The sequence below is a fragment of the Dipodomys merriami genome, unplaced genomic scaffold (genome assembly GCF_024711535.1).
Source record: "Dipodomys merriami isolate MVZ:Mamm:240054 unplaced genomic scaffold, mDipMer1.0.p SCAF_49, whole genome shotgun sequence".
Taxonomy (NCBI): domain Eukaryota; kingdom Metazoa; phylum Chordata; class Mammalia; order Rodentia; family Heteromyidae; genus Dipodomys; species Dipodomys merriami.
This window is the reverse complement of record NW_027206057.1, coordinates 10,016,859-10,127,761: the sequence shown is the minus strand read 5'-3', so window position 1 is coordinate 10,127,761 and position 110,903 is coordinate 10,016,859. Positions and strand designations below refer to the sequence as shown.

General features: G+C 40.6%; 4 protein-coding genes across 15 annotated transcripts; 3 read left to right on the top strand and 1 right to left on the bottom strand.

Annotated features, from left to right (window-relative positions):
• The first annotated feature begins 4,135 nt into the window (after positions 1-4,135).
• Orc2 (origin recognition complex subunit 2) lies at positions 4,136-56,315 on the top strand. 2 transcript variants are annotated; one of them, XM_069995785.1, is made up of 19 exons: positions 4,136-4,329; positions 5,825-5,968; positions 8,616-8,658; positions 11,056-11,159; positions 12,047-12,190; positions 18,159-18,248; positions 20,407-20,499; positions 22,291-22,322; positions 26,735-26,795; positions 29,156-29,349; positions 31,068-31,166; positions 36,410-36,519; positions 40,133-40,265; positions 40,854-40,950; positions 47,975-48,121; positions 49,195-49,366; positions 53,990-54,051; positions 54,593-54,711; positions 55,489-56,315. In XM_069995785.1, the coding sequence occupies exons 4-19, from the start codon at positions 11,063-11,065 to the stop codon at positions 55,573-55,575; spliced, it is 1,737 nt and encodes a 578-aa protein (XP_069851886.1). In that variant the 5' UTR covers positions 4,136-4,329; positions 5,825-5,968; positions 8,616-8,658; positions 11,056-11,062; the 3' UTR covers positions 55,576-56,315. The 2 variants fall into 2 exon arrangements, with proteins under 2 accessions (XP_069851886.1, XP_069851885.1); XM_069995784.1 differs by lacking the exon at positions 5,825-5,968.
• Positions 56,316-56,402: 87 nt separating this feature from the next.
• On the bottom strand, positions 56,403-73,038 carry Nif3l1 (NGG1 interacting factor 3 like 1). 6 transcript variants are annotated; one of them, XM_069995786.1, is made up of 7 exons: positions 72,985-73,038; positions 70,091-70,551; positions 69,036-69,198; positions 66,980-67,106; positions 64,212-64,350; positions 63,857-63,940; positions 56,403-59,771 (listed from the first exon to the last, which is right to left on the bottom strand). In XM_069995786.1, the coding sequence occupies exons 2-7, from the start codon at positions 70,524-70,526 to the stop codon at positions 59,587-59,589; spliced, it is 1,134 nt and encodes a 377-aa protein (XP_069851887.1). In that variant the 5' UTR covers positions 70,527-70,551; positions 72,985-73,038; the 3' UTR covers positions 56,403-59,586. The 6 variants fall into 6 exon arrangements, with proteins under 6 accessions (XP_069851887.1, XP_069851891.1, XP_069851892.1 ...); XM_069995790.1 differs by having other exon boundaries at positions 70,091-70,489; positions 72,985-73,029; XM_069995791.1 differs by having other exon boundaries at positions 70,091-70,461; positions 72,985-73,004.
• Positions 73,039-73,312: 274 nt separating this feature from the next.
• Positions 73,313-93,197, top strand: Ppil3 (peptidylprolyl isomerase like 3). 5 transcript variants are annotated; one of them, XM_069995783.1, is made up of 8 exons: positions 73,330-73,405; positions 73,936-74,015; positions 81,506-81,580; positions 84,077-84,170; positions 84,624-84,691; positions 88,582-88,700; positions 90,236-90,293; positions 92,043-92,116. In XM_069995783.1, the coding sequence occupies exons 2-7, from the start codon at positions 74,013-74,015 to the stop codon at positions 90,276-90,278; spliced, it is 402 nt and encodes a 133-aa protein (XP_069851884.1). In that variant the 5' UTR covers positions 73,330-73,405; positions 73,936-74,012; the 3' UTR covers positions 90,279-90,293; positions 92,043-92,116. The 5 variants fall into 5 exon arrangements, with proteins under 5 accessions (XP_069851883.1, XP_069851882.1, XP_069851884.1 ...); XM_069995782.1 differs by lacking the exon at positions 90,236-90,293 and having other exon boundaries at positions 73,313-73,367; positions 92,043-93,197; XM_069995781.1 differs by lacking the exon at positions 90,236-90,293 and having other exon boundaries at positions 73,325-73,385; positions 92,043-93,197.
• Positions 93,198-96,995: 3,798 nt separating this feature from the next.
• On the top strand, positions 96,996-107,960 carry Clk1 (CDC like kinase 1). Of its 2 annotated transcripts, XM_069995777.1 has the most exons (13): positions 96,996-97,122; positions 98,389-98,549; positions 99,303-99,528; positions 100,458-100,548; positions 100,935-101,001; positions 101,697-101,813; positions 101,905-102,071; positions 103,394-103,488; positions 103,576-103,705; positions 105,324-105,406; positions 106,450-106,529; positions 106,871-106,961; positions 107,607-107,960. In XM_069995777.1, the coding sequence occupies exons 2-13, from the start codon at positions 98,389-98,391 to the stop codon at positions 107,748-107,750; spliced, it is 1,452 nt and encodes a 483-aa protein (XP_069851878.1). In that variant the 5' UTR covers positions 96,996-97,122; the 3' UTR covers positions 107,751-107,960. The 2 variants fall into 2 exon arrangements, with proteins under 2 accessions (XP_069851878.1, XP_069851879.1); XM_069995778.1 differs by lacking the exons at positions 96,996-97,122; positions 98,389-98,549; positions 100,458-100,548 and having other exon boundaries at positions 99,510-99,528.
• Positions 107,961-110,903: the final 2,943 nt, after the last annotated feature.

The window sequence follows — 110,903 nt, the reverse complement described above, 5'->3', positions numbered from 1 at the left end:
GCATAATATAGCATATTAGATTTAAGGGAATTGTTGAGGCAGGGACAGCAGTATGTATAATTAGTATTGATCAGAGGTGTGCTCGAGGATGTTCTGCTGGTGTCCCTCAAGGTCACAATAAGACATTGTTTCTCTGGGGCCAGTTTCTGCTGTTACAAAATGTTTACTTATCGACTGTCCTTCCTGAAGTCCCAAGGAACCTCAGTGAAAGCTGTTAATAGGGAATTGTTGGAGGCAGGGGAAAGGAGAATTGTGGAAGCGATAGAGAAGGTTATTCTAAGAAAAATATAACGTATGTACATCTGAAATACTGTGGTGCAGCTATAACACTAAAAAAAATAATGACAAAAACAGATGGGCACCATCAGGAGTAGGGATGGGATCATGGGGGGGGGGACAGGAAGACTGTAGTCCAGGACAGCATAAAGTGAGATCCTATCTCAGAATTAACCATCATTAAAAGAGGCTGGAGGCATGACTCAAGTGGTAGAGGGCCTGCCTGACAAGTACAAGACACTAATTTCAATGCCAGAATCATTTATTTTTTTGTTGGTCGTGGGGCCTGAACTCTGGGCTTGGGCGCTGTCCCTCAGCTCTTGAGCTCAAGGCAAGCACTCTACCACTTGAGCCACAGTACCACTCCGGCCTTTTCTGCTTATGTGGTGCTGAATAATCAAACCAGGGCCTCATGCATACAAAACAAGCACTCTACCACTGAGCCAGCCCCCCCTCCCCAAAATTTTTTTAAAGTTTTTTGTGTGTGTGCTAAAGTTGTAAACTCAGCCTGCAGGGACAAAACAAAAGGTTCTGGTCTTTTATATACTTGCTCTCCAACACATCCCAGTTCAGTATTTCTCATTCTTGCAATTCCTGCAGAAATTTCCCTATAACTTCTGCAAACTCCTTCCAAGTTCTAATTTGTTTTAGGCAGCTAGTCCTCAGCTCCAAGCTGGACCTCCCCTCCCCCCACCTCCACCTTTGGCAGTACTGTGTTTTGAATTCAAAGCCTGAGGCTTCCATTTTTTGCAGTCTCTAGACTATGTTCTATTTTAGGCCTCCCCTGTAGTTGAGATGACAAGCATGGGTTACTGCTGTAAACTTCCTGCCATTGAGATAGTCTCACTGACCTGAACCTTGATCCTCCCATTCTTAGCCTCCCATCTGGCTGGGATAATGGATGTGACACTGTATCCAACTATTGGTTGAGAAGGTCTTTTGAGCTTTTTGCCCACACTGGCCTTAAACAGCATTCCTCCCAATCTCAGCCTCAAAGAATCTAGGATTGCCTGATGCTGGTGGCTCATGCCAATCTAATTCTAATTATTCAGGAGGCTGAGATCTAAGTTTTAAAGCCAGTCATGCAGACAAATCTGAGAGTCTTTTATCTCCAATTAACTAGGAAAAAGCCAGAGCTGAAGCCATGGTTTGAGTAATAAGTAGAGCACCAGCTATGAGCACAAAACTAAGCAAAAGCACACAGCCCTGAGTTCAAGGCCCAATATTAGCAAATGAGCATGTATGAGTGCATGTGTGTGCACGTGTGCACGCGCACGTGCACACACACACACTCTCTCTCCCCAAAAAAGATAGCAGGAGTCTCTGGTAGGTGGCTCCCATGTTGCTCTTAAAGACATTCCTTAGACTATCTGAAAAGTTTTGTGATTGTAAGTTTCTTACTAACTTCTAAAACTGACAGGTCTAGATTTCAGTATTCTTGACTGTCTAATCACACATCTCCCAAAATTTTGTTAGCTATCTCACCTCCTTTCCTATTCTGTTGGATGCTTACATATTTTTAAAAAATTCTGATTGTTAATTTAATGTGAGGTTGTAGGTAAGGAATCCAGTGATGGCCTAGCATATATGAGCCCAGAACTGAAACAAAACAAAAGCTATTAATTTGATCTACTTTTCCTCTTGTAATACTCCCATCAAAATTTCTGTGACTGTGGAGAGCTGCTATTTTACAATCCCTTCTAGTTTCAGCTTTCTGCCACTATTGACCCCATCTTCCCATTCCCATTGGTTTGATTTCCTACCCAAAATATTTTTTTTTGGGGGGTCCGGTCGTGGGGCCTGAACTCTGGGCCTGCTCAAGGCTAGCGCTCTACCACTTGAGCCATAACGCCATTTCCGGCTTTTTTCTTTTTGCTTATGTGGTGCTGAGGAATAGAACCCAGGGCCTCAGGCATGCAAGGCAAGTGCTCTACCACTGAGCCACCTTCCCAGGCCCCCTACCCAAAATATTTGTGACTGCAAAGAGAGTTGTCAGTTCTTTTCTAACATAGAAAATTTCCTTTTTTTTTTTATTTGGAACTCAGAACTTTGCACATGCTAAACACAAATGTTATACCATTGAGTTACATGCAGAGTCCTTTCATTTTCTTGACTCAAGCTGGCCAAAATGTAATACTGAGATAGTAATGATATCATTTCTTCTTTTTTTTTTTTTTTTTTTTTGTCGGTCATGGGTCTTGAATTCTGGGCCTGGGCGCTGTCCCTCAGCTCTTCAGCTCAAGGCTAGCACTGTACCACTTGAGCCACAGTGCCACTTCTGGCTTTTTCTGCTTATGTGGTGCTGAGGAATCAAACCCAGGGCCTCATGCATGCAAGGCAAGCACTCTACCACTGAGCCACCTCCCAACTCCATTTCTTTTGTAACTGGATTCGCTAAACTACTTTAAAATAATATGAGTCCATTTCTTCCCTCCTATGATTACATCCCACATATGTAGTAACTTAGTTTTTACTTGTACTAGCATTTAAACCCAAGGCCTATGCTTGAGCAATGACTATAGCTTCTTTAAAAACAGACTATTATCTAAAATAGAGTCCTGCTTTTTGCCCATCTGGCCTGAACCAGGATTCTCCTTTTTAGCAACTTTGTCAAGTTGTAGGCTATCGTGCCTGCCATTTCATAATCGTTCAATACAAATTTGACCAGTGTCCTAAGAGCCAACTAGCCTTTCAGAATGACAGACCAAATGCTTGCCATTTGCCACTTGCCATATTAATCTGAATCCTCTACCTAGAAAGCTTGCTCTCTTTGGCTTACATCTATTTAACCCTCAAGTTTCAGTTTAAACATTTCTTCCTCCAAGGCAATTGTTCCCCACTCTGGCATTTAATTAGGCTCTCCTATCTACCTCCCACATTACAGCATTTTTCTCAATATTTTCCTTTCAATGCCTTTCAGTGAAAGCAGACATCATGTTTGTCTACATCCATATTGTATCCTTACCGTCTACTATTCAGGTATTCTCTAGTGTTTTGTTTGGGACAAACAAAATTGGACTTAATTTTGAGGTCAAATAAAATAACTATTAAAAGTAGTGTATGTGATCCGGGCATCGGTGGCTCACAGCTGTGATTGTAGCTAATCAGGAGGCTGATATCTGAGGATCATGGTTTGAAGCTAGCCTGGGCAGTAAAGTCCATTATACTCATCTCCAATTAACCATCAAAAAGCCAGAAGTGGAGCTGTTGCTCAAGTGGTAGGAAAAAGCTAAGGGACAGTGCTCAGACCCCGAGTTCAAGCCCAAGCCCAGTTCTCTTTCTCTCTCTCTCTCACACACACACACGCAGTATGTATCCCGGCCAGATTCGTCATTTTCCCTATTTTAATCATTCTATGTTCCTTGTCTTTTCGTTAGTGGTTCAATCCCATCTCCACTAGTCCACGCTGCTACGTTTTTCCATTAAAGGACAGTCTTCTCTCCTGGTTCTCCTCAGCCCTATATAAGACGCTACCTTTCATGTCACATGAGCAAAGTGTGAGGGAAAAAATCTATTCTCATTTTTTCCCCTCCAAAGATCAGTTAGAGAAACCAATGGACACTAAGATTGGCACAAGACCAAGACATCAGTTCAGCAGGCTTTGCAGCCTTTGCGACCACCCGCAGATTCAGTTAACACTTCCTGCCCCCTTCCCCGGAAACGGAAAAAGGAAAGCGGCGGAACCCCCCTTTGAGGGATTTGTTTCCTTTAAATTTACCCGTTGAGTGAGTCGCAAGGACCGGCGCCGACTGGCCTGTAGAACCGTCCCTCTCATCTTGCCAGGCTTCCCATTGGTCCGCTCGGGCTCCGCCCCCTGAGCAGGGCGGGAGATTCTGTGAGTAGCGCATCCTAAGCTCGAGCAGAGCTTTGCGGGCTTTCAGTTTGTGTCCGCGGCGGCCTGGTTTATGAGAACTCGGCCACTGAGGTTCCGGCCGGAGCTGCCTTCCCGGCCACCGGCCGCGGCTCAGCAGGGCGGCAGGAACCGCGCTCTCGGGAGACCTAAGCTCTGGGGACACCTGCTTCTCAGTGTTGCCGTAGCTCCGGACTTGCGAGGTGAGTCCTGGCGGGCCCGGCGCTGCGCTCAAGCCGGGGTTCCCGCGAGTCGCAGGACTTGGCTGGACCCTCGGCCGGGGAGGGCCTCCTGGTGCCTCCCTCCTTGCCTGCCCTTTGCTGGGCCCGAGTGGCGAGCAGCCGGCTAACTGGACGGCAGAGGGAGGCGTGCGGCCGGAGTCCGTCAGGAAGTGAAGGGGTGAAGAGCTGGGTCTGGGAAGACCGTTTGTCAGTCTGTCTGACGGGGCTAGGCCTGGTGGGCTAGCGACGCCCGGGAGCAACCTGGCTGCCTCCCGCTGGTAAGAGAAGGGTAAGTAAGGATCTGTACGGAAAGTGGAGTGCTCTGTGAGAAGGTAGGAATCACGTGCCAACACTGCCTCCGGGGCTAGAACTTGCGTGGATGTTCCAGACGGGTCCTGTCAATCCCACCCTTGATCGGGGACACTGCTCGGTTCTAAAATGTTGATACAACGGTTATCTTTCGGTAAGGCTTTTTAAATGAAGGGTGCTGAAACATTGCTTTGCATGTTAAAGTTGAAATCCTAATAGAACCATTACGCTGGTTAAATTGCAGTCTCAGGATAAACAGCATGACCCTAAGTACTGTTTTGTAGTGGCTTGAGTGTTAAATGGACGTCACTCATCACTTAGCGCTTTCTCCATTAGATGCATGAAATGCAGAGATGTGTTTGGTTATGTTGAAAAGTGAAAAATACCAATACGAAGGAACATTTAGTGAACACATTGTCAGGCAAATGTCATTTTGTTGCTGCTTGAACGGGGTCTTGCTATGGTAGTCCAGGCTGGCCTCCGTCTTGACTCAGCCCCCTGATTACTGGAATTACACGCATGTATCACCACACCGGCTACACAGTCTTATTTAATCTTCATGACCTTGGACAAAGCCATACAGCTGTGCAGTTGAGATTAGAACCCAAGTTTATCTGATATTACTATTGGTGCTTAACCACTAATCTATACTGCCATTCTTTTTAACAATTGCATTTTTAAAAATTGTATTTGCATCCAGAGGAAAAAGTAGTTTACTATGTATTTAACTACTTAAAAGAAATTAACAGCGGGTCTCCAGTAGATCAGTTAGCTACTCAGGAGGCTGATATCTGAGGATGGGGGTTTGAAGCCAGCCCAGGCAGGGAAGTTCTTGACTCATCTCCAATTAACCACCAGAAAGCAGAAAGTGGCCCTGTGACCCAAAGTGGTAGAGTGCTAGCCTTAAGTGGAAAAAGCTCAGGGATAGTGCCCAGGCCCTAAGTTCCAGACTGACTGAAAAAAAGAAACTGACCTATAAACACCTATAGTATTATTTTGAAAGGTCTTAGGTGTTCATGATGTATATTTACATTGTGTAATTGTTAGTGCTTTTTCAGGACCTTTGGAAAAGAGTTTTCTGATGAGATTACTTCAGTTGTGATTTTTGTTTGTACTGCATAGTTAAGTGCCTTAAATCTAAAAAAGGATGTTGTGTAATTGCATTCAGCTATAAACAAGAACTGAGTTAGGCCGCTTCTGCCAAGGCAATTAATATGCTTCAGGAAAACTACTTGGGAGGCTGAGATCCTGAGGACTGTGAGTCAAGGTCAGCTTGGGCAAAAGAGTTCAAAGACCCCCATCTCAACTGAAAGTAAGTGGGTTTGGTGCTGGGTGCCTATCCTAGCCACAATAGGGATTGAAAAAACAGAGGATTGCTATCTAGATCTATGACCTGTCAGAAATTGAGACCTTATTGCAAAAATTACATACACAGACAAAAGGCTGAAGGTCTGCCTGGCTCAGCAGTAGAATTCCTGTCTAGCAAGAAAAGACCCAAGTTCAAGCCCCGGAAAACACACACACACACACACACACACACACACACACACACACACACACACACACACACACACACACACACACACACACACACACACACACACACACACACACACACACACACACACACACACACACACACACACACACACACGAGTGTGGCATATCACACACACACAATACCACACACACACACAGAGTGTGGCATATCACACACACACACACAATACCACACACACACACACACACACACACACACACACACACACACACACACACACACACAGTGTGGCATATCAGGCCTGGTGGCATATGCCTTAATACTAGCACTTGGGAGACAGAGGCAGGAGAATCTCTAGTTCCTGGGAAAACTGGGCTATGTAATGACACTGTCTAAATAAAATAAAATATCTTAGGGAAATTGCCCAATACAATATTCGTTTGCCTAGAGTATTTGCTTTTAAATATTTTCCTGAAGATCCATCCCCAAGAACCTCCAAGCTTTTGCCAATAAGAATTATTTGACTGACCTTTTTTGACTTACCACAAAGCTCAGGGCCAAAGTCCTGTGTAAAACTTTGTTTTTTTGCTTTTCTGAAATGCTTTCCCTGATCAAACTCTATTAATACTTATTTTGTTTACCATTGGTTTTGTTTCATTTGTTCATTGTTACTAATTCAGATCCTTTGTAGTACATAGCAATATGTAAATAAAACATTCAATCTGGCAACTTTTAAAGTATGCCTGATAGACCAGCTGTTTAATCTGATAATGTGAAATTTAAGAGAACAACAGAAGTCTTTGTATATTTTAAATTCTGAGATGTGGGAAAACAAATAGATAATATTTTGAATACTTTCCAGAGGCCAAAACAAGCAATTAAAATAACAGATTTTTATCACATGGTAGAAAAAGTATGCTTTGTAATAGACTGATAAGGAATTTAGCTGAAGCTGAGTTTCAACTCTAAAGCAAAAGTGTGCGCACTCGCACACACACACATTTTATATATATACATATATAGAGAGAGAGAGAGAAAGAGAGAGAGAAAGAGCGCAAGTTTTTTTGGTAGTTTGTGGAGATAAGAATCTTACAGATTTTTCTGCCTAGTCTTGCTTCAAACTATGATCCTTAGATCTCAGACTCCTGAGTAGCTAGGATTACGGGCATGAGCCACTGGTACCAGGCTAATTGTGTGAGTTTTGTTAAATACTGTTTAACATCAGTTTACTTATGTGAAAATTGGGAAGTTATACATACACACATACTCAAGTACACACATACTTGAAAGACTAAGGATGTACTGGTGGGTAGAGATGTGTCTAATATAGTACTTAATATATGACCATCACAAAACCTGTTTTTAAATATAAACAGATTGTTACATTTGTTTTATACAAATATGTAAGTGCATTAAACTTTTTCTCAAATATATACAGATTCCTCATGATAGAAAACAAGATTGTGACTAGAAAAATGGTCCAAGGACATGTTTTATATAATTGTGGATGAAGTGGTAGAGTTCTGTCTAGCAAGCACAATACTCTTGAGTTCAAACCTCAGTACTGCAAATAACAATAGCAAATTATGGCTGGTGGGTTCATTTTCTTTATATAACTCATGGAGTTATAAGATTAAATTAGAATGCATGTAAAGTACTTAAAACTATGTATAGAACATAGTAACTGATAGTCTTCTCTCAATGTCCCCTTGCTCAGTCTGGATCTTCTCAGTTTCAGGGTTCTCTGGCCAAAATGGTAATCGTCATTTTTGTCCTTTACTATGCCTTCATAACAGCTTTGTAGTGCTATCACCTTTATAACAAAATAAAATGATTATTATTTTTCTTTTTGGTCAGTGGTGGGGGCTGAACTTTGAGCCTGGGCACTGTCCCTCAGCTCTCTTCAGCTCAAGGCTAGTGCTCTACCACTAGAGCCACAGCACCACTTCCGGCTTTTTTCTTTTTGCTTATGTGGTGCTAAGGAATCAAACCCAGCGCCTCATGCATGCAAGGCAAGCATTGTACAACTGAGCCACCTTCCCAACCCCCCCCTTTTTCTTTTTTTGCTTATGTGGGGCTGAGGTATCGAACCCAGGGCCTCATCCATGCAAGGCAAGTGCTCTACCACTGAGCCACCTTCCCAGCCCCCCCCCCTTTTTTTTTTGTCAGTCATGGGGGCTGAACTCTGGGCCTGGGCGCTGTCCCTTAGCTCTTCAGCTCAAAGCTAGTGCTCTATCACACTTGAGCCACAGCGCCACTGCCAGCTTTTTCTGCTTAGGTGGTGTTGAGGAATTGAACCCAGGGCCACATGCATGCAAGGCATGCACTCTACCACTGAGCCACCTTCCCAGCCCATAAAATTAAGTTAAAAAAAAAAAACCTCATGAACGTCTTGATTTTACTCTGTTGTTTTGTTTTTCATATTTATTGACCCTGACAGTTCTTTTTCCAATTACAGGTGACTGAATTTTCCAGCTACAGAATGCATAGCACCTTAAAAGGTAATGAAACTGAAAGGAGTCATTTAAGTGTGACTGTTGTCAAAAATTTTTTTTTGTCAGTTTATCTGCATGCAAGTAACTTAGGGGAGACATTTGGTAGTTTTGTTACAAGAAAAGGCAAAATCAGGATTTATAAGAGAGAATGAGACAAGAATTCAGCTAAGATTCAGTGAATCTTAGCATTTCTTGGGGTAAACTGATTAAATAGCTGTAGTTTTAGGCCATTAACATAACAAATGTAAGCAGATTTTGTCAGAATAAGGGTCAAGAATGATGGAAGGGATGACTGTAATAAAGATGTATTGCACTCAGAAATTTGCATTTTGAATTGAAACCTCATTGTGCAACTATTCAAAAAATATTTTTAGGGGGCTGGGAAGGTGGCTCAGTGGTAGAGCGCTTGCCTTGCATGCATGAGGCCCTGGGTTCGATTCCTCAGCACCACATAAGCAAAAAGAAAAAAAAAGCCGGAAGTGGCGCTGTGGCTCAAGTGGTAGAGCGCTAGCCTTGAGCTGAAAAGCTGAGGGACAGCGCCCAGGCCCAGAGTTCAGGCCCCACGACCGGACCCAAAAAAAAATTTTTTTTTCTAAAATAAATTAAATATAAAAATATGTTGTCAGGGGGATTGGAAGGTAGCTCAGTGGTGGAGTGCTTGCCTTGCATGCATGAGGCCCTGGGTTTGATTCCTCAGCACCACATAAACAGAAAAAGCCGGAAGTGGCACTGTGGCTCAAGTGGTAGAATGCTAGCTTTGAGCTGATGAGCTGAGGGACAGCGCTCAGGCCCAGAGTTTATCCCACTACCGACCCCAAAAAAAAAAAAAAAATTGTTAGAATAGACAGAACTGATCAAGCTTTTGCTTGTCTAATTCTGAAATTTAATCAGTGAGAAACTGACTGTAGTGTTGTATAGATTCATATTTACTATTTAGTTACCATGATGCCTATAAAGCCACAATTGTAATTGCAAAATATTTGACAAGTATGCACTAAAAGTAAAGGGAGGACTTGAAAATTATCTGAGATAGGGGCTGGGAAGATGGCTCAGTGGTAGAGCGCTTGCCTTGCATGCCTGAGGCCCTGGGTTCGATTCCCCAGCACCACATAAGCAAAAAGAAAAAAAGCCAGAAGTGGCGCTGTGGCTCAAGTGGTAGAGCACTAACCTTGAGCTGAAGAGCTGAGGGACAGTGCCCAGGCCCAGAGTTCAGGCCCCACGACTGGACCCCCCCCCCAAAAAAAGAAAATTATTTGAGATAATAAAAGTATACCCAGTAAGCTATATCTTTTCTTTTTTTTTTTTTTTTTTTTTTTTGTCAGTTGTGGGGTTTGAACTCTGGGCTTAGGCGCTGTCTCTGCACACTTCAGCTCAAGACAAGCACTCTACCACATGAGCCACAGAGACACTTCCAGTTTTCTAGTGGTTAATTGGAGATAAGAGTCTTGTGACCTTCCCTGCCTGGGCTGGCTTTGAACCACGATCCTCAGAGCTCAGCCTCCTGAGTAGCTAGGATTATAGGCATGAGCCACCGGTGCCTGGCTTCTTTTTTTTTTTTTTTTTTTGCCAGTCCTGGGGTTTGAACTCAGGGCCTGGGCACTGTCCCTAAGCTTGTTTTGCTCAAGGCTAGAACTCTACCAGTTGAGTCACAGCACCACTCTTGTCTTTTTCTGTGTATGTGGTGCTCAGGAATTGAACCCAGGGCTTCATGCATGCTGTGCAAGTACTCCCACTAAGCCACATTCCCAGCCCCTAAACTATATCTTTTTAGTGAACAAATACTAAACGCACTCAAGCAATCATTTGAGTATTGCTTTTCTAAACTTTCATGTTAATCACCCCAATTCTGTTAGTGTAGTTGTTAGACAGATTTGAACCTTCTTTAACTGCACAATGTTTTCCTGAGATAGTATATTAGTTACTTGATTGGATTTGACTCTCAAATTGCATACTTCTCTCCTCCCCATACCCTGTTTTTAGAGAAAGAATTGAGTTGCCTACAATAAACTATAATAATACAATAATGTATAATACATCTCCTACTTTAAAATGTTATGTAAATAATATCAGCTATTCATGGCTCATGCCTGTAATCCTAGCTGATATCAATCAGGAAGCTGAGATTTGTGAGGATCACAGTTCAAAGCCAGCCCTGATTAGGAAAGTTTGTGAGACCTTTATGGTCAAATAATCACCAAATGGCCATGTGGCTCAAAGTGTAGAACACCAGCTATGAGTGAAGAAATGAGCTAAGGGACCACACTCAGGCCCTGAGATCAAGCTCCAGTATTAACATATAAACACACAAAAAAAGTTAAATGAATATATGTGTTTATTTTATGACTGACTAATTTATGTAGTGATTGGTATGAATTCTTTATCACATTTATTACTTCCTTTTAGGTTGGCCATGATGAGTAAAGTGGAGTTAAAGGAAGATCAGATGCTGGAGGTTCAATTTGTGGGCGATGATGATGTTCTTAATCATATTCTTGACAGAGAAGGAGGTACTAAGAGATTGAACAGTTGAAGAGATGTTTATGAATTCTTTCATTTTAGAAAACTTTGTAATACTTTATTTTGAAAATATAGTACGAAGTAGTTAATATAGAAAGGCTAAATAAAAGCTGGTTTTTAGTTTTGCTTCTTTCAATTTTTTATTGAAACCTTTATCAAAAATGAAATGCTTGGGGCTGGGAAGGTGGCTCAGTGGTAGAGTGCTTGCCTTGCATGCATGAGGCCCTGGTTTTGATTCCTCAGCACCACATAAGAAAAAAGAAAAAAGCCGGAAGTGACGCTGTGGCTCAAGTGGTAGAGTGCTAGCCTTGAGCTGAAGAGCTGAGGGACAGCGCCCAGGCCCAGAGTTCAGGCCCCACGACCGCACCCAAAAAAAAAAAAAAATGAAATGCTCAGTAGTAGTAATAAACAACTATTTCTCATTGTGATTCCAAATAATGTAATTTTGAACCACTCATACTTTCAAGTGATGTGTTTTAATTTATTTATGTAAATTGTAGGAAAATAGAGTGATCAATACTTTTAGTCAAGGGGAAAACACTGACTTACTTTCCAGCTTAAAAAAACATACCCAGGTGCTGATGGCTCATGCCTAGAATCCTAGCTCCTCAGGAGGCTGAGATCAGAGGATCCGTGTTTGAAGCCAACCCTGGGCAGGAAAGTCCTTGAAACTCTTATCTCTAATTAACCCCCGGAAAATGAGAAGTTGCACTTGTGGCCCAAAGTGGTGGAGTGCTAGCTTTGAGAGAAAAAGCTCAAGGACAGTGCCCAGGCCCTGAGTTCAAGCCCCATGACTGACAAAACAACAACATCCTTCTATTAAATTCTTTATCAAGAATTTATATTGGCCATGTTAATTCTTTTACTTTTCTTATAGGAGCTAAAGTAAAAAAGGAGAAAACGCAGCTTTTGGTTAACCCCAAGAAAATAATAAAGAAGCCAGAATGTGAACTGGAGGAAGGTGACCAGGAAGTCTTAAAGGATCAGAACTATGTGGAAGTTTTGGGAAGAAATGTTCAAGGTATTTGATGGTGTGGGTCATGGGGGTCACACAAGCAAAACATTTTCTTCAAGTTTTTCTCCACCATTTTTTGTTACTTTTGTTTGTTTTTAGACAAATAATCCTTAAATTTTCTACCTTATCTACTAGAGTTGTTGGGATTACAGATGTGTGTCATTACATCCAACTGTGATATTTGTATTTTTAACCTACTGAAAATATATTCATAATCCAAGGTATTTATTACCTTGACTTTGTTCAGAAGCAGTTAGCAAAAACATTCTTGGAAATAGTGTTATTCCAAACTAGGCAGATTTTTGTTGTGGTTTTGTTTTTGTTACTGTTGATATTATTTTTTCTTTCTTTTTTTTGTTTTGGTAGGTTTAGGGCTTGAACTCTGGGCTTGGGCGCTGTTCCTGAGCTCTTCAGCTCAAGGCAAGCACTCTACTGCTTAAGTCACAGAGCCACTTCCGGTTTTCTAGTGGTTTATTTATTGGAGACAAGAGTCTCATGGACTTTCCTGCCCTGGCTGGCTTTGAACCCCGATCCTCAGATCTCAGCCTCTTGAGTAGCTAGGATTACAGGCATGAGCCATGGACGCCTGGCTTATTTTCTTTTTAAGTGGTTGTACAAAGGGATTTTAGTTCACCAAGTCAGTTTATGAGTACAATGCATGTTGATCAATGTCACCCTTCCCAACATTCTCCTCCATCTTGTTTTGTTGTTTTTGAAACAAAATATAGCCCCAGCTAGCCTTTAAAAACCTTCCTGCTTCAACCTTTGCTGGGTTATAGGCATATAGCACCATGAGCTGTGTTGGCTTTTTTGTCTTTGTTTTTACACTTAAATAAAATTTCTTCCAGATTATACTTTAGAAATACTTTAAGACTTTAATTTTAGACTTGCATTATATTTTAGGTTGGTCTGGGTACAAAGACATAGGCCTACTCCAATTTGCTCTAAAAATAAAAATCAAGAAAACAAATCAGTATTGTTGATACATTGAAGCTGGGATGATATATAAAAACAAAAAACAGAAGGACTTAGCCAGACATAATGGTGCATCACTGTCATCACTCCTGCTTTGGGAGGCTGAGGCAAGAGGATTCTAGTCCAGCTGGGAAGGTGGCTCAGTGGTAGAGCGCTTGCCTTGCGTGCATGAGGCGCTGGGTTTGATTACTCAGCACCACATAAGCAAAAAAAAAAAAAAAAGGATTCTAGTCCAGGGCTAGTCTAACTAATATAGTAAGAAGCTATATCAAAAGGAATCAAAAGGAGAAACAAAACACTAGAAATCCTGAGGGACATGGATTTCCTGGTCTTCCTTCCTTTTCTGTGCATCTGTTCTCTTCTGTTAATGCCATCTATCTTCCTTATATATGTTCCTGATGGTCTCATTCTTAACCCATAAGTGTCTCTCATAGCTACTCTTTGATCTGTCATTTAAGCCATAAGTCTTACTAAGTTTCAGTTCCCAGTTTTAAATGGTCTGTTTTTTTAATTTCCCCATTCTAGATTCTCAAAAGTAGATTTAGATTCAGTTCAGGGCAATAGACTAGTACTCTCCATTAGGCTTTTTGGGGGCAGAGTAGAAACTCCTAACTAAACTATTGACCTTTTTAGTATATATTCTGAATAGAACTTTGTATTCTTAACTGTTTATGCTAGCCCTAAGAAGAGATTTAAGACTATTCAATGAAACAAACTTTTTTTTTTGTTTTTTTATTTTTTTGGGTTTTTTTTTTGGGTCCGGTCATGGGGCCTGAACTTTGGGCCTGGGTGCTGTCCCTCAGCAATTCAGCTCAAGGCTAGCGCTCTACCACTTAAGCCACAGCACCACTTCCAGCTTTTTTCTTTTTGCTTATGTGGTGCTGAGGAATCGAACCCAGGACCTCATGCATGCAAGGCAAGTGCTCTACCACCGAACCACCTTCCCAGCCCAAACTTTGTTTTTTTAAAAACTAAAAAAAGGAAAAAAATTGTAAAAACAGTGCTTCTAACATTTTCCATACAACAGCATACACAGCAAATAAGGTGCATTGGCCCTAAGACAGTTGCTTTGAGGCCCTAATTTCCTCTTCACTTCAGGCACTGATTGGCAACCTCAGCCCAGGGAGAATCAGTAAAACCCTGGACACATGAATACCATATCTTATTTCTGTACACTGGCCTTATTTTTGTCATTATCCCCTATGTTTCTTAGCCTTTTTTTTTTTTTTTTTTGATTCATGGTCTTAATATATAGCTGAGGCTGGCTTTCTCACTCTCCAGTCCTGGAATAATAGATTTGTGCTAGCTTTTTAATTTATCTATTTTATGCCAGTGCTCGGGCTTGAACTCAAGGAATGGGTGCTGTCCTTCAGCTTTTTTGTTCACAGCTAGCACTCTTCCACTTGAGCTATCGTTCTACTTCTACCTTTCTTGTGCTTAATTGGTGGTAAGAGTCTTATATTCTGTAATACATTGAGGTGCACACCACAATTAGCCTCCTAAGTAGCTAGGATTACAGGCTTCCGTCATTGGGTCATTGGTATCCGGCTTCATTCCCAGTTTTTTTTGTTGTTGTTGTTGATCATGGGGCTTGAACTCAGTCTAAGCAACTGTTCTTGAGCTTACAAAAGGCTAGCATGATACTACTTTTGAGCCACAGCTTCACTTCCCATTTTCTGGTGGTTAATTGGAGATAAGAGTCTCATTGACTTTCTTACCCCAGCTAGCATTACAGGTATAAGCCACCAGTGCCCAGCTCATTCCCAGCTTTTTAACCTTGTTTTGTTTATCATCCCTTAATTAACCTTTTGTAGGCTTTTTCTACTAATAACGCTGATAAAATTTTAACACTACATATATGCTGTATATCTTGTATACTATGACTTTTTTGAGGGCCATAGATCATTGATTGTAATACTAAAAGTTTTTTTCTATACTTCTTTCCTGCCAAGAATCAAATTTTATTTTTTTGCCAGTCCTAGGCTTGAATTCTTGGCCTGAGCACTGTCCCTGGGTTCCTTTTTCTTAAGGCTAGCATTCTACCACTTGAGCTGTAACACCATTCCGTTTTTTCTGTGATTAATTGGAGATAAGAGTCTTTTGGACTTTCCTACCAGTGTTGGCTTTGAACCAGCCTCTGAGTAACTAGGATTACAGATGTGAGCCACTGGTGCCTGGAAAAAAAACAATTTTTATTCTGTTAAGAATACCTACTTGCTAGGCGCCAGTGGCTCACACCTGTAACCCTAGCTACTCAGGAGGCTGAGATCTGAGGATCATGGTTCAAAGCCAGCTCTGGCAGGAAAGACTGAGACTCCTATCTCCAATAAACCACCAGAAAATCAGAAGTGGCGCTGTTGCTCAAGTGGTAGAGTGCTCACCTTGAGCTGAAGAGCTGAGGGACAGCGCTCAGGCCCAGAGTTCAAGCCCCATGACCGACAAGACAAAAAAAAAATCTACTATTGGGCTGGGAATGTGGTTTAGTTGGTAGAGTGCTTGCTGAGCATGCATGAAGCCCTGGGTTTGAGTCCTTAGTGTCATATAAACGGAAAAAGCTAGAAGTGGTGCTGTTGCTCAGGTGGTAGAATACTAGCCTTGAGCAAAAGAAGCTCAGGGACAGTGCCCAGGCCCTGAGTTCAAGCCCAGGACTGGAAAAAAAAAATACCAGTACTGGGTACTGGTGGCTCATGCCTGTAATTTTAGGTACTCAGAAGACAGAGATACGTGGATAATGGCTCAAAGCCAGAGTGGGCAGAAAAGTCTGTGAACCTCTTATCTCCAATTAACTAGCAAGAAGCCAGAAATCCAGCTGTGGCTCAAGTGGTAGAGTCCCAGCCTTGAAAGAAAAAGCTAAGGGACAGCCCAGACACTGAGTTCAAGCTCTAGTGTAAGCACACACACAAAATAAACTTGTTAGTTAGGATGTTGTATACACCCAAACAGTGTGAACTTTTTTTTTTTTTTGGGTCCGGTCCTGGTGCCTGAACGCTGGACCTGGGTGCTGTCCCTCAGCTCTTCAGCTCAAGGCTAGCGCTCTACCATTTGAGCCACAGCACCACTTCCGGCTTTTTTTCTTTTTTGCTTATGTGGTGCTGAGGAATCGAACCCAGGGCCTCATAAGTTTTAACCTGTATTATCTTTATTGTGAAGTATTTTTTTGTTTGTTTGTTTGTTTTCAGTAGTGTGGCCTGAACTCTGGGTCTGGGCGCTGTCCCTCAGCTCTTTAGCTGTAGAATAGCGCTCTACCACTTGAGCCTCAGCCACACTTCTGGCTTTTTCTACTTATGTGGTGCTAAGGATTCAAACTGAAGGCCTCATGCATGCAAGGCAAGCACTCTACCACTGAGCTATCTTCCCAGCCCTTGTGAAGTTTTTATAGTTTATAATTTTTTTTCTTTTTTGGGTCCGGTTGTGGGGCCTGAACTCTGGGCCTGGATGCTGTCCCTCAGCTCTTCAGCTCAAGAAGAGCTCTATCACTTGAGCCACAGCACCACTTCCGGCTTTTTTCTTTTTGCTTATGTGGTGCTGAGGAATTGAACCCAGGGCCTCAGGAATGCAAGGCAAGCGCTCTACCACTGAGCCACCTTTCCAGCCCCTAGTTTATAATTTTTAATCATAATGTATCTTGAAGATTTAGTTTTATTTCCAAGTTTTTAAAAATATTCTTTTTTTTCTCCTCATATGAGGGATTGAGGTCGTTATTTTGAAATGTGATTTAATTGGGAAACAAGATATTTATTACTTTTCTTAAAATTTTTTGTAGTGGTACTTAGACACTATGTTGAAAATGAACTATATAGCTTGTGGGTGCAGACAGGAGGAAAAACTGAGAGAGGGAAAGGCTGACATTGTCCAAAAAGAAATGTAATCTTTACCTCAATTATGTAACTAACCCTTCTGTACATCACCTTTATTTGTTTTTTGTTTTTTGGTTTTTTTTTTGGGTCCGGTCGTGGGGCCTGAACTCTGGGCCTGGGCGCTGTCCCTCAGCTCTTCAGCTCAAGGCTAGCACTCTACCACTTGAGCTGCAGCGCCACTTCCGGCTTTTTTCTTTATGCTTATGTGGTGCTGAGGAATCAAACCCAGGGCCTCATGCATGCAAGGCAAGCGCTCTACCACTGAGCCACCTTCCCAGCCTGTACATCACCTTTATAACAATTTAAAAAAAATTTTTTTTGGTGGGACTGGAACTTGAACTCCGGGCATTGTACTTGCCAGGAAGGTATTATACTGCTGAGCCAAATCTCTAGTTCCTAAATTAATTTTCAGGTAACATATCCCTTGTAAGTGAGAGGGGACAAAACAGTGAAAATACTTCCAGCCAAGTACATGCTGGTGGTGTGCCTTCGAATCTCCAGAACTGTATACGAATAATCCTTTTATTTGTGTTTTCTAGTAACAAAACAAATGAAGAACATCTTTCCATTATTCATCCTTTTGCTTTGTGTTGAAGTGTAACCTATAGGTCCCATTTACCTGGACTTACTTGGCTTAATTCTCATAATTTATTAATCCATCTGATCTGGAGGGGAAAAAAATCATTGTGTCTATTTTTTGTGTGCTAAGATTTGTATAAACAGGGCTGGGAAGGTGGCTTAGTGGTAGAGTGCTTGCCACGCATGCATGAGACCCTGGGTTCAATTCTTCAACACCACATAAACAGAAAAAGCTGGAAGTGGGTGCTTTGGCTCAAGTGGTAAAGCGCTAGCTTTGAGTTGAAGAGCTCTGGGACAGTGCCCAGGCCCAGAGTTCAGCCTCATGACTGACCAAAAAAAAAAAAAAAAGATTTGTATAAACAGGATCAGTCAATTTTCTATTATGTATTTTAAAATAGTTTATATATAAATATGTACTTTTAACCCTTTAGGCAATGTAGTGAGGGTAGAAATTTAAGTTTAGTCAAACATTTGTATGTGTGTGTATGTATATATGTATGTATGTATGTATGTATGTTCACTTTTTCCCTTTCCTTAAGTACATCTTGCATTTTCTTTTTCAGAATCCTGGAAAAATGGTTCTGCTGCAGATGGTGGGAATAAAGTTTACTCTTTTCAGAATAGAAAACCTCCTGAAAAGATGGCTAAATTAGGTGTGTTGCTTTTCTAGTATCTGCACTGATTATACCACTTACTCATGATTACCATGCATTGTATTCTCTAAAAGAAAGATTAAATGTTCTCTAAGATTTAGGGAGTGAGGTATTTGCTTAACAAAATAAAAAGGTGCCATTTAAAAGTTGCATTAAACACTCTTAAGTTTACTACATTTTATTTTGTGTTCAGATATTTTGTGTTCAGATGTCTTCTGTTCTGAGCTGGAGCGTAAGCTTCTCATTGTAGGAATCCATTCTTTGTTTTTCTTTTATTCTTCTGACAGTATGTAAACTTAGTTATTAATAAAGTTTTGTGAAATGAGTGACTGAGTTTCTAAAGTTTTATACACTATAAAAATGTACTGTTTGTATTATAGCAGGGTTAAGAAGGGCTTTGGGGCCAACAAAATGACTTTAACCTGCTCAATGTAACTATATCTTTTCTATACCTTTTTCTTTTTGCTTTTTTTCCTGCCAGTCCTGGTGCTTGAACTTAGGGTCTGGGCCCTGTCCTTGCGCTTTTTTGCTTTAGGCTAGCACTCTACCACTTGAGCCACAGCTCTACTTCCAGCTTTTTTGGTGATTAATTGGAGATCAGCCTCAGAGACTTTCCTGTCCTGTGCCTTCAAACCTGTCTTCAGATTTCAGCTTCCTAAATAGCTAGGATTACAATTGTGAGCCACTGGCACCTAGCTACCCCCTTTTTTGTAAAGAGAAAAAAAATTGCAATTATTTAAGTATTGTGTACCTTTGTTCTCAGTGAGCAGTGTCCCAATATGAGTGTTAACTTGGAAAATATAAACCTGTTCCTTCACTTAGGTACCTCATTTCTTTCATGGTGTGAAAGTGTAATAAGAATCGTTGACGCGTTATGTATAATAAGAATCTTCTGATGTTTAAACAAAGAAATTGCCATCTGTTTAACACACCATATTGTTGTCTTCATTACCTACTTTTATTGAAGAATTTTAGACCCAAAATAAGAAGACTACAATATGGACTTTGGGCTTGCTAGACACTACCACTTGAGCTGCACCCAGACCTTTCTGCTTTAGTTGTTTTAGAGTCTTGTGTTTTTTCCCAAGCCGTAGATGATCCTATTTACAAATTCTGTGCATCTAGGATAACCAGTGTGTGCCGCCATGCCCAACTATTGGTTGAAAATGAGCGTCTCATTAACATTTTGCCTGGGCTGGTCTTGAACCCATTCCTTAACTTGCTAGGATTGCAAGTTTTAGCCACTGCACCAACAATTAAATTGTATTTTAACTATGCAGTTTCTGCTTTTTTTTTTTTTTTTTTTTTTTTGGGTCTGGTCATGGGGCCTGAACTCTGGGCCTGGGCACTGTCCCTCAGCTCTTCAGCTCAAGGCTAGCGCTCTACCACTTGAGCCACAGCGCCACTTCCGGCTTTTTTCTTTTTGCTTATGTGGTGCTGAGGAATCGAACCCAGGGCTTTGAGCATGCAAGGCGAGCGCTCTACCACTGAGCCACCTTCTCAGCCCCTACTTTTTGTTTTGTTTCATTTTTGTGCCAGTCCTTGGCTTGAACTTGGCCTGGGCACTGTCTCTGAACTTTTGTGCTCAAGGCTAGTTCTCTACCACTTTTAGCCCTAGCTCCTCTGGCCTTTTATGGTAGTTAATTGGAGATTAAAAAAAACAATCTCATGGACTCTCTTGCCTGGCCTGGCTTTGAATTGTGATCCTCAGAATTCAGCTTCCTGAGTAACTAGGATTACAGTCATGAGCCACTGGTGCTCTGCTCTACTTGGTTTTAGACTTTACTTTCTGGTCCTTCTATAATTTCTGGCTCTTATTATTCACCAGTTATAATTGTCCTCCAGTATATATGATAAAATGTATAAGGAATATAATTTGTTGACAGAGGAAAATATGATAATTAGATAAAATAGTCTTGTTGAAGTTATTTGTATTTTGTTTCTTGAGCAATTTGTTCATAATTGGAACCTAAAAGATGCTGTTGGAGGACAACTAAATGGTAAAAGTAGTACTCAGTGTGGCTCGACTTATTTATTTTTTCGGTCAATTTGCTAGTTTTCTGTTTTTAAGAACTTATATAAGTGAAATAAAGCTGCTTCCCATCATAACTATTTTTGTTTATTAAGAAACTTAGTATATTTTTTTGTCTGTTTACAGCTTCAGAACTCGCAAAAACCCCAAGAAAAAGTGTTTCATTAAGTCTGAAGAATGAGTCTGAAATTATGATAAACATTCCTCAAAGTAGCAAGGGTAAGATTTTACTGCAATTCTTTGAAAAAAAATTCATAATTGCTTCATATGAGATTATGTTACTTTTATCTTCTCATCTGAGTATATTTTCATCTGTTCTGGAAATTTATTCAACAAAATGTAGCTGAAAAGTAGTTGGATTATTAGCTAATATTCTAACCTGTCTATACCCATATTTACCAGTCAATGAAGAAGAAAAATCTCTGAGCTAACTAAAGTTAGTGGATAGGGCTATCTAGAAATAGTTGCTGAGGCCACTGTCATTAGCTTGAGTTAGTTGCTCATGGAAGATTTGCCTTTGACATATATTATGAAATAAGAGGGGATTTAGAAGTTGTATGGATTATGTAACTGATTTTTGTTGTTGTTATATGTCTTTCTTTTTTTGGTATATGTACAGGGGGTTCAATTAACGACCTTTCTGTCATATTTGTCACGGTCATAACACTTGAACCATACCCCTAACTCTTTTTGCTGCAGTTTGTTTTTCAGATAGGGAATTCAGTTTTTGCCCATCTCAGACTTGGACCACAATCCTCCTATATCTTAACTCCAGAGTAGCTGGAAAAATACCATACAGGCTTGTCTTTTAATTTTTTTCTTTCTATACTGGGGTTTGGACTCAAGATCTTGTAGTTGGTAAGCTGGTGTTCTAGCCTGTTTTTTGCTTGTTATTTACTCAATACTAAAGCCTAACTTATGATACACCTACTTTAGTCTTCCCCTACTTATTGGAGTCCAAGGCTTGCAGCACCTCATCCAGACTCCCTCTCTCTGTAGAGAGGGAAGAGGGAGTCTTTTGGATTTTTCTGCTAAAACTGGCTTGGAACTTTCATCCTCTCAATCTCAGCCTTCCGGGCATACTATTGCACCCCTCTGTATGTTGGGAAGGCATCTCACTGACTTCTGCCCTGGCTGACCTCTAATCACAGTCCTCTGGGGACTTGAGAACTCAGAACCAGAATGGTCTCCCTTAGCTTTTTCTTTTTCTTTTCTCTTTCTTTCTTTCTTCTTCTTTCTTCTTCTTCTTCTTTTTTTTTTTTTGGTTGATTGTGGGGGCTGAACTCTAGGCCTGGATGCTAACCCTCAGCTCTTCAGCTCAAAGCTAGCACCCTACCACTTGAGCCACAGCGCCACTTCCGGCTTTTTTCGGCTTATGTGGTGCTGAGGAATCGAACCCAGGGCCTCATGCATTCGAGGCAAGCCCTCTACCACTGAGCCAACTTCCCAGCCCCTCCTTGAGCCTTTTCACTTAAGGCTACCACTTGAGCCACAATTCCACATCCAGCTTTTTGGAGAGTAACTAGAATGTAAGAGTCCCATGGATTTTCTTATCCTGGCTTGTTTTGAACAACAATTCTTAAATCTCAGCCTCCTGAATAGCTAAGATTATAGGCATGTTCCACCAATGCGTGGTAAAACTTGTGTTTTGAGAAAAGGTTTTGCTTACCATTTACCAGTGCAGGCTATCCTAAATAAGTGAGATTGTAATCGTGCACTACTGGTGTCCCATCCCAGCCCTACCTAAAGAGTTTACGTTCTAACAATCAAAACGAAAAAAATAGTTCCATGTTTTTTCTTGTCAGAATGCTGTAAGGATGCAGAAAATAGCTATTACTAATAGGAGTAGACATGAAATACTGATAATTTAGCCTCTAGTGGAGATAGTTAATCAAGAACTCAAGTACATGAAATAAGGTTCTGTGCAGAAACTACAACTTTGCTTTAAATGAAATTAGACTGTAATTTAAAAGATGAAATATTTGTAGTAAATATGACTTTTTTTTTCAGAGTATTCTACATCAGACAAAGTAAAGCAGAAGGTAAGAAATTGCCTAAAAACAAGCAAAAACTTTAGTCCTATGAATTAGACATGATGAAAATAGCCATCTCATCTTAGTTTATGTAATATTTTATATTTATATTTATGTTTGCCAGTTGTATCCCTGACTTACAGGTAAAGAATTTGAGGTTTAGAAAGGTGGAGTGACTCCCATAATTTTACCTAACTTAGAAGGATTAAAGACGAAAGTGAGCCAGTTCTTTAGTTAAAGATTAGATTTTTTTTCTTATGTGTCACAAATATCTCTGGGTATTTTTAACTTAGTAGAGTTGGTCTGGGAAATTTGAGTTTTGTTACACTTTTAAGTAAAATGTATTTATTTGTTAGCCAGTCCTAGAGCTTGAACTTTGGGCCTATGCTCTGTCTACGAGCTTCTTTGTGCTCGAGGCTAGTGCTCTACCACTTGAGCCTCAGGGCCACTTTGGCTTTTTCCAAGTAGCGTCTCATGACTTTATTGCCTGGGCTGGCTTCATATCTCAGCATCTCCTGAGTAGCTAGGATTATAGGCATGAACCACCACTGCCTGGCTAAGAGTATAGTGTTACTTAGTTGTTTGTTTTTTTTTCGGTCATGGGGCTTGAACTCTGGGCTTGGACACTGTCCCTCAGCTCTTCAGCTCAAGGCCAGCACTCTACTGCTTGAGGCACAGTGCCACTTCCAATTTTCTAGTGGTTAATTGGAGATAAGAGGTTCATGGAGTTTCCTGCCTGGGCTGGCTTTGAACCATGATCCTCAGCTCTCAGTCTCCTGAAAAGCTAGGATTACAGGCGTGAGCCACTGGCACCCAGCTTTGTTTTTTGTTTTTTGTTTTTAAGAATTGCCCCATTAAGGCTGGGAAGGTGGCTCAGTGGTAGAGTGCTTGCCTTGCATACATGAGGCCCTGGGTTCAATTCCTCAGCACCACCTAAGCAAAAAGAAAAAACCTGGAAGTGGCACTGTGGCTCAAGTGGTAGAGTACTAGCCTTGAGCTGAAGAGCTGAGGGACAGCGCCCAGGCCCAGAGTTCAGGCCCCACGACCGGACCCAAAAAACAAACAAAGAATTGCCCCATTAAGTTAATTACTCGATCCTTTTATTATTTATATTTGAAAACTAAGTTCATTGAGATAGATGAATTTCAAGGTAGCTAAAATAACTTGGCAGTTACTTCCTTCCTTTTGTGTTAGTGATTTTATTTTTCACTCTGCCTTGTCAAGTGTTCTTGCCTACATAAGAGCAAGCCCAGATGGTCAGGAGGCATTGGGTATGTCAGTGATGTATTGAGGCCTTATGAGTATGGATTCTGACATGTTTGGGCTTAGCTAAGGAAAACCCTTAGGTAAGAAGTTCAGTATTGACTTTCAAGACTTTGATTTTAGCCTAATCAATAATGCACTATTTAGACAAGTATAGGCATAAAAATTAGACATGCCTTTAATAATCCATTTTTTCTTTGTTGTGTCTCATATGTTGTATCACTGTTAAAGAATTACTATAATCCAAGCAGGACTTGAGATATATTAGAACATTATTTTTCATGTTGTCTGATCAATCATGTCTTCAATTAGATCATGCCAACTCCTCAGGAGAAGATTTTTTAAAAATTCATTGATAACAGCTATCTGCCACCATAAGAGACATCACCATGACAGGGTCTTAGTGTGCTGTTTTAGAAAAGGCAGGTCAAGAGAGAGTATGTGTAGGACTTAATCAGAGCTTAAGTGGTCTAACCATTTGACTGGCTAAGTAGCTAAACCTCAACCTCTTTAAGTGGTGTTTGTTTCAAAATGGAGAGGTGGTTGATTTTGTACAAAGTTGGGGACATGATATTTTCCAGTTGGTGGTCACAGAAAAGATGATTAAAGTACAACTTGGTGAAGATGTATTTCATCTTATCCTGATGATAAGATGAACAAACTGTTTACCTTAGAGAATATGCTTTTGTCCTTGTGGGAAAACAGTTGGCTCAAATGAACATACTGTAAATGTACAAAGTTGGCAGAAATTTCAAGCAGCAACAATCAAGGAAGTAGTATTTTTGAAGGCAAAAATTTATTTTAATATGTTTATTCTGAATTTGCAAACTTGATAATTAAGCTATGTAGATGTATATCTCAAATCTTTATTTTAAAATCAGTTTAGTAGGACATACCTATATTCTGAAGGAGCAGGCACTGGTAGCTCACATCTGTATTCCTATCTACTCGTATCTACTGAGATTTGTGGATCACATTTCATTTTTTTTTTTTTTTTGGGTCTGGTCGAGGGGCCTGAACTCTGGGCCTGGGCGCTGTCCCTCAGCTCTTCAGCTCAAGGCTAGCACTCTACCACTTGAGCCAAAGCGCCACTTTCGGTTTTTTTGTTTTCCTGCTTATATGGTGCTGAGGAATTGAACCCAGGACCTCATGCATGCAAGACAAGTGCTCTACCACTGAGTCACCTTCCCAGCCCTGTGGATCACATTTCAAAGCTAGCCCCCGCAAGAAAAGTCTATGAGACTCTGATCTCTAAAATTACAACAGAAAACTGGAAGTGGAGCTGTGGCTCAAAGTGGTAGAGTGTTCACTTTGAGCTGAAGAGCTCAGGGACAATACTCAGGCCTGGATTTCAAGCCCCACTGCTAACAAAAACAAAAAAAGAAAATAAAGAAATAGAGTATAAGGGGGGCACTGGTGGCTCACACCTGTAATCCTAGCTACTCAGTAAGATCTGAGGATCACAGTTCAAAGCCAGCCAGGGCAGGAAAGTTTGTGAAACTCTTACTTCCAGTAAAAACCACCAGGAAACCGGAAGTGGCGCTGTAGCTCAAGTGGTAGAGTGCTAGCCTTGAGCTGAAGAGCTGAGGAACAGAGCTCAAGCCCAGAGTTCAAGCCCCATGACCGACAAAAAGAGTGTATAAAGTTTCTGTATGGTAAATATTATTTCATTGTAATAATTTTCAATTTTATATATACACGGGTAAAGTGGATCAAAATGAAGAGATGTAGAAAACTTTAAGAATTTTGGTGAAAAGGAGTTTGTTATATGGGCTGGAACTGTAATGTACCTCAGTAGTAGAACATATTCTTACCAGGCAAAAAGCCCTAGTTCAACCCATAGAATCATCAAGAAAAATTGTTGAAACATAGTGTATATATATATATGTATATATATATATATACATATATATATATTTATTCATTTATTTATTTATTTATTTATTTGGGGTCTGGTCCGGGGGGGCCTGAACTCTGAGCCTGGGCGCTGTCCCTCAGCTCTTCAGCTCAAGGCTAGCACTCTACTACTTGAGCCACAGTGCCACTTCTGGCTTTTTTTTTTTCTGCTTATGTGATGCTGAGGAATCGAACCTAGGGCTTCAAACATGCAAGGCAAGTGCTTTACCACTGAGCCACCTTCCCAGCCCAATATTTTTATTTTTATAAGAACTGTTAGTAATTAATGTGTGGGCTGGGAAGGTGGTTTAGTGGAAGAGTGCTTGCCCCGCATGCATGAAGCCCTCGGTTTGATTCCTCAGTACCACATACACAGAAAATGCCAGAAGTGGCGCTATGGCTCAAATAGTAATATTCTAGCCTTGAGCTAAAAGAAGCTCATGGACAATGTATAGACCCAGAGTTCAAGACCCAGGACTGGCAAAAACAAAAAAGGAAATAAAAGAAAAAAACAGAAAAGAAATGTGTAAGCCAGGTACTGATGGCTCATACTTGCAGCCTTAGCTACTCAGGAGGCTGAGATCGGAGGATCGAGATTTGAAGCTAGCCCAGGCAGGAAAATCTGTAAGACTCTTATCTCCAGTTAACCACCTAAAGACCAGAAGTGCAGCTGATGGTCAAAGTGTTAGAGCACTTGTTTTGAACAAAAGAGCCCAGAGACAATGCCCAGGCCCTGAGTTCAAGCCCCCATGACTGAGAAATTAACATACAAAATAGTAGACATATTTATATGTTAAAATTCTAATAGTATTTAAGTTTTCTGTGACACTGCATATTTTGTAGAAAGTTAAAAATCTTGAGTCGGGTATGCTGGTACATGTCTGTAATCCTAGCATTCAAGGCAGCAGAGGCAGGTGAATCGTTGAGTTTGGTCCTAGCCAGGTCTAGATAGTGAGGCCTTGTCTCAAAAAAAAAAAAAAAAAAGAAAGAAAAAGGGTTAATGTATTCATGTTAAGAAAAGTACACACTTACTTTACAAATGTCTGGAATTCAATTTCTAGAAATACTTTTCTATACAATGTTTTTGTTGTACACTTTGTTTCAGCAAATTCATTTGGCATCTTCTGGTTTTAGGAATTGGCTCATCGAGTTCTAATGTTGTCTATTGAAAGCAAAATGTTTTTCTTTGTTAGCCTTTTCTCACAGGTCATTAACTTCCATTGTGGTATTTTTTGTTTATTATGCTTTTTATTGTTAAACAGAACAATGACAAAAAGGAATTTCTCTCAACACCACCTCATAATCTAAGAAAAAGATTAATAGGTATGTATTTCTTCTTATGTGAAGTCTTTATAAAAGTAACCTTGAACTAGGGTCCATAATGATTAAGTACACAGGTTGTTGAACTGCTGAGAATTTAATCTTTGGCCTGCCACTTCTAGGTCCTCCCTGTGCCTCAGTTGTTCCATCTGTACATTAGGCATATTAATGGTACCAATTCCAGAATTGTTTTGAGGACCAATTGAAGTAAAGGACATCAGACATGCCCCATATAGACTTGGATCTTGGTACAAGCCTAACAGATAAGTTAGTTGCTGTCTTTTATTGTTATAATCATTATAATTGCTTGTTGTCATTCTTGTCATTCTTTTCATGAAAGAAAGGATGTGTTCATGTTCTCAAATTTCTACATTCCTTCAGGGGAGGACTGTAGGTTTTTATTTAATATTTTTAATAAAAAATTTAACACCTTTCACATTGAATGGAGCGAATATTGAGTTCAGTTAAAATATCTTTCTAACAAAATAACATAACTTTAGTTTGTTTTGAGACACCTTGAAAGTGTTTCTTTTGCTTTATAATACAAAAAATATTCAGAATTGTACTAAATGCTAGTGAAAGTCAAATACAGAGACATGGATCTTGCCTTTTGGGAGGATACAAATGGCTTCAAATGTTTGAGTAGTTGGTTTCAGGGCAAATGACTTATTGGCTCTTATATTTCAGAAAGATCCAATCCTTTTTTTTAGGTGTTGTTTGGTAATAATTGTCATCTAATTTAGAATAGTCTTCATACTCTTACTCTTGCTTTGTAAAATTTGGATTTTATAGAGCTCATATTCCATTTTTATAAGTATCAAAACAATAATGCTGAATGATCAGAAGTAATAAAAGGTAATATATTGCAATTATCATTATTACTATTTCATTTGAAACATAGCTTGTGTCCTGTATTTTCTCTATTTTCTCCTTACTCCAAAGAAGAATGCTCTTTAGAAAGAAGGGAAATACTTCCTTCTCAGTCACTGCCAAATATATATACCTACATCTACATATAAATAAGAGACGTTTTCTGGTATCTGCTACTGCTCTTAACCCACACATACGCAATGAGTAACATCAGTGCAAATTGGAAACCACTAATCTCTGTAGGCCTACAAAATGAAGACTTTTTAAAAAAAATTATGTATTTGTAATATGTTGGCTTTGTATAATGCTTTGGGAATCATCCATTATTAAAAATAAACGTACTGATTTGGTTAAAGTTATTTCACTAATATTTTGAAAGCTAAATTTAAGCTGGTGATTCATACCTGTAATCCTAGCTACTTAGGAGGCTCTGAGGTTTGAAGGTAGCCCAGGAAAGAAAATCTATGCGATTCTTATCTCCAATCAACCACCAGAAAGCCAGAAGTGGAGTTTGTGTTTCAAGTGGTAGAGCACTAGCCTTGAGCAAAAAAAGCACAGGGACAGTACCCAGCCTCTGAGTTCAACCCCAGAACCAGCACACATTTAAAAAGAAAAAAAAGTTAGCTTTCCTTGAGTTGCATTTCTCTTCAGTATAAAATTAGTTATATCTTTATTTGGTAAGTATAAAACTAACTTTATTGTTTTTGACTAGGCGGTGAGAATGCTTGTGATTTCCTTGAAAATATAGTTCTTGACTCAATTATGGTATGGAGTAGTATATGTATATATTAATAGTATGTACTAGTTCTGTTTATTGAATACTGTATCAGTTAGGACGACACTTTTGGTAGACAGCAATAGAACATCCTACAGTAATGGCTTAAACTGTGGACATTTAAGCAACTTACGTCACTACAAAAATCTAGAAGTACAAGTTCCATGGTTGATGTAGCGACTGAGCAATTTAATTTTTTGTCTGTATATCTCATACTGGAGAATAACTTCAGTAGCTTTAAATTATGGATAAAAAAAGGGATTTCCTTCCATAAGTGAAGAAAATCTTGCCCAGAAGCTTTCAACAAATTTCCCTTCAAATCTCATTGGTTACACAGCCAATCTAGTAGCAAGGAAGGCTAGCAGAGAGGAAAGATGATTACCATAATTACTCTGTAGGGTGGGCACATTGCCACATGAGCATGATAGTAGGTATGGTTGACAGTTTCTACTACAGGTCCTATATGTCATGTTTTATTAGTTGCCTTAGGAATATTTCAATATATGTAATCTTCCCAAGGGCTTATTAAATTAGATCCAACTAGCCTCATTTAATAAGATGAGGAAACTGGTGTTCAGAGAATTTGTGTAAGTAGCTCTAAGTAAACAATGACAAAACTAGAATTAAAAGACTTACTTCTAAGCCCACACTCTTTGTTACTCCATTATGACTCTTTTGTCAAACCGTCAGATCTCCCAGTTGCTTTTCTCTTCCACAGTGTCAAAGTCTAATTCTGACAGTGAAAGTGAGTATTCTGCTTCCAACTCGGAGGACGGTGAAGGCGTTGCAAAGGAATGTGAAGAAGACACTAATTCGGTCATGTTCTGCCAAAAGCTTCAAACTCAGACTAGAGTAGTTTCAGAAACCGTTTGCAAAGGAACACCTCCTAAGAAAATGAAGAGAGATAAAACAGTAAGCAAAAGAGTGATTTATTGTTTTTTTGTTTGTATTGTTTTTTGTTATTATTATAACGGTAATGTACAGAGGGGTTATAGTTAGATAAGGCAGATAAAGAGTACATTCTTTTTGGACATTGTCACTTTTTCCCTATCACTGTCTCTGTTTTCCCCTCCAATTCCTACCTATCAATTGTATAGTTCATTTTCAACATAGTATCTAGTGATTTGTTTATCCTTTGTCTCCATTTCTGTTCCTCTCCTTACACTCCCAAAAACATATAAATGAACAAATAAGACAAAAAGAAACGAAAATTAAAACAACAACAAGAAAATGAACCTCTTGTTTCCATTTCCTGGAGGTCATTTCAATACATACTATTTTGTATGATCAAATACACATAGATGAGAGTGATTTTAATAATATCTGTAATATAGGCTACACTAAAAATAAGCTACAAAATGGATCAACATAGTCTTTTTCTTCACTTTTCTAGATTTTCTCATCTTACTTATAAATTCCCATGTTTGTTTCTCTTTGAGCTCTTTTTGTCCTCATCTATTTCCATATTCATTAATCAGTGTCGTAATATATACTAAATATGATAATCCAATTCAGTTGTACAACAATGAACTTTTAAATATTAATTGGATAATTGATGGCAAGACTTCTCAGCCTATCTGGTTTTGTACAATTTTGTTTTTGTGACTTTGTTGATATGTTCGGGTCAGTGTAACTAATACATGATGTGACTACTGATCCTTGTTGAATTGTTTGAAAAAATATTACAGGTAGCCTGGCTAATTATCCTGGTGCTTTCTATAAAGCTTTGTAACAGCTTTAGCAGCATATATGCTACATTCAAGCCCCATGACTGACACACACAAAAAAAAGAGTGACACTTGAACTCACAAGTTTGAGACTAGCATGTGCAATCTACTGAAACACAATCTCCAACTCAACAGCAAAGAATTTGACATATGCTATTCTATACTGATATAAGTATCTAAAGTGTATTGCGCAATCGTGTATGTGTGCGTGCATGTGCACGCATGTGTGTCAGTACTAGGGCTTGGGCTTGAACTCAGGACCTACATGTTGTCCCTTAGTTTTTCTGTACAAAGCTAGCATTCTACCATTTGAGCCATAATTCTGCTTCCAGCTTTTTGTTGATTAATTGCATATGTTCAATATTATCAGAGTCTCATTAACTTTCCTGCTTGGGTTGGCATAAAGCCATGATCATCAGACCTTCGAGTAATTTGGATTATAGGTATGAGCCACCAGAGCCCAGCTCACTGTTTAATTTTGGTGGATTACAAATATTTGAGAGACTTTTTTCAATTTTTTTACTTTATTTATGTGGTACCAAGGATTCAAATACAGGGCCTCAGGCATTCTACGCAAGCACTCTACCACAAAGCCACATTCCCAGTCCCTTGAGAGACTTTTTTTTGTCAGTTGTTAGGTTTGAATTTAGGGCATGGTCACTGTCCCTAAGCCTCTTTGTGCTCAAGGCTAGTGCTTTACCACTTGAGCCACAACTCCACTTCTGGTTTTTGAGTGCTTAATTGGAGACAAAAGTCTCTTGAGCCTTTTCTGCCTGGGCTGGCTTTGAACTGCGATCCTCAGATCTCAGCCTCCTGAGTAGCTAGGATTACAGGTGTGAACCACCAGAGCTCAGCTTATATGAGATTCTTTAGAGCTGACTATACTCTTCTGTCTACTTTCAGAGTGACTTAGTGGAAGAATATTTTGAAGCTCATAGCAGCTCAAAAGTTTTAACCTCAGATAAAACGCTGCAGAAACTAAAAAGACCTAAATTGGATCAGGTACGTAACAAAGCTGTAACTTTCGAATTTTTCTCATGGCCTATAAAATATACTACATTAGCAACAAGCATAAGTGTATACAAGCAGAATTATTGCTTTGACCAAATAAAACATAATGTAATGTAATTATTGCTTATTTATTATTAAATGGTAAATAATTTGTGGGGGTAAAATTTTATTTGATAAAACATTTTTTTCTCTTAGTATAGTTTTATTTCTTCTGGATTTATAATAACCTTCATATTTCCTTGATGGTGCCCATGTACCATTAGTCTCCTGTTATTCATTTTACCCGCATATTCATTGAACCTTACAGTTATTAAAAATAAAGCCTGAAACCTGACTTTCCTTGTTAAAAGCTTTTCAAAAAGTAGCAGATGTTCTTGATGATGCTATGGAAATGTTGCCTAGGCAGTCGGGTAACAAGATTGCTTTGTACTATGTATCTAGTAGCTCATTTTACAAAAACATATCACACAACTACACTTGTTAGAGGGTTTGGTTTTTTCTGCCAGTCGTGGGACTTGAATGCTGGGCCTGGGCACTGTCCCTCAGCTCTCCAGCTCAAGGCTAGCACTCTACCACTTGAGCCACAGTGCTACTTCCGGCTTTTTCTGCTTATGTGGTGCTGAGGAACCCAACCCAGGGCTTCATGCATGCAAGGCATTACCACTGAGCCACCTTCCCAGCCCACTTGTTAGAGTTTGGATGGACACTTTACCTAAGACCTCTCCGAGTGAAAAAGTATCTATATCTAAGTCAAGAAGAGATTGCTACTGACTCAGAGATTACCAACATTTTACTATTATGATTTATCATCCATTATGTAAAATGTTTGGGGCCAGAAATGTTTCAGATTTGGGCTGGATTTTTTTTTGTTAATATAAAGGTGATGTACAGAAGGGATACAGTTTCATAAATCAGGTAATGAGTACACTTCTTTTTTAAACAATGTCACCCCTTCCCTTACTCTCCCAGTTTTTCCCTCCCATTCCTACCTGCAAATTGTAGAGTTGATTTTCAACATAGTGTTTAATGAGTGCCACTGCTGCATTTGTTCACCCTTTTTCCCTCCATTTCTGTGCCACCCACTCCTTACCTTCCCAAAGACTGATAAATGAAGAATCAAGATAAAAACAAAGAAAAAAGGAAAAAACCGTCTGTTTTCATGTCCTGGAGCTATTTTGATAAATACTATTTTATATGATCCAATGCACATAGGCATTGCATCTTTGTGTTCCTCTCCTAAGGGTATCCTTTGGTCTCACTATGTGTGAATTTCTAGAGTAGAATTTACCATATTCTGTTGTATATTAGATCTAGTGTCTGCAAGAGAGAAAACATGTGCTGTCTGTCTCTCTGAGCATGGCTTACCTTACTTAACATGATTTGTTCTAGATCCATCCATTTCCCTGCAAATGACATTATTTTTTTTAACACCGGTGTGAAATTCAGTTGTGTATAGGTAGCACATTTTTTTGGATCCACTTATCTATTATAGATTATCTGGGCTGTGGCCACAACTTGACTATTGTGAATAGTGCAGCATGGATGTGCAAGTGTCTTTATGGTATTTGGCTTGTGATGTTCTAGGTAGATGCCCAGGGGTTATATGGCTGGGTGATAGGGAAGATTTGTGTTTAGTCTTCTGAAGACCCTCCAGAATGCTGTCCTGAGTGGTTGTACTAGTTTACATTCTTACCAGCAGTGCCATAGGGTTCCTTTTTCCCCATGGGATGGATTTTTATTTTTTGCTTTTAGATTTTAAAATATTTGTATATATAATGAGATATGTTGGGGATGAGCCAGGTACAAGTCTAAACAAAAAATCATTGATGTTTTATGTATACCATGTGCATATAGATTTTTTTTTTGGGGGGGGAGGGTCCGGTCGTGGGGCCTGAACTCTGGGCCTGGGTGCTGTCCCTCAGCTCTTCAGCTCAAGGCTAGCGCTCTACCACTTGAGCCACAGCACCACTTCCAGCTTTTTTTTTTTTTTTTCTGCTTATGTGGTGCTGAGGAATCGACCCCGGGCCTCATGCATGCAAGGCAAGTGCTCTACCACTAAGCCACCTTCCCAGCCCCGCATATAGATTTATATAATATTTTCAGTTTGCTTTCTTTTTATTTGGTATAAGGTGTGGAATTTTCCACTTGTGGCATTATTTCAGCACAGGAATTTTTGGATTTTGGAACATTCCAAATTTTCAATTTTTGGATTAGGGATGTCTCAACCTATACTCTTCAAAACAGGATTTAGTGCATAGAACTTTTGACAGTTTTTGAGACATAAGAAAGAGAATAATCAGTCAAGCTTTATGACTTACTGTGTTTTATTGGTGATTAGGTTGTGTCACTTGGTTCATTGGCTAAAAAAACAAATCAAGCTGGGTGCCAGTGGCTCATGGCTGTAATCCTAGCTACTCAAGAGGCTGAGATCTGAGGATCACGGTTCAAAGCCATCCCGGGCAGGAAAGTCCCTGAGACTCTTATTGCCAATTAACCACCAGAAAACCAAAAGTGACGCTGTGGCTCAAATGGTAGAGTGCTCACCTTGAGCTGAAGAGCTCAGGCACAGTGCACAGGCCCAGAGTTTAAGCCCCCCAACTGACAAAAAAAAAAAAAAAAAAAAATCAGAAATACTGGTAGGAAGCCAAGTTGTTCCAAGAACAAAATGACACTAATGATCTAGGAACCAGTCACTCATACCTGTTATCCTAACTACTCAAGAGGTTGAGGTCCTAGGATCATGGTTCAAAGCCAGCCTGGACAGAAAAATCCATTAGAATTTTTATCATAATCATAAAATCCAGAAGTGGAGATTTGGTTCACGTGTGGAGCACCAGCCTTGAGGGGAAAAATCTAGGAGACAGCGCCCAAGCCCTGAGTTCATGACTCAATAGTGGTTCACATACACAAAAAATATCACACTGTTTGTCTAGAGCATACATTTTTATATTATCATAGTGGAAGATGAGTAAATGAATCTAGGGTCAAAATAGGCAAATATAGGTAGAAAAACAGGGTTAAAATAGGCAAAATACAGGCAAAAAAATCTCAAAATGAAAGAAATACTTGTTAACCATATGAAGGAAGGGAAGGCCTTTTATTGATTGTGGACATAGCATAGCTTACCAATACATTAAGTCATAAAGCATTTATTCTCATGTTCGGAAGTTGGCTGATGTAGGATTTGTTCCTTGTTCTCTCTTCCTCATTGGATCTATGGGGCCTACTGAGGCATGTTCTTGTTGCTAAAGCTTTTGAAAAGTGAGAAAACATATGACTCTGTGTGTGTGTGTGTGTGTGTATGTGTGTGTGTTTCTGTATCTGTGCGTGTGATACTGGGGCTTAAACTTGGGGCTTCATACTCATATTCTACCACTTGAGTCACTTTTTAAGTTCAGGATTTTTGTTAGATAATTGGGTATAGAATGTTATGGACTTTCCTGCCCAGACTGCTTGGACCTTTGAAATCCTTAGATCTCAGCCTCCTGAGTAACCAGGGTTAGCATGAGCCACCTGCACCTTGTTAACACATGACCTCTTAAAGCCTAGGCTTGAAACATAGGCACTTAACTTTTGCTTCATTCTTGTGGCCACAATAAATCTCATGGCTGAAAAGAAAGTCAGTGGGAAGTAAGTAAATCCATTTAGTGCGAGGGACCAAAGACTGGGTAAATATTGAGGATAGCTCCATAAATACAAATGTTTGAAATGGAAATGCATAAAAGAGAATATCAGGGGATGGGAAGGTGGCTCAGTGGTAGAGCGCTTGCCTTGCATGCCTGAGGCCCTGGGTTCGATTCCTCAGCACCACATAAGGAAAAAGAAAAAAGCCGTAAGTGGTGCTGTGGCTCAAGTGGTAGAGCGCTAGCCTTGAGCTGAAGAGCTGAGGGACAGCGCCCAGGCCCCGAGTTCAGGCCCCACGACCGGACCCCCCCAAAAAACAAAAAGAAAACAAAAATAATAATTGTACCAAGATTATCTATGTGGAAAAATAAATGGAAAATAAGTCTCAGTTAAAAAACAAACAAACAAACAAAAAAAAAAAAGATTGAATTCAAGCCCCAGGATGGTACCCTCCCCTAAAAAAAAAATTGAGTTAAACTGAGTACTGTTGGTTTTACATCTATAATGCTAATTACTTAGAAAGCTAATCATGGGAGGATCATGATTTGAGGCAAGACTTTTTCAACCCATAGCTGGGTACAGTGGTGTATGTCTGTGTTCCCAAGTTATGTATGAAGCTGAGGTCAAGATCTCAGTTCCAGGCCAGGCTGGACAGAAAAGCCCATGATACTGAATCTTCATGGAGAGAAACTGTATGCAATGGTGTACACCTGCGATCTCAGGAAACCTAAAGCAGGAGGATCACAGTCCAGGTGTGTACCCAGACAGGAAATGAGATCCTGTGCTTTTTTTTTTTTTTTTAATGGTCATGAGGCTTGAACTCAGGGCCTGAGTACTGTCCTTAAGGTTTTTTTGCTCAAGGCTAGCATTCTACCACTTTGGTCCACAGTGCCATTTCTGGTTTTCTGGGGGTTAATCGGAGATAAGAATCTCATAGACTTTCCTGCCTGAGTAGGCTTCAGATCTCAGCCTCCTGAGTAGTTAGGATTATAGATGTGAGCCACCATACCCTGGCAAGACCCTATCTTTAAAAAAAAACAGTCAGGAAAGAGGCGGCTCGACGCTGTCCTCCAGTTCTTTTTATTTTTTTTTTTTGGGGGGGGGTGGTTGGTCGTAGGGCCTGAACTCTGGGCCTGGGCGCTGTCCCTCAGCTCTTCAGCTAAGGTTAGCGCTCTACCACTTGAGCCACAGCGCCACTTCCAGGTTTTTCTTTTTGCTTATGTGGTGCTGGGGAATCAAACCCAAGGCCTCATGCATGCAAGGCAAGCGCTCTACCACTGAGCCACCTTCCCAGCCCCTTTAAAAAAAACAAAAACAAAAACAAAAACCACTATATAAAAACGGAATTGGTGGTGGGTGGTTCAGCAATAGAGTGCCAGTGAAGCAAATGTGAGGTCCTAAGTTCAAACACTAAAAAATAAACCTTTAAGCTTTTACATTTTTTTCAGATTTGTAGGTTTGATTTTTTTTTGTATGTGTTGTGGTTATTATTGTTGTAATGGGATATAAACCCAGAGCTTCACATGTGCTCAGTTTCTTCTTCCTCAGCCTCTAAGGAGGTTGATATGATGTACTTGTTTTGAGAATGATTTCTGTTTTCTTTTTTTAAGCAAACTCTGCGTAATTTATTGAGCAAGTTTTCTCCTTCCTTTTCTGCTGAAATTAAACAATTAAATCAACAACATGAAAAATTATTTCACAAGTGGATGCTGCAGTTACAGTAAGTGTTATTATCATTGCAAACCCTTCTAAAGTAGAGAATACTATGTGTCTTTATGTGAAACCAAATAGTTTAATAAAGTTTAATAAAGTTTTCTCTCAGTAAACTTCAAAATTAATTGAGTAGATTTTCCCAAGTCTCTTTTTATATCTCTTCTCAGAAACTGTGTAGTTTTGGTTTTGTAAAGATTAATATCAGGCTGGGAAGGGTGGCTCAGTGGTAAAGTGCTTGCCTTGCATGCACGAGGCCCTGAGTTCAATTCCTCAGCACCACATAAACAGAAAAAGCTGGAAGTGGTGCTGCGCCTCAAGTGGTAGAGTGCTAGCCTTGAGCTGAAGAGCTGAGGGACAGCCCAAGCCCAGAGTTCAGGCCCCACGACTGACAAAAAAAAAAAGAGAGAAAAATGATTAATATGCCAGGGCATTGGTGGCTCATGCCTATAATCCTAGGTACTTTGGAGGCTGAGATATGGGGATCAAGGATCAAAGCCACCTGAGAAGGCTCTTATCTCCAGATAGCCACCAGAAATTCATAAGAACTATGGCTTAAGTGATGTAGAATACCAGCCTTGATTGAAGAAATTAAAAGACAATCCAGACCCTGAGTTCAAGCCACAGTACTAGCCCATGTATATGCATGTGTGCATGCATGCACACATACATATACACACATACACACAAATTAATAAGTATTACCAATTAGATTTTAATTCAGTTATCCACAGAGAAGTTTCTAAAATGAACTAATACGTATTACTACATTACTTTTTTTTTTTTTTTTTTGCCAGTCGTGGCGCCTGAACTCTGGGTCTGGGTGCTTTCCCTGAGCTCTTCAGCTCAAGGCTAGTGCTCTACCACTAGAGCCACAGTGCCACTTCCAGCCTTTTCTGCTTATGTGGTATTGAGGAATCTGACCCAGGGCCTCATGCATGCGAGGCAAGCACTCTACCACTAAGCCACCTTCCCAGCCCTATGTTACTTTTTTTAAACTCAGGACCTCCTACTTTCTGAGCTAGCAGTCTGCCTCTTGATGCCCCAGTCCAGGCATATTTACTTTCTCTTAATGTAATTTTATATGCATATACTTTGAGAATTCCATGAGATTTTTTTTCTCTTGTAAACATTCTGCATTTTAAAATTGTTTATTAGAATATTCAATTTTATATCTTTGGAGGGTACCTCAGATTAAAATTTGTTTGCATAAAAGTGCCTGGAAGAGTGATTAAAATCAAATCACAGGCCAGGCACCCTCACACCTGTAATCCTAGCTACTTAAGAAGCTGAGATCTGAGGATTTCGGTTTGAAGCCAGCCTGGGCATGAACATCTACGAGACTCTTTTATCTCCAGTAAACTTCTCAGAAAAAGCTGGAACTGGTGCTGTGGCTCAAGTGGTAGAGTGCTAGCCTTGAATAAAAGAAGTTCAGGAACAGTGGCAAGCCCTGAGTTCAAGCCCCAGGACTGGCAGAAGAAAAAAAATCAAATCATAATACTTTTTTGCTTACATGAAAAAGGGCATAGCACATGGAAATATTCATAGTCTACCCTAATATAAATATATCCTCACATTCACAGTTAACAGAGACAAGTAAATAAAAATGCAAGTCCATGAACAGGAAAAATATAGAAATCAGTTATTTCAACTGATCTTGCTTTTATGTTGGTAGTATGCCCCAGGGTTATGCTAGGAAGAGAACAGTTATCTTTCCTGCAAGAACCTCAGCTTTTCTCATTAACTACCTAATGGATTTCAGATTTATAGTTTGTGTGGCAGCTCTTTAATCCCAAATTCCATTCCTTAGTTTTCCATTTATTCCTTCTTCCAAATTGAATTGTTTTGACTTGCTTTGCTTCCCATTTTACACCTTAGAGTCAGCTACTTCAGTTAGGTTGCTAGCTATCTGAATTTTTTTTCCTCTTTTTGATACTTTACCTTGCCTAACCCCTTGTTCAGGGTTATCACTTTCCCATTTTTCTATTCCTAGACTATCCTATAGGTACAAAGGCTTCACAGAAACACCAATATCTGAACTTTGTAAACAGTCATGGAGTTGAGTTTAGCTTGGTGAGCTCATCAATTTCTTGCGTTCTGTTGCTCTTTATTTTTAGTTTACTTGTTTATATATGTATTTATTTACTGTTGTTCATTTTATGTGATGACTCTCATCATAACTCTAATCTCCACCCCAGACTTAGCAGTAGACATAAATACCTAAATATATGTTGAAATGTTTAAACATAGATAATTTAACATACATAAAGTCGAGTTCATTTAATACATTAATCACCTGACTCTATCTCTGAATTTCAGTCACCTCATTTATGTATTTGCCTATATCAGGAAACAGTTAACTGTTTTGTTTTGGTTTTTTGGTAGTACTGGGTTATAATTCAGCACCTCTTGCTTCTTAGAAGTGCTCTACCATTTGAGCCACAACTTCAAGAAAAACTTTTGATATATCACATTTTTCTTCCCATCACTGAATTGGGAATCTTATTTTTGATTCTGAATTTAGTTTTCCTTCCTATCCATTTCCTTAAAGCAGCCAAGGTGATCTTCCTACAAAGAATGTGCTTAGTGTAGTGATTGTCGCCTGAAATCCTCACTAGTTGTGAGGTAGAGATTGGGGGAATCACAGTTCAAGGTAAAAAAAAAACACTTAAGGAGACTCCATTTCAGCTAATGGCTGGGTATGGTGGTGAGTCCACACTAGCACTGGCATAAAGAGAACCTATTTAAAAAATAACTGATGCAGGTGGTAGCTCATGCTTATACTCAGGAGGCTGAAATCTTAGGTTCATGGTTCAAAGCCAGCCCAGACAGGAAAGTCCGTGAGACTCTTATCTCCAATTACCTACCAGAAAACTGGAAGTGATGTTGTGACTCAAATGGTTGAGCACTTGCCTTGAGTTGAATAGCTGAAGGATAGCACGCAGGCCCAGAGTTCAGGCCCCATGACGAACAAAAAAAAAAAAATCATGCTATTTTCCTACTGAAAACACTTTGGTTAACACCTTACTTGTTACTTTTTTTTTTTTTTTTTTTTTTTTTTGCGGGGAGGGGGTGGGTCCAGTCTTGGGGCCTGAACTCTGGGTCTGGGCACTGTCCCTCAGCTCTTCAGCTCAAGGCTAGCGCTCTCCCACTTGAGCCACAGCGCCACTTCCAGCTTTTTTCTTTTTGCTTATGTGGTGTTGAGGAATCGAACCCGGGGCCTCATGCATGCAAGGCAAGCACTCTACAACTGAGCCACCTACCCAGCCCTACCTTACTTGTTACTTTCAATGCTCATTATCCTTATAATAAAGGCCACTTAACATCTTAGTATGGTTTAATAACCTTTCCAATTTATCAGTTTCAACTGTGCTTTACTTTTTTCAACCACATTAGTATCTTATCTCTAAGCATTTGAACTCAAAAGGTAATGAGAACTATAAATCTTCATATAGTTAATAAAATAGTGCCTTGGGAATCAGTAATTTAGTTATTTTAAATAGCTTCATTCTTTCTGTATTTTTCTTTTAAGGTCTCCTTTCTATATCTTTATAAACTCAAAGAAATTGGTTGATAATAAAATTGGTAATAAGTTTTAATACAAATACTGTGTTTCTTAACAGCCTTGGGTTCAACATTGTGCTTTATGGTTTGGGTTCTAAGAGAGATTTACTAGAAAAATTTCGAACCACTGTGCTGCAAAATTCCATTCATATTGTCATCAATGGCTTCTTTCCTGGAATCGGTGTGAAATCAGTAAGTTCCAAAAATGTTAAAGGAAGTAACATTATATCCTTGGCCTTCTATATCCTAAAGGACAAGATTAGGGGGTTTGCAATTTTATCATACTTTTATGTCACTTTGGTACTCTAAAAATCATAAAAGTATAAATAATGGCCTATAGTTCTACAATACAATTTTGGTCGATCATTTTTATTTAAATGCTCTTATTTCCTCTTCATCATTTGAGAATTAATTTAAAGCTTTTGATGATAGTTTAGTCAATATGGTATTCTGTTTTTAGTGTCATTAGTATTTATCTTGAATTCTTTGATAAATTCATAGTTTTCTAATGTTTTCCATTGTTAATAATTTTTGGTTTTTTTGCCCCCTTACATTATCTTTACTCTTTTGTTATTCTTCCCTGCTTCCTTGGGACCCCCCTCCCCCAAATGAAATCTGATTAAGTATCCAGTATAATTTTTAAGTGATTTTTTTTCAAACTTTATAATCTTTAATTTATAATCCTTAATTTTCTATAAAAAAGATTGATTTTCTGGTTGCATATATCCTATTTACAGAATAAATTATGATTGATTTGGTATTTGTACTTTGATGATGTAGATCCTGAATTCTATAACGCAGGAAGTCTTCAATCATATGGGCACCTTCCGAAGTGTACTGGATCAGCTAGACTGGATAACAAACAGATTTAAAGAAGGTAATATAAAATAGGTGATCTGAAGTTTCATGGTGGAGTTAAACATTCTTCTATGTAATTGTGTAACTAGATATGAAGATCTGGATTATTTTAATATGAGCACTTAAATCAGTGCTGATTTAGGTTTCTCTAAAATGTTTTTTACTTTTTTTTGTTTGTTTTTAATGGCTTTTTTTTTTTATTGTGAAAATACCGTACAGAGAGGTTACAATTACATGGTGTTTTTTACTTTTTTATGAACTTGTTCGGTGAATGTCACTTAACCAAAAGTGTTTCTTCTACTCTCTTAAGATTCAGAATTGTTGGGCTGGGAAGATGGCTCAGTGGTAGAGCACTTGCCTTGCATGCCTGAGGCCCTGGGTTTGATTCCTCGGCACCACATAAGCAAAAAGAAAAAAGCCGGAAGTGGCACTGTGCTCAAGTGATAGAGTGCTAGCCTTGAGCTGAAGAGCTGAGGGACAGCGCCCAGAGTTCAGGCCCCACGACCAGACCCAAAAAAAAAAAAAAAGATTCAGAATTGTTGTTGAGTTTTGTTCTGTCACTTTGAAGTATCTCTAGTTGATTGGTATATCGTTATCTGAAGTTTTATGTTTAATATTTTTGAAAAACTTTGTCATTTCTAGGATTGAGGTGTTGCTCAGTGATAGAGCATTTACTTAGCATGTTCAAGGCTCTAGGTTTGGTCCCCAGCACCACAAGAAAAAAAAATTGAACAAAGCATTCTGTGTCTCTGTTGTGAGTAAATAGCACTGTATTGAGATAATTTATATACTGTACTAAGATCTGTAGAATAGAAAAACAAAGATAGGTGTGGTTTTTTTGGGAGTTATTTTTTTGGTGTGAATCTTTCAGTTATGTAAATGTATCAAAATATTAGAAACGAGCCAGGTGTTGGCGGCTCACACCTATAATCCTACCTCTTCAAGAGGTTGAGATCATAGAATTGAGACTCAGTGCCAGTTTAGGTAGCTAAATCCCTGAGACTCTTATCTTTAATTAACCAGTAAAAAGCCAGAAGTGGAGGCATGGCTCAAGGGTGTCAGAAATGAGCCAGAAAGCTGGTGGGGAGTATAAGAATCAGGTGAGTTCAAGCCCCAGTACCAAAAAAAATTCAAAAGAAAAAAGAAAAAAATTTAAAATGAGATTAGTCAGGCTCTGAAAATCATCGTACTTGTCACTTAATTCTTAAGAATTAAAAGGACAAAGCTGGGTGCTAGTGGCTCATACCTGTAATCCTAGCCACATAGAGGCTGAGATCTGAGGATCATTGTTCAAAGCTAGCTGATGCAAGAAAGTCTGTGAGACTCTTATCTCCAATTAACCACCAAAAAACCCCCCAGAAATGGGCCTTTGGCTCAAAAGTGGCAGAGCACTGGATTTGAGCAAAAGAGCTCAGGGATAGTGCCCAGGTCCTAAGTTCAAGCCTCATAGCTGACAATGAAAAAGAAAGAGTTAAAATGACTAATTGATATTGAGTTCATGGATAAATTTCATGGATAAGTTTCGTTTTAGTCTAACAGTATAGTTCTAGTTCTATTTTCATGGCACTTTTGTTTATCTTGCCAATAATGAATTTTCCCTTCCCTTTTATTTTTCTTATCTGAAAAAGTTTTATTCCAAATTTCTTCCTGTCAGACTTCTAAACTCATTTTACTTACAGTTCTCATAGATACTGAAAATTTACATTCATAATCATAACTACTCAGGAGGCTGAGATCTGCAGCTCACAGTTCAAAGCCAGTCTGGGTAGGAAAGTTCATGAAACTTATCTCCAAGTAAGCACCAAAAAAAGACAGAAAGTGGAGCTGTGGCTTAAGTAGTAGAGTGCTAGCTTTTAGCAAAAAAACTCAGGGACTGCACCAAGGCCCTGAGTTCAAGCCCCAGGACCAGTGCCACAAGCACGTATACACACACACAGGAAAATATACATGCTTAGACCAACTAGACACACTTGAAAATAAGGATAAAAATTCTGTGCAGTGGATCCTTAGTATTCAAGGGGATCTCCCGTGGGTTCCAATGCACACATATGCTCAAGTTTCTTATATAAAACAGCACATTTGCATATTGCCAATATAGATCCTCCAGTATACTTTAAGTCATCTCTAGATTACTTGTATTATCTAAAATATTGTAAATGTAAATTGTATAGATAGTTATACTGAATTTACAGAATACAGTTAAACCTGCTTTATTGGCCAAATTGTTATATGCGATTTGACTATTGTATTTTTTTTAATGGTCAAAAAGTAATAGTAAGGTAAAAAGAAAAGTTTCTTGAACAAAAATTTTATTCCATTTATTTTATTTTTTATTTTTGTGGATCATGGGTTCTGAATTCAGGGCCTGGGCACTGTCCTTGAGTTGTTTTTTTGTTTTTTTTTGCTCAAGGCTAGTGCTCTATCACTTTGAGCCACAACTTCACTTCCAGTTCTCTGGTAGTTAATTGGAGATGAGTCTCATGGCCTCTCCTGCCCCAGCTGGTTTTGAACAGTGATTCTCAGATCCCACCCACCAAAGTAGCTAAAATTACAGGCGTGAGCCACTAGCACCTAGCCAAAACAAAAAAATCTAAATTCCCACGTGTGCATTATGCAGCTCAGTTGATGCAGAGATGGATGGCCTCAGTCAGTGCTGTGTATGATCTGCAAAGTGTTTGCTTGCCCTTTTGTGAAACTATATCTCCCAAAATACGAATGGTATCCCAAAAGCAAGGTAAAAGTTAATATGCATAATTGAAGTGATAAACTGAGACTTGTTGAAAGTCAGCATGTTTTTTGTTTTTTGTTTTTTTTATTGTTGTTGGTCATGGGGCTTGAACTCTGGGCTTGGGCGCCGTCCTTGTGCTCCTCGGCTCAAGGTGCTCTACCACTTGAGCCACAGCACCACTTCCAGTTTTCTAGCGGTTTATTGGAGATAAGAGTCTCACAAACTTTCCTGCCCTGGCTGGCTTTGAACCTTGATCTTCAGATCTCAGCCTCCTGAGTAGTTAGGATTACAGGCGTGAGCCACGTGCCTGGCTGAAAGTCAGCATGTTTTTAGTGGAAGTTGGGTTGCAATATGGGAAAAATGAATCAAGCATCTACAGCTCAGCATTGATTCAATGCATCCTGAGTATTCCTGATTTATCCCAAATGGAAGTCTCCTTGGATCTAAGGATACTAAGGCTGTAATACATTGGCATGAGCATGTCTACAATTTTTCATCGAAACATGGAGGTAGAGAGGGCCAAGTGTATTTTAAAATATACTCACTAACGCTTATGTGTAACCTCTCCCGACCAGTGTTTTTGTCATTATGGCCATCCTATGTGGACATGGCAGAGAACACAAAAATTTGAGTGTACACATTTCCTGCTGGAGTCACACAAGGAAGCGTTTGATGTTGTTTCAACTCTTCCACTGCAATCCAAATGTCTTTTTTGCAGTCTCTACACTGTCCCATTTTTTACATTTGTTACTTGGTGATGTTTTGGATTTTAATGTAGCTCCCAATCAATCATATGTGAAACACACCAGTGTTCCTAAACACAAGGAAGCTATTAGGTGCCTTTGAGAAAAAAATTAGCCTGTGTTATATAAAGTTCCTTTGGTTATTCCTTTGAGTTACAGTGCTGTCAATGGTGATTTCTATGTTTGAGGATCATCAATGTTTACTAAAATAAAAGTGTAGCTGGGCATCATGGCAGCATATGCCTATAAGCCCAGCACTTGGAAGATGAAGGCAGGAGGATTCATTCAGTTTGAAGCCATCCTGTACTAACAACAACAACAAAATAAATAAATAAATAAAAGGAGAGGTACCTTTAAACAGAACCATAATACAGTTACTTATTGATTGGTTGCTAAAAATACTGTGAGCACTGCTCACAGGATGCTAACCTGTATTTGTTTTCTAAAAACAATAAAGATTCACTAATTTTGCTTGTTCTTAGAACAAGAGTAAAATATGTATTGCCCCGAAACCCCAAATTAACCATTTATATAAACATTTCTTAAGTTTATAGCATAAACAAAGTCTGTTTAGTTTGTTTCAGTTCTTTCAGCCCCTTCCTTCCTTCCTTCCTTCTTTCCTTCCTTCTTTCCTTCCTTCCTTCCCTCCCTCCCTCCCTCCTTCCCTCCCTCCTTCCTTCCCTCCCTCCCTCCCTCCTTCCCTCCCTCCTTTCTTCCTTCCTTCCTTCCTTCCTTTCCTTCCTTCCTTCCTTTCCTTCCTTCCTTCCTTCCTTCCTTCTTTCCTTCCTTCCTTCCTTCCTTCCTTCCTTCCTTCCTTCCTTCCTTCCTTCCATCCTTTTCTTTCTTTCTTTCTTTCTTTCTTTCTTTCTTTCTTTCTTTCTTTCTTTCTTTCTTTCTTTCTTTCATTCATTCTTCTGGTCCTTGGGCTTGAACTTAAGGCCTAGGCTCTGTACCTGAGCTTTTATGCTCCAGGCTCACACTCTACCACTTGAGTTACAGCTGCACTTCTTGCTGCTTTGGTCGTTAATTGAAGATAATAGTCCATCGACTTTTCTGCCTGGGCTGACTTTGATCTCAGTCTCCTGAGTAGCTAGGATTACAAGTATGAGCCACTGGTGCCTAGCTTTCAGCCTTATTTTAAAAGTCAATTGCTAGAATATGCTAGAATAATTTTGTCTTAATTTTCTGGGCTGTTTGTTTGGTTTATAACATCTGTTTTAATATCAAAATGTTGTCCTACTTGCAAAATAACAAAAACTAATTTTTATCCTTTTACTACAGATCTTGTAAGACAGCCAAGAAAGATTGCTTATACTATTGTTAAAATAGATACTTGAGTCACTGAGTCAGTGTCATTGATAAGGGATCTGGAATTTTTCTCAGACTCTTGTCACTATATATTTTTTTGTTTGTTTTTGTCATGCTAGGTATTGAACCTAGGTCTTTCTGCATGCCAAGCAAGTGATCTACCACTGTGCTGTATTTTCGGATCCTATTGTCTGTGCTGTTTCTCCTGTTCTGCCTACCTCCAATGGAAGAGAATTTACTTACTCTCTGAAAGGATTGCCTTTCAACTGTCTCCTGAGAGACTTAAGAATACTTGATTTTTAAACATGCATAGAAGAAAATTTACCTGCTTCTGCTACCCTCCATACTCTTTTCCTTTTTTTCTCAGAATTTAGGATTTTTTTTTTTTTTTGTCAGTTGTGAGGCCAGAACTCTGGGCCTGGGCACTGTCTCTCGCCTCAGCTCTTCAGCTCAAGGCTAGCACTCTACCACTTGAGTCACAGCTCCACTTCTAGCTTTTTCTGCTTATGTGGTGCTGAAGAATCGAACCGAGGGCTTCATGAATGCAAAGCAAGCACTCTACCACTGAGCCACCTTCCCAGCCCCAAAACATTTCCACCTACTTTTTACTGTGTATTTCAACATATACCTGAACTGTGTCTTCATATTCCTGAACTGTGTGCTTGTTGATTACCTGTAATTTTCTTCTTACTAATAAGCTCATTGAGCTCATTGACCTTGGCTCATTTATTTATTTATTTATTATTTATTTATTTATTTTTTTGGATCCAGTAGTGGGGCCTGAACTCTGGGCCTGGGCACTGTCCCTCAGCTCTTCAGCTCAAGGCTAACGCTCTACCACTTGAGCCACAGCGCCACTTCCGGCTTTTTTCTTTTTGCTTATGTGGTGCTGGGGAATCGAACCCAGGGCCTCATGCATGCAAGGCAAGCGCTCTACCACTGAGCCACCTTCCCAGCCCCAACCTTGGCTCATTTAATCTATAGTGGTTTTGACCGCCCTATCCAATATCCTTTCTTCATTAACTTCTATATTTAGTTCCCTGAATTTTCTGATGCTTTAAGCAGTCAATACCATACTTTTTTCTTGTCTCCTTTGGCTTTTGTGATAATCAGGTGTTTGTTTGTTTTTTTGTTTTAATGAGTCTCTCATTGTTTAATGAAAAATTTTGATCAGTTGTGGGGCTTGAACTCTGGGCCTGGGCGCTGTCCCTGAGCTCTTCAGCTTAAGGCGAGTGCTCTGCCACTTGAGCCACAGCACACTTTTGGTTTCCTGGTGGTCAATAGAAATAGAAGTCTCACGGACTTCCCTGCCTGGGCTGACTTTCAACTTCAATCCTCAGATCTCAGCCTCCTGAGTAGTTAGTGTTACATGTGTGAGCCACTGGCAGCCATCAGAAATTTTTCCCCCAGTTCTGGGGCTTGAACTCAGGGCCCGGAACTGTCTTTGAGCTTCTTTTTTGCTCAAGGCTAGCACTCTACCACTTGAACCACAGCACCACTTCCAGCTTTTTCTGTGTATGTGGTACTGAGGAATCGAACCCAGGGCTTCATGCATGCTAGGCAAGCACTCTACCATTAAGCCACATTCCCAGCCTTTAATGGAAGCTCTTCATGGTGTCCTTCCTACCTTACAATTCAACATGCACCAGTTCATGTCTCATTTATTATATGTGTCTTGTTTATTAAGACTGCTTGTTTTTTAGAATCTGGTTTAAGCACTAACCATAATGTCTTACCTACTTTATGAGTAAATGACATATATCTTCTAATAGATTGCATACCTCTAAGCATTTTTTTCTAAAAATGGGATTGCATAATACTGCTCAGCTGACCTCAAACTCCTGGGCTCAAGTGATTCTCTGGCTTCAGCCTCTAGAGTAGCTAGGAGTGCATGTATTTGCAACCACACTTGGCTAGCTATCATTATTCTGTCCTATATTACTTGTCTTTGTTTTGCCACTACCAAGGCTTGAACTCAAGGGTCTCGTGTTTACTCAGCTTGTTACAGCTGGCTCTTTGCCTCTTCAGTCACACCTTCAGCTCAGCTTTCTACTGGTTAATTGGAGATGAATTCTCTCAGACTTTTCTACCTGCGTTGTTTTTGGAACCATGATTCCCCAGGTTTCAGCCTCTTCAGTAGCTTGGATACCAGGGATGAGTCACCAGTCCCAGCTTACTTTGATATTTAATACCTAGATAGTTCATGTGGTAGGGACTTTACAGATATTTACTAAAACTAAATATTGGATTCATGTTCCTTTCAGATCCTTCTTTAGAACTCTTCCTTCTTATCCACAATTTGGATAGCCAAATGTTGAGAGGAGACAGTAGCCAGCAAATTATCGGACAGTTGTCATCTTTGCACAACATACACCTTATAGCATCTATTGATCACCTCAATGCTCCTCTCAGTAAGTTCAATATTACTGGATTGTTTTTGTTTGTTTGTTTGTTTTGAAAGAGACCTTTTTAATGGTTTTTCAGTATACTTTCCCTCTATCAGATGTTTAAAGATATGGTGTGCCAAAAATTCAATTTGAGGTAAAAAGCCCGGTATCAGTGGCTCACACCTGTAATCCTAGCTACTTAGGAGGCTGAGATCTGAGGATCTTGGTTCAAAGCCAGCCCAGGTAGGAAAGTCCCCATGAGATTGTTAGCTCTAATTAACCACTAGAAAACAGGAAGTGGCACTGTGGTTCAAGTGGTAGAGCACTTACCTTGAGCTGAAGAGTGCAGGGACAGTGCCCAGGCCCAGAATTCAGGTGCCACGACTGACAAAAAAAGAAAAAAAAGTAATTCTTGAAAATAAGGCTTCAGGGGCTGGGAAAGTGGCTCAGTGGTAGAGCGCTTGCCTTGCATGCTTGAGGCCCTGGGTTCGATTCCTCAGCACCACATAAGCAAAAAGAAAAAAAGCTGGAAGCGGTGCTGTGGTTCAAGTGGTAGAGTGCTAGCCTTGAGCTGAAGAGCTGAGGGACAGCGCCCAGGCCCAGAGTTCAGGGCCCATGACTGGACCAAAAAAAAGAAAAGAAAAGAAGGCTTCATATACTAATAAAGGATATTTGGCAACTGAAGGAGACCACATATTATTTTATTTTGTTCTTTCTTCTCTTTGTATTATAACGTTTATTTTATAAACTTCATCCACAAACCTTATGATAATTGTATAAAATAAAATGTTAGATCATTCTTTAAACGAATGCCTTGATAGATAGTATAGATACCTTAATTTGTACATAATGTACAAATAAAAGTTCAGATTTTGATTGACATTGCAAGCAGATTGTGAGTTACTGATTTGGATAGCAAGGGATAAAAATGACAATGTTTAGGATGTTTTTTATCTTTTTCTAATGTGGTTCTGAGGATTAAACCAGGGATTCATCTTTTAAAATTTGATATTTTCTCAGTCTTTTCTGAAAGGAAATCTAGTAACATGACAGTATGAAAATAATTTGTAATTGTTTTTGTTGATCATATACCATAGTGTGGGATCATGCAAAGCAGAGTCTTTATAATTGGCTGTGGTACGAAACTACTACATATAGTCCTTATAGTGAAGAAACTTCCTATGAGAATTCTCTTCTGGTTAAGCAGTCTGGATCTCTACCACTTAGTTCTCTGATTCATGTCTTACGGAGCCTTACTCCTAATGCAAGGTAAGAATGAAAGCCATAGTTATTTTTGAAAAACTATGCACTTGAGGACTATGGGTATAGTTCAATGGTATAGGATTACCTAGGATGCAAGCATAAAGCCCTAGGTTTAATTCCCAACTCACACACAAAAAAATACTGTATATTTAAAGAGCAATGAGGCAAGATGGCAAAATACTTTTTCAGGGGGCAGTACTGGAGTTTGAACTTAGAGCCTCATGCTTGCTAGGTAGGCACTCTACCATTTGAATTACACCCCCATTCTTGCAAAATACTTTTTACACTTAAATTCATCCCTTTTGCTCCAAACATGTAGCATAATAGAAAATATTTACAAGACAAAAATTAAAAGCCTGCTCCAAAAATGTCAACATTTCTGTGGTCCCAGGTACTTGGGAGGCCTAGGTAGAATGATTATAGTTCAGGGTCAGCCACTTTAGGCAAAATGGATGAGACCATATTTGAAAGATAACTTAAAGCAAAAAGTGCTAAAAGATGTGGCTTAATAGGTAAAAGACCTGCCTAGGAAATATGAGACACTTAAGTTTAAAACCCATTATAACCAAATGTGTGTATACACAGACGTACATATACTGACTCACTTGAATGTAACAGAATTATGAATCAGTGAACAGAGTTGAAACCATACCCCAACTACATTCTGGGTCATGAAGCAGCATTGTAACTAGAAATTCAGTTTGTGTGGGGTGACTGGTGTGTGACTAACATTTTTGGACAAACAACATTTTTGGAACAGATGCTATATAGAGCAGGATAATCATGTAAAGCAATATTCGTATGCAAATTCCGTATTATTATGAATAAAGGTTAAAAAGTATGTGGAAATGAAAAATATATAATCAGAATACCACTATCCTGAATGAAATCTAATAACATGACAGTATCATTATTTTCATGAGGATGGGGATGCATAGGGACCTTTAGATATATATATATATATACAAATACATACACACATATATACATAACATCATATATCTTATTATATACAATGTATAATACAACATTTTTTAATTTAGCAATTTCTGTTCTGTGTCTGTTTTTTCCTTTTGAAATATTTACAGATTTGCAAGATGTTACTTTACAGGGAAGTCTCATGAATTTTTTCACTAACTACTGCTCAAAGTATTTCACACAACCACCATATACTATCAAAACCAAGTAATTCATCCAGGTGTAGTGGCTCAATTTTATAATCCCAGCACTCAGGAGGCTTAGACAGGAAGATTGAGTGTTTACAGCCAGCCTAGACTACATAGCAAGATCCTCGCTTAAAAAAAAAAAATCCAGGGGCTGGGAAGGTGGCTTAATGGTAGAGTGCTTGCCTTGCATGCATGAGGTCCTGGGTTTGATTCCTCAGTACCACATAAGCAAAAAAAAAAAAAAAGCCGGAAGTGGCGCTGTGGCTCAAGTGGTAGAGTGCTAGCCTTGAGCTGAAGAGCTGAGGGACAGCGCCCAGACCCGGAGTTCAGGACCCACGACTGGACCCTACCCCCCCACCCCCCAAAAAAAATCCAAAAGTAAAACAGATTGTGTTGGGAGGCTGGGCAACAGTGGGAGAGGAGAGGGAGGTGAATGATTCAAGCTCTTCATATGCATGTATGGTAATAGAGCAATGAAACCTGTAGAAATTATTGTTCAGAAGAGGGTATGGGAGAGGAGGGAGAGTGATGGAAGGAAGTGAGTTTATCCGAGGTACTGCAAATGTCACAATGAAGCTTGCTTGTAGAACTAATACATGCTCATAGAAATGTTATTTAAAATATTAATAAAAGCATTAATTTTTTTAAAAAATTAAAAGTTGAAAAGTACCAAAAAACCCAAGACATTAATATTATAGTGTGTGTGTGTGTGTGTGTGTGCGTGCGTGTGTGTGCGTGTGTGTGTGTGTGTGTGTGTGTCTGTGTCTGTGTGTGTGTGTGGTTTTGTTGTATGTGAGACCTGGCATAACTATCACAACACCACTGTGTACCCTACTGTACTAGAAGATTTTCTTGTTAACTTTTAGATGCTAATTTTAATGAACTTTGTTACTGTTACTCTCATGAGTAACATACTCTTTTCTTTTTATGAGTAACATACTCTTATGGAGGGATGGTGGTGTAACTTACATTAGAGCAATTGCTTAGTATGCATGAGTTCTTAGGTTCAATCCTCAGCATTTAAAAATGCTGTTAAGCATTAGTATCATATTAATGTTAGAAACAGAAAATCTTTATCTTATTTTTCTATTACACTTACTGCTAAAAGACTATTGCAAATTGATAGGCATAAAATTGGGTTGCATGCAGTAGAACTTACAGCATTAAATATGGCACTGACTAATAAAAATATTTATTAGTTTGGCATAAATGTTTGCATACTGCCTCCAACACATTTTTTAAAGTATTTTGTCATTTTGATTCATTCTATAAACTCAGATTTACCTATTCTTCACTTGGAATGAACATGATTGATCAAAAATCTTAATCAAGGGGCTGGGAAGGAGGCTCAGTGGTAGAGTGCTTGCCTTGCATGCCTGAGGCCCTGGGTTCGATTCCTTAGCACCACATAAGCAGAAAAAGCCAGCAGTGGTGCTGTGGCTCAAGTGGTAGAGCACTAGCCTTGAGCTGAAGAGCTGAGGGACAGTGCCCAGGCCCAGAGTTCAGGCCTCATGACAAAAAAAAAAAAAAAAGAAAAAGAAAAAAATCTTAATCAAGCTGGGTGTCCGTGGCTCATATAATCCTAGCTACTCAGGAGGCTGAGATCTGAGAATCATGGTTCAAAGCCAGCTTGGGCAGGAAATTCTGAGACTCTTATCTCCAACAAACCACTCAGAAAACTGCAAGTGGCACTGTGGCTCAAGTGGTAGAGCTAGCCTTGCTTGAGCTGAAGAGCTGAGGGACAGCACTCAGCCCAGTTCAAGCCCCACAACAACAACAACAACACACACACACAAAATCTTAATCAAAAGTGGGGCACTGGTGGTTCTCACCTGTAATCCTAGCTATTTAGGAGGCTGAGATCCAAAGCCTGGGCAGGAAAGTGTGTAAGACTCTTAACTCCAATAAACTAGGAAAAAAACAAAAAAGCTGGAAGTGAAGCTGTGGCTCAACTGGTAGAGTGCTAGCCTTGAGGGGGTAAAAATGCAGCAACTCAGGAATGGTACTCAGGCCCTAGGTTCAAGCCCTAGGACCAGCAAAAAATAAAAAAATAAATCAGCACAGACATCAATAGCATTACTGAATACAGAGCAGTCATTCAGATTAAAGTAATTGTTCTGTGGATCATCATTAAATACAGCCTGCCCAGAATGCGTAAGGCAGAGTAAAAATATGGAGGTTTAATATTTTTGGCTTTTGGTAGTGTGTGTGTGTGTTTGTGTGTGTGTGTGTGTGTGTGTTTTGGTAGTGTGTGTGTGTGTGTGTGTGTGTGTGTGTGTGTGTGTGACACATCTTGCTGTGTGATCTGTGCTAGCCTCAAGCTCACAAGTAGTCAGTGTAACTGTGTTGTCTCAGCATCTATCTGTTTTGCTGGGATTCTACCCATATGCCACTAGGCCCAGAATCCAAGAACTTGTGAAGGAATCTTATAGTCCTTCTAGCCTTGTTATTCAAATTGATTCCTTCTCCAGCACCAGATACTACAAACAGTATTAAAGCCAGTATTTTAAGCCATCTAAATTGAAAAATAACATAAAACCAGTAGGGAAATATTTGTAATACATCTTACACATCTATTAAAACTCATGTAGTAAGTTTTTAAAGATACAGTAAAAATTTGTGAGTGAAAAGGTAAGGTCTGAAATGGTCTAACAGTAAATGTGGGATTTTTTTTCTTTTTCTTTCTTTTTGGTATCAGCACTGAGACTTAACCATAGAACCTCACTCTTGCTTAGCGTTTTTGCTGAAGGCTGGTGCCATTTGAGCCACATTTCCACTTCTAGCTTTTCACTAGGTAATTGGAAATAAAAGAAAATTTATCTGCCTGGGCAGGCTTTGAACTGTAATCAATCAGATCTCATCCTCCTGAATAACTAGGATTACTGGCATGAGCCACCAATACCTAGCAAGTATTTGTTTTTGTTTTGTTTTTTTGCCAGTCCTGGAGCACTCAGGCCTAGGCACTGTCCCTGAGCTTCTTTTGCTCAAGGCTAGTATTCTACCACCTGAGCCACAGTGCCACTTCTGCCTTTTTTGCTTATGTGGTACTGAGGAATCAAACCCAGGGCTTCATGAATGCTAGGCAAACATTCTACCACTAAGCCACATTCCCAGCCCACCCAGCAAGTGTTTGATTATGTATTTCTACACTGTCTCATTCCACAAAGATTTTTTATAGCAGTATATACAATATGGTCTCAATATCTAGTGTTAGTGGTTGTTGTAAGAATGAGGTTTTCCTTTTTAGACATTATTGCGTTATCCAAATTTTCTATAAAGAATGACTAATTTGCAGTCAGGGAAAAAAACCCAACCAGCCACAAATACTCCTTTATAAGTAGTCAAAGATAGTATGTTCCTTGGAGAAAGGAACAGACCACATATAGACATTCTTTGTGCATTTTATTCTTTCGATGTTAAACTTTCTTGATTTGAATTCCTGTTTGTTTTTTTGTTTCCTTAGGGGGATTTTCAGGCTACTAATAAAGTATCAGCTGGATAACCAGGATAACCCTTCCTACATTGGTATCCAACATTTATGATATTAAGTTGTGTGAATTGTTTTTACATCCCCTCCCCTCACATTCCTTTTTCTGAAATTGAATGAGCACTGCAGTTTCTCACAGCAAACTCCAAGGTGGTGTATCTGCCACAGAGCACATTTTAAAGCAGGAATACAGCCTAATTTTGATACACTGCTGAACATGTTGTTTGCCAATAGGAATTGAAGGACAAACCCACTTTTATAATTTCCTGTGCTGTCAGGCTTTTTGTTTCATTTGGGTGGGAAAAGTATGTTTGGGCCCGGAGGGTTATGCAATCCTTGGTCACAATTGACTATCTTCAGCAATCTGTCCTCTTTAAAAGCTGTAAACCACAATGTGTGATACCTGGGTTTTCTCTCTAGTTTTACTTCTAGAATTTTTTTGTGTTGGTTTTTTAATCAACACTTACTTATGGCTTTAGTGTAATATGCCAGCAACACCTTTGTTCTGTGTTCTTTGACATATGGGTATGGCTGGTTAAAAATGGTGACTTATATTGACATTTCTTTGGAATTCTCCAGGACTTCCTTTTCAAGATTTTTACCAGCAGTGTCGAGAAGCATTCCTTGTTAATAGTGATCTGACACTCCGCGCTCAACTAACTGAATTTAGGGACCACAAACTTATAAGAACAAAGAAGGTAAGAATGCATTATATGGTCAAGAATAGTTTATATTATTTATTAAGCACAAAAATACATTTGACTCAATGAGACCTGAATATGAAACTGAGGTTCCATGATGGGTCACAAGGATCCAGTTAGTGAATATGCGACTGGAGGTTTTAGGAAGAGATGAGTCCTGCTTCTGAGAAGAGCAAAATATTCCTTATAAATCCAAGCTGGGTGCTGGTGCCTCATGCTTGTAATCCTAGTTTGTAATCTAAAGGTTTAAGGCTCGAAGCCAGATCAGGCAGGAAAGTCTGTGAGACTCTTATCTCCAGTTAAAAGCAAAAAGCTAGAAGTAGAGGTGTGAGTCAACTGATAAAAACCCTAGCCTTGAGTGAAAAGGCCAGGTGACACATGAGACCCTGAGTTCAAGCCCCAGGATCAGCATGCATGCATGCAAATATACACATCACACAGAAAAGCGTTGTAGTTCAAAGTATAGGGGTGAACAGTGAGTCACACCTGTGTCTAAAAAAAAAAAAATGAACAAAGAAATCAAGTGTCAGAGTTAAAGTAGAGCAGGAGTTCAAAGGATCTAAAGCATAGTGAAGATAAATGACCTCTGTACCTACCCTCTTAGTTTTTTCTGCTATGAAGTGGCTTAACTATAGCTCACTTTAAAAATGCATATGCCTCTGTACCCTTTGCTTTTGTATATTTAAGACATTTATTTAAAACATTGCATCAAAGAAATCAAGTAAGGATTCAAATACTTTGCTTACAAAGACTGAATGTCCTTTTATTTTTTAGGGAACAGATGGAGTAGAGTATTTATTTATTCCTGTTGACAATGCAACATTGACTGACTTCTTGGAGAAGGAAGAGGAGGAGGCTTGAGGCTGCCCTTTCACTCTCGAACCTTCCATGTTTTTGTACTCCAGCTGCCACTCCTAGTCAAGTGTGGGTTTACCCCCAACATTCTTTTATCAGCTTATAAGATTTAGTATTTCGAGAGGTGCTGTCATCAATTAGAACATTTGAGTAGACAGACTGGTGCACCATCTCTAATACTATGCAGTGGTCCTCAAGTTGGAAAAAAAAGTGCCTTTCATCCATTACCTCTCTGGAGACTTCTTGCTGCGATGAACAGTGTGCTCAGGGACTATTTGGAACTGGATGTTTTTGAATTCTTTTATACTAGAGATACTATTCCTAATTTTCTGAGGGCCTTTTAACACTGGGGCTGATTGATTCCAAGTATGCTTGTTCTAGAATGTGGAAGTACAAAGACAGGAATTTTATTAAGTGTGCTCTATGTATTGGAACTGGTGAGTGAATTAAGCACCATCTCTGTTTCTGAAAGAAAAGGTAGATGGAAAAGCAGTAGGTGATCTTGCTTGGTCCTTTTGGATTTAGGCTCCACACTTGAGGTGGGAGAGTGGGAGAAGTACAAGGAGTATACAGCGTGTACACCCAATCCCGAAAGCACATGGACCAGAGTCACGGTATGGTTAACTGTCCAGGGACCTTGGCTTTCATGATAGAAGTGAGAAGCCAGGCTACAGAAAATAATCCTAAATTGCATTTTAGTAATTGCTTTCAGAACAGAAAATAAAAACGTCATTATTGTAAATGGACATTCTTCTCTTTTAAATTACATGCAGATGGGTAGCATAGTAATGGCTGACTGGAAAAATTTTGATTTCGTTAGTAAGCGGCCACAAAAATGACTGAAAGATATTTCCATTTTGCTCTTAAGATGACTATTTCAAGTCTTCTAAATAGGTGAGCCCCTTTTCTTAGAAAAGAAAAAAAAACACAGGCTGAATTTGGCCATTGGTGTCAGCTTATAGTCTGCACATACACTTACAGTTGGATATGAAATTGGTCAAAATGTCACTATTAAAATCTGTATGACATCAGTTTTTCTCGTTATTTATATGATTTTTAGAAAGTTTTTGGTAGTGCCAAGACACTCAAGGTGAATTTCCTTCCCATTACCTGGCCATTAGTCAGATCTGATAGCAGATTTCTAAGTATTCTGCTGGAGAGAAGTCTATGCACATGTAATTATATTTGTCCCTCTCCTTTTAAAAACACAAAGGTAACATGAAACTGGCTGAGTTGTACCTTTTTGCTTAATAAATCTAGTTTATAACTTAAATATATAAAACCTCTGGTAATATGCAAATTTCTGCATTTCCCTTATTTACTTTTTAAAATAATTTTTGTCTATTTGCAAGCAGTATGTTTCAATAGACTAGTATTTTAAAATAAAAAGCCAATTTGAATAGAACCAATTTTTAAATTTATAATTTTTTTTTTTTGGTGCTATTCCTGGGGCTGGAACTCGGCCTGGGCACTGTCCCTGAGCTTTTTTTGCTGAAGATAAGCACTCTATCAAGATAAGCTCTCTATCACTGGAGCCACAGCCCCACCTCTGACATTTTAGTGGTTAGATGGAGATAAGGGTCTCACAGACTTTCCTGCTTAGGCTGGTTTTGAACCACAAACCTCAGATTTCAGTCTTTTGAGCAACTAGCTAGAATGACCCAGCTCGTTTTTGTTTTTAACCAAAAATACCTTAAAGTGCTTCAAAAGAAATTTCATCTGGTGATGTCTGTGGCAGAATTAGTGTACTTTAAACTACCCCTCCCAATTCTGGGGCTCCCAAACTCAGGGCCTAGGGCACTGTCCCTGAGCCTTGAGCCTTTTTGTACCCAAGGCTAGTGTTCTACCATCTGAGCCACACTCCTGGCTTTTTGAGTAGTTTATTGGACATAAGAGCTTCATGGATCTTCCTAACCAGGTTGGCTTCTAACCACAATCCTTAGATCTCAGCGTCCTGAGTAGCATGAGCCACTACTACCTGGCTTATAATTTTTGGTTGTTTGAAGCCAGTACCAGGGTTTGGATCCAGGGCCTTGGCAATTGCTCAGCTAACACTATTTCACCCATCCTTCCAGCCTGACTTTTTGTTATTTTGGAAATGGAGTAGTGGACTTTTCTGTCCAGGCTTGACTTTGAACCACTATCTTCCAGATTAGCTAGGATTACAGATATGAGCTAACCCCCATCCCTACTTCCAGGCTTAGAATTACCAATAGTCTTCATTAACTTGTGTCAATAATATTGTTCTTTCTGGTTGGGCAGTTATGTCTTGACTTCTAAAACTAACTTCTTTTGTAGTGCCAACTTGCTTTTGACAATATTAAATGGATCTGAGGGGGGAATATATCTTAGTGATAAAGCACTTGCCTCATTGGTACAAGGCCCTGAGTTAAATCCTCAACATCACAAAAACAAGAAAGTTACAGCAATAAGCTGAGCCTGTAATTCTAGCTACTCAGGAGGCCAAGATCTGAGAATCAAGGTTCAAAGCCAGACTGGGCAGACAAATCTGTTAAGAATCTTATCTCCAGCCACGAGCCAAAATGTTGAGCCCTGAGTTCAAGCCTCAATAGTGGCACCAAAGAAAATTGTAACAGCAGTACAATAAGGGCTGCAGGTGTGGTCCAAGTATTAAGCACCAGCCTAGCATGCTTGAGCCCCCAAGTGCAAACTCCAGTACTGCCCAAAAACCCTTTGGACACATACAACTTGGCAATAGGCATAGCCAATCATAAATTCTTTGAGCCACTAACCCTTTCTTGAACTTTGAAGAAATTACAACATCCAATTTTAGAAGGTTCTTAATGCTATGAATCAGAGGTGAAGTCACAACACACCTTAAATGTGGGTTCAGTTACTGGACCCAGGCTTTCTTCAACATTATCCAAGGCTACGCAGCTATATCTTTCCTGCCACTTGCTTTCTTTCCACTGTGACAATAATGAACTAAAAACTTGAGGTTTTTCAAATTTTTTTTATTCAATTTCTCCCTTGAATACATTTGTTCAAATTATATCCCTTGTGACATTTTATTCTCCCCAGAAAACCTACATGTACCCTATGCCTGTCCTCAGTTATTTAAAACAGCTCATTATGTTACCATCCACATATCTATACCTTCCTCTAGGCCCAGCACAAAGAGCAATGAATAAATAACCCAATACCCATATCACTGGAAGCTGTCTACTAGTCCATTTATTCCACTTTTGACCTGAACCTCCCCTTGAAGCTTTCGAAACTTGCTTCTTTTCTTGTGACTCCTCCAGCTATAACTGGGGGTATTTTCAAAACCTAAAATTTTAAAACATGTTTTAAACTGATCAGTGACAGAGATACAAAGATGACACATCCCATCTCTTGAGAAAATTACTTGAGCTACTTCTCAAAAATGTTAAGTCTTGGGCTGGGAAGGTGGCTCAGTGGTAGAGCACTTGCCTTGCATGCTCGAGGCCCTGGGTTCGATTCCTCAGCACCACATAAGAAAAAAGCCGGAAGTGGCGCTGTGGCTCAAGTGGTAGAGTGCTAGCCTTGAGCTGAAGAGCTGAGGGACAGTGCCCAGGCCCAGAGTTCAGGCCCCACGACCGGACCCAAAAAAAAAAAGAAAAAAAAAAAATTAAGTCTTAACAGTTCAGTCAGTTTTTTTCTAAAGTTTATAGCAAATATTCTTCCTTTTTTTTTTTCAGTCATGGGGCTTTAACACTTCCAGTTTTCTGAGTGGTTTATTGGAGATAAAGAGTCTCATGGACTTTCCTGCCTGGGCTGGCTTTGAACTGTGATCCTAAGATTTCAGCCTCCTGAGTAGCTAGGATTACAGGCGTGAGCCAACTGCGCCCAGAAAGTTCTTTAATACGTTTTTATTTTATGACTAATAAAACTGCCAAATTAACCAATCAAAAATGATAATACACTCTTATTAGACACTTCCCTAGAAGGATACCATCACTGTGTACTCATGTTAAGAATTCAAGTTCAGACCCAAATGATGTGTATACTGTCATCCTTATGTTCATATATGTGTTAGATCACACAGAGAGGGTCCCGGTCAGTCTCAGACAGGATAATATTAATCTTATTCTCCAGGTGAGCACCCAGCCTATCTCGAAGGTCAGAAAGAAAGCCTCGTTCAGTGTTGCTGTGTTCACAAAGGATCACGTTTATTCCCTGGGAAGCAGCATCCAGAATATCATGATGGGACATTTCACCTGCCAAAAAGGAAAGAGCAAATACTTTAACAAAAGACTGCTAAGCCAGAAATGCCAAGGTTGTATTCTGCTTGAAGTATTGTAATACAGTAGAATTACTTCAACAGAAACCTAGAAAGCTGTATATAGTTTTTGTTCATGTCCTGTAACATAGAAACAGACCCTCCCACAGAGAATACTAACATGCTTCCTTTGGGCAGATATAAAACAAATGTGTTAGTTTTGTGTCCTTATAACAAAATACCTGACAAGCTACTTACAAAGAGGTTTATTTAGATGCTTAAAAACATAAACTACTGCTGGGAGTGTACAGTGCTTGTCTACTATGCACAAAGCCCTATTTTCAACACCCAACACAGCACCAAAAAAAGGTCCAAACTACAACACAGGCTCATATCCAAGTCAACTTTTTGGATTCATCACCTTATGGCATAGATGACCAAGTTACAGCAGCAAGCAAGTAAATACATCACAACCAGAAGCAGAGGACAGGAGGGAACAGGATTATTCTTGTTTTGCTTTTTGATGCTTGGGATTGAACCTAGAGCCTAACAATGTAAGGTAAGCAAACACTTAACACAACAACATCTCAGACCCTTCATATGAGGTCAGGTGTAGAACTTTACACTTACAGTTTTGTGACTCAGAAGTTTTAGATTTGGGGGGGGGGGGGGGGCAGGGGGAGGTCAGTCTTGGGGCTTGAACTCAAGGCCTGGGTGCTGTCCCTGAGCTCTTTTTGCTCAAGGCTGGCACTCTACCACTTTGAGCCACAGCACCACTTCTAGTTTTCTGATGGTCAATCGGAGATAAGTCTCATGAGGACTTTTCAGTCTAGGCTGGCTTTGAACCATGACCCTCAGACCTTAGTGAGTAGCTAAGATTAAAGGCATGAACCACCAGTGCCAAGCAAAAAAATTAGATTTTAAGGCTTGACAGCACATACTTTTATTTATTTAGCCAGTCCTAGGGCTTGAACTTAGGGCCTGTCCCTGAGCTTCATTTGCTCAAGGCTAGCACTGTCCCTGAGCTTCATTTGCTTACTAAAGGCTAGCACTCTACCACTTGAACCACAGTGCCAGTTCCAGCTTTTTCTGTTTATATGATATTAAGGAATCGAACCCAGGGTTTCATGCATGCTAGTCAAACACTCTACCACTAGGCCACATTCCCAGCCCACACACACTTAATCCCAGCTACCTGAGAGGAAGAGTCAGGAGAATCACAAGATCAAGGATAGCCTAGGCTACATAGTGAGACTCTATCTCAAAACACACAAAATTCAGACTTTGGAGCATTTTGGAATTTCAGCATTACATCTGTAATATTAACACTTAGGACCTGTCTAAGGCAGGAGGATTGAGAGTGGTAGGCCAGCTTGAGCTATCTCAGGAAAAAATAAAATTAAAAAAATCTCAAAACCTATATGCAGGACGGGGGAGGATGCGAAGGGATGGGAAGGGGAAACAAAGGAGGAGGCTACAATGCTTGATAAGAAATGTACTCATTATCTTGCTCATGTAATTGTAACCCCTCTGTACAGTATTTTCACAATAAAAAAAATACGTTTATTTTTAAAAAAAAAACCTAGATGCCTCAAAATCTCATTTTGTGGCTGTCAATGCCAAGTTCAATAGCTGACCTCATGTAATGGGTCACAGCCATAACAGACACACTAAAATTAACAAAATTCCCTCATTGCTGGGTGCTGGTGGCTCACGGCTATAATCCTAGCTACTCAGGAGGCTGAGATCTGAGGATCCTGGTTCAAAGCCAGGCCAGGCAGGAAAGTCCATGAAACTCCGATCTCCAATAAACCACCAGAAAACGGGAAGTGGCGCTGTAGCTCAAGTGGTAGAGCGCTAGCCTTGAGCTGAAGAGCCGAGGGACAGCGCTCAGGCCCAGAGTTCAAGTCCCATGACCAACCAAAAAACAAAAAATTGCCCTCAGGCCACCTGCACAAGCTGTACCTGAAACAAATTCATATTAAGATTTGGGTCCCATCTCCTGAGATAGTTTCATTGTACATATGTAAAACTACAAATCCAGCATACTTCTGTTCCCAAGCATTTGAGATAAGCACTCAGTCTAGGGATATTCAACCTGTATATATGTATGTGCACATACAAATATACATACACACATAAACACAGAGTGTACCAGTGTAGAAAACCATTAGTAATCTAGGTGGAGGGCAATAGGAATTGATTGCATTGTTATGGAACTTTTCTGTAAGTCTGAAATTCCTTTGATGTAAAATAATTTTTTTTTCCCACCCTACTGGGGATCAAACCCAGGGCTTTGAATACTCTAAAGCACTCTACCACTCCTGCTAAAATTTTAGCCTGCTAAAATTAGTTTTGAAGGTAACAAGCATGTAATCATATATTCAAACTGATTACACACGGCAAGTTTCCTCGACTGTGCCACAAATTTTAAAGATAATAAAAATATTCCATCTTCTCAGAAGAGTGGGACACAGGCAATGTGATGTACATTTTCAATTTCCTGGCTCCCAATCACTACACTGGGCTTGCTCAGATGTGTCTACTTCTAGAAGTCACAAAGCTTCTGAGTGCAAGAAAAAAAGATATTAACGAGTATCTTTTTGATTCTGTTCCTCAAGTACAGTGTGGAGCCTTAACAACTGGCAAAATAATCATATACTCTCCAACAGAAATGCACATCAGATTTCAAAGACAGACAAAGGGACACAGACAAGGATCCAAGAGGGGCAGGAAAATGGTAGTGACAGAAAAGTCTTCTGGGTGGGTGAAGCAGATGATCTTTGAGTTTATAAGTAACAGAAAAAAAAAAAAAAAAAAGAAAGGCAATGGAAGACGTCCAGGCATCATCTGTACAGAAGGAATCACTGATGACTGTTTAACAACACAGTGACCTTAGCGATTTATACTTTCAACTTTTTCACAGATAATGTTAACATGGTCCCACTAGTGAAGCATTCCATGTTTTTAAAGTTAACCGACAGGGGCTGGGAAGGTGGCTCAGTGGTAGAGCGCTTGCCTTGCATGCATGAGGCCCTGGGTTCGATTCCTCAGCACCACATAAGCAAAAAGAAAAGCCGGGAGTGGCGCTGTGGCTCAAGTGGTAGAGTGCTAGCCTTGAGCTGAAGAGCTGAGGGACAGCGCCCAGGCCCAGAGTTCAGGCCCATGACCAGACCCAAAAAAATAAATAAATAAAAAAAATAAAGTTAACCGACAGAAATGGAGGGATAAAGGGTAAACAAATACAGCAGGGGTACTCACCAGACAACTGTTGGTGGGGATGGGAGGAAAAAACTGGGACAGTGAGGAAATGAGTGACACTGTTCAAAAAGAAATGTACTCTTGGGCTGGGAAGGTGGCTCAGGGGTAGAGTGCTTGCCTTGCATGCAAGAGGCTCTGGGTTTGATTCCTCAGCACCACATAAGCAGAAAAAGCTGGAAGTGGCGCTGTGGCTCAAGTGGTAGAGCGCTAGCCTTGAGCTGAAGAGCTAAGGGCAGCGCCCAAGTCCAGAGTTCAGGCCCCACAACAGACCACACACACACAAAAAAAATGTACTCTTGACCTGACTTAGGTAACTATAATCCTTCTGTATATCACCCTTATAATTACAATAAAAAAGGTACAACACAAAAAAAGTTAATTTTGAAGAATCACATGGAAAACAAGATTAGAGGCATGATGCAATACTTTAGGCAGAACATGATACCCAGATAGGTTAAGGGAAAAGCTTTAGGAAAGATCTGGGAGCTTGAACTGACAGAAACTGAAGACTATTTTTACATTTTAAAAAACCAAACCTACAGCCAGGCGCCAGTGACATGTGCCTCTAATACTAGCTACTCAGGAGGCTGAGATCTGAGGATCATGGTCTGATGCCAGCTCATGCAGAAAAGTCAATGAGATTCTTATATTCAGTTAACCACCAAAAAGCTGGTGTGGAGCTGTGGTTCAAGTGATAGAGCACCAGCCTTGAGGAAAAAAGCTCAGGGACAGGGCCCAGGCCCTATGTTCAAGCCCCAGGACTAGTACAACAAACAAAAACCAGTTAATCAAGGTTGAGAAGGTTGCACCAATGGATGTTACCTGTGAGGTAGAGGTCAGCCTGTACCCCTCGTAGAACACTGCTCCCAGAACCAGCACACAGGGCCACCACTTCTACTCTGGACTCTTTAAGAAAAAGGACACAATATTTTATGACTCCCCCCCTTTGGTTTAATTCTACAACTTGAACAAGAAATCTAAACAGAACTTACACCTGTTCTATGCTTAATTTAAAAATAAGCCCAAGTACACGCCCAAAAAGAAACAAAGGAACAGCGAGATATATTCCAAAATGTAAACCAATCATCCCTTCTGAGCAACTAAAACATTATCACTCATATTAAGAAAACTGAGCATATTAATGTTAACTCTAAGGTAATTAAGGATTTACACTTACCTAAGGTCCTCCCTACCCCCAGAGCTAAGCGAAGGTGAGGTAGTTTTAGGTATCTTTTGATTCGCTCAATCATGGTTGCCAGGGAGACAGGTTCATCCAGTGTGCATAACCGTCCCATTCCAGTATGGAGAAGCAAAGGCTGAAAAGAAACTGAGGTTAGAAATAGTATATATTATCCATCCTAAAAAAATCAAACGTACAAACGGTAAATGCTGAAATTAATAAAATACGTACAGCAAGCTTTAGGCTAAAGTTTGAGAATGCAAAGGTGGCAAAAAACATTTTGTTCAAAAAGAAAGGTACTCAAGCTCATAGCCTCCAAGGCAGATGTTTAAAATTAACAGGTAGGTGTTAGTGCTAGAGAAACACAAAGGATGACAAAGTAAATGAGCTGGGTCTTGGGCTATGTGCGTGTAAAATGAGAAAGTACCATTAAGGAAGGTTTTACATGGATTTGTATTTTACAGAATAACCAGAAAGGAATTTAAAAGGGTGAAGTTAAGTGCAGTGTGGCGGAGAGGGGCAGATAAGAAGTAGAAGAGCACTCTAAAGTTAAAGAGCACAAAGGTATCAGCAGTGTGGGAGAAGACACTGGGAAGGCAGAACAAAAAGTGACAGTATGATGACATGCAGAGCCTATGACTGGGAGAGCAAGGCTGCAGGTGTGGGCTGCCCCCTGTGGGCAAGAGAGGGAACTTGAGGGCTTCAACAGGGACAGAACTCATAGACCGAGATAGACTGCAGAAACTTGAAAAATATAGGGAGGTGATGCTACAAAACCAATGAAATTGAAAAGGAATAAAAAATAGAACCTGATGGTCTGGAGATAAGATCAGCGTTTACATATATTGGATATTTCTTGAATACTTACGAGATTTAGAGCTGAAAACTGTCCAGAAAATAGTTGAAAATATGGGCTTTTTTTTTTTTTAAACTTTCCCATCCCCTTTTTCCTTCCTCTTTCCCCTCTTTCTTGGTTTGTGCCTTAAAAAAGCATTCTGGGCTGGGCACTGATGGCTCATACCTGTAATCTAGCTACCAAGAAAGCCAAGACCAGAGGATTGGGTTTTTTTTTTTTTTTTTTTTTTTGTTGTTGTTTTTGGGTCCAGTCGTGGGGCCTGAACTCTGGGCCTGGGCGCTGTCCCTCAGCTCTTCAGCTCAAGGCTAGCGCTCTACCACTTGAGCCACAGCGCCACTTCCGGCTTTTGTCTTTTTGCTTATGTGGTGCTGAGGAATCGAACCCAGGGCCTCATGCATGCAAGGCAAGCGCTCTACCACTGAGCCACCTTCCCAGCCCAGGATTGGGGTTTGAAGCCAGCCTAGGCAAGAAAGTATGTGAGACTCTTATCTCCAACACTCTCCTCAGAAAAAGCTGGAAGTGGCACTGTGGCTTAAGTGGTGGTGGAACACTAGCCTTGATCTCAAAAAGGCTCAGGGACAGTGCCCGGGCCCTGAGTTCAAGCACCAGGACCAGCCAAAAAAAAAAAAAAAAAAAGCTTTCTGGGCTCATACCTATAACCTCAGCTACCCAGCTACTTTGGAAAGGGAAATTGGGAGGATTGTGGTGGTCAAGGCCAGCAAGATCTCATCTCAACAGACAAATTGGGAGTGGTAGTGCTAACTACCACTAATAATGCTGTGCTAATAATGCTGTGCTAACAGCTTCAGGAGGTGCACAGGTAAGAGGTTCATAGTCTGAGTCCAGCCCAGGCAAAAAATAAAGACCCTATATGAAAAGAAAAAGAGAAAAAAAAAGCTAAAGCATAAAGGGACTGGGGGCACAGCTCAAGTAATACAGTATCTGCCAGTAAGCATAAGGTCCTTAGCTCAAACCCGAGTACCACCAAGAAAAAAAAAAGAGCATTCTTTTTTTTTTTTTTTTTTTCTGGTAGGACACAGGGCTTGAACTATGGGCCTGGGCACTGTCCCTGGGCTCTTCAGCTCAAGGTGAGCACTCTACCACTTGAGCCACAGCACCACTTCGGATTTTCTAGTGGTTTATTGGAGATAAAGAGTCTCACGGAGTTTCCTACCCGGGCTGGCTTTGAACCGTGATCCTCAGATCTCAGCCTCCTGAGTAGCAAGGATTACAGGCATGAGCCACCGGCACCCAGCTGATTCTAGTAAAGATACAGCAACCATCATTATATGATTGTCTATTAAGTTAAAAGAGAAGGAAATGGTTCATCAGAGGATAACAGGAAGTGATAAATTTGTAACCTCGTCTATAATTTAAAGTCTATAACACAAAGTCCAACATCTTATTTGGAGAGTATTTCTCCTCAATAACTTTTTCAGGGTTTCTTATGTCCCCATCATTATTTTGTACTTCACAGTTTTTTTGTTGTTGTTTGTTTTGGTGCCAGTGTGGGGGTTTGAAGTCAGGACCTCACTCTCACTCAGGTTTTTTGCTCACACCTGGCCCTCTGCCACTTGAGCCACATCTCCACTTCTGGCTTTTTGTTGGTTAACTGGAGATAATAGTCTGCCCAAGCTGGCTTCAAACCATGATCCACAAATGTCAGCCTCCTGAGTAATGAGGATTATAAGCATGAACCATAGCATTCTGCCACGTCATCCACAGTCCTCTTATTTTGAACTGCCTTAGGTTAGCTAAAGGCCTGTTAAACAATTTACAATTTGCTGAACAAACCAAAGACTAATGCAATTCATCACATTATACATAGGAAATAAATACAACTGGTATCTCAATCTTAAATCGATAAATGCACAATAATCTAAGATTAAATATAAAATATTTTTATTACCTTCTCCAGTGACAGTATTTCAGTCTTCTGATACAACTGTCTGTTCTGGGACAGGAAAGCCACAACTTGCATCAAAGCCTTCTGAGAGCAATTCAAACTGATCCTTGTTTGTTCCTCGTCATCAACCCTAGCAGGGGATAATATAACCTAAATGTATTTTAAATGTATATAAAAGATTAACCTTATATGAAACCAGGGATTTGACCAGCAAAACTCATTTAATCCCAAACCAATCTATTTTCTGTGTTTCTCAAACTGTAGGATGCATCAGAATCACCTATGTGACTTTATTACTAGCTTCTTAAATGGCAGCTGCTGAATCCTGCCACAGATCCAATAAAATAGGACATCTAGGAACAGGACTGGAGCAAATTGAGTTTTTGGGTAGTATTAGGGTTTGACTCAAGAGCCTCAAGCAGGCACTCTACTACTTGAGTCATGCCATCTTCTTGCTTTAGTTCTTTTCATATTTTTGCCTAGGACTGGGCCTCAGATCAAGGGTGTGCTACTTACAAACTTGTAGATAGCTAAGATCATAGAATTGTGCCATCATACTCAGCTTATTTATTGAGGTGGAGGTTTCATTAACTTTTTGTCCTGTCTGGCCCCCAACTTCAATCTCTGGATATCTACCTCCCAAGTAGCTAAGATTACAAGCACAAACCACCAGGCCTGGCCCACCAAATTAGGGTTTGAACTCATGGCTTTGTGCCAAATGGAACTTTGTTAAGAGCTTTGGACAGGGTAATTTTCAACTATCACTGAATATGAGAATCTCCTGGGTGGTCTAAAACAAATCTCATCCTAATTACATAGATCTGGGAATAAACCCAAGTCTGCATTTTTTCCTTTGTTGTTGTTGTTGTGGGGCCTGAACTCTGTGGGTGCTGTCCCTCAGCTCTTCAGCTCAATGTTAGCGTTTTACCACTTGAGCTACAGCACCACTTCCAGCATTTTTTATGTGGTGCTGAGGAATCAAACCCGGGCCTCATGCATGCAAGGCAAGTATTCTATCACTGAACCTTCCCAGCCACCAAGTCTGCATTTTAAAAGTGTGTCATTAAAAATGATTGGGGGTCCCTGAATCGCTTTTTGAAGTTTACGTAAGTACCATTTCCTGTGTTTTGACAAGCGGGGTGGGGGAAGACCTATGTATGGCCTGGGGCGGGAGCAGCATATGAGGCCTTCAGATCATTTGGAACATGATGGGATACTCATATGCTTCTTCTCCTCACTGCCAGTATTAATTATTTTGTAATAGTTATGTTATAAATATCTAAATAGTCCATGGCAGAAAAAAAGGTTCCTCATCCTACTTCTTGCGTTCTTCTGCCAAGGAGCCTAGATTTGTGTATCAGACCTTACACACACGCTCGCGCAAATGCACACACACACACACACACACAATTTCTTTAGTGGTATTGGGAATCAAGCCTAGGGCATCACATGTATGTGTTAATCAGTACTTTTAAAAAAATTATTGTTATTATAAATGTGATATATAGTTACATAAGACAGGTAACAAGTACATTTCTTTTTGGACAATATCACCCTTCCCTGTCTCCTAGTCTCCTAGTCAAGCACTCCTACCACTGAGCTATGCCCCAGCTCCTACCTTGCCTTTACCACTGTTTTCAAGGAAAAAATTAGCGCAACGAAAAATCTCCTATCCCTGCCCTGGATAATTAATAGACATTTTAAGAAAAATGCACTTTTCTTTTAAAGTGCTTGGGAATCCTTTCCTGGGAACTGATCAAAGACTTACCACTATGGGCAGGGAATGTGGATTAGTGGTAGAATGCTTGCCTTTGCATGCATGAGGCCCTGGGTTTGATTCCTTGGTACCACATAAACATATAATTAATAAAATTAAAAACAACTGTTAAAAGTTATTTTAAAAAAAGACATTACTAGGATGTGTCTGAATTCTCTTCAGTAAAATAGCTTCCTTTCAACATTACCAGAAGGATTAGAAATACTATATAAATATACAGTATAGTTCTTCCTACCTACAAAGGTACAAATAAGTATGGAAAATCCTTAAAATGTATTGTACCTAGCAGAAAAAGAAGTAAGAGAAATATCTCCAATTCTTTTCACTTCAGACATAACTCTGTCCAGGTCCTGGGTCTGGTTAACACTGAATTCTACTCGGTGAGTTCCATCTGTGGGGTGGTTGGGAGCTTGGGATGGTTGGATGGGCCTGGAGGTACAAACTCCTAAAGAAAAAAAATGTAAGAAAATGTGAATTTTTGTGATGTTTCAAAATTTAACATATAAAGTATTATATGCAAAATTAGTAAGAAATAACTATTTTTAAGATTTTTATGTTCCTACAATATACACATCTTACATGTTCATCACCAGTTCCCACAACTTAATAATTGGGGTGGACATACAAAACCATTGTTTTCAAAATGACTTTCCAGTAAAGCTTGGATATGAAAGACTGATTTTCCCTCCTGCTTTGGTGCCAGTTCTAGGGCTTGAACTCAGGACCTGGGGCACTGTCCCTGAGTTTCTTTTGCTGAAGGCAAGCACTCTATAACTTGAGCCACAGTGACATTTCTGGATTTTTCTGTTTATGTGGTATGGAGGACTCAAACCTAGGGCTTCATGCATGTTAGGCAAGCACTTTACCACTAAGCCACATTCCCAGACCTGATTTTTTTTTTAAGGTGACATATACATATAAGGTGATTTATCTACTTGATAAATCACAGTTCTGGTGCAAATATTTATAATCTGTTGCTGAATTAATAGAGATCATGTCATCATAAAAGCTTCAGCTCAAAATCAGCACTACAATGAGATACTGAAAGTTAAAATCTACATGCTGAATTTGCTCATTAAATGCATAAGCATTCTATAAAAATTTGATATTGTGCTGGGCATAGTAATACATTCCTGTAATCCCAGCACTTGGGAAGCTGTGGCAGGAAGATCTAGTCTGGGCCACAGAGCAAATAAACAACTCTTAAAAAAAATATTTCAGGTAATAAGTACATTTGGTTTTGGAAATTGTCACCTCTTTCCTCACTGTCTCCCAACCCCCCACCGCACCCACTCATACAAAGGAAATTATTAAGGAAAGAAGAGGAGGCTCCTCACCAAGCCCTTTGGCCAACCAGTTGTTCACTCCCTGGGGTGCAGCGTCATAGGCTGTGTGAGGAGAGTAAATGCCAACTCTGTTCTCTAGAGCCCGAATCACCAAGCGTTCCTTCCAGGTTTTCCAAGTTATGTGCTTCATAGGCCGGAAAATCGGTGGATGGTAGGAAAGAATGAGATCTGCCTTCTTTTGTAGTGCCTCTTCCATTACCTCCTCAGTCAAGTCATTGGTCAGGAACAGCGTATTTACAGTATGTGGTGGGCTGGGTTCCACCAGCAATCCAACATTGTCCCAACTCTCAGCAAAAGAGAGGGATGCAAAGTCATTCAAGGAGGAGAGGAGAGCCTTCAAATCCATGAAGGAATGCGAAGAACTGCGGATCGGAGAGTGGAAAAGCCGGACTATCATAGGGACCAGATGTACAGAAGATGACAACATACAGAGATCAGGTAAAACTGAATGTCTGAAGTCAAAACACAGGAAATTGTACTTATGAAAACTTCAGGGCTGAACCTCTGAGGTGTCAAAGTGTGTGGGCAAAAGAGCCATCACCATGCAGACCTGATTCACTCAGCATACTGAAATTTAACAAAGTCAACTGACCTCTGGTAGTTTTTTTCTCATGCACAAAATGGAGACACAATAACCTATCCCACAAGTATCTAGAGGAGCTAATGAATTAACACATCACCTAGCAAAGCCTAGTATAATATACAATGTTCATTCTCTTATCTTTCACCTTCCTCACACCCTTACTTTTATTATCCCATTCTTGTTTCAACCACTTTCTTCCTTCTCCATTTCTCTAAATAGAGAATATTAGTAATCTCTATTAAATAGTCTCTAAATATCCTTTCAAGTTTCTTCAATGGCCTAATAATGCTTTTCTTTTTTAGGTTTTGTTTTTGTTTCTGGTGCCAGGTGTTATCCCTAATCTTTTGTGCTCAAGGCTAGCACTCTACCACTTGAGCCACAGCTCTACTTCTGACTTTTTAGTGGTTAATTGGAGATAAGAGTCTCACAGACTTTCCTGCTGGAGCTGGCTTTAAACCATGATCCTTAGTAGTTAGGATTATATGCATGAGCCACTGGTATCCATCTTTAATAATGCTTTTTGACAAATCTTCTTTTTCAGTGCTTTTTCTCAGCCTCCTCCAACCTAATGTTCTCAACATATTATAATAATGGTCCATATCCCCTACTATGCTAAAGTTACTGCAGACTAGGAACTACTTTAATGAATCTCAGTAACACCAGTATAAGCCAGCATTAATACTTACTGTTCAGACTGACCCAGTCCCCTCCCCCAACTATATCATAATTTGGAGCTAGGGTGATAAATCTTAGCATAAAAAAGTAAACTAGGGGCTGGGAAGGTGGCTCAGTGGTAGAGTGCTTGCCTTGCATGCATGAGGCCCTGGGTTCACATAAGCAGAAAAAGCTGAAAGTGGTTCTGTGGCTCAAGTGGTACAGTGCTAGCCTTGAGCTGAAGAGCTTAGGGACAGCGTCCAGGCATAGAGTTCAGGCCCCATGACCAACCAAAAAAAAAAGTATACTATCTGCCGGGCACCAGTGGCTCACGCCTGTAATCCTAGCTACTCAGGAGGCTGAGATCTGAGGATCCCGGTTCAAAGCCAGCCCAGGCAGGAAAGTTTGTGAAACTCTTACCTCCAATAAACCACCAGAAAACCGGAAGTGGTGCTGTGGCTCAAGCAGTAGAGCGCTAGTCTTGAGCTGAAGAGCTCAGGCACAGTGCCCAGACCCAGAGTTCAAGCCCCATGGCCGACAGAAAACATAAATGGGCAGGGTCAAGGCAGGAACAGGCAGGAGCTGCTGCCCTTCCAGCACTACCTGCTACTCCACAGGCAGGCCTAAGAGTTGGGAGAGGTAAAGTTGCAGGGCACTTTGCCTACACATCCTGTAAACACTGTAACCTCTGCATCCAAGATAGGGACGAGAAAAGCTAGTCATAAATAAATAAGAAACGAAAAGAAAAGGTGAGAGGGCAATGGGAAGCTACAAATTGTTAATTCTAAAACATGAAAACTAAAATAGTACACGCTAAAAGCATTAGAAAGTATGCAAAATTATTAAGAAAACACAGCCGAACAGGGTGTAGGGTGTGTACCTATAATCCTAGCATTGGGGGCGTGTAGGGCTGCATAGTAAGACACTATCACAAGGTGGGGAGAACACATGAAGAAAAAAATATGGAACTCTAATATATATTTGAAGTGATATGGGGCTCTTGAAAAATCACCAACGTCTTAGCTTCCACGTTTTGTTACTACTCCACTTTCCTGGCTTCTAAATCTGGCAAGGTGGAAATTGAAGTTTGAGGAGTAACCAGGCGAGTTTGGAGTTACTTAATGCAAGAACTGAAAAAATAACATGGTAGAACACACGCTATGCCACGAAATAGTCAAGTAAGCCTATAAAACTTTAAAGCCACAGTTAGGGAAGACGATGGGAGGTAGTAGAACACGGTGGTTCAGAGCACTGCCATAAGTTAGAGTAAATCCCAAAGCCCTAGCTTGACCTCAGGTGCATTTTCCCCTCTCTGAAGCTCATCGTGTCACGACTCACGGGCAGTACCTGTCCTAGAAGTGGCCATTTGCCTCCGTCAGGGAACGTTATGAGGGCTCGCTTCAGCACCTGCAAACTGCTCGGTCGACGTGACCTCATCTCTAATTCTGGGCCACCGCAGGCCTTTCCTGGGACATCGAAGGCAGGTGGCGCAGCCAGTCATTGGGCCCACACGCCACAAGGAAGTTTCCTGCATCTTTCCTTTCCGACCCTCTCTCTACTGCACCAACAAAACCACACCCGGCTCCCACTAGAGGAAGCAGTCAAAACTACATTTTCCTCACGGCTCCTTAAGCCGACCACTACTCACCAGTCCAGGAAACCTTTCTCTAGTACCACTTCCGGTCTCGCGCGGAAGTTCCCAGCACGGAAGTAATACGAAGGCGGGGAAAAGGCTCTCTACGGAAATGGTCCATCCTGGTTTTGTGTCCGTCCGACTCCAAAGCATTGCATGAGGTTTTCCCAGTAGTACAAACTGTGTTTCTTGTCCAACTTTATTTTTCCTAGAACTCTCTTTCTCTGTCACATTTCTTGGAGGTGGCGGGATAAGTTTCACGGTTCCCTTTGTTTTGCCATAGGAGGAGTGGAAAGAGAAGACAGAGAAATGGGAGGCCTCCTCCATAATGGGTCCGGCACCCCATTTCCGGTCGCGGCGCGGAACTACAGTAGCTGAGCGCGGGTCAGCTTCTACAGGTTGTTCTCACACCGGCTGTGCGTGCGGACGTGGCCACGTAGGGAGTCACGTTGTTCTTTCATTTACTTATTCAGTGCTAGCTGAGCTCTCCATGAGTGGTGGTGTAGATCTTGGGCTATTTGGAGCGAACGTTTCTGGCCGACGAGGGGTTTGCGGGAATGTGGGAATGGTGTGTAGGGTCTTAGTGACCAATACTCCAGGGAATGCGGCGAGCAGGTCTAGGGGTCAAGCAGTTTTACACAAAGATGTCAGGTCACTTAAGTCCCAACATTTGAACAGTGTCTTGAAAGGCAGACTTGAGGCCTACAGACGTTCCCAGTAAAGGCAGCACCCAGTGCCTAGACGGTGATGAAATGCCTTAGTCGGAGGATTTGCAAAGAGGTCTTCAGGACATAGAAGCAGAGCCAGAAGGAGATAGAGAGGCTTGAGTTGGGTAGGGTCTTCTCACCAGGTCTATAATCTGATTTTTATTACATAGAGGAGGCTAATCGAGGCTCTTAATATATATGTACAGTAAAGGAGAGCGCGTGTGAGTGAAGAGGATCGAATAAAGTATTTCTCTTTTAGGAATAAAAACTTCCAAGCTTTCCTATGGAAGATTTTGAGAATTGAAATAGTGCTTCCTGAAAGCATCAAGAAGAGAAATGGTAAGTGTAGAACTCTTTTTTTTTGGGGGGGGGGGTCCGGTCGTGGGGCTTGAACTCTGGGCCTGGGCACTGTCCCTCAGCTCTTCAGCCCAAGGCTAGCACTCTACCACTTGAGCCACAGTGCCACTTCGGCTTTTTTCTTATGTGGTGCTGAGGAATCGAACCCAGGGCCTCAGGCATACAAGGCAAGCACTCTACCACTGAGCCACCTTCCCAGCCCAACAGTGTGAGTTTTGTTTTTGTTTTTTTGTTTTTTTTGTTTTTTTTTTTTTTTTTTTTGCTGGTCATGGGGTCTGAACTCTGGGCACTGTCCCTCAGCTCTTCAGCTCAAGGCTAGTGCTCTACCACTTGAGCCACAGCACCACTTCCGGCTTTTTTTTGCTTATGTGGTGCTGAGGAATTGAACCCAGGGCCTAATGCATGCAAGGCAAGCACTCTACCACTGAGCCACCTTCCCAGCCCAAGTGTAGAACTCTTAAATGCCATTCGTTTTAAGTAGTTTTGTTTTGGTTTTAGAAATTCAGGTGAAATAAAGCTGCAAGGAAAATCGGTGAGATGGATAAATTATAGATGTACACAATGTAGGATGATTTAAAAAACAGAAACAAGCAAAATTGCTGTTGGGTGTGTTAATATCTTCAACTACAATACATAAAATTCACTTTTTTGAAAAATAAATGATGGAGGTAAAGATGGAAAGGGGTTTGCGAAGTAGAAAAAGACAGTAGGTGGGTTTATTTAAATTATGCTCTGGATCTAAGGAAAGTAACTAGAACTTAAAGTAGAAGAAAAAAAGAATAGTTCCCTTCTACCCAACTCACCTCCTATCCTTTTCTTCAACCTGGTTTTACACTGCTAGATGACTTATAAATTAGGTCAAATAGTTTTCTCTCTCTCTGGAATAGGAGATGAAAGAATATATAAACTGAAAACAACAGATACTAAAAAAAATTATAATTACCTCTGCAGGTTTTAGATATAAAACTGCCAACTTCTTTTTTGTCATTATTAAGTGGTTGTACAAAGGGCTTACAATTCCATATCAGGTTATGAGTACAATGCTTCTTGTCAGTGTAACCCCTTCTTCTTACTCCCTTCCTTTGTTCTCCCCTATTTCCCCCTCCCATCCCTAACTTTCAATTACACAGTTTCCCCCTTCTTCACCCTACCCGCCAGTGACATATGTTTTTTTGTATGTATGTATGTATGTATGTATGTATGTATGTATGTATGTATTTTTGTGCTGTCTGAGGCTTGAACTCAGGGCCAGGGTGCTGTCCGCTGGCTTTTTTTTTGCTCAAGGCTACCACTGTACTACTTGAGCAACAGCTCCACTTCTGGCTTTTTGGTAGTTAATTGGAGATAAGAGTCTTACGGAATTTTCCATGATCCTCAGATCTCAGCCTCCTGCCCAAATACAGGCATGAGTCACAAGTACACAGCACATAGTTCATTTTTTAAATATAATGTACATTGACTATAATGACTACATCTGCTCACCCTTCCTCCTTCCATTTGCCCTCCCTTTGCTCATCTCCAAAAACATGTTTCCATTTCCTGGTGTTTGTTTTAATAAACAGTACTTTAGTTGTCCAGAGAAGTTATATCTCAGATTCCTCTCCTAATTGTACCCTCCATTTGTCAGTTTGTGTGTAAATGCATTGAGCTCTGTATATATTATCATGCATAGTTGTATTTTAGATTTAGCTTCCACATATGAGAGAAAAAAATGTGCTATTTGTCTCTTTTAGCCTGACTTACTTAACATGACTTTTGTTTGTTTGTTGGTCATGGAGCTCGAACTCTGGGCCTGTGCACAGTCCCTCAGCTCTTCAGCTCAAGGCTAGTGTTCTACCACTTGAGCCACAGTGCCACTTCCAGTTTTTCTGGTGGTTTATTGGTGATAAGAGTCTCATGGACTTTCCTGCCCTGGCTGGCTTTGAGTCACAATCCTCAGATCTCAGCCTCCCAAGTAGCTAGGATTATAGGCATGAGCCACAGATGCCTGGCTAACATGCCTTTTTTCTAGGTCCATCTATTTCCCTGCAAGCGACATAATAATATTCTTTCCAATAGATGAGTAAAATTCAATTGTATATGTACCACATTTTCTTGGTCCACTCATCCATTGTAGGGAATCAGGGCTGTTTCTGTAACTTGGCTGTTGTAAATGGTGTAGCAATGAACATAGATGTACAAGTGTCTTTATCATATCCTTACTTACAGTGTGATCTATCCAGAGTTGGTTGCCAAGAGTGGTATTACTGAATCATAGGGGAGTTTTATATTTAATTTTTTGAGGAAACTCCAAACCACCATCCAGAGTGGCTGTAATAGTGCAAGAGGGTTCCTTTTTTTCTACATCCCCTCCAACATTGTTATTGTTGAATTCTTGAAGTTGACCAATCTTTCTAGGGTATACTGGCATCTCAATTTTTTTTTATTTGTATTTCTTTTATGGCCAGGAATGTTGAGCATTTCCTCATGTGTTTTATTTGCTGTTCTTCTGAGAGGTTTCTAGCTCCTTTGCCCTTTATTGATTGGGTTACTTAAGGATTAGTTTCTTGTCTATTTTGAATATTATGCCCTGGTCAGATGTATGCTAAAGACCTTCTTCCAGTCTGTTAGCTGTCTTTTGTTTTTTTTTTTCATGTCAGTCATGGAGCTTGAACTCAGAGCCTGAGTACTGTCTCTGTGCTTTTGCACTCAAGGCTGGCTCTCTACTATTTTGAGCTCATGTGGTTAATTGGATAAGTCTCCTAGACTTTCCTGCACAGGGTGGCTTTGAACTGTGGTCCTCAGATATCAGCCTCCTGAGTAGCTAGGATTACAGGTGTGAGCCACCAATGCATAGCTGGCTGTCTTTTATTTTAGTAACTATGTCCTTTGCTGTGCAGAAACTTTTAGTTTGATATAATACTATTTACCAAGTCTCTTTCCTATTTGCCGTGCCCCTGGAGTGTTCCTGCCTATTCTAACAAGTCCTAATGTTTCTCCTACTGAATCTTGCATTAGTTTCAAAGTTTCAGATCTGACATTGAGGTCTTCGATCCATTGTAATTAATATTGGTGCAAGTTGAAAAACAGGGATCCAGTTTTAGTTTTCTACACATGGATATCCAGTTTTCCTAACATTATTGAAGAGGCTGTCTTTTTTCAATGTATATTTTTGGTTCCCTTGTCAAATATCAGGTGACTAAACATATGGGTTTATGCCTGGCACCGGTGGCTTATGCCTATAATCATAGCTACTCAGGAGCTGAGATCTGAAGATCACGGTTCAAAGCCAGTCCTGACAGGAAAGGCTGTGAAACTCTTATCTCCAATAAACCACCAGAAAACCGGAAGTGGCACTGTGGCTTAAGTGGTAGAGCACTAGTCTTGAGCTGAAGAGCTGAGGTATAGTGCCCAGGCCCAGAGATCAAGCTCCATGACTGACAAAAAAAAAAGTATATGGTTTTAGGGCTGGGAAGGTGGCTCAGTGGTAGAGTGCTTGCCTCCATCCATGAGGCCCTGAGTTCGATTCCTCAGCACCACATAAGCAGAAAAAGCCAGAAGTGGCGCGTGGCTCAAGTGGTAGAGCACTAGCCTTTAGCTGAAGAGCTGAGGGACAGTGCCCAGGCCTGGAGTTCAGGCCCCATGACCGACAAAAAAAAAACAAATAAACTGTATGGGTTTATTTCTGGATCTTCTATTCCACTGGTCTTCAGGTCTGTTTTTGTGCTAATACCAAGCTGTTTTTGTTACTATAAAACTGCCAAGTTTTTCGTAATTGTTATTAGTCAAGAAAGAAATTTTTTTGCTTTTTTTTCCTATTTGTGCTGGTCCTAAGGCTGGAGCTCAAGGCCTTGAGCTTTTTTGCTCAAGGCTAGCATTCTACCACTTGAACCACAGGTCCACACTGAAAAATGGAATGATTTTTAAATGTTATTTCTCAGAATTAAACTACCTAACGGAAGTAGTTGAAACCTGTTTAAAAAATCATTTCCTTAACATTTTTCTGGAACTATTAGTGATATTTGATAAAAATAAATAATACTAACATAATTTTTATTCATGAATGATTTAGAGCTTAACATAATGAATTAAAACTTTGTTATTATAAAGGTGATGTACAGCTGGGAAGGTGGCTCAGTGGTAAAGCGCTTGCCTTGAATGCTTGAGGCCCTGGGTTCGATTCCTCAGCACCCATAAGCAAAAAAAAAAGCCGGAAGTGGCGCTGTGGCTCAAGTGGTAGAGCGCTAGCCTTGAGCTGAAGAGCTGAGGGGCAGCGCCCAGGCTCAGAGTTCATGTCCACGACTGGACCCAAAAATAAAACAAAACAAAAATAAAGGTGATGTACAGCCAAGCGCCAGTGGCTCATGCCTGTCGTCCTAGCTACTCAGGAGGCTGAGATATGTGGATCATGGTTCAAAGCCAGCCTGGGCAGGCAAGTCCATGAGACTCATTTCTAATAACCCACCAGAAAACCAGAAGTGGTGCTGTGGCTCAAGTAATAGAACGCTAACCTTGAGCTGAAGAGCTGAGGGACAGTGCCCAAGCCCAGAGTTCAAGTCCCACGACTGACCAAAAAAAAAGGTGATGTACAGAGGGGTCACAGCTACATAAATCAAGTAATAGTTCTTTTTTTTTTTTTGGACACTGTCACCTCCTCCCTCACAATCTCCCAGTTTTTTCCTCCCATCCCTACCCCCAAGTTATATAGTTCATTTTCAACATATTGTCCAGTGAGTACCACTGCTGAGTGCTGAGTTTGTTTAAACTTTGTCCTTCCATTTCTGTGCCTCCCCTTACCCTCCCAAAGACATATAAATTAACAAACAAGACAAAAAGAAAATAAAACAAAAACAACAACAAAGAAAACATAATTTTTTTCTTTTTTTAACTTATTGTCAAGATAATGTACAGAGGGGTTACAGTTGTATAAGTAAGGTAATAAGTACATTTCTTGTCAAACTTGTTACCCCTTCCTTCATTTTTCTCCTACCTTCCCTCCCACCTCCCTCAAGTTGTACAGACCATTTCCAACATACTGTCTTGTGTATGTCACTGTTATATAGGTTCCCCCCCTTGTCTTTTGTCTCACCATTCTGTTGTTCCCCTTCCCTTCCCTAATTAAAATAAATGTATATGTAATACCAGAGTACCAAAGTCAAATACAGTGACAACAGGGGAGGTACCATAGGGGAAAGGCATCCAAAGGAAATGAGAAATCACATAATACATTAAAAACAACAACAAAGAAAAACCTCTTGTGTCCATGCCTTGGAGTTCATTTTGCTTAGTGTAGTGTCATCTTATCTTATATGGTCATATGTATATATATATATATACTGTTTATCTGCTAAGATTATCTTAGACCTATACTAATTATTGCAAATAAGGGAAACCAAGGGACCTATGTTTCTTTGGGTCTGGCTTACTTCACTTAATATAATTTTTTTTCCGAGTCTTTCCATTTCCATATATATATATATATATATATATATATATATATATATATATATATGCATGTTTTCTTGATCCATTCATCCACTGAGGGGCATCTGGGTTGGTTCCATATCTTAGCTATGGCGAATAATGCTGCGATAAACATGGTTGTGCTGGTAGCTTTAGTATGGCCTTGTTTGTGATCATTTGGGTAAATGCCCAGAAATGGGATTGCTGGGTCATAGGGGAGCTCTGTGTAGTCTTTTGAGGAACCTCCATACTGCTTTCCAGAGTGTTTGAACAGGTTTACACTCCCACCAATAGTGTAGTAGGGTTCCCTTTTGGCCACATCTCCTCCAGCATTTCTTGTTATTAGATTTCTTGAGGTGGAATCTCCATGTTGTTTTGATTTGCATTTCTTTTATGGCCAGAGATGTTGAGCATTTCTTCATGTGTCTATTGGCCATTCTTATTTCCTCTTCAGAGAAGTCTCTTTAAGTCTTTAGCCCACTTATTAATGGGGCAGTTGTTTCTTTGAGGATTTGTGTTTGGGGGATTTAATTTTTGAGTTATAAGTATATTTTAGAGATAAGGAACTTTCTGTTGTGTGGCTAGTGAAGATCTCCCAATCTGTGGGCTTTCTATTGGTCTTGCTAACTATGTTCTTTGCCATGCAGAAGCTCTGCGATTTCATACAATCCATTTGTCCAACCTTTCTTTGATTTGTTGTAGTTTCTGGGTCTTTATTAAAAAAATTTCAGCCCAGAAGGCTGGGAAGGTGGCTCAGTGGTAGAGCACTTGCCTTGCATGCCTGAGGCCCTGGGTTCGATTCCTCAGCACCACATAAGCAAAAAGAAAAAAGCCGGAAGTGGCACTGTGGCTCAAGTGGTAGAGCACTAACCTTGAGCTGAAGAGCGGAGGGACAGCACCCAGGCCCAGAGTTCAGGCCCCACGACTGGAACCAAAAAAAAAAAAAGAAAATTTCAGCCTGTGCAAAGGAGCCCTATAGTTTCTCCTGTAACGTTTTCAGGGTGTCTGCTTTGACTTCAAGGTCTTTGATCCATTTGGAGTTGTTTCTGGTGCATGGTGAAATATAAGGATCTAACTCATAATGATTTTTTATCACAACTTTGCTTCCAAATTTTTTTTTTTTGGGTCCGGTCATGGGGCCTGAACTCTGGGCCTACGCGCTGTCCCTCAGCTCTTCAGCTCAAGGTTAGCGCTCTACCACTTGAGCCACAGCGCCACTTCCGGCTTTTTTTTCCTGTTTATGTGGTGCTGAGGAATCGAACCCAGGGCCTCATGCATGCAAGGCAAGCGCTCTACCACTGAGCCACCTTCCCAGACCCTGCTTCCAAATTTTTGAGTTATTCTTATGCACTAACCTTTTAATCTTCTGGAGCTTTTCCTTTTGTTGAATTTAATTTTAGGGAATAAGAACAGTTTATCAGAATTACTCCATGTAGACATGTCACTGGTTTTGGGCTATGTTGTCCCGTGGCTAGAAAGTTATTGGTCTTGCTGGAGAAAGAATTTAAGGGTACACAGGAGACAAGAAACAGAAGCAGGTTTGTTAGGGCAAAGCAAAATGAGAACAGAGCAAAAATGTACTTTGTAGCAGTAGTTTAACCTGTCAGCAACCCCGTAGCCTGGGAAAAATGACATTCCCCATCCACTACCAAGAACTCCTCCATGCCTACCTGTGTGTGGGAGTTGGTGACACTGGAAGTTAGTGACATATTAACTCAGTTTTCCAGAACTGACCACCCTTATGTCCACAGACCCCATTAAAAGCTTGAGTTTTTGGGTCCTCCAGCATAATGCTCCTTCTTAACACTGCCCAATCCCTGTCTGAAGAGCGCACTTTTGCTTTTCTTTCACTTTGCTATGCTAAGTAACAACCAAGAACTCTCCATAATCTCCCCAAACCTGGTGAGAAAATCCAGATGGAGAGTGCAGTCTTTATTCATTCATCTTGACCATCCAGTTAGGGAAGTGGTACAGTGCTTATAGCCACCTGTAGAAATTTTATTTGTTCTTAAATTGTCTTTCCTTTTTAGTCTGTCACACTTCATACAGATGTAGGTGATATTAAAATAGAAGTCTTCTGTGAGAGGACACCCAGGACGTGTGAGGTGAGTGCCACTATTTGCTTTTTACACGTCAGTTTATATAACACAATAACCATTTTGAAGTTAAATCATCCATCCTAAAAAACATAACAAAACTTTCTGTAAAACTATTGTCAGAGTTGGGTCTCGGTGGCTCCTGCCCATAATCCTACCTACCCAAGAAGAGAGTAGTTCTGGAGGACTACAGTGTGAGATCAGTCTGGACAGAGAACTTCCCCAGTCTCCATCTCCAAAATAATCAGCAAAATCCAAGAATTGATGCATGGCTGAAGTGGTAGATCACTAGCCTATCAAGTGAAAGGTCTTAGATTCAATCCTAGTACTACTCTCCCCCCCCAAAAAAGCAAACAAAAAGAAACTTACTCATTTCTTTTCTTTTCATGTCTAAAGTAGATAAAAGATAATGTGGATATTTTCAATAACTGCATAGAATTCCACAATCTTTTGCTCATTTTCTTAGTAAATTATTAAGATATTATATCTAGATAAGAGAACTTATACATAAATACTTTACCTGGTGAAGTGACAGAAGCAAAGGAAGAAGAGTGAGCTATCTGTATTGAGATAGATAGCTAAACCTGTCTATCAATATTCTTGAAAGGTATAGAGTAAGCCAGAGACATACCTTCTCATGGAGCTAATTTTCTAGCTGGGAAAATATTGAGTAAAAAATTAATGCTAAAAGATAATAGATAATACCTTGAAAGAATTTAAGTATTGAGATAGAAAATAAAAGGAAAGGGGCAGAGTGCTAATGGCTCACTCATAATCCTAGCTACTCAGGAAGCTGAGACCTGAGGATCGTAGTTCAAAGCTAACCCAGGCAGATAAGTCCCTGGGAGACTTTTATCTCCAATTAACCACTCAAAAACCTGAAGTTTGGAAGTGGTACTGTGGCTCAAGCAGTAGAGCACTTGCCTTGAGCTGAAGAGCTCAGGGACAATGCCCAAGCCCAGAGTTCAATCCCCATGACCGACAAAAACAAAAAACAAAAAAACCCCAAAGTTGTGCTATGGCTCAAGTGGCAGAGCATTAGTCTTGAACATAGAGTTTCAGGGACAGCACCCAAGCCCTGAGTTCAAGCCCCAGGACTGGCAAAAAAAAAAAAAAAAAAGAAGAAGAGGTTACTTTAAAAAGAAGGTAGTCAGGTACCGGTGGCTCATATCTAAGGAGCTCAGTTTGAAAGCTAATCTGGGCAGGAAAAGTCCATGAAACTTTTTTTTTTTTTTGTCCATTGTGGGACCTGAAGTCTGGGCCTTGGCACTGTCTCTGAGCTCTTCAGCTCAAGGCGAGTGCTCTACCACTTGAACTACAATGCCACTTCTGGCATTTTCTGCTTATGTGGTGCTGACGAATCGAACCTAGGGCCTCATGCATGCAAGGCAAGCACTCTACCACTGACCCACCTCCCTAGCCCCCATGAAACTCTTTATCTCCACCAAAAAGCTGGAAGGAGAGCTGTGGCTCAGGCCTTGAGCAAAAAAAAAAAAAAAAAAAAAAAAGCTCAGGGACAGTGCCCAGGTCCTAGGACTGGTACACACTTGTGCGTGCCCACACACACAGGTGAAGCCAGATCTACTCAGAGTACTCATACATTCAGTTTAAATATTATTGAAGCGTTTATTTAAGCATTACTTATGCATTTACTTTATTTAAGTATCTACTTAAATTTTACTTATATACTTAAACTGAATGTATGAAAGTATAATACTGAAGATAAGAAGGCATTTCCATGGAAAGAAATATAAAAAGAACATTCCAGTGTACCAGTGGCTCATTCCTATAATCCTAAATTGCTACCTAGGAGGCTGAGATCTTGGCGGATCATGCTTAGAGGTAAGCCTGGACAGAAAAATTTGTTAAACACTATCTGCAAAATTGTGAGGAGGACAGAGGGAGAGGGGATGTAGGAAGGAAAGGAAGAAGGAGAAGAAAAGAAAAGAAATAGAAGCTGCAAGGAAAACCTTCCCCCTTTGGAGAAATTGTTAAAATGTTGATGAGGTCAGCAGAGCAAGCAGTGGAAAAAGGGGTTATTTTACAAGATGTAGAGGGGGCCCAAGTCGTGCAAGGCTTGTTCATTCTTTTTTTTTTTTTTTTTTTTTTTTTTTTGGGTCCGGTCATGGGGCCTGAACTCTGGGCCTGGGCACTGTCCCTCAGCTCTTCAGCCCAGGGCTAGCACTCTACCGCTTGAGCCACAGTGCCACTTCCGGCTTTTTTTTTCTTTTTGCTTATGTGGTGCTGAGGAATCGAACCCAGGGCCTCAGGCATGCAAGGCAAGCGCTCTACCACTGAGCCACCTTCCCAGCCCCGGCTTGTTCATTCTTAATGAAGATTTTGTATTTTCCAAAAACAAAAAATGCTATCAAAGGAGTTTTAGGTAGGAAAACATTATCTAAAATAATGCCTAAAGTTCATAGTTGAATATGCTGCTATAGTGTTCAATTGTTTATCTTAAGTCTGTTTCTACCATTTCTCAATCCACATTTTTACTCTCTCTAGAACTTCTTGGCTCTTTGTGCCAGTAATTACTACAATGGCTGTATATTTCATAGAAATATCAAGGGTTTCATGGTTCAAACAGGAGATCCAACAGGTAAGTTTTTTCATTAACCAAAATCGGGAAATTTGATGTATTATATGAAGAGGATAAAATAATTTAAAAAATAAAGCATGTGGAGTCTTTACAACAGGGCCACCTTACACTAACAGCAAGAAAACTATAAGCAGACATTATAAGCAGACACTTATTCTTAAAATGTTAGCAGTAGTGGTTAAGGGTATTTTAACTTTCACATCTTTTCAGTTTAGTTTTGGGAAGCATTTAAGGTCAAAACAGCTTTCATTTGTACTTCAGAATTATGCTAGAGTTGGGACTATAGTTGTGGTACAGTACTTGCCTAGCATGTGTGAGGCCCTTGGTTTGATACCCTTAGAACTGCAATCAGTCATAAAGAGTTATAGTATAAAGTGGTCATTCACTTAGAAATTGGACCATTTCTCAAGTTTAATTAGATACTTTCTTTGTTTTACTTGTCTTATGATATAGGTACTGGAAGAGGAGGTAACAGTATCTGGGGCAAGAAGTTTGAGGATGAATACAGTGAATATCTTAAGGTATTATCTCAGTGCTTCAGAAGGTCATATTCTCTTGTCTAATTACACTTGGAAATTAATACACGTTATAGTGACACAATTACTAAATGGGTATAATTTTTTCTAGTGCTTCACACTCAATAAATGACGTCAGGGAGAAAATGTAAATGGCAGATCTAGCCCAAGATATGTACCATCACCTGGGTCTTGATACTAAAGTGAGCTCTTGAGTCTTACCTGAAATTTTAGTTATGCATCATTGGCCTTCTTTGAAAGGCAGGGGAGAAAAGCCTACTGCCTCCTGGTTGCAGTAGTGCCCAGGCAGAGTTAGTGTGACATCCTATAGGAAAACAGTCAAAGCAAAGTGACAGGGCTGGGAAGGTGGCTCAGTGCCTAGCATGCATGAGACCCTGGGTTTGATTCCTTAGCACCACATAAACAGAAAAGGCCAGAATTGGTGCTGTGGCTCAGGTGGTAGCCTTTAGCTAAAGAGCTGAGGGACAGCGTCCAGGCCCAGAGTTGAGGCCCCACGGCCGACAAAAAAAAATAAGCAAAGTGACTGGGAACCGGGCTTAAATAGTGGAGCACCTTCCCAGCAGGGGCTAGGTCCCAAGTTCAGTACTATAACCCCCCACCCCTAGTACTCTAAAAATAAGGAAAGAACGAAGTAACTAGGCACTGGTGGTTCATGCCTATAATACTAACTACTCAGGAGGCTAAGATCCAAGAATTGCCAGTTCAAAGCCAATCTGAGCAGAAAATGGTAAGACTGTAATCTCCATTAACCAGCAAAAAGCCAGAACATGGAGGTGTGGCTCAAGTGGTATAACACCAGCCTTGAATAAAAAAGCTAAGGGAAAGTAAGAGTCTCCCAGTTCTAGGGCCAGAACCAACACACACACACACAATGAAGGTCAGGGACACACACACACACAAGAACCAACACACACACACACAAAGAAGGTCAGGGACACACACACACACACACAAAGAAGGTCAGGGACACACACACACACACACACGGTCAGGGCTTCCGTGGTTCACACCTATAACTATTGTTATTCAGTATGCTAAGATCTGAGGATTGCAGTTCAAAGCCAGCACACACTCACACACACACAAAACCACACACACACACACACACACACACACACACAAAACCACACACACACACACAACACACACACACACACACACACACACACACACACGGTCAGGGCTTCCGTGGTTCACACCTATAACTATTGTTATTCAGTATGCTAAGATCTGAGGATTGCAGTTCAAAGCCAGCCCAGGCAAGCAAGCCCATAAGACACTTGTCTCCAATTAACCAGACATACACACACACAAAATCAGAAGTGGAACTGGGACTTAAGTGGTAGAGTACCAACCTTGAACTGAAAAAGCCAAAGAATAGTGCCCAGGGCCTGAGTTGAAGCCCTAGAACTGGCATGAAAAAAAAAAAAATCAACAAACAAAAAAGTGATAAATTGTCTTAATCAGAGTATATAATTTAGTGTGTATTTCAGTTATATTAAAATTTATCTAGGGCTGCGAATGTGGCTTAATGGTAGAATGCTTGCCTAGAATGCATGAAGCCCTGGGTTTGAGTCCTTGCACCACATAAACAGAAAAGCAGAAGTGGCACTGTGGCTCAAATGGTAGAGCACTAGCCTTGAGCAAAAGAAGCTCAGGGATTGTGCTCAGACCCTGAGTTCAAACCCCAGGACCGGATATATATATATAATAAGGCAAACAAATGAATCTTAGTATTAAATGTAAGAAGCATTTACCAGAAGATGAAAATTGTATTGAGTTTTGAAGTATTCAGAAATTACCTAAAAAAAATAATACATTTCTTGGCAGGTATACTTGTTACATAGGGTTACATTTTATCAGTGGTGAGCTAATAAAGAGGAGTAAATAACATATTCAACAATTTGGTAAATCTGAATTCTTTTTTCCTATGCCAGTCCCAGGGCTTGAACTCAGGCCCTCATGCTTCCTCAGCTTGCTTGGCAGTCAGCTGTACCTCTTGAGCCATGACTCTAGCTCATATATTTTTTTTTAACTCAGGGCCATGTACTTTTGCTTGGTGTGTGCGCGCGCGCGTGCGTGAGTACATGCGTGTGTGTGTGTGTGTGTGTGTGTGTGTGTGTGTGTGTGTTCATTTTAGGCTGGTGATTGCCCCACTTTGACTCCACTTATGGCTTTTTGCTAGTTAATTGGAGATAAGAATCTCAGGGACTTTTCTGTTTGAGCTGGCTTCAAACTGTAATCACAGCCTCCTGAGTAGCTACTAGCACCCAGCATGTGTATGTATAACATTTGATTGGGCCGGGCGCTGGTGGCTCACGCCTGTAATCCTAGCTACTCAGGAGGCTGAGATCTGAGGATCGCGGTTCAAAGCCAGCCCGGGCAGGAGAGACCGTGAGACTCCTATCTCCAATAAACCACCAGAAAACCGGAAGTGGCGCTGTAGCTCAAGTGGTAGAGTGCTCGCCTTGAGCTGAAGAGCTGAGGGACAGCTCCAGGCCCAGAGTTCAAGCCCCACGACCGACAAAAAAAAAAAAAACAAAAAAAAAAACATTTGATTGGTAGTCATGTTATTATTTATTTAGAGATAAGGTCTTACTGTTTATCATAGGCTCATCTCAATCTCCCAATGATCCTTCATCAGCCTCTCAAATGTTAGGATTACAAGAATGCACTACCACACCCAACTGGTAATCATCTTTTAGGGAAATACTAAAACACTAATTTTTGTTGTTGCTCCACCTCTGCAATTTATGCAATTAGTGTCACCTAATGAACAGCTAACAGCAATCAGTGAAGTCACATTCTTTTTTTAATTTGGCCATGTATCTATAGCACAGCTCAATTATGCCTTTAATCATGTCAGTAAGGTCCTTTAGTACACAGTCCTTAAAAACAGATGGTTCATAATATTAAGGATTGATAAGTGGCTGGGTGCTAGTGGCTCACACCTGGAAATCCTAGCTAGTCAGGATGCTGAAATCTGAGAATTACAGTTCAAAGCCAGCTTGAGCAGAAAAGTCCATGTGACTTCACCTAAAAATCAAAGTGGTAAATCTCTAGCCTTGAGTAAAAAAGCTTAGTGACAGTTTCCAGGCCCTGAGTTCAAGCCTACCGATAAATCAAATAATAAAAAAAGAATAGATTAAATAATCTAAGATGGATATGATTTAAGACCTGCCTTAGGTCTTCTATGTCTGAGGTTATAAACTGATTGTGTATGTGAGAGGGAAACACAGATGCATTCTCTGTGGCTATCAATTAAGAAAAATGTTCTAATATGGTTGGACAAGAGATGCCCTAATTGACATTGCCAGAATCCAACTCTGCCCAGTGTTTATGTTTTGCCCAGTTGTTAATTTATTGTTAGGTCCTCATGAGCATCTTCATCCACATAGACTCCTGAAGTAGCCCAACCTCCCTTGTTTTTCAGATAAAGAAACTAGCAAGAGTCCAGTATATGAGAAGAGATTATGGGGATTTTGATTTTGTTGCCTGATGGTTTCATGCCAGCACACTATTCCTTAATATAAATGTAAGGATTGTTTCTGTTATACATTGGTATTGCTACAAGTGTTTGGCTATATTTCTCCAAAGTGGAATGCAATTGATTGATAGTATTTAATATATAAACAATTTTCATGCAGGTTTTTCAGGTAAACAGACAATACAGACACTGAATATTTGGGGCTTTCTTTTGTTTACACACACTGTGCAAGTGTTTTTACCACTGAGTGAACATCCCCAGCCCCAAGAGAAGCAAGATAAATGTTTTATTGATTCCTTAAATATTAGGAAGGCAGAGTGCATGTCTTCTTGTTCATTCCTAAATTGGGATACACGGTTAAATGGATGCTTTGGTCTGTCTTTTTCAGCACAATGTTAGAGGGGTTGTATCTATGGCGAATAATGGCCCAAACACCAATGGATCTCAGTTTTTCATCACCTACGGCAAGCAGCCACATTTGGACATGAAATATACAGTATTTGGAAAGTGAGTATTTAGTTATGGTTTTTTTGGTATGTCATTGCATACACATGGCTGTAGTATTGAAAACAGGAGTATGACTATGTTCCTGGTGTTTGAGACCACCATTTCTCAGCGTGTGGCCCTGAGGAAGTTAAAACCTCTGTGCATTATTTCCTTGTATTTCAAGAGGAATCAGTGCATTTTGTTAGAATTATTATGTAAATCAATAGTAGTACATGTTTTATTAAGAATAGAATTTGGGCCTGGAGCCTGGCTCACACCCAGCCACTCAGGAGGCTGAGATCTCTAAGGATTGAGGTTGGAAGCCAGCTCAGGTAAGGAACCCAAAAGCCAGAAAAGGAGCTGGCCCTGAGCACAAAAGCTCAGGGACAGCACCCAGGTCTTGAGTTCAATCCCCAGGACGCAAAAAGCATTTGGCCTAGACATGGTAACTTACATCTATAATCCCAGCTCCTTATAAGGTAAATATTGGAAAGACTATTGTTCAAGGTTAGCTGGGGCAAAATAAATGAATAAAGTTAACAAGACTTCCTTTAAAATACAGTTGGTTGAGGTGGCACATGCCTATAATACAGCTGTGTGGGAAATGAGCAGGAGAAATAAAATCTCAGCTCTGGCTCAGGCAAAAACCAGGAAACCAGATTGAAAAAGTAACCAGGGGCTAGGGATTTAAATGGTAAAGTATTTGACTAACAGAGACCCTGAGTTCAAACAAACAAGTTAGAATTAAAAAAGAAATAGCGTTTAATAGCAAGTAACAAATTTGAAAATAGTGCTAAAATGAGTAATTACTGCTGATTCCATGATGTCATCAGTATTCCAAGAGCCTCTTGCTTCTCAGCCATCTTTAGTTTCCATTTTCAAACTTACTTTATGGTTAAAATATGGGCAGTGAAGCTCCAGTTAGAACTTTCATATGCTGGGCAAACAGAAAAGAAAGGACAAAAAAGGTTTCTGCTAGCTGACTCTGAACTTTCCCCAAAGACCCGGAATTTACTGTAGCTACTGTACCTTGGCCACAGGAAGGAAAAGACATGATGTGTTTTTTTTCTTCATCTAGATACATTGTGCCCTCAATAAAATTAGGGTTGTGGGAGTAAGAAAAAATGGATCCTAGCCAGGCGCTGGTGGCTCATGCCTGTAATCCTAGCTACTCAGGAGGCTGAGAGATGAGGATCGCAGTTCAAAGCCAGCCCAAGCAGGAAAGTCCGAGAGACTATTATCTCTAGTTAACTACCAGAAAACCGTACTGTGGCTCAAGTGGTAGAGCACTGTAGCACTGTGACTCAAGTGGTAGAGCACTCGCCTTGAGCTGAAGTGCTCAAGGACAGTGCCCAGGCCCAGAGTTCAAGCCCCATGACCGCAAAAAAGAAAAAAGAATGGATCCTGGGGAGCTGTTCAGCAATTTCTGCCAAATTTTACTTTGAAAGCATTCTAGTTGAGAGCTGTTTTCCTCAATTGAGGGGTGGGGGGGGGAGTAAATATGTTCATTCAACAAATATTACTCATCCTCAGTAACCCAAACACTTTTTTTTTAGTTGGTCGTGGAGCTTGGTCTCTGGGCCTGGGTGCTGTCCCTGAGCTCTTCAGCTCAAGGTGAGTGCTCTACCACTTGAGCCACAGCACCACTTGCAGTTTTTTTCTGTGTATGTGGTGCTGAGGAATTGAACCCAGGGCCTCATGTATGCGAGGCAAGCACTGTACCAGAGCCATCTTCTCAGCTCTCAAACACAATTCTATAGCTTGGGTTTTTTGAGACAGGCTCTGACTTTGTAGCCTACATTGATTTTTTTTTTTTTCCCTGATCCTGGGGCTTGAACTCTGGGCCTGAGCACTGTCCCTCAGCTCTTCAGCTCAAGGCTAGTGCTCTACCACTTGAGCCACAGCACCCCTTCCGGTTTTCTGGGGGGTTGATTGGAGATAAGTGTCTCATGGACTTTCCTGCCCAGGCTGACTTTAAACTGTGATCCTCAGATCTCAGCCTCCTGAGTAGCTAGGATTACAGGCATGAGCCACTGGCGCCCGGCTGCCTACGTCTTAAACTCACTTCTAGGTATGTGTCTAGTTAGAGTTTAATAATTTAGATGTCAAAGAAGCTTAAAGCAAAATAGACAACTCTAGCTATTAAAAATGTTTCATATATATTAATACTTTATACATTATTAATAAATAAATGAAATTAATAAATAAAATAATAGCACACCTAATAATGTTTTTGGCAAGTGCCAGTCTTGGCTGTTGTCCATGACCTTTTTTGCGGAAGCTGGTGCTATACCTTTTGACCCAAAATTCCACTTCAGCTTTTTAGCAGTTTTTATTGGAGATAAGAGTGTCACAGCCAGGCGCCAGTGGCTCACACCTGTAATCCTAGCTACTCAGGAGGCTGAGATATGAGGATCATGGTTCAAAGCCAGCCCGGGCAAGGAAAGTCTGTGAGACTCTTATCTGCAATAAACCACTAGAAAAGTGGCTCTGTGGCTCAAGCAGTAGAGCACTCACCTTGAGCTGAAGAGCTGAGGGACAGCGCCCAAGCCCAGAGTTCAATCCCCATGACCGACCAAAAAAAAAAAGAGTGTCACAGACTTTCCTATCTGGGCTGGCTTCAAACTTCTGTCCTCAGATCTTAGTCTCTTGAGTAGCTAGGATTATAGACATGAGCCACCCATACCCAGCCTAATAATCTTATGTGTAAACTGATAATTCATGTTCTCTTTCATTTTCTACTGGCCAGTTTAGACAAAGTTAGTCAGACCCTATCTCAAAAACAATATAAACAAACAAGGGGACTGGGAACGAGCTCAAGTGGTAGGGTACTTTAATTTAGCTGGTTACATTGCCACCATTTGTAGCTTCTGTAACTATACGGATGCTATAGAGTACAATTTTAGGCACTTTGGCCAGACTATTGCTACCTATTGCACTTGATGACTAATGGTATAGATAGGAAATTTTAATTTCTCAATTTCTAACCCATGTCTGTGGCAGAAAATTCAATCATTATTTTGTTGTATATTCAACTAGAGAATTCAAAGGACAGAAAGACATGGTCCTTTCCTTTTAAAACTATAATTGCTGTAGTTACTTTTTAAATTTTTTATTAGGTAGTTGTATAAAGAGGTTACAATTTTGTAAATGAGATTATAAGTATAGTGCATCTTGATTAGTGCTACCCCTTCTATCATTTTTTTTTCATTTCCCATTTCCATCCTTATCCTCAAGTTACATAGTTCAATTTTTAGGTAATGTACAATGAATGTAATGACTGCATTTACTCCCCCTTCATCCCTCCTGTCATTATATTTCAATCTGAGAAAATTTTCATATTTTTCATTCCTTGTCTTTCAGAGTGATAGATGGTCTGGAGACTCTGGATGAGTTGGAGAAGTTACCAGTAAATGAGAAGACATACCGACCTCTTAATGATGTACACATTAAGGATATAACTATTCATGCCAACCCATTTGCTCAGTAGCTGTAATAGACAGGCAAACTGTTCCCGGGACCACACCCATTGTGGTTTACCCAGTTTGAAGCATGTCAGAGACATGTCATCACACTCGTTTACAGCAAAGATCATCTATAGGCTGTTGCGTACAAAAGGACGCCCAACAACTTCTTTCCTCATACTTTTTTTTTTTTTTTTTTTTTTGTGCTGGTCCTGGGGCTTGACTTCTTGGCCTGGATGCTGTCCCTTGAGATTTTGTGCTCAAGGCTAGAGCTCTACCACTTGAGCCATAACTCTACTTCTGGCTTTTTGGTGGTTAACTGGATAAGAGACTTTCCTGCCCAGACTGGGACACTTTCAAAGAGTTTGTACTTAAGGCCCTGACCTTGCCGCTAGCTCTGCGTTCTGTTATTTTTGGAGGAGCAGTCTCTTGGACTTTCTACTTGGATTGGCTTTGAGCTTTGATCCCATAGATCTCAGCTTCCTGATAGGATTACAGATGTGAGTTACCAGTACCCAGCCTAATTAATGTCTTGATTCTTTTATCTCTAATCTAAGATAGCTTGTGGCTATCCTCTTGTTACCATTTATACCTTCCACTCAACTGAAGTCCTTATTGGACCAATGACCTCACATTTTGTTTCATCATGCTAGTCATTTTGATTTGTAAAATTATAGCTACTTTTTGGCCAAAGTTTGTCTTGTCAGTTCTTACAACTCATCTTCTCTAAACATCTTTTGTTTTGTTTTAACTGCCCATACAGGGACTTAAACTAAGGTCCCTCAAGCTCTTTCTCAGTTTGCTTACAGACAGTTGGTGTTCTACCTCTTGAGCCCATTCTGCCAGCCTTGGCTTTTTGCTGGTTAATTGGAGGTGGAGTCTCGTGGGATTTTCTACTTGGACTGACTTCAAACCACAGTCCTTACCCTCCCACTAGAATTACTGGTATAAGCTACAGCCTAGTTAGTATCTTTTTGGGTGAGATCATTCTTTTTTTTTTTTTTTTTTTTTGTCGGTCATGGATCTTGAACTCTGGGCCTGGGCACTGTCCCTCAGCAATTCAGCTCAAGGCCAGCGCTCTACCACTTGAGCCACAGTACTACTTCCAGCTTTTTCTGCTTATGTGGTGTTGAGGAATTAACCCAGGGCCTCATGCATGCAAGGTAAGCACTCTACCACTGAGCCACCTTCCCATCCCATGAGTGAGATCATTCTTGCGAGGACTTTACCAATTGCTAAGATATTTCTGTATTTACTGGCATTTCTGAAATTTTACTCTAAACTTTTTTGTGTGTGTGCCAGTCCTAGAGATTGAACTGAGGGCCTGAGAGATGTCTCTGGGGCTTTTTACTCAAGGCTAGTGCTCTAGCCCTTGAGCCACAACTCTACTTCCTGCTTTGTGCTGTTAATTGGAGATAAGAATATCACAGACTTTCTTGTACGGGTTGGCTTTGAACAGCAGTCCTCAGATTTCAGCATCCTGAGTATCTAGGGTTACAGGCATGATCCACACTAGTACCTTTTGGGGTCCTTGACCAAAGGAATGAGACTGATATAAAACAAAAGTCAAGCAAAGCTTTATTTCAAGCCAAGCATCAAGAATCATACGGACCATCTCTATGGAGAAAGCAACCCCACCTTGTCTTACAGGCTAACTTTTATAGGGCACAACTGCAAACCACAAGCTGACTGCAGCAAAGCTGACATTAGCTAATCTTTATCTCTATTGGTCAGAAACAGAAGTTACATAGGATTATATAGATAAGCCATGCAAGGCAGGTTTGGCACATTTTCATTGGTTATAGTTATAGGACCTTTAAATTCACTTGTTCTTTATGGTAAATAGCATACGTAATAATTTGCAATAGGCTGCCCATAGTGGGACCACTGAGTCTTTAATTGGTGGGCTTAAGGCCCTGTCACTGAGGTAAGCAAGCAAGGTTACAGAAGCAAAACATAGCATAAACATAGCCTTGAGTCACAGGAGCATAGGCAAAACAGAATCTTGACTTGGTCAGCATGACTAATACTATCAATGCTATTGACGCTATTACAGTTTGTAATGAAAACATTACAAACTCCTGATTAATACAGCAACTCAGTGCAGCTGGTGATAAGCCTCAAGGTTGTCAGTAGCCTTCTGCAAAGCTGCTAGCTTGGTAAACTTGACTGAGGGAGAGATGTTCTTTTGCTTTTTAGCAAGGATGGAGAAGCAAAGGTTGACCAATACTCAGCCTTTATCTGGAGTTTTTCTTTACCAAGAGGTTTTTGCCCTTTACTAATAGCAACTCAGATATTACAGTGCCCAGCTCCATTTCTTTTTTAATGGTGCCAGTATGATGACTATTGAGGTCCTTCAGAGCTTATTCTTACAGTATCTTTGTTAGAGTTGCTTGGCTGCCATTTGCTTAGCTCTAGCCACCCACTTAGCCACCCACTTTCTTCTTTAGTCCTTATGACCATTATCAGCTTGGGCCACCTGGCCTGGCTGAGATAGGTCCTTACCACCTAGCAACTTGGCATGTACCCAAAGAACAGTTTCGTCCTCCCAAACATCCCTTTCAGTACTTTTCCATTGATCCACCATAAAAGCCTACAATCTGTAACACTGATAGGTTTAGCTTCTCCTGGAGACACCCCCACCCCCACCCCGCAGAATCTCTCTCCATGCCTTTTTCAGTCTGGTGTAGTCTGCTCAGATACAGGAAGGTAAACTGGTTGCCCATATTGGGCTTCGTGCCATCACCAGGAGGGTCAAGATCCAGTAACAATGATTTCTCTCTGCTTAAGAGAGTTGACTGGTTCACATTTAGAACACTAGTGACTAGGTGATTAACACTCTTCTCTGTAGAAATTGACTGTAGATACAAATAGTAAGAAAACTAAAATGTTTATCAGCAGCCTGTTTTCTTTCTCTTTAAGGAGTGTAATACAGTTCCATATCTAGAGCAAATGTTGGTCAGCTAACCACAACCTTCAGGCTGGCCAATTTTTGGTAAGCTTGTTTATATTTACATGTTGTCTCTAGTATCTGACTTCTTTACCCCACAACTGAGTGACAGACCAAATGGCCTACATGTCTTTTTTTTCCCTGCATGTCTTTAAAATACTTATTCTCTTACCCTTTAAGAAAATAGTTGCCGGGCTGGGAAGGTGGTTCAGTAGTAGAGTGCTTGCCTTGCATGTATGAGGCCCTGAGTTCGATTCCTCAGCACCACATAAGCACAAAAAGCTGGAAGTGGTTCTTTGTCTTAAGTGGTAGAGCTAGCCTTGAACTGAAGAGCTGAGGGACAATGCCCAGGCCCAGAGTTCAGGCCCCATGACTGACTAAAAAATATATATATAGATAGATAGATATACATATATATATATATATTATATATTATATATATATTTGGATTTGAAAAATATTAAGATATTCCTAAATTATCTCCAAAGTTGAATCCTCTTGTAATGCCTTCCTACCCCCCTTTCTTTTCTTTCTTTCTTTCTTTCTTTTTTTTTCCTGCTGGTCCTGGAGCCTAAGTGCTCTCCCTGAGCCATTGTGCTCAAGGCTTGAGCCACAGTTCCATTTCTGGCTCTTTTGTAGTTTATCAGAGATCAGAGCCTCCCCAACTTTCCCACCTGGGCTAAGATCCTCAGATCTCAGTGTCCAGAGTAGCTAGGATTACAGGTGAGAACCACCCACTATCACCCAGCTAGTAATGCCTTTTGAGTCATCAGTACCCTAATTTCCCCACACTCCTACTTTTAAGAGCAACATGCCTATAATCCTGGTAGAGCCTTGAGCTGAAGATCTGAGGGACAGTGCCCAGACCCAGAGTTCAAGACCCACGACTGACCAAAAAAAAGAAAAAGCAAGCAAACCCTTGCTCATATTTGATGTTATCTGAGCACCAGGAGGGTCTAAAAAAAGGTTACTGATTAAGTGGGTCTGAAGATCAGTGTTCCTGTTTTAGCCTTCAAGTGATTTTCTTTTGAATTAACATTTGGAACCCGTGGCTCAAGGCAGTAATCTCAGCTATTCTAGAGGCCGAAATCTGATTATCAAGTTTTGAAGCCATTCGGAGCAGGAAAAATCCTTGAGACGCTATCTCCAACCATTGCTAGCATTGAGCATAGAAGCAGCCCAGGGACAAGGGCCAGGCCCAGAGTTCAAGCCGCGGGCTTGGCACACTTGGGCAAAGGGGGAAAACAACTTTACCAGGAGCAAGTTGTAAAGCAACGTTGTAAAGCCAACGTAGAATGGTTAGTGCTAACTGTTCAGCTGATCTGTTCAACTGATCTGCTGGGGGTCCTGCAGGAAGCCTGGCCTCCATTTCTCTAGTACAGGTTTGACAGTTCCCGTCCTCTGGACCTCCGCGGTGGCTCGGGGGTAATGATCCCCTCTTCCACTGAGCGCCCGGGGAAGGAAACTCGTTTCAAGGTCACACAGAGCCTCAGTCAAAGCCCAGCCCAGCGATCCCGGTTCCCCAGCCTGCCTCCTGATTCCGTCTACGGTGAGCGCGGGCAAAACCCGAGCTCACGACTCGTGTCGGGTCGTCTGGGCCGCCATCAGTTCGGACCAACATCAGCTTCCTTCCTCCTCGGCGCCGGCGCCCGCGGATCCGTGCGCAGGCCCGCAGCTCCCCGCTCCTAGCTGCGTGCGCGCGCACACTGGGCCGAGCGCAGGCCGGCTCCGGCCCGCCCTCAGCTGCCGGCGCCCACAGGACCCAGAGCAGCTCGGCTCGCTCCGCGCAGCCCCGCGCAGCCCCGACTCGGCGGCCTGCGCGCGCGCACAGCGGGAGGGGAGCAGGGCGGCTCCGCCCCGCTCCGCCCCGCCGCGGGACGTACTTTGACGTCATCAATGTTTTCCGGGTGGGTCCAGGCGCCGCGGCTGTCAACTCCATTTTGCGCCCAGTGCTCGTGGCGGGCATCCGTGCGCTTTGCGAGGCCGCGTTGCCAGCTTTGTCCCCTCGGCTTGGAGCCCCTGCCTGACGGTAAGACGTGGGAGCAGCAGCCTCCGCCTCCCGGCCTGCGAGGCCGGCCTTGCCTCTCCTCGCCGCACGTTTGCTTTCCCCGTCCGCGCTCGCCGCGGCCTCTCCCGCACCTAGATCCGCCCTGAGGTGGCGTGCGACCGGCCCGGCCCGGCCGCGCCCGCTGCCGCCGCCCGCGCGTCCGGCGGTGGTGCTCGCCGCGCCGGGCGCCACGTTCGAGGTCGGGCCTCAGGGCCAGCAGCCCGCCGGCGCCATGTTGTCGACGGCGGCCGAGCTCCGCAAGATGGCGGCGGGGCGGAGGCGCTCCGCCCTGTCTGGAAGGGACGCGGCCGCCGGCCGAGGGTGGTGTTTGCTCGGCTTCTAGAACGTTCTTGGTCCTGTCCGGAGAAAAGCTCCGTCCCTGATCGGGTCCTTTTTTTAAGAGTCTAGCGAGCGTCTCTTCACTAGATTTAGGAACCCGAGGACGGAACGACCTAGTACTCACTTTGGTTTTATGTTTAGCTGTTGATTGGTGTCCCCGCGTTGCCCGTGGCTATTTCCCTCGTCCTCCGACCCAGCCTCGGGAGCAGCTCGGACGACGGGCCGCGGCTCGCCGCCGTCAGCCGGCTCTGAGTGCTTGAAAGGAGCGTGCGGGAGAAATAAAGCCTGTACCCGTGGGGTCAACACTGAAGAGCAGCTGATGAAAAGCCACCTCGATTTATTAATGCTAATGGATAAAAAAGGGGGGAGGAGCTGGGAAGGTGGCTCAGTGGTAGAGCGCTTGCCTCGCGTGCCCGAGGCCCTGGGTTCGATTCCTCAGCACCACATAAGCAAAAAGACAAAAGCCGGAAGTGGCGCTGTGGCTCAAGTGGTAGAGCGCTAGCCTTGAGCTGAAGAGCTGAGGGACAGCGCCCAGGCCCAGAGTTCAGGCCCCACGACCGGACCAAAAAACAAAAAAGGGGGGGGGGAGATAATCCCCGTGTGCTCACTGTAGTGAGCACACATTAACGACAGGTCTTAACAGTCGACTTTCCCCAGTAAAACTAGCCTCCAGCTCAAATGTCGAATTTTTTTAAATCGTTTTATCATTGATTTTATGTTTATCACCTTTTAATCATTGATTTCAGATGACACGAAAACAACTTTTGAGCCTTGATTTAGAAGAATAATTTTAAGAGTGTGGGATACAATTTAACCGGAAAATCTTGTGTGTGTGTGTGTGTGTGTGTGTGTGTGTGTGTGTGTGTGTGTGTGTGTGTGTGTGTGTGTGTGTGTGTGAATATTTTGTAGATGAGACATTCAAGGAGAACTTACTGTCCTAACTGGGACGAGAGAGATTGGGATTGTGGAAAATGGAGAAGCAGCAGCAGTTACAAAAGAAAGAAGAGATCACCTAGCAGTGCTCGGGAGAGCAAGCGCTGCAAATACAATCACTCTAAAACATCTGATAGGTAAGAAGAGTACTTAATCACAGTACAAAATAGTTGTTTTCCGGTGGCTGTGTGGCTCAGGTGGAACAGTGTCAGCCTAGCAAGCATGATGCCCCGAGTTTCAAATCCTAGTACTGCCTCTCTCCTGTCCCCTGCCTACCCCCCCCCCAAAAAAAAATTTTTTTTGACCTGTGGATATAGAGCAGGTTGGCATGTCTGCCAACAGGCAAGAAACCCTAGGTTCTGGCCCCAGCTCTGGAGGGGAATAATAAATGCTAGTAACAGTTACAATAAGCAACTGTGACTACCATTCATTTGTTTCCAGTGAGAGATTTTGGTAAAATATTTCAGAACTTGTGTGCTTGGGGGTGGTAAAAAAAATCCTAAAGAATGCATATATCTTTTAGGGGGTTACTGAAGATCTAGAGGTGTGGCTCAGTGGTGAATAACCTGCCTGGCAAACCTCCTACCCCCCAAAATTACTGAAAAGTTGGTGATGTTTGGCATTTGATATTTTATATTTTTCCTTTTTCGTTTTTTATCAGTCGTGGGGCCTGAACTCTGGGCCGGGGTGCTGTCCCTTAGCTCTTCAGCTGCAGACTAGCAGCTCTACCACTTGACCCTCAGCCCCACTTCCAGCTTTTTCTGCTTATGTGGTGCTGAGGAATTGAACCCAGGGCCTCATGCATGCAAGGCAAGCACTCTACCACTGAGCCACCTTCCCAGCCCTGATATTTTATATTTTCATAAAACATAGAAAATATTTTTTTCTAGCTATTATCTGGATAGCAGATCTGTACATGAGAGAGATTATTATAGTCGACGCTACATTGATGAATATAGAAATGACTACAGTCAAGGATGTGAACCAGGACACCATCGAGACCATGAAAGCAGATATCAGAACCATAGTAGCAAATCCTCTGGTAGAAGTGGAAGAAGTAGTTATAAAAGTAAACACAGGATTCACCACAGTACTTCGTATCATCGTTCACATGGGGTATGCAAACTTAATGAAAATTTTTTTGAAAGTTTTATTTCCCATATAGAGGGGGAAATTTTAATTTGGGAAAATTCTCATTAAAATACAAGTCATCTCAACTTTAACTTGCAGGATTCTGTGTGCAATGGATAGGAAGTTTGTGAAATTCAGTACATTTAGTTTCATAATATAGGTTTAATTTACTAATTGCCATTCCATTGAAATAGTGGAGGTAACAAATATAATTGAAATGCTGAAAGGTTTTTAATGATCTAAAAGCCTGTTTGTGAAGACTTATCACTGAAGTAAAACATTTTTGTATGACTGAGGATTAGTATGTGTCTGTTTAACAATTATGTTCTCTAATCCTTCTTTCACTAAGCAAACTCAACAGATTTGAACTTAAGTCATGTATTAATTTGGAGATCAGATGATATTTAAAATGCTACAGTGTTATTGTGTACCAAATGTCTTTTCCTTCCAAAAATTAGGACTAGGATTTTATTTACTGTCTTAATATTTGTTTTCTTATATTAACTGGGAAATCTTAATTTGGCCACAGTCTACCTTATTGAGTAAATAATACATCCTACAATTCTGCAGCATTAAATTTGGGACACTAGAAACTTAAAATTATGGTTCAGTGAAGACTACAGCTAAGCATTTTTTTAAAAAACAATTGTATTTATGTTTTGTTGACTTAAACTTTGAGTATCTTATCTGAAAATCTGTTCCTTGCCATGTTTTTCTCCTGTTAACAAAAACTATGTGCCCTGTGAATTTCTGGGGACTGAATTTGAAATTGCTCCTGCCAACCGTTTGTGGCCTGGCGCGTATCTGAATGCCTGAATATCTCCCCGCTGAATGAATTTCGTATTCTGCCCTGAATTCACTCGGGTATATTGATTGGCTGGATGATCTTGGTGCCGCCCACTTGACGTTTCCAGAAGAGTCACCGAAGGAAAAGAACCAGGAGTGTAGAGGATGATGAGGAGGGTCACCTGATCTGTCAGAGTGGAGACGTACTAAGTGCAAGATGTATAGAATATTTTTCAACACTTATTAACTTTTCAGATAACATTATATATAGATTAAGATTTCAGGGATTTGGAAATCTTTTCTTTCTCTGTTTTTTTGTTTTGTTTTTTCCCTTTCTTTTGGTGGGGGGAATTGTGTTTTTTTGCTTTCTTTAGAATTTTAATGTTATACAGACTTCCAGAATAGTAAATCAGTTAATGAATTTAGTCTTAATGAAATTAGATCTAAAAATAGTAATGTTTTTTGATGGCGTTGACCAATAGAATAAATACCTAGTAATAAGGAAATGTGTAGCATCACCTAGAATAATCTACATTTATAGCAGTTGTTATGATAAGTAAATTGTTTCCACTTCCTAGTATGACTGAGATTTAATTCTCTTTTAGATGAAATTGTTGACACTTTAGGTGAAGGAGCTTTTGGGAAAGTTGTGGAATGCATCGATCATAAAGCGTAAGTGTTAAACAGTTGCAATGAGGAGTACATTCAGCTTCTGGCTTGTTGTAGAAGTCAAAGGCTCTGGGATTAATCCCCAACATAAAAAGTTGGCAAGGGGGGTGGGTATGTCTTTGATTTTTATATATTTGGTTTTTTAAAAGTAGTTTCCTAAATTTTTACATCTCATCAATGGCTTGTAATCGTAGCTACTCAAAAGGCTGATATGAGGATCATGGTTTGAAGCCAATCTTGGCAGAAACCAGAACTGGAGTTGTTGCTCAAGTGCTACAGGACCCACCTGGAGCAGGAAAAGCTAAACTAGACTGCCAGGTCCTGGGTTCAAGTTCATCTACCCTCAAAAATGGCAAAATTTTAAAATTTGCGTATGTTAAGAATTCGAACTTTTCATACATTGTTTAGTTGAAGGACCACTCACATTGAGTGATGATTTGGTGAAAGAAGACATTCATTTGGGTTTTTGAGACAGGGTCTCTTTGGAAACCATACAGCTTCCATACTTGGAGTCTGTTTTTAGCAACATTTTCTGTTTCATTTTTCACTTTTGTATAGTAAGAAGTTGACTTTAATTAATAGAGTACGCCAAAGGTAAACCATAACTTTTAGAAAACACAACAGATAAAAGTACAGTTAGAAGAAGACAGAAAAGTGGAGTTGGATATTACATTTGCCATTTTTATTTTCTCTAACAGAGGAGGTAAACATGTAGCAGTGAAAATAGTTAAAAATGTGGATAGATATTGTGAAGCTGCACGCTCAGAAATTCAAGTTCTAGAACACTTAAATACAACAGATCCCCACAGTACTTTGTAAGTATCCAGTTGTAATTTCTAAAGTAGCCTTGGTAGATAGGGATTGTGAGAGACTATATATACTCAGTTATTTTTCATGTGTTTATAGTCGCTGTGTCCAGATGTTGGAGTGGTTTGAACATCATGGTCATATTTGCATCGTGTTTGAACTCCTGGGACTTAGTACGTATGACTTCATTAAGGAAAATGGTTTTCTACCATTTCGACTGGATCATATCAGGAAGATGGCATATCAGATATGCAAATCTGTAAATTGTAAGTTTTTGACATACCTTCCAAAAACTTAAGTTTGAGGTTGTATCAGAATAATTCAGGTCTTTGAAAAAGAATAGCCAGGTGTGGGCCTGTAGTTCAGTGATACAATGTGCAAGACTCTGGCTTGAATAAAGACTAGTGGTATAACTCAGTAGTAGAGTAGGCCCTGGGTTCAGGCCTTAGCACTGCAAAATAAGATATGTATGCATGCATTCATGGTAGGAGGGTTGGGAAGATGTTGGTCACATAATAGAAAAAAGAAGTATGTATGATAATGTATAGTTAATTAATTTGATGTGCTATGCACATTTTTGGTGGTTAAAAAGAAAAGTCTGTCATCTGTGCCTGTAATCCTAGCTACTCAAGAAACAGATCTGAGGATGACAGTTGAAAGCCAGCCTGGACAGGAGTCAATGAGACTTATCTCCTGTTAACCATCAAAAGTTGGAAGGGGACCTGTGGTTCAAGTGGTAGAGCTTGAGTTCAAGCTTCAGGACCACACAGAAATGTAAAAGGAGGAAGTTGAGTTCAGTGATACACCAGTGGTTCTAGCTACTTGGGAGGCTAAGGCAGGTAGGATAATCACTTGAGCTCACCCTGAGCAATATAAAATTGCTTCAAAGGAAAAGGTGACACATGGATATGATGTGGGTGTGGTGATACATGCCTGTCATCTCAGCACAAGATTACAAGGCCAAGCTAGGATATAAATTCCAGAACACGTTGGATTATATAGTAATATAATGTTTGATGGGGGCTATAGGTGAGTATGGCTCAGCCCCAAAAGTCCCTGCCTCATAAGCTCAAGACTTTTGTTTTTTTGTTTTGTCTTTGTTGGTCGTGGGGTCTGAACTCTGGGTCTGGGCGCCATCCCTGAACTCTTCAGCTCAAGGTTAGCGCTGTACCACTTGAGACTCAGTGCCACTTCCGGCTTTCTCTGTTTATGTGTTGCTGAGGAATCGAACCCAGGGCCTCATGCATGCAAAGCAAGCATTCTTACCACTGAGCCACCTTCCCACCCCTAAATAGTGTTTTGTTTTGTTTTGTTTTTGTTTTAGCTCAAGACTTTTGAGTTCAAACACTCAGACCATTGTATGAAAAGAAATGTAGATATGGAATAAGATTTAATTGATTACAAAGTGTTCATCTGCAGTGTGTCTTGTCAGTGGGCAGTCTATTCAACAGACAAAAACATTAAGGAGGTCAAGCCTCATCTTCAAAATTTTATCTCTGCTCTTTTCAGTGGACTTTGTACAATATAACAGACTGCTTTCAAACTTGTAGTCTTATTTTAGATAGCAACATTTTGTTTTACTTTGCAGTTTTGCACAGTAACAAGTTGACTCATACAGACTTAAAGCCTGAAAACATCTTATTTGTGCAATCTGACTACACGGAGGCATATAATCCCAAGATGGTAAGTCTTCAGTTGACAGTACCTTCATGGTTTCAAGTGAATAGTTCTTTAATATTTGTCTTATAACCATTCTTTATGATTTTTCAGAAACGTGATGAACGTACTCTAATTAATCCAGATATTAAAGTTGTTGACTTTGGAAGTGCAACATATGATGATGAACATCACAGCACCTTAGTATCTACGAGACATTATAGAGCACCTGAAGTTATTTTAGGTTAGTATTCATAAATGGCCTCCAGAATCTTCATTTCTTTATTATAAAATAGGTAAAATTTGCAGATTTAGGTTTTATTCTTTTTTTGTGTGTGCGTGTGGTGTTTGTTTAAATTCCCCTTTTTAAGCAAGACCTAAGAGCTCTGGGACTTGAAAAAAGTTGGTTAATCTTTCTGAAATAGTTTGCACAGGGGCTAGGAAGGTGGCTCAGTTGAAGAGCACTTGCATGCATGAGGCCCTGGGTTCGATTCCTCAACACCACATAAGAAAAAAGCTGGAAGTGGCGCTGTGGCTCAAGTGGTAGAGCGCTATCCTTGAGCTGAAGAGCTGAGGGACAGCACCCAGACCGAGAGTTCAGGCCCCACGACCGGACCCCAAAAAAAAAAATAGTTTGCACACTTTAATACAATAATTCATTGCTTAACTAGGGAAGAGATGAACTATTTAAGAGATTCATTGTTGGGTTACATGTTACAATGTACTTATATAAAATACAAACATGCTATAATCTGCCCCCCCCTCAAGCATGGGTGTGTGTGTGTGTGTGTGTGTGTGTGTGTGTGTGTGTGTGTGTGTGTGTGTGTGTGTGTGTGTGTGTGTGTGTGTGTGTGTGTGTGTGTGTGTGTGTGTGTGTGTGTGTGTGTGTGTGTGTGTGTGTGTGTGTGTGTGTGTGTGATGAGTATAGTAAACCAGTCAGCTTGTTATTGTCAACTTATATATCATACACATACGAATGTGCAATATGTATATGTCTTCACACCAGCATAGCCACAAAGGTTGGATGTATTGTGCAATAATGTTAGGACAGCCATAATTAGTTGATAGCAGTTTTCCACCTATTAGGATCTTAAAAGACAAAAGTTTTAAAAGTGATCTGTTAATAATCATGTAGCTGGGTACCCACCAGTAGCTTAGTTTATAATCCTAGCAATTTAGGAGGCTGAGACCTGAGGATTCCTGTTCGATGCCAGCCCAGGCAGGAAATCCTATAAGATTCCTATCTGTAGCTAACCACCATAAAGAAGCTGGATCTGGAGCTGAGGCTGAAGTGGTAGAACACAAGCCTTGAGCACAAGTTAGGGAGAGTACCCAGGCCCTGAGTTTAATCCACAGGACCAGCTCCATAACAATTGGCATGTGATATATGTGTGACAAGACTGTATATGTACATGCCTGTGGTAGGGTTTGAACCCAAGCACTAGGCATTTTCTCACTAGGCAGGTAACAAGCCATGTTTCCAATAATGGTTTTCCAGGCGGTGGTTCATACTTTAATCCCAGCTATATATCCCAGATATTTGATGTGCTTTTTTTTTTTTTTTTTTTTGGTCGGCCATGGGGCTTGAACTCTGGGCTTGGGAGCTGTCCCTCAGCTCTTCAGCTCAAGGCAAGTGCTCTACCACTTGAGCCACAGCGCCACTTCCGGTTTTCTAGTAGCTTGTTGGAGATATCTCACAGACTTTCCTGCCCGGGCTGGCTTTGAACCAAGATCCTCAGACCTCAGCCTCCTGAATAGCTAGGATTACAGGCGTGAGTCACCAGCGCCCAGCTTAGATACGCATTTTTCACAGTACAGTTAGCTCAGTATTTTTGCTTTAACATGTTTACTTTGTTTTGCAGCACTAGGGTGGTCCCAACCCTGTGATGTCTGGAGTATAGGATGCATTCTTATTGAGTACTATCTTGGATTTACAGTATTTCCAGTAAGTTTACAGAGCTGTTTTAATGGTTTTCAACAACAGAATTGCTTGTTATGAATACTTTAACTCAAGGTATAAATTTAGTATAGCTTCTCATTTTTAAATCAGATTAAGATAAGTATAAAGAAATAAAAAGCATGTTATTTATCATTTGTCTTAATTATTTTATGTATATTACGTGTAGAAATCTGTTTATATAGGAAAATCATTAATAAGCTTGAGCTAATTGCTTCTGGGGTTTTTGTTGTTGTTGGTTGTGGGCCTTGAACTCAGGGTCTGTGTGCTGTCCCTGAGCTTTTTTGCTCAAGATTAGAGATCTACCACTATGAGACACAGCTCTACTTCCTTTTTTTTTTTTTTTTTTGCCATTCCTGGGGTTCAAACAGTCTGGGCATTGAGCTAGCTCCCCTTAAGCACTTTACCACTTGAGCCACAGCACCACTCCTGGCCTTTTCTGTTTATGTGGTACTGAGGAATCAAACCCAGGGCTTCATGCATGCAAGGCAAACACTCTTACCACTAAGCTACATTCCCAGCCCTCCACTTCCAGTTTTTGAGTGATTAATTGGAGATAAGATTCTCACCTGGACTTTTCTGCCTGTGCTGGCTTCAAACCACAATCTCAGACCTCAGCCTCCTGAGTAGCTAGGAATACATGAGCCACCAGCACCCATCCTAATTGTTTTTTGTTGTTGTTGGTGGTGGTGGTGTTTTGCCAGTCCTGGGGCTTGAACTCAGGGCCTGGGTGCTGTCACTGAGCCTCTTTTACTAAAGGCTAACACTCTACTACTTGCCTCTTTTGCTAAAGGCTAGCACTCCACTACTTGAGCCACAGCGCCACTCTGTCTGGCTTTTTTTTATGTGGTACTGAGGAGTCGAACCCAGGGCTTCTTGCATGTTAGGCAAAGTACTCTACCACTGAGCCACATTCCTAGCCCCTAATTCTTAATAATCACTGAGTTCTAATGTTTTTTTGCTCCACTTGGCACTGATGTTAAATGAAGTACAGAGTATAAGTTAACAAGTCTTTTTATTTTTTTCTGTAGACCCATGACAGTAAGGAGCACCTAGCAATGATGGAACGAATTCTTGGACCTCTACCAAAACATATGGTACAGAAAACAAGGTACATTTATTTAAAACTTAATGCTATGCTCAATTCTGTGGTAATGATTAGGATTTTAACATCTAGTTATGTTGGTACACACATTTATAATCCTAGCGCTGGCAGAATTTCTAATTGAACACAGAGTGAGACCTTAGTTCAAAAAACATGGTTTTAACAAAGACTATTATATGAAAATCAATGTGGTCAAAGTTATCCACTTTCTGGGAAGGGATAACTTTTAATCTCTAGAAAAGCATTAATATTTAATCTCTAAAAGCATAGCAACCAGTCATCTTTGCTAGATGCTAGAAATGCTTGAAATCAGTGTTTATGAACATGTATGAATATTAACTTTTTAGGAAACGTAAATATTTCCACCATGATCGACTAGACTGGGATGAACACAGTTCTGCTGGAAGATATGTGTCAAGACGCTGTAAACCTCTAAAGGTAAGCCTAGAATATCCCTTAAATAATTAAGACCTTGCTTGCTCTTGGGATTTTTGTGAGTATATTAGTTGCAGAGGGCAGGATTTTTATTGTGAAATTTCTATCTGGATACAACGTATACCATCATCATTAATTTTTTTTTTTTTTTTTTTTTTTTTGTCAGGAGGCTAAAACTCTGGGCCTGAGCACTGTCCCTAAGCTCTTCCTCTTAAGGCAAAGCACTCTATCTACTACTTGAGTCACAGGGCCACTTGTGGTTTTTTGGTGGTTAATTGGAGATAAGACTTGTCTCAAGGCCCGGTGCCAGTGGCTCATGCCTATAATCCTAGCTACTCAGGAGGCTGAGATCTGAGGATCTCGGTTTAAAGCCAGCCCGAGCAGGAAAGAAGTCCCAAGGACTTCCTGCCTGAGCTGGCTTTGAACAGCCATCCTCCAATCTCAGCCTCCTGAGTAGCTAGGATTGCAGGTGTGAGCCACTAGCACTCAGCTCATTATTCATTTTTACATATGCATAGAAAGTACTTCTCTTCTCTCATTGGGGATTGAACCCAAGACCTTGCAATTTACTGATAACTTCATTTCCCCTGTTTTTATCACTGAGAAAAGATAGAAAAGTCTGTTAAATATGTTTTTTTTTTCTTTCAGGAGTTTATGCTTTCTCAGGATACTGAACATGAGCTGCTTTTTGACCTCATTCAGAAAATGTTGGAGTATGATCCAGCCAAAAGAATTACACTCAAAGAAGCTCTAAAGCATCCTTTCTTTTATCCACTAAAAAAACATACATAAATGTGTAATTATATAGTTCTCTTGAAAAGATTTTATAGACTGCATCAGTCTGGTTTTTAAACTTAAGTTATTTTATACAGCTTTGTAAATTTCTTAACCTTTTTTATTGCTATGTGTATTTTGGATAATTCAGTATGTTATGTACATATGTAAGTAATTTTTCAGTAATTATGAAATGATTTGCTCAGAATAAATTGTTTATGAAATTTGTATGAATCTGTTGATTTTTGTAACCATTTTTTTTTCTTAGCCTCTCATGAAAGAATAAACAATTCTTTGTAAAAACTGGGAATTAGATACTTACTTTGGAGTATTTTATGTTAATGAAAACATAATTCTCCTAGAATGAATTCAGCTTTTTGGGTGTTCACTTAAGTGTGTAGAAAAGCAGACACTTCATTCTTTTTTTCTTTTTTTTTGCCAGTCCTGAGGCTTGGAGAGGCTTGTCCCTGAGCCTCTCTGTGCTCAAAGCTAGCTAGCAATCTACCACTTGAGCCAGAGTGCCACTTCTGTGGTATTGAGGAACTGAACCCAGGGTTTCATGCATGCTAGGCAAGTACTCTACCACCAAGCCACATTTATTATTGCAAAGGTGATGTAAGAGGGCTTCGAGTAAGTCAGGTAAAGAAAGAGGGCTGGGAAGGTGGCAGTGGTGGAGTTCCTTGCATGCATGAGAGGTCCTGGGTTCAATTCCTCAGCACCACATAAGCAGAAAAAGCCGGAGGTGGTGCTGTGGCTCAAGTAGTAGAGTGCTGCCTTGAGCTGAAGAGCTGAGGGACAGTGCCCAGGACCCAGAGTTCAGACCCCATGACCAACCAAAAAGATTGCAACCTTGAGGGAGACTTGGCCTCAGGAATGATACTCCCCAGCAAGTAGTCAACATCCCATTTGTTAGTCACTTGGCTGAGTGGAGTATAAAGGAGGATACGTCCTTATAGGGAGTGCCCTATATGGATAGGTGACAAAAGGAGTGGAGAATGTGGCCAACAATGCAGCCGTGTGCTATAACTCATTTTGCCCAGGCACTTGTGGCTCATGCCTTGTGATCCAGCTAACTCAAGAAGCTGAGATCTGAGGATTAAGTTTCAAAGCCACCCTGGGCAGGAAAGTCTGTGAGATTCATCTCTAGACACCAAAAATCAAGAAGTAAAAGTTCATGGGGAAGCATTAGCCTTGGGTGAAAAGCTAGTGGAAAGCACCCATGTCCCTGAGTTAAGCCCTAGGACTGGCACACAAAAACTAAATGGCTTTGATGTCAGTTTTTCTAAATGTGTGTGTTCGCAAGTACAGTACATATATACATACACAAAAAGTTGCCTTTTAGTAAAGTCTGCAACATAGGCTATCCCATCCATTTCTCAGGACATAGGCAGCTACCTTCTCAGATCCAGTTAGTCCTCAAACCCACCAAATACAGTCCATCTTAATGTGGAATTCCATCCCAAGTGTTGATACATTACCATGAGGTCATTTCATATCCATTTAAAATTGCAACAACTCCCTTCATGTAGTTTCACTTTGTATCTATGTGAAACTGAATCAACTTAAAGCTAGTTTACTTTGGCTCACAGTTTGAGAAGTTTTGGTTGTTTTGGCTCTCCTGGCTTTGGGCCTCTTAAGTGTGGCTATGTTGTGCAGAGGTACATGGAACAAGCTGTTCTGCACAGCCAGTTGGAAGGGAGACCCTTTGTCCCTCCCATTAGGCCCCACCTCTTCAAAAATGTCTTGCCAAAAGCCAATAGTACTTGCTTCTGCAAGTCTTTATAATGTACAGGACTTTATGGGAAGTGGGGACATTCTTGATCCAGTCTTTTTTAAACCAGTCCTGGGGATTGAACTCGGGGCCTGGGCACTGTCCCTGATCTTTTGTTCAAGGCTAACACTCTACCACTTGAGCCAGAGTGCCACTTCCAGCCTTTTCTGTTTATGTGGTACTGTGGAATCCAATTCAGGCCTTCATACATGCTAGGCAAGCATTCTAGCAATAAAGCTACAGTCCCAACCCTTGATTTAGTCTTAACATTATATTCATTTCTGAAAGGTGAACACCATCACAATCAGGTGTTTTAATATGTAGTATATCCCAATGGCCCATGACAGTTCAGTAAATACTGTTAATTCTGAGTTGTTAAATGGACTAGGGGGTGTGGTGTTGGCACATGGTGTGTGCAAGGCTTAGGTTTGAGGTCTACTAGGGATGGGAGAATCTAGGCAGGAATGTGTACAGGTAAAGGAATTGTAATTGCTGGAGGCAGAAGCATCCCTAATTGAAGAAACTAAGAGTCAAGTCTGGTTGGAACTGTTATTAGACAAGAATAAGGGGTCAGATCACTTAGGGCTTTCTAGGGTCAGTCTTGGGGTAAGTATAGACAAAGATTGGCCATGAGATAATAGCTGAAACTGGGAGGAACAATTAGGGCCCACCATGGGTGGCCTTACAAACTTCTCATTATGTTAGAACTCTTTTTGTGTGAAAATACCAGAGGGGTTACAATTACATGAGCAAGGTAATGAGTACATTTCTTATTTTATTTATTTATTTATTTATGGGTCCAGTCATGGGGCCTGAACTCTGGGCCTGGGTGCTGTCCCTCTTCAGCTCAAGGCTAGCGCTCTACCACTTGAGCCACAGCACCACTTCTGGCTTTTTTCTTTTTGCTTATGTGGTGCTGAGGAATCGAACCCAAGGCCTCATGCATACAAGGCAAGCGCTCTACCACTGAGCCACCTTCCCAGCCCAATGAGTACATTTCTTATCAAGCATTGTTGTCTCCTCCTGTTTCCCCTTACCATCTCTTCCCATCTCCCCTCACTCCCCCAGAAATTTTTTTGTGTGAGGTTTAAACTCAGAACCTGGGTGGTGCTGTTAGCATTTTTAGTTAAAGCTAGCACTCTCCACTTCTGGCTTTTTGGTGGCTAGAGATAAATCTCATGACTTTCTCAGGCTGGCTTTGAATTACAGGTTAGGATTACAGGCATAAGCTACAAATGTAGAACTTCAATGAAGGCTTTCACATAGTTCTAAACAACTATACTTTGTGTTCATATGGGCAAGGGAGTTGTTCAAGTGGTAGAGAACCTACCTAACAAGTTTCCAAATTCACTCTGTACTGCTGCCACAGGGGGAAAAAAAAAAAGGCTGGGAAGGTGGCT

Coding starts and splice junctions, on each gene's coding strand:
- Orc2 (XM_069995784.1), top strand. CDS start 11,063: ATGATGAGTAAAGTGGAGTTAAAGGAAGATCAGATGCTGGAGGTTCAA. Junction 18,249..20,406: donor TGAAAAGATGGCTAAATTAG/GTGTGTTGCTTT, acceptor GTCTGTTTACAG/CTTCAGAACTCGCAAAAACC. Junction 29,350..31,067: donor AAATGAAGAGAGATAAAACA/GTAAGCAAAAGA, acceptor GTCTACTTTCAG/AGTGACTTAGTGGAAGAATA.
- Nif3l1 (XM_069995786.1), bottom strand. CDS start 70,526: ATGTTGTCATCTTCTGTACATCTGGTCCCTATGATAGTCCGGCTTTTC. Junction 69,199..70,090: donor CTGGTTGGCCAAAGGGCTTG/GTGAGGAGCCTC, acceptor TTTTTTCTTTAG/GAGTTTGTACCTCCAGGCCC. Junction 67,107..69,035: donor CTTACTTCTTTTTCTGCTAG/GTACAATACATT, acceptor ATCCCCTGCTAG/GGTTGATGACGAGGAACAAA.
- Ppil3 (XM_069995782.1), top strand. Junction 84,692..88,581: donor AATACAGTGAATATCTTAAG/GTATTATCTCAG, acceptor TGTCTTTTTCAG/CACAATGTTAGAGGGGTTGT. Junction 88,701..92,042: donor AAATATACAGTATTTGGAAA/GTGAGTATTTAG, acceptor CTTGTCTTTCAG/AGTGATAGATGGTCTGGAGA.
- Clk1 (XM_069995777.1), top strand. CDS start 98,389: ATGAGACATTCAAGGAGAACTTACTGTCCTAACTGGGACGAGAGAGAT. Junction 103,706..105,323: donor AGCACCTGAAGTTATTTTAG/GTTAGTATTCAT, acceptor TTTGTTTTGCAG/CACTAGGGTGGTCCCAACCC. Junction 106,962..107,606: donor GACGCTGTAAACCTCTAAAG/GTAAGCCTAGAA, acceptor TTTTTCTTTCAG/GAGTTTATGCTTTCTCAGGA.